We start from the raw sequence: 144,179 nt of genomic DNA, 5'->3' as shown, positions 1-144,179 counted from the left end.
TCACCGAGGGCCAAATGTGTTGACCGACAGAACTCAAAACTTTTGCCATTTTTCCCCCACCAAATCCAAGTTCCCCACAGGTCCAAAGTACTTTGCCATACTGTATATTTACAACTGTCACAGGTTAATGAAGTAATTAACACACACTCTTATCACACCTTTAAAAATATGACTATTCTGAGCTATTTTATGGAATACAAAAACTCTATCCAAGGAGAATGGTAAGTTTCCTTCATTATACCTTAAAGACAATGTAACCTGTGCAGATTTCTAAGGTGGTCTTTAAGTGCGAAGGTGAAAGAATGGGTCAAGTGAAGATTTTTACTCACTCTGCCGTGTTCATTTGCTAGGCTACTATAACAAAATGCTAGCGAGTAGAGGTCACGAACCACAGAGCTTTATTTTCTCAGTTTTGGAGGCTGGAAGTCTGGGATCACAGTACCGGCAGAGTCGGGTCTCCTGAGCCCCTCTCCGTGGCTTGTAGATGGTGCCCTGTCCCTGTGTCTGCACATGCTCTGTTCTCTGTGTCTGTGTCCTCATCTCTTCTCACAAGGACACCAGTCAAATTAGATTAGGGTCCACTCTCGTGACTTCATTTTAACTTAGCTACTTCTGTAAGGGCCCTGTCTCCCAATACAGCCACATTTCCGAGGTCCTGAGGGTCCGACTTCAGCATTTGAATCTGGAAGACATTCACAATCGGCCCATCACACTGCCTAAACATAAGCATAATGCAACCACCAGGACAATGGGGTCCAACAGCATCACAGGTCAAGCTTCCAGAGACACAGACTCAGAGGCGGCAACTGGCGCGCAGGAGGGTTTGAGGACGCACTCCCAGAACACCATGCATGGGAAGGAAGCAGGACTCTGCAGAGGAGGAAGTCAGTGTTAGAGTAAAGGCCCCAGCCAATCACAAAGGCCCTCTCAAGCTGGGAGTGTCCATTAGGGAAATGCCCAGACTGGTCGTGGGATGCGTGCTGCCCCAATGAGAAGGCCTGTGTATGGGGGCAGCTCTTTGCAGTTGAGGACAGTCTCAAGAGGGGGCTGGGCTGTGAGCTGCTAGTCCTCGGCCCCTCCACAGCTGATGGAACGGCTGCTCGGCCTGACGTGGGGCCCCTGGGTGGGCTACCTCAGTATCCCACACGATTACAGAGTTTGCTTTCTTTCCCTAAATGGACAGAAGGCCTCACCATTCTCTTCCTAAGAAATTTTTAACAACCTACAGAATGGGGTGAGATGTTTACAAATAGGATGCCCGAAACATGTTACTATATAAAATATGTAAGAGACTCCTACAACTCACCAGCAGGAAAACAACTAACCTGGGTCAAACATGAGAAACTGACCTGAGTATTTCCCATGTGAAGACATGCAGATGGCCAACAGGTGTATGAAAGGGTGCTCAAGATCACCTACCATCAGGGAAATGCAAACCAAAACTACCATGAGACAGCACCTCACACCTGTTAGGGTAGCTTTTATCAAAAAGTCCAAAGATAACAAAAATGTGGAGAAAAGGAACCCTTATATACTGTTGGTTGGAATATACACACCTACAGTCATTATGGAAAGCAGTATGGCGGCTCATCAAAATTTTAAACCAGAACTACCATGTGATCCAGCAAGGGATATCTGCACTCCCACATTCATCACAGCATTATTCATAAAGACCAAATTATGGAAAAAACTGAAGTGTCCAACAACAGATGAACAGATAAAGATGTGGGATACATATACACAACAGAATCCTATTCAGTATGAAAAAAGAGGGAATCCTGTAATTTGTGACAATACAGATGAATCTAGAGGACATTTTGTTAAAAGATATAAGCCAAGCACAGGAAGACAAATACTGCATGGTCTCACTTTGTATGTGGAACGTGAACAAGCCAAACTCACAGAAGCTGATGGTCAATGAGGGTTACCAGGCGTTGGGGGACTGTGGGAATTGAGAAGATATTGGTAGGCACACTTTCAGTATAAGATAAACAAGCTCTATGAATCTAATGTACAACACAATGACATGGTTAACATTGCTGTACTGTCCATTGGAAATTTGCTAAGAAAGTAGATCTTACACACACAGACACAGACACACACACACACTATCACTGTAGGAAGGGATGAGTATGTTAATTAGCTTGGCTACGGCAATTGTTTCACAACATATACATCTATCAAAGCATCATGTTGTATATCTGGGTTCAAATCTCTGCCCTGCTATTTATTAATATTGCTTGTCCTCTTTGAATATCCAATATCACCTGTGCAAAATGAGGATAATAACACCAATTTTGTCGGACTGTTGCAAGAGTTAAGCACAAATATATGGAGCCTCTAATGTGATTGCCTGACCAGGAAGGCATCCAAAACGCATTAGCTTCCTTTCCCTCCTGCAGCAAAGAGTTCATTTGTGGGGACTGGTTACAAACACCATCCCCTCCTTGAGACACAGCATTTCTCAAACCCTGGTGTGACTGGAGTCACCTGTAGAGGCTGTTCAACTACATATCCTGGACCCCAGCTCATTCCCAGTAACTCTAATTCAGGGAGTCTACACGGAAGCCCAGTCAGGTGTGAGTTTACCAGGCTTCACACAGGTTTCTGACATGCAGGAAATCTATGGCCCCCTGCTTTAGGCTGTGGCTACTGACTCCTGGAAGAATATGGGTGGAAACAGAATTAAAAGATAATCCACGTTTTTCCATGGACTTTTTGAAGTTTTTTTTATGTTAGAGCCCAGAGACTCCTGTGCTTGGAAGACCATGGACACTTCCATTGTCCCCACTGTCCTGAGTTCTGTGAATGTAGGTGTGCTCCTCACACCACTGCACATCATAGAGACAAAGGTCTTGCACAAATATTGCGTATTCTAGGACCAAAACATGCACAAATCATGTCAGCTATAGAATCAAACCAATTCTCCCTTCAACAGGCAGTTTTATTGAGATATAAATCACCACTAAAAGGCAATGCAGTGCAGACAGGAATTTTATTGGGGGATGAATGCTGAGCCCCTGGGCTTGTCTGGGAAATGAGAAGCACATTCAAAGACGAAGTGTCGTGCAGGTGTAAGTGTCACCGGTCCTGCAAAGAGACACATCTGGATGGAGATTAACTGTCTTGTTCCAATCAAAGGAAACGGAGCTCCCCTGAATGGGATTTCTGGAAGTTTTCTGTGTTTGATTATAGATCACCATATCCTGCCAGGCTGCAGAAATGACAGTGCCAAGAAGACACTGCCCAAGATCCGGAAAGTAAACAGGAGCTGAGACGCAGCTGCTGACCGCACGGTGTAGCTCGGCTTTCCCATGCCTACCAGACACTCCCTCCGACTTAACACCAGGTCCTGTGGTTGCACAGTGTCTTCTGTGGCCTTCTTTTCCCACAGACAAGCCTCATTTATCCTAAAATATGAAGCTTTGGGGATTTCATGAAAATGGTACCTTCTCTCAGTAAAAATATGTCAAGATGGAAACCCTATCTGTGGGAATTCATTCTGAAAAAGGACTACAGTCAGAACATGACAGAAATAGTCTATTTTCCCCAAAGGATCAGTAGCCACCCAGACCTGATCAATTTCATATGACAAAAGAAGATCCTGGAAGCAGTACAATAAAAACATTACAATCACTGAGAACTTTAAGGCGACTCCGTCCTCACCATCTCCAAATATCACAAACCCAGGAATGGGCGAGCCTCCTTCGATTTATGTTGCTATTAGCCAGACCTATTCTGAGTTCTTTTCTTGAAGACAGAGGTTTCCATCGTTATTTCCCCACAATTTGCCTTTATTCTCCTTCAAAAATTCTTTCCCCTAGTTTGAACTGTGTGTTGCCACACACACACACACAATCATCACTGCATGAAAAAGAACTGTGTATCCTTTACCCATTAAAGATTATCCAGAGTTTCCTTGCTTTTCCACAGACTCATTTAGAGAAATATATTTGAGGATAACTTCCAGTTAAACAGTAGGTTTACATCTAGTGCCTCCTGCCTGTGTCTGAATCTCTTTCTACCTCTCCCCTGTGTTCTGCCGGTCCTTAGACGGTATTTTGTAACTGGGAGCCATGTTAGTCGTGGTAGGCGGCAATAGAGCGGCAGTAACATGTAGTCCCTACAGTCCTGGAACCGTCCTGTTGTCCTCACTCATGGGATGGCCATGACTCCTGGCAGCTTGTCCTCAGGGATGTGGGCTTCTTCCATTAGGTAGCTTCACCTTCTCAGGGCTCTTCACGCCCAGCAATGCAGGCGACGAGAAGACAGCGTGTGGATCATGGCTGGGAGCAGGCTGCGAAGCACAGTCAGTCACTTCTACCAGCACTCTGTTGGCCAGAATTCAGTCATACAAACAACCTTGACCCAAAGAAGGCAGTGAAATACAAAGAAGTGCACAGGTGGTAAGAGTGTTTGCCTTAGATGGAGCAGATGCCCCTTTCAACCCTCAGATTTCTTTTTTAGTTGGGGCACAGAAGCAAAGTCACAGCTAATCAGTGATGGCCCAGCTCAGGGTTCAGCAAGGGGCACCTTGCCCAATCCTATACTTCCAATAGGTGTATTAAAATGCTCTTGAAAAGTCAAGATACAGCCTGAGCCCCATTTCCAGGTCTTTCCCTGCAGGAACCCTGAGTAAGAAGGACCGAGACCACCCTGCTCAGAAACCCACAGCTACAGGCAGTGTCTCTCGGTCAGGGAGGAGCCCTCAAGAAGCAAGTGCTGGCAGCAAACTCTAATTATGGGAAAGGCTTCTTGGCTCCTAAGGGATATAAAATTTCTTTGGAGAGAATCAAGGAAAAAAAAAAAAAACAACAACAACAGAATACCCTGTCATGCTTTATTCAGAGGCCAAAAGTCACCTACCAGGGCTTGTCGTTTTGTGTTTGATTCTGTCAAGATAGCTTAGAGAACAGACATAGCATTTGTAGGGAGAGAGGTTCTGGATGGTGTCAGCAGGGTTTGCAGCCATCACACTGGCTCATGGAAAATATGTCTGGAAGGATTGTCCTCCTTGTAGTACAGATCACACTGAGAAGACACAGAGGCTCCCAAAATACACCCAACAGAGTGAGAAAATGGGCACAGCGAGTGCGATCCCCTTGGCTTTGCTGAAAGCTGTCTAGAAAGCGCGGAGAACTGCTCTGTGTAGGCCTGCACAGGCTTGCCCTTTGTCTGTCTGTACCACTGCTAGTTCATCAGCTACTTAGGCGCTCATTTTTAAAATTCCAACTTTACCATCAAAAAAGTTTTACATCTACATAGGATTTTTTGTCTGAACCTTTTAAGTTTTCATCTGGATATCTGTGTTGACTAATTAAAGGCTAAATATTAGCTCTCTTATTTTTAAGGTTCTTGGATAAATTTTAACATTCTGGGATCTGCCCTCTCCCTTTCCCTCATAACAGCTAGGGAGAGAAAAAATAAAATAAAAACAGTACCTGTCACTTGACTGGAAAGTATGGTGCTGATTTAATCTAAGCACTTCTTTACCACATAAAATCATATAAATATAATAACGGAAAACAGGTTTGTAGCCATATCAGAATTATTTAGCTCCATTTTTAATCTAAACATTTCTTTACATAATATCTATGACAATGGCAGAAAACAGGTTTTACAATATCAGAATTATTTAGCTGCCATTCCCCAAAATATAATCACATTTCCTACTTTTTAGAGATCAGATACAAGAAACAGTAAGACTATAGAATTCAATGACATGTGACTTCATTTTTCAGTATTTCTGTCTCTATTCTTTCCATGCTAACTGCTCCCCTTGTTTTAAAAAAAAATCCTTATAAGTTGGGGAACTTTTATATCCATTTTATTAGCACCCATTTTGAAGCCAACCATATGAATGGGTTTGCTGAATCACAGGTTAGCTTATGGCAAAGCTGGAATTAAATCGATGATTGATATTGGGAACAGGGATGGATGGTTAGACATCTTCAAAGAACTTGGAAATGGTAACACAGTTAAGCTAGTCAAATGCATACATAAAATACATTCAGTAAAATAAAACATGAACACAAATAGCTAATGATGGAAGTTAAAGAAAAAAGAAAAGAAACTAGCCTTCTTTATGTAAAAGAGAAGAGTATGGAACCACCCTAGCCTTCAGCCCTACTGATCTGGGGGTGTCCTAATGAGCAGACTGCAGATGGGTTGCAAGTTAGCAAGCACCAAGTCAAGTGGGCTGCAATGTGCCTGACTGGGTGAGGACTATGAGAACAGAGGAGTTGGCTATCCATGAAAGCAGTAAAATACGAGAAAACAGAGGGCCACAGATGTCCTCAGATGGCAGAGCCTGATGACATGGGAGGGTCAGTCTTGGCAGCACTGGCCAAAGTATTATGGGTCCCTTGATATAATACAGTGTCTCCACAGTGTGCAAGGGCACCCCAAGTCATTCACAGGAACCTCTGAAGATCCATTTAGAGATTTTGTTCTGAGTTTCTGGATATACCAAGCCAATGGTGCCAATGTGTTCCCCATGCAGTGAACCTGTGGACAGCACTGCCTCTAAGCATCCTGGTCTACTCATCTGTTGTATATATTATTTTAAATGACGATAACAGTATTTGATGTTGTGAGCTGGTTCCACCTTAAGCATGCCAGCAAAATCACTTGAATGTACTTAACAGACCTGAAACCATGCTATATTATGGGGTACACCTGGGCAGGCAGTAATATTGCTCAGAAACACTTCAGTTCCTACTCCATGTGCCCCATGAACACCAGCTGAACCAGCTCTGTGTAACTATAATCACATAGAAAGTCAAGATAGAGTTGTTCCAAGTGTGGCTGGCTTTATTGATCTGACAGATCACAATGGAAGCCAACACAGTGTGCAAGCTAAGAGCAGGGAAAGAGCCTAAGCATATTAACGGGCCACATGCTGACTTTCAATGGGATCTGGGACCTCACAGTCACCCAATGCAACTGACAAGGTAATGTTTTCCAGGTTTTTTCACACCTTATCCAGTTGCAGTCATTGTTAGGTGATAAATAGAGTGACAGCTCATTACAAAATTCAGCATCTAGAAGTGGGAAGGTTAAGTGGCACCTCTCACCTGCTGGGTGACAGGTTAGTGTCTTATCTTTGTTTCCTCTCCACTCTTTGCCCCCAGCTTCAACTCTGCCTGGAATACTGTGCACTAGAGTCACTGGATTTCACTCAAAACCTGTTTAAGTGACAATCAAGTCAGAAGGCTCACTACAGAATCTCCAGTGGGTCTACAAACACACACACACACACACACACACAGGGCACCAGATCAATAGAGAAGGAAAATGTGGTGTCTGTATGCACAATGCAATATTATTCAGCCATAAAGGAGTCACCTGGGTAAAACTGGAAGACATTATGCTAAATAAATCAGGCAAAGAAAGCTGAATACTGCACGTTCTTATTTGCATGTGGAAGCCAAAATGTTGACCTCACAGAAGTAGAGAGTAGCATAATGGTTACCAGAAGCTAGGATGTGTTGTAGGGAGGGAGAGATGGACACAATGTGATTAAAGGATACAAGGGTGCAGATGGATTAGAGAAATAATTTCTAATGTTCTAGAGCACAGTAGGGAAGCTATGGTTGACAACAATTGATTACATATTTCAAAATCTCCAACTGGATGTTGAATATTGCCAACACAAAGAAAGGATAAATGTTTTAGGAGATATGTGAATTACCCTTATGTGATCACCACACACTACACACATGTATTAAAATGTCACACCATACCCCATAAATACGCACAATTAAAAATAAAAAAATGTAATTTAAAAATGTGGGCTAAAAACTCCAGAGCAGAGGATGGCTGAAGTACTTGGGTTCCTGCCACCTACATGGGAGATCTGGACGGAGTTCTTGGTTTCTGACTTCAGCCTGGCCTAGCCCTGGCCATTGTGGGCATTTGAGGAGTAAACTGAGAGGTACAAAATCTTTCTCACTCATTGTTGCTGAGTAGAATTCCTTATAAGGATGCACAACAGTTTGTTTATCCATTCACTTGTGATAGATACTTGGGTTATTACCAGTTTGAGACAGTTAGAAATAAACCATATGACTATTATGCAAAAGGGTTTGTGTGGCCACACGCTTTCTTTTCTCTTGGGTAAGTACCTGGTTAACAGGTGACCAGGTCACAAAGTAGGTGTATAACTAGCTTTCTAAGCAACTGCCAGGTTGTGTTCCCATCATGCTATATGAGAGTTCCAGTTCTTCTATGTCCTTGTCAACACTTGGTATGGTCAGATTTTTCTTCTAATTTTAGCCAGAGTAGCTATGTGGTGAGATCTTGCAGTTTTACTTTGTGTTTCCCAAATGATGAATGATGTTGAGGCTCTTCTCCTGTGTTTGTCATCTTATGTCCTCTTTCATAAAATGTCCAAATATTTTGCCCATTTTGTATTTGGTTGTTTTCTTAGAGTTTTCAGCATTTCTTATATTGCCTGGATACAATACTCTGAGATGTGCATGTTTTGAACATCTTTCCCAGTGGCTGACTTGTCTTTTTATTCTTCTAACAGTGCCCTTAGAAGAGCAGGCATTTTTAATTTTGATGAAATCCTATTTGTTCATTTTTTTAATGGCTTCTGCTTTGGGCATAGTATCTAAGAAATCTTTGCCTAAGCCAAGATCATATTTTCTCCTATGTTCTTAGAATTGTAGGTTTTACATTTATCTCTGCTTAATTTTGAGTTTATATGGTAAAGTCATGCATTGAAATTCATTATTTTACATATGTATAACCAATTGTATTAGCACTATTTGTTGAAAATACTGTTTCTCTATTAAATTTTCTATTTACCTTTGTCAAGTCAGAGTGTGTGTGCAAGTGTGTGTGTGTGTGCACATGCGTTTGTATGTGGCTGGGAGGGAGGGCTATTTCTGTTCCATTGATCTATTTGTGGTATATTTAAGCTGATTCTACACTGTCTTAATTAGTATAGCTTTGCAAGTCTTGAAATCAGGTAGTTTCAGTCCTCCAAGTCTGTTCTTCTTATATAAAGTTTTTGTTTTTTGATTTTGTTGTTTTTACTACTCTAGGTCCTCTGTATTTCCATATGAAGTTTAGAATCAGATGGTCAATTTCTATTAAAAAGTCTACTAAGATTGTGATTTGGATGATGCTTAAATTAATTTAGGGAAAATGGACATCTTGTTGGTACTGAGTCTTCTAATCCAGGAACAGTTATATCTCTTCACTAGATTTTGTCTTTAATTTTTCTAGCAATGTTTTGACCTATTCTGTGGATGGAGTGCTGTAAACATGACTTGGTCTAAACAGAAGGAAGAATAATCAGTGTCCCCTTCAAGAATGACAAGTTACTACCTCAGAGACTTGGGTTTATTACTGCACACAGTGCAGTAATAGGGGATGAAAATACCTATTTCCCGGAGTTGTGAGCATTAAATGACAGATCACAAGTTTAATAGCACAAGCTATGCATTCAGTCAACCGGGGTTCAAATTCCAGCAATCCCACTTTAATCAATAGGTCTTGGGAAATTCGTAGTCTTTCTAGAATTCAATTTTCTGACCATCAAAATGCACACAATAGTATCACCTCCCTCATACAGGCCTTCTTATGGATTAAATAAGTTCTTCTTATGGATTAAATAAGTTCCTTAAACACTTAGAACTATTGATATAATAAACTAGTAAATATTAGCAACTATTGACTTTATTATTATTAACCGTGTTAAAATAGCATCTAGAATATGGTTTGCATCCTATAAAGGTTAGAAACAACTAGTTGATAAAGCAAATTGGGCCATGTGGTTAACCCCTTCAAGGATGCTTTCCATCTGCTTTGAACATCCTTGGCCAAACTGAATTTGCTGGCAGCAGGTCTGTTAAAAGACCTGACCCAGATATCAAACATTAAATTCTTTGAATGCCATTGTTTAAGAAACTGCAGTAGACATGCAAATATCCTATCTCATAATGATAGGCAAACCTCACAATGAGCCTTATTATTGACTTATTTCCCCTTCTCTGGCCTACCTTGAGGTCTGGAGCAGAAAGAAGTTGTACAAATCATTTTCACTCATTGTTTCCAAAATCCTCAGAAAGCTGACTCATGAAAATGAAAATGGCTCTCAAGTAAAAAAGTGACCTGGTCATCTTTCCCACCCGCTCTACTGGTTTTATTATGTGATGTGATTTCCAAACCCAGGAAGACTGCCTGTACCTCCTCTCACCCACCAGTACTACCCTCTACTCTTGCACACACATGCTCTCATGCATGAATTCTCCTGGCTTGCTGACACAAACTGCCTAATTGGAGGCCTTATGCCCAATGACTTTGTTCCCTATAAAACAACACAAATTACCTTTGAAGGAAAAACAATCATTAACTAATGCCTGGAGGAGACAATATGAAGTAATAGCGCCCTGGACCAGGAGAGGAAGGATTTGGGTTCTAATCATCTTGGATGCCTTTTGTTCTTTTCTGTAACCTGAGATTCTACTTAAGCTCCCTGCTCTTAATGGGATGGTGTTAGAGCCATTCATTCATTCCGCAAATCCTGACTGACCAGGAAGGGTGCTTACCTTGGCCAGGTGTTGTTAAGTGCAGGGACATAAGAGCAAAGAAAACAAAGTCCCGGGTCCCACAAAGCTGATCTCCAAGTCAGAGGGACAGGTAATAAGCAAATAACTGCATCCATAAGACACAGTCAAGCAGTGGCGAATTTCAAGAATAAAAATGAAGCAGGGGAAAGAGATGGAGAATGAGAGAGCTAGTATGGAAAAGAGGTGACTGTTGAATAGAGAACAGAAGTAAAGGCATGAGTGACAGGAGGCCAGCTGGTGGAAGAGCACTCCAGGCATGAGAATGGTGAGTGCCAAAGGCATAAACTAGAGTGAGCTGGATGTCTTTGAGGAGGCCAGAGTGGCTGCAGTAAAGGAATCTTTGGAGTGGGATCCGAAGGCCGAATCCTGCGAACACTGCAGGTAATCACAACAGCACTCAGGTGTACTCTGAGTAGGATGGGAAACAACCAGAGGTTTTGCGCAGGGAAGTTATAATGGCTGACTTCTTTCAGAAAGATCACTGGGGCTGATGTGAGGGAGATCAGCTGTAGGGTGGCCAGAGGGGAGGCAAGAAGACCCACGAGGGGCTGATCCTGTCCTGCAGGAGATACTGGCGCTAGGAAGACAGTGGTGAAAGAGGTCTTCAAAAAGTTCATGGAAAACGCATATCATCCAAAAGGTATGCACAGATTTCAAACTGTTTTGCAGCAAAATAAACTTAAATTTTAATTCCATTTTCCCCTCACACTGAAGGGTTGGATACAGATTTTAAGTTCTGTATCTTAGAGGAAGAAAAAGGTAGAGAACGGCCTCACCATTTTGGCCTAAGCAAATATTCTGAATTATAGCTTCATCTTTCAGCTCTCTCATCCTCATGATAACAAAATAACTGCTGTAGCACCAGATGTTACATCCTTTCACACTAATGTCCAGCTATCCCACCAATGTTAAATAAAAGGACTATCTTGTATTGAGTCTCTCTTTAAGAAGGCGGAAACTTTACCTCCAGCATCTTTGCAGAATTCTTTGTTCAACTAAGCCAAAAATTGTACCACCTACCCATATCTAAAATAATCTTAGAAGGAAAAACAATCCAAATCAATCGTCATGTCTTGGTGCTGGGAAGAGCCCACGATCTCTCAAGGGCATGGTTATTCTGAAGAGAATGAAAAAAGCCAGGTTCTTTGAGAGAGAAAAGAGTTGAAGAGGTGGTTCATGGCCCAATAGCTAATACCACCTGCAGCACAAGTACCTGCCATTGTAAAGGAGCCTGTGTTTCCTCCACAGCAATAATACTAATATAGAAGATTATTTTTTTTTTTTGACAGGCAGAGTGGACAGTGAGAGAGAGACAGAGAGAAAGGTCTTCCTTTTGCCGTTGGTTCACCCTCCAATGGCTGTGTGCGCTGCGGCCGGCGCACCGTGCTGATCCGAAGCCAGGAGCCAGGTGCTTCTCCTGGTCTCCCATGCAGGTGCAGGGCCCAAGCACTTGGGCCATCCTCCACTGCACTCCCTGGCCACAGCAGAGAGCTGGCCTGGAAGAGGGGCAACCGGGACAGAATCCGGCACCCTGATCGGGACTAGAACCCAGTGTGCCGGCGCCGCAAGGCGGAGGATTAGCCTGTTGAGCCACGGCACCGGCTAATATAGAAGATTATTAATAAGTATCCATTATCCATCAGCTAAGGTGAAAAGTTTCTTTTCAGGCCAGTATTTCATTATTGAAACACTCACCCATGCCTATCACAGTGTCATAGAACAGATGGGCTGGAAGACACATTGAAAGTCTATGTATCCTCAAAATAAACTCTCCATAACTTCATGCATTAGACAAGGTCCTAGCAAGAAGTAATCACAAAGGAAATAATCAGATTATCCTAATTGAACCAGGAACTCAGATTTGCTGCCAAGACTGGCTACAAGTACGGACAGGGTATAGCCCAACCATGGGGCCACACGGTAGCCAAGACTAGTATGACAAAGGCCTCCCTCAGCACACCAAAGCCAGAGGAAGCAGAGGGCTATAAGGTGGCCCACTCACCACAGCTGCGACCTTTGAGTGAGGGGCACACCAGCCTGCAGCAGCCTTGCAGAGGTGGGGAGAGAAGCTAGGAGATAAACACCCTGATTTCACATCTACTTCCCTTCCACCTGAAGTCACAAGGCATGTGAGTCCATCAAGGGAGTCCATGCATGGAGAAAGGCAAGAATGGTTCCACAGTTGCCAAAAGAGAAATTCAGTCCGTGCTACGGGGGAAGAACAGCCACTGCTGGGGTCACCCATCCCACCTCGGGACATCTGGGACGGCTGCAAAGTTCCCATATGGAACAGGCCTCATTCCTCAGCCGCATGACAAGGCTTTTGCCAGACGACAACAGCCCACACATCTCGCAGGCCAGGCTAGGGGGAAAGTCACTGAGATGTTAGTTTAGTCCCTTAACCCCAGGGTCAAATGGAAATGGAAGGTGGATGTATACTTGTATCTTCCTCTCTGGTGGTTCTCAGCCAGAGGCAGTTTTATTCCCCACCCCACCCCCCCCAGGAGATATTGGCAGTATCCAGTGACATTTGTCATTGTCACTCTGGGGGGATAAGGGTGCTACTGGCATCTGGAGGTAGTGGCCAGGGATGCTGCTAACCACCCACCCAAAGAATGATCTGGTCCCAGATGTCCACAGTGCAGAGGGGAGAAGCCTCCCTTAGCAGGAGCTGAGCCTGGACAAGAGTGCCACTCTCAGATCTCCCCACACTGCCAAGGTCCCCTGCCCACCTGGACCGCAACTTTGTCTTCAGGGTGAGCTAATACTACGCAGCATTTAGCCTTTAAAGAGCAAAGAGGAAATGAGTTTGATGTGAGAGGAGGAGAGCTGTTAACTTGCACTGGGAATAGCCACTGTCAAATTTCCCTTTGGTCAGCGCCCTGGCTTCTCAGCTCTCAGTGGGGGTAGCAGAGAGCTGCCCTTGGCCTGCAGCTTATAAACCACCCTCACATCACAACAGCAGCTTTCACAGGCAAGCATAAAGATGTAAACAACAGGAGCAGCCTGGAGAATCATCAGAAAGGAATAGAAGTTGTTTGGTCTTCTGTCCGGAACAGAGAGTTGGAAGATTCCAACCCAGTTGAAAAGGAACAACAACAAGTAGGAGACAGCAGCCTACGCACAGATTCACGCAGCCTTCACTCTCTTGTGCTGGTTTCCAACAGCAGGAGCCGCTGGCACTGTCCTTGGCATTGACCATGGCCTGGCGAGCTGCTGTGTCTCTGCCTAAGCACCCACAAAGGATCATGACAATGTCAGCTGTGGCCATGAATCAAGAGCAGGTGAACTTCACTTCTTCACTTTCGCTAATGGGCAGTAGGTGTATTTGTGGACACACCTCACTCATTTGCTATCTAGAGTGCAACTGGAAACAATGTATTTTAAGGGAAACTTCCAGACACATTAAGTTTACCCTGCTTGAGACTAACCTTCTGTGGTTTAAAATTAAAAAAAAAAAAAGAAAAGCTTTCAAAAAGGTACACATTTCCTTTCCCTCAATATAAATAAAGCAATAATTCTACCTTTTTTTTGAAAATGACTTGGGATAATGACTACAATATAATAATAAAATTAAGAAGTCCACAGCCCTAGGTACAGTTTGCTTAGGCATTAAACAAACCCAGATTATAACTCTTTTTCTTTTTTGGGGGGCGGGGTGGCAGGTTCTTGCACAAAATCTCCAAGGCCCTCTAAGCTCTTGTGTAGCTGTCAACTGTTGCTCTTTAGTGATCTCATTAGATCTGTCCATCTCATACCACTGACTTCTGATAACTGCTGCTGTGGGCTAGGGCAGGGGGCTCAAGCAGAGAGGCAGAGAGTGGATCCATGGTTAAGTGTTCAGAGTCTAGTATTCAACTGCCTAGGTTTAAGCCTTGATTCTGCCACTTCCTGTGTGACCTTGGGCAAATACCCTAACCTTTCTGTGCCTCAGCCTCGTCAGTGTTGGAAGGATGAAGCCAGTGCAGAGAGGACGGAGCACATGACACTGGGCAAAGTGTTACCAGGGCAGGGTCTGCCCAGGAACAGAATGTACTTTAGATGGTCACAGTAGAGAGCCAGAGGCATGGGCAGGGATAAGAGACCCGTCCAGGGGTGTTGTGATGCCCAGAGATGGGAGGCAGTGGGAAGCTGGGACTAAGGTGGGCCAGAAGGGTGAACGCTGAAGCTGTGCAGAAACTCAGCATCTTGAAGAACACCCACCCCCCACTCCCTTTCTAACCTCTGTTCTCCAACTGGAGCTTCCCGCTGGCTGGACCCAGGGAGAAACCAGGGTTGGAGGGAAGAGACCTCAGGAGCATAGAGCCCTGAAGAGAAGATGGAGAATCACCTGCGTGGGTGGGGAGGCACGTGCAGGATTACCAGCCACTTGGCCAGGAAGCCCACTCCCTGGCTGGGGAGGCACCAAGCAAAGTCCCCTTTGCCTTCTAGTGGGGAGAGATTTACAGGATGGCGAAGAGAATCGCCTCTCCTTCATGTCACACTCACTCTGGAAGAAAGGGACCCCCCCATCCTGAGAGGGCCCCACCCTGCTGTGGGCCCAGGGCCAGCAAGTCCTTGTGTATTTCAGCACCCCTCCACTGGACTGGCTGGGGCTCCTCTCCGAACCTTTTTCTCACCTGCCCTGCTCTGTCTGTTTGCACCCCTGCTCCTGAGGATCCAAAAACACACTCCTGGCTTGCTGCTTTTGCTAATTAAGACAAATTCCTGAGCCTAACTTGCAGCCTTTGTTTGGGAATTTCTTCCTCCACCACTTCCCCACCCCCCTCTCATGAATGTTGACCTTTTGTCCAAGAAAGACTTCAGTCTTCCAACCTCCCACTATCTACTTAAGTAGCCATTTGGTGCTGTTTTTATGTTTCTGCCGCAAAACCAGGCTGGCAGTCTCATTACCTATCAAGCACCGAGTGACCTCAGTAGAAACACAAGTCCCTTTCTTCTCGCAACTTCCATTCCCAGTGGAAGGGCTACAGGGCAGGGCTGGGAGCAGCTGGTGGCCTTCCTGGTAGACAGCTGTGCAGCGTGCTACGTGCCCTGGCCCATGTTCAGTGACAATGATTAACCTGCAGATTCCCCTGTGTGCCTCAGAAGCTTATCGTTCTGTGCTGATACACTGCTTGGTCGCATCCGAGACCTGGCAGAGAGCCTACCTGCACCACCATCACTGGGCCTTTTTTTCCCCCAGTTCTTATGGTTAGATATTCCTTTACCAGATTTAATCGAATTATTCATCCTTGTTACGCTGTTTTGCGCTCCTTCCAGACTCCTTTGGATCCATGCCTTCCGTCGCACGTGGATGGGCTCTAATAACAGCTATTTTCTCTCTTTTATGTTACTACTGTGCTTTCCTGAGGAAAGAGAGAAGAGGAAACCGTGTCTGTTCCCCTCCCAGGACTTAGGTGCTCTATGCCAGAGGACCATGGTCAGAGAGCTGAGAGCTAAGGAGAGAGCAAGTCATGGTGAGAAGTGACTTATCCACTGGTTTGGGTTCAGGTTGAGCAGAAGCCTCAGGTGCAGGCCCCACTGAGCACCCAGGCTCTGCAAATCCCTGTACCAGGCCCTAGGAATGCAATTAGTCCTCGCCCTCAAGGAATTTACTTTTTATGTTGATAAGGAGAGAGGTTACAGTGTATGTGTGCACCTGCACGCATGTGTGTGTGCGTGTACTATGCTAACACACACCTCCAACAATGAAGGTTCATACAGGATGAATGCCAATTAAGTAGGACATAAATAGCTAAACTGCACTTTAAAAATCTGTAAACTTGGCCGGCGCTGCGGCTCAATAGGCTAATCTTCCACCTGCGGCTCCAGCACCCCGGGTTCTAGCCCGTTGGGGCACCGGATTCTGTCCTAGTTGCTCCTCTTCCAGTCTAGCTCTCTGCTGTGGCCCGGGAAGGCAGTGGAGGATGGCCCAAGTGCTTGGGCCCTGCACCCCATGGGAGACCAGGAGGAAGCACCTGGCTTCTGGCTTCGGATCAGTGCAGTGCCGGCCACAGCGGCCACTGCGGGGGAGGGAGGGGTGAACCAATGGAAGGAAGACCTTTCTCTCTGTCTCTCTCTCTCACTGTCTAACTCTGCCTATCAAAAAAGAAAAAAGATCTGTAACCTCAGCATTTCTCTTCATCAAGCCTCCTTTTCTACTCAGGTAGAAATTGGTATTAGTGAGGTCTTTACTAGTTTTCTTCATCTCTCTTTGTTTCCCTATGCATTATTAGGGTGACTGAACGATGTCTCCCACCTCCAAACTGAGTGTATTGCTTGACATCTTGAATGTACGACATGACCACAAATTTACTAGACATGACCACAGATTTACTGAAGACTGACCCATGAGATCCGAAGTCAGGTGTTGAGATGACTTTTAAAGATTGAGACACTTCAGAGTAGAAGTTGTCTAAAAATAACTCTCTGGGCGGATTGAAGTGTACCCTTCATAGCTTCAATTCTCATTTCCTTCAGTGTGGGTGCTACTTGAGCAAAGCCAGTCACTGGAAGAACATCCTCCCCCATTGAGGCACCTGCGTCACTAGAAAACAAAACAAAGTCTGATTCTGAGCAATCCTGATTCTGAAAAGGGTCCCACGTTTCAGCTCAGAACGGTAGACGCAAATACAAGTAAACCATGGCCTTGCCACAGTGACACCCGTTCTGTTTTCTCTGCTTCTTGCCTAGCAGCTTTTGCTGCCTATGACCACATCAGCTTCCTAGCCAGACGTGCACTCACTGAGGACATGCACTGGGTCTTTTAAAAAAAATTATTTTAAAAATTTTCTTCTGACAAATAAAAATTGTATCTCTTTGTGGCATGCAAGTAAATTAACATAGGCATTGCCTCATATACTTACCATTTATTGCGGTGAGAACATTTCTCTACTCTCTTGGAAAGTTTCAAGTGTACAATATATTAAACAATAGTTACCAAGATGTACGGTGGCTCTCTTGAACTTATTTCTTTTTTGACATCTGTAATCCTTTAATAAACATCTCCCCATTTGTTCCCTTCCCAGGCCCTGATCACCCCAATATACTGTCTGCTTCTATGCGTTCAACTCTTTTACCATCCACGTGTAGGTGAGATCATGCCGTGTCTGTGTCTGGTTTGTTTCACCTAGCAAGCAGGTTCATCCATGTCATCACAAATGGCAGGATTCCCACCTTTTTTCTGGCTGAATACTATTCCATCGAATACACAAAGCACATTTCCCTCATCTGTTCACCCATCTGTGGACACTTAAGTTGATTCCATATCTCGGCTATTGTGAGCAATGCTGCAGGGAATGCAGGAGTACAGGTGTCTCTGACAGACTGAGTTCACTTCTTTGGGATGTGAATCTAATACTAGGATGGCTGGATCCTACAGCAATTCTATTTGTAATTTCTTAAGGAACTTCTCCACTATTTCTCTTCGACAGCAGCCAGTCTCACGGATGGGAGAGATACCCTTTGTGGTGCACTGGCTGATATTCCGGATGGCAATCCCAACAGGCAGCCTGGTGCTCCTGGCCTAGCAGGCCCAGGGGCGAGTTAAGGGACTGAACAAATAATGAACTGACAGCCCAAGAGAGCAGAGATAGAGAGTAACTGTGAGGAAAAGTGGGCTGTGTCTACAGTGCCCATAACCTTCCCCAGGGAGAGGGCCAGCGTGCAGCACCAGCTGCCCTAGAGGTTGATGAGTGTGATGGGACTGGGGCATCCCTTCCGTGTCTGGGAAGCATCCAAGGGGTGAGGCCTACATCACCCTTAGAGCACATGGCATGGACAGTCCCTGACACAGGACAGCCCAGCTGAGGAGCACCTCCTTGATAATAAAACATCATTAGTCCCACAAAATTGGGGGAAGGATGCGTGCAAACTAGAGTATGTTTAAAAAGGTTGCTAATAAATAGTAACTCCAGTTCTAACCTGGTTCTCAGACTTGATGCAAGACAAAGAAAACAAGAAGAATCTGGTGCACAAAGGAATCCAGGGTTTGCTTAGAAACGATTTCAAGAAAATGGTGAAGAATGATCAGATTTCACTGGAGCCTTTGGCTGGATTCCTTCAGTAGACAAAAGGAGAACGCACGTTTGGATAGTGGAGTGTCACTCATATAGGCAGTGTCTCGTAGCCCAACTCGGGAAAATGCTGATGAGGAAGAAGTCAAGCATGCACGAGCTTTGAGCACTGGAAGCACCTCTTCAGTGGCGCTGCTCGGTGTAGCAGTTAAAATGCTGCGTGGGACTCCAGCAGCCCATAGCTGAATGCCTGGGTTCAAGTCCCGGCTCCACTCTGGATCCTAGCTTCCTGCCGGTGCACACCCTGGAAAGCAGCAATGATGGCTCAGATGGCTGCATCTCTGCCACCCACACTCCCGTGGAGTCTGGGCTCCTGGCTTCAGCCTGGCCCAGCTCCAGCTGTGGCGAGCATTGGGAAGCAACCCAATGGAGTAGCCCAATGGATGGGATATTGAGATCTATCTAGGTATATATCATCTCCATCTCCTTCCTTCTCTCCTTCTCTCTCTGCTTGACAAAAAAATTAAATAAATAAACAATGCTTTAAGCACTTCTCGGCCCCCACAGGAGCTGTCCATCTGTGATCATGGCAGCTGAGTCACTTCCATGGAGGCGAGGCTCCCGGGGTGGGCAGAGTAATTTTCCAGGGAACAGCTTCCTATGGAGAAGTACTCACGGGTGCCCTACAAGTCATGAGGTGTCCATTTCTGCCCTCAATTGTATGAACACTGCCCAAGGTGATTTGGATCTTGATAAGCCTGACTCACAAACCTCAAATAAATGATGTCATCCTGAGTCACCGGCAGGACGGAATCTGCTAGCAGGAAAGAGAGCAGTGAGCCTGACCACAGGCAGGGATCATGCAAAGCGCAGCACGAGTGAGTGGACACAGACATGCAGAGCCACACGTCAGGCTCAGTGGCATTGTGTGACGTTTGTTACAACCATGCGCTTGCTTCAAGAACAATGTTTTTGCAAACGTTTTGTTTTTGTAGATGCTGAATTAGTGAGGGATTATTCACTTGCAACTGAACTCATTCAACCACAGTCTTAAATAACTAGGGCCCTGTGCTAGTTAGTCATTATCATTCTTTTTAAATTTCAACTTAAATCTATGTTTTCAAGAACATATTAGGTTAAGTACACGCATATAAGAGAAGGTAGGTAAGAATGTAATTCTCTACGTCATAATCTACGATGTTCTTTTCCATAACCTTCACCTTGGCGTTCTCAAGGAAACAACTTTCTCAAATGAGTGAAACTGGGCAACAGCTAAGCAAGAGTGGAGGAGGGAGTGTCTCTTTTCCTTAGGCCAGCACAAAGCCAACAGTGCCTCTGACGATCTGTTAATAACGGAATCAGAATACAAGCAAGGCTGGGTGGCAACGTACTCCCCAGGCCCTACTGCTATGCGACAGGATGTTTTAGGCAGGGACAAGATGATGGTTTCAGGCTCAAGAGAGGAAGGGAAAATCAAGCAGACGGTTATGAAGAACAGATAAAAATGACAACAATCCATTATCGGTGCACATAAACAAGGTTCTCCCTTGCACACCAGACAGTGTGCAATGCAGTGCGAACAGGACAGAAGCCAAAGACGAAGCATTGCTACTTCCAACTGCAGCTCCCTGGCTTTTTGCCCTTGAACTTGGTGACTCCTCTGCAGCTTCATTCTTCAGGCTCTGCACCTTGGTCACACACTTCCAGGATCTGTGTAGGCCAAGGCCAGTGGAAGAGGAGGCAAGGGCCCACGCAATTTGAGCTCAGGGTGGGAAGAAGGAAACATACCTTCTGGTATTCATGGAAAATGGGAATTTTCCAAGCTAAGGATCATGAAACAAATGCACTGGACCACAGTGTTCTTCTCTTCCTTCTTTTGCTCACACATCTTACCTTAATTTAAAACACTGCAAAGAAAGACGAACTAAGAAAGGAAATCTGAACCAGCCTGCGTTCTGCTATGCATGTGCCAAGAAACCTTCAAAAGAGGCGATCATTTTTTGTTTGAATTTTTTAGAAAGTGCAACGTCTATCCAGTGTTGGGGGCTGACACCCCGTCTCCCCTTCCCACCACAAGGCCTTGGCAGCTGGGAGAAACCCCCGGGGACTGATGAGGATTTGCAATGCAGGGAGTGAATGACCTGATTTGTTTTCTGTACATAATGAGTAATCACTGAGATAGAGACCCGTGTCTTCACTTTAGGAAGAAGTCTCCAGGCTCAGGCCACATGGGAAGAGGCAGAGGACAGACCCCTGATGCGGCACGCCTGGCCTGCTGTGGCCTGTCCTTCCATCACACAGCTCCCTTGGTGGCTCTCCGTACAAGAACCAGATAGAAACAGGCTTCAGCGGAATGGATGAGTCTTGTTGCTCACCACGGTTCTGCAAAGCACGAGCCTAGTTTACACAGTGGTGGTGCATATGCAGCTCTGGCCGCCACTGCCACGCTCTGGCTCGTGTCTGTTTATCACTTCCTTACCAACAACAGCTGCTGAATATGGTGAGACTGGAGAGGAAAGGGCAGAGGTGGAGGGAAAGTCAAAACAGCAGAAGGGATGACTATCCGCCTCCTTGAGGGACGAGGCTCCGGGCTCAGTCACACAGGACTGATGTCACGGAGTCGTGACTCTGCACTTTTCCTTCCAAAAACAGGTCTGGGGAAATGAAGATGAGGCCCAGGACGACTTACCTTGGTTTCTTCAAGTCCCTCCCCAGAGCCATGTTTATCTGCTTAGAATACACCTGACTGCCCCTCCCCTTTGGGGACAGTTGCCCTCCAAGAAACACAAAAGTACTTCAAAAACATTAACGGAAAATGGAATTAAAATGTAATTTTATTTTGATGCAAAAACAATTTTTTAAATCCGAGGTAAACATTGTGGTGCAGCAGGTTAAGCAGCACTTTGGATGTCTGCATCTGTTAACAGAGCACCGATTCCAGTCCCAGCTGTTCTGCTCCTGATTCAGCTCCCTGCTGATTCACCCAGGAAGCAGCAGACAATGGCTCAAGTACTTGAGTCCCTGTCACCCACCGAGGAGACCTGGAAGGAATTCTTGGCTCCTAACTTCAGCCTAGCCTGGCCCCAGTTATTTCAGCCCTTTGGGAATGAACCAACAAATGGGAGATATTTCTTTCTCCACCCCCACATCACTATGCCTTTTGAATAAATAAATATTTCAAAGTAATTTTTTTTGAAATTCACATACAAGGAGACTCCAAAGACTTCATGAAAATGTGTATTATGAAAAAATTATGCATTAATCTCAATTTTTGGGAGCAAAATAAACTTTTTCAATTCTACCTAAAGTACTGGCATACAAGAGCTCAGCTTGTATCTGCTCGCTGATAAGACCAGGTGTCCCCAAATCATTCTGCAACATAGACAGGCCCACACAGTCTGAGCAGGTTCTATGTCCCGCCAAAGGCCACCGAGGCTGGGAAAGAAGACCAGGAAAGTCATCTGAACTCCCCAGGATGGGTCAGCAAAAATATTCAGGCCATTCAACAGGTCATCTTTGCTTGTGTTTGCACCTCGGCTTACAAAGCCCTCTCACCCCACTACTCAGCCACTCTCAAGTCCCTTCTCTCGTCATCTCACTCCTCTGCCTCCTCCACCTCCCAGCTAAGCCAAAGCCTCCTCCCAGAAGTCTTCAGGCAATTCTCCTTGACTTCCTCCTTGGTATACTCAGTATCTCCCTGGGTTTGTCTGTTCATCAGACTGAATATAAACGACCAATGTGGGTAATCTCATCGCGGGTGAATGAACTCTTATCAGGAGCTGTGTCAGCCAGGTGACCCCGCCTCACTGAGTCAGTTGACAGCATCCAAGCAGCTGGCCTTGAAGGTCCTGCCAGCGTAGCAGGCGTGACTCTCCTGGGGACACTGCTCTTGGTGAACAAGTGTCCAGGAGTCTCTGTTCACAGCTAAGTCATGGCAGGCTGATAAGCCAAGTTCATTCAAGGACTCCAGCAATCCTGGAAGTGCTTATTTATTTTAGGTAGATCAGTGTTGCTTTTGTTTCTGGGAGGAGAGGAAATGCCAGGGGCTGGAGATGGCTGGAGACTCTTGAAGTCAGAACAGTGTGAAGACAAGTTGGAATCCTTGGCACAGTGACAACATGCTGAGGGCAAGAAGCCCCCAGAGTCTGCGTTTATAGATGCTGTCATTCTAGCTCCCTCTAATAGCACTTAATCACAGCTTACCATTTTGTAACCCGAGGGCCATGCACACTGCAGCCTCACTTGTTAATTGAAGTCGACAGAATGCTACAGAGAACCCCAAAGCAAACCCTTCTTCCACCGGGGGAGTATTTTCTCTTTGTTTATCAATGAGGGAGTGTTTATTCATTTTTATGGCTTACTCTAGGTTTTATTCAGAGGAAGTAAACAGATTATTCTTAAGCATGTCCTTGGGGGAAAAGGCTAGCACCCTGTAGTGAGCATTATCTCTGTATTTAACCTGGCACCAACCAACTAGTAAGTGATCCATGCTGCCATCATGAGCTGAATTTACCTCTGGGAAGAAAAACAACCAAAACAGCTACAATCCTCTCAATCCTCTTCCTAAAACTGTGAGCAGCTCCCTAATTAGCCCAAGACACCACAGAGAAGGCCCTACATGGATTGTTCTAGCTGCTTGCAGCAGAGAGACTGTTTGCCTAACCAGCCAGAGTCAGGGCAAGAGGGTAGGAGCCGTGCTCCATAGATGAGTCAGAGACCAGAGGGTCCACCCTCAATACCCTTACTGACTTTCTCCTCCACCCAAAACCTTTACCAGATACTCAGTCTGTAGAAAATGTCTTAGGTTCACTGAATCACAGTTGCACTCAGATGCTTGAGTTTGCATCAAATACGTTAAAGACAAAAGTGAACACCACTTTTATGCAGTAAGGAATTTCAGGAACATGGGGCTCCTCTCTCTTCATTCACAAATTCTAATTTTAATATTCACCTTCATTGAAATTTCTTATAAACAAGTACCTACTCCTCTTCCTAATCTCAAACTGTAAGGAAAAAATATGAACTCACAGCCAACACATACTGACTGAAATCTCTCAGTAGCTTCGTTAAGGCCTAAGATAGACTATAGTGCTGTCATTTTTGGTCAGTTGAAATAGAAATTTAGCTGTTTTCTCCAAACACGGGAAAATTCTATAGCATTAAAAACCAACAATTGTAATTCAGTCTTATTTTATATATCTGCTCTATTATTCCTCTTGTGTTTTCAGTAAGTGCCTTTTTGAAAGAGAGAGGGAGAGAGAGAGGGATGGAGAAAGAGAGAGGAAGAGAAAGAGATTGAGAGCAATCTTCTATTTGCTAGTTCACTGTCCAAATGGCCACAATAGCTGGGGCTGAACCAGGCAGAAGCCAGGAGCCAGGAGCTTCTTCCGGGTCTCCCATGTGGGTGCAGGGGCCCAAGCACTTGGGCCACCTTCCACTGCTTTTCCCGGACCATAGCAGAGAGCTGGATAGGAAGTGTGGCAGCCGGGTCTCAAACCAGTGCCCATATTTGATGCAGGCACTGCAGGCAGAGGCTTAACGCCAGCCCCCCAGTAAGTGCCTTTTTTTAAGTGTATTGACTCCATTGTTTGCTCAATTCACAGATATTCAATATTAAATCCTGACCAGGTAGTTTCTAAGTCAGAGAATAATTCAATATAAGTTAACTGAAAAGCTGCTTTCTCTACCATGTTTTGCCCAACAGAATAACAACTACTTCTATTGCTGTGTATGTTTCAGAAAATATGCCCTCCTGTTTCTTCCTCTGCAGCATTTTCCAATTAGAGTCAAAGAAACAGAGCTGCTATTGAGGGGATGTGAGATGGTTAAACATAAGTGACCTCCTGTTCCTAGTGTGGTCACCACATTCCAGGCTATGCCCCTGGAAGTCCAAAAAATAAATTTCACCCTTATTCCCAAGCTGGTCAGACTCTCTGGAACTAACTCTAACCAAATTCATAACAGACTGTTGGATAGCCTGTAGAAAGCCGATGAGAAAGAATGGGTGGAAAAGTCAGGTGGAGAACAGGATGGGTACACCTGGTAATCATATCCTAGGGGCTGGTGCTTTGCTTTGAACTCCCAGAAACATGCTCTTATCTACATCCAGGAGTTACAGCAATCAAAATGTAGACCTGCTTCAGGAATCCTGCAGAATATACAGTTTATTCAAACTACGGTAGATTGGAATAGGCAATCACGTGGGCTTGACTATGTCAGCCTATGTGGGAAATGATGTCATAATCAGAAGCTACTTACTGATTCATCTTAGCTACTGTCATTAGAAACAAAATGCTGGGATTTCATGTGATCCTCATGTGGAAAGCCAAAGAATAACCACATGGGCTTGGCGCCCCTTGAATCAGAACAAGAGACGTACATCAGTAGACTATTGAGAGGGTTGAACTGAAACAAACTCATACATCCATCTGAAGATGGAAGTCATCTGCCAATGACGGCAAAAATGGTTCGAGTCCAAGAGCCGCACTGTTCTCTTCAGCGTCACACCTGATGGATTCCCTTTAGTCCCAAAGCCCCCAGTTCAGGTTTTCTTCCCCTAGATAGCTCTTTGATGTACACTGCTGTCCATGGGATCCATGTTTTAACTGTCCTTTTTCTACATATCTAAGACCAATCAACCTTCTTCGCAAGGTCTTCTGAACTGGGAGCTATAGGGTCTCATTCAAGTGATCTTACGCTAGAAAGCTCTACTGTTGGCTCAGGAATTTGTCATCAAAATCTTCTAAGACTGAAGCAAGTGTTGTGGTGCAGTAGATTAAGCTGTCACCTGAAATGCTGGTATTCTATCTGAGTGCTGGTTTAGGTTGTGGCTGCACTGTTTCCAATCCAGCTCCCCACTAATGCAGCTGGGAAAGCAATGGAGGAGGGCCCAAGTGCTTGGGCATCAGCCACCTACATGGAGGCTCCAGACTGGGTTCCAGGTTCCTGGCTATGGCCTAGCCCAGCTCCGGTCATTTCAGCCATTTGGAGAGCGAATCAGCAGATGGAAGTGCGCGCTCTCTCTCTGTCCCTCTCTTCTCTGTCCCTCTCTCTGTGTAACTCTGACTTTCAAATAAATAAAAATAAATCTTTAACCTAAAACAGTTTTCTAAGGCTTAGGACAAATACCTCTACAAGCCTGAATTCAAATCTATTTTCCCCCAATCTCTCATACATTCCTGACAACCTAATTCTGACACCCACATAGCTTGTCCTGGGAAATGAATACCCAAACAACAGACAAGACCCTGCAACAGACTAAATGCCCCACACATTGGTACACTGGTGCGCTGGGCATGTAGAAGCTCCTGAAAGGTGCTTACAGCAACTGCCAACTTGGAGAAACAAGCTTGCCACTTGTAAAATGCTCCCGAGTGTGCTTATTTCTGTGTCCCCCAGAGACACACAGCTGCTCAAGAACACTGCATACGTGCCATGTAAGATGGCCTTTACCCAACTGCCTGGGGAAGCACCTTGAAAGGGGGAAGGTGTTTCTGCCTAACCTGATGGCAGGTGTATTTGCCCAGGTACAAACTCCTAGGACAGATGGAGCGAATGAGGGGATTGTCTCACCCTCCTCTCTTGACTTCCTGTACCCCAACACAAAGTCAGGTAATATAAAGGCCTGTCTGTAAGCATACCTTGTAAACAATTTAATGCCATTCAAATATAATATAATGGGTGATACCAAAAGCCTTTACTCCTGACAAAATACCTGAGATTTCAAATATTATGGATGCTTTATATCTTTAGTACTAAACTAACACTTTTTTAGGCTAGTCAGACCATAGAGAACAACAATAATGGAGTCCAAATTAAGAATAAAACCAAGAAAGTTTGGCTCTTTAGAAAAGTTAATGAAATCAGTATAAAATGTTCATGAATAACCACCTTGTAGATGGTTTGTGAATGTACACTAAGACAAACTTAGGAGATACCTAAGTCCTGGCAAGGCAACATCACTTTTCAATTATTTTCAATTGTAGTCACCCCTCAATATCCATGGGGGATTGTTTCCAGGAGCTCTGTGGATACCAAAATCCCTCGTACAAGATGGTATAGCAGGGCCGGCGCCATGGCGCAGTAGGTTAATTCTCTGCCTGTGGCGCTGGCATCCCATATGGGCGCCGGTTCTAGTTTCAGCTGCCCCTCTTCCGGTCCAGCTCTCTGCTGTGGCCTGGGAAAGCAGTGGAGGATGGCCCAAGTCCCTGGGCCCCTGCACTCACAAGAGAGACCAGGAGGAGGCACCTGGCTCCTGGCTTCGGATCTGCGCAGCTCCAGCCGTTGCAGCCATCTGGGGAGTGAACCAATGGGGGAAGATCCCTCTCTCTCTCACTGTCTGTAACTCGACCTCTCAAATAAATAAAAATAAAATCTTTAAAAAAAATTTTTTTAAAAGATGGTGTACCTATACACATTCTCTTACATACTTTCATTCACCTCTAGGTTACTTAGTTCATAATGCAATATAAAGGCTGTGTAAATAGTTATACTGATGAGGAATAATGACAAGAAAGTCTTACATGTACTAGAGTATGACATTGCACTGCACAAAAATGTACAGTAAAAAAAAGAAGGCAGGTATATGTTCAGAAAAGGCAAGTTTTTTGAATATTTTCAATCCATAGTCAGGGGATCTGTGGCCACAGAACCCATGGATGTGGAGGGGCAACTAGACTGCAACTTTCATGGGAAAGGGTGGTCTGTAGAAGCCTGGGGACTGAAAAATGCGCATGTCCACAGGGCCAATGGAGTTACTGGCCCAGGGGAAAGACGCCCTAAGAATGCGATACAAGGCTGTTTTTCTGAAGTAGAACTGGAGGACAACATCCAGTGGTGTTCAGACCTTTCAAGTATGAGGATGCTATTCTGGACAGCATCTCTATTTTATGCTCAAGAAGGGCTTACCATCGCCCCATATGTAATATAACTCATTCCTTAACATTGTATGCAAAATTATCGATAGTACACTTCCATCTTATGAGGTTCTAAAAGAGCTAAAATTTGTTATAAAAATCTTTATTTACAGTTAGCCTTTCCACCCAATAGTTGATAATATGGTTTTAGCATTTCATATATATTCTTTAATTTCACTCTTTCACAACAAGTGAACGTAATCAACAGGCTTATGCCTCATGCGTGTCTGTATGAAATCTAAGATTTGTCACACTATCTAAAGACTCAACTGCATTAGGTTAATGGGACCAATGTTTCTAGTAACAAGTATCAACATTTTCACTTTACTTTCCACTTCTTTTTACAATGTAGAGAGGTTGAAACTGAAAAGACAGTTCAAATTATTGCAAAAATCCTGGTGTACAGAGATGACAACACTGAAACCGTGCAGCTGGCTGGCAGACACTTGATCACACAACAGCCAGAACACACGGCATTTGTGATGTCCAAACTGAGTGCCCCAAAGGCAGTTCAGGAGAGCCACAATACGGGGGAGAAAAGCTGAGACCTTCAACATACGCTTTTAAAGCTACTGGATGTTTGTTAAAAATCTGTAAAATTAAAAGAAAAAAACTCCAAGTATAATAATCTTTCAGAAATATCGGTGCATAGATCTGTGAACTAGTAAACTGCATACATTTAATTTTTTTTAAAGATGTATTTTATTTGAAAGAGTGACAGAGAGAAGGGGAGAGGGAGAGGGAGAGGGAGAGGGAGAGAGAGAGAGAGAGGCACTTTCAATTGCTGGTTTATTCCCCCAAATCGCTGCAAGAACCAGGCCTGGGCTCGACTGAAGCCAGGAGCCTGGAACTCCATCCAGGTCTCCCTGGTGGGTAGCAGGGCTCGGGCACTTGGGCCATCAAATGCTGTCTTCCCAGGCGAAATAGAGTGCATACGCTTAAGACATCTAGTCCAGAGACTTGACTACTGTAGCTCACGTGGATTCCATGACAACAGAAGTGTCTCGACTCACTTGGCAGTAGCATTTCTCAGTCTAAATTAGTTCTCATTCTGACTGTCACTGCAGTTGTCTCTTTTGAATTAGAACAATAAGGTGTGTCTTCCGAGCCTCATCAATTCTGGATGATGTGATAAATTCCGCTTTCAGGGCCTGCACAACAGAAAGAGGCCTGACTTTGCTGTGGTTTGAGACTGCTCTAGGATGAGGCTTGAGGAGTAAAATGTCCCCTCCCCTTTTCTCTCTACTTAAATTCAATCTATCCTTATGGCATATGATTAGAAACAATTCTTTACTATAACCCCTGGATGTAACAGTCAAGTGTAATTGATTTATGGAGAACTGAAGATAGGCAATTTTGTCTCTCAGACAGGATCCATATTCCAACAGACGTTGATAATAGCTTTTCTTTTCTTCCTAGTTAATTAATGCCGTGTCTATTCACATGCCCACAGTCTAGGATCTTTGTTGCTAGTCAGTAATAAATGCAGCAATCAGCATGTTTAATTAGAAATCAAAGCCTCTAACAACCCTATAAGCCTAATTTTCTCCTCCAGGACCAAAATATTCTATATATAATAATATACAGAATGATATAGATTATCTAATACTATATAATCTATATTATTCTATATTATAAAGCCCTTCCGTAAGCTAAATACATTTCTTAAACTATTAAGAAGTTTAAGTCAAGGAATGACAGCTTCTTATTTTTGCAGACTCCTGACCTTATCAAAGCTTCAGACCAAGAATTCAGTTCACGTGGTATCGAATAAGCACAAAAGCCCTGGCACTTCGCATGATAAAGTCAGACGGCATATCACAAGCCATTCCAGGTCTGGTTTCTTCGAGAAAACACATCTGCAGGAAACACTGACAGAGAAGTGGCTGTGGCTGAACTAAAGCCATTGATAGCAAGGGAGAGCAGCTGCAGGCAGGGGCCAGAAACGCTGAGATGTTCAGAGGAGGGCTGTTTGTCATCACAAGCGGCACAGGCAACTTGAGTGCGCACAGGTTTTCTTTGGTGTGGTGCTGTCAAAGCCACTGGGCTGAGAGCAAACTCTACTCAAGCCCCAAGCACTGCCACTCCCATCTATTGATGCCTTGCTCCTGATTCACAGCCACGAATGGTCCGTAAGGTGCATGGGGCTAGGCTAATTCATTCCCCACACACAGCCCAAGTCCAGTCTTCTCTCATTAACTTCCTACTCAATGCAGTTAAGGATAGAGTTCAGTCAAGGTCACTAAAGCGATCCTTGGAAACCACAGCTGCCCTTGGTTAGACCCAGACCACCAATTAAAATTACAATTTCCCATTCCTTGGTAACAAAGATGAATCGGTATGGTAATTGAACTCTAATTGGAGACCAAGTGAAAGCAGAAAAATTGCTATTTTAGTAAGTATGTTTACAATATAAAGAATCCTAGCGAATGACAACAACAACAGAAAAACAGTTTATTTTCTTAGAAAGCTTTCATTTCCTAAATAGGATCCTCTGCCTCCTCTCTGTCTGCAGGAGTTTAGGGCAGGGGTTCTCAATAGCATCACTAGCAGCATTTTCAGCCAAGTAATTCCTTGCTGTGGGGCTGTTCTGTAATGCTAAGGAGTATTCCAGGATGCCTTTAAATGCCAGTAGCACTACTTTCCCCACACCTTTCCCAAGTTGTGATGGCAAAAATGTCCCAGACACTGCTACACGCCCTCTGGAGCAGGGATGGGGATGCAAAATCCCTCCTCCCACCACCACGCTGAGAACCACGGGCTTCAGGCATCATTTAATAAATACATTTCATCTGTACCAACAATGCCTTTTCCCTAATGCCTCATTCCCAAGCCCTCTAAAAGAACCACCTCTTCCTGTTCTATTAAAAGGTGCCAGATATAATTTAAACAATTTCCCACCAATATTTCAAGCCATAAGAACAACATATTAATTGATTCAATTGTTATTTCAGGATAGAGTTCTTAGAGAGCACTGTTTCCGTACAATAGAAAATTAAAATTGGAAACTTTTAGATTAGAAAATGCTATAGAAAATTTCAAGGAATGAAGTCCAGGGGGAGAGAACATTTAGAGCCCTCGTAGGGGTGGGCATTAGGTGCAGTGGTCAAGCGGCCACTGAGGGCCTGCGTTTGAGCCCTGGCTCCAGTCTCCATTCCAGCTACCTGCTAACATGTACTCTGAGAGGCAGCAGTGATGGCTCAGGTACTCAGGACCTTGCCACCTCATGGCAGACCCAGATGGAGTCCTGGATCCTAGCTTCAACCTGGCCCAGTGCTACCTGTTTCAGGCAGTTGGGGAGTAAACCAGTGGATGGAAGATCTCTCTCTCTGTTTCCCTCTATTCATTCTCATTCTCATTCTCTCTCATTCTACCCCCTCCCCGTTTCAAATAAATAAATAAATAAAATTAATTCAAAATCTCACCACACGGGGCCAGCACTATGGCACAACAGGATAAAGCCATAGCCTGCAGAGCCTGCATCCCATGTGGATGCTGGTTCGAGTCCCGGCTGCTCCTCTTCCAATCCAGCTCTCTGCTACAGCCTGGGAAAGCAGTAGAAGATGGCCCAAGTTTTTGGGTCCCTGCACCCGCATGGAAGACCTGGAAGAAGCTCCTGGCTCCTGGCTTCGGATCAGCTCAGCTGTGGCTATTGTGGTCATTGAGGGAGTGAACCAACAGAATGGAAGGCCTCTCTCTCTGCCTCTACTTCTCTCTGTAACTCTGTCTTTCAAATAAATAAGATAAATCTTTTTTAAAAATCTCACCACATAGAAATAAGCGTTATTGATACTTACTGAGCACTTCTCCAGATACCTCTCTGTGTCAAAACACAGCCTCGTAGACATACAGGAGTTCTTCTACCACATACGTCAGGGTTAATTATTGCATGACTCCATAGTATCATTTACAATGAGCTTACACTCACACAATTCTAAACTAAAAGTATTTAATTTTCCTTGAATTAATAATTGAGAAAGAAACCAGAAACGGATGAACGTCAGATGTTTCTTCACTGCTAGAGATATTAGTTCTTAAAGTGTCTTTGCTAAAAGAAAATATTCCGGGAAAATTTAAAAAGCTCAAATTATCAACATTTTTATTTATCTATTCGAAAGGAAGAGAGAGAGAGAGAGAGAGATCTTCCATACACTGGTTCAATTCCCAAATGGCCGAAATGGCTGGGACTAGGTGGGTCAGACTGAAGCCTGGAGTCAGGTGGCAGGTGGGCCCAAGTATTTGTGCCATCATCTGCTGCCTTCCCAGGCAGGTTAGCAAAGACCTAGATTGTAAGCAAAGGAGCTGGGATTCGAACCAGCACTCCAAATAGGATGCTAGTATCACAAGTGGCAGCTTAGTCCACTGTATCATCAGGCCCTCTGCAGTTTTTTTTTCTTTTTTTTAAGGATTTATTTATTTATTTGAAAGGAAAAGAGAGAGAGAGAGAGAGAGAATCTTCCATCTGCTGGTTCACTACCCAAATGGCCACAATGGCCAGAGCTAAGCCTATCCAAAGCCAGGAGCCTGGACCTTCTTCCTGGTCTCCCGAGCGGGTGCAGGGGCCCAAGGACTTGGGTCATGTTCTGCTGCTTTCCCAGGCCATAGCAGAGAGCTGGATTGGAAGAGGAGCTGCCAGGACTTGAACAGGCACCCATATGGGATGCTGGCACTGCAAGTGGCAGCTTTACCCACTACACCACGGTACTGGCCCCAGTTATTGCTATTTTTAAACTGTGTCTTTTAAAAGATACTATTGATTCCATGATAGGGAAGATAAGGACATAACTCGTATTTTCCTTCCATTGCTAACGTGATTAGTCACATTAGCATACAGATGCTCCTTGGAGTTACACTGGAGTTACCATTGCACCTGATTTCCCCTCCACCCCAGCTCCACAACACAGCACATTACAGATCATCAGTGGTTTTCCCTTCTGGATACAGGGCAGGCTGGGAGCTGGACTTGTGGCCACTGCCCAGCATTGCCAAAGAGGACAACCCAAGCAAGATCCAAGTTCAAAATTTGAAGCATGGTTCTCACTGAATACATACTGCTTTTAAACCATCACAAAGTTGAAGAAGCATAAGTTGAGCCATCTAGTTTAATGACCCTGCACACATTTGACCCTTAAATTCTCTCTCTCTCTCTCTCTCTCTCTCTCTCTCTCAAATGAATCCAGTCTCTTGGTGTCTGAATTCTTTATTTGACTTATTTTTTTTTTTAACCTGACTGGTTTGATTTTGATTTACAAGACATTTTCTATTTTCAAAAAGGGTCCATAGATGCTACAGTTCTCAAACTTCTGAACCCTTGATGGTATCTGCCTGCTGCTTTCTCCCTCATAGGACAACCTGGCTGAAGATGGAATTCCTCGGATCCCTTCTCTCCACCATCACTGCTGGGCAGTGCCCACTGCAGTGACCCCTGGGCCCACACTGGCTGCTGGGGCATGGGGCTCCTCAGGCTTCCCTGAGCCTTCCTGGGGGTCGTCACCGAGGCTGCAGCCTTGGCACACTTGTGTCCCCTGGGGGGGACATTTCAGGGAAGGACCGAAGTCGAACCCTAGAGCAGGTCCCATCTTACTGCAGCCCAGCCCCTGGACTGCCCTCCCCCTACGCCAGGCTCAGAGCTGCCTCCCCCCCCCCTCTCAAAATGGCAGCAGTTACAAATTCTGATTCCTTGCACACTGTGTGGCCCCGTCCAGGGGACTCCGATGGCCTTCTTTCCTTTCGCGTCTTCCCTCTCTCTTCCTTCTGGGCCCAGAAGTCACGGGAAGTCTCTTTTCCACGACAGGGCCACCATTTCTCTCTCTTCCCTCTGATTTCCCCACTTATGAGCTGCAATTTAGTTCTGTCTTGGGGGTGCCCCCAGTGGGTACTAAAGAGAGATCTTTTTGTATTTCCTTCATGTCCTCATTTATTCCAAAAACGTGCATCTGAAAAAATCCCAGGGGCCGGCGCCGTGGCACACTAGGCTAATCCTCCGCCTGTGGCGCCCGCACCCCATGTGGGCACCGGGTTCTAGTCCCGGTTGCTCCTCTTCCAGTCCAGCTCTCTGCTGTGGCCTGGGAAGGCAGTGGAGGATGGCCCAAGTGCTTGGGCCCTGCACCCGCATGGGAGACCAGGAGGGAGCACCTGGCTCCTGGCTTCCGATCAGTGCAGCTCTGGCCTATGCAGCCATTTGGGGAGTGAACCAGCAGAGGGAAGACCTTTCTCCCTGTCTCTCTCTCACTGTCTGTAACTCTGCCTGCCAAATAAATAAATAAAATATTAAAAAAAAAGTTTATTATCCCAAGACTCTAAACGAACATTCTCTGGCGTGAGGTCAGAGTGTTTACACGTCCGGGCCAGGAAATGTCTAATGTTTTCAAGAAATATCAGCTTACTCTCATCCACCCTAACCCCTGCTAAACTTTGCCAGCATTTTTAGTCAGCTTCACACACCTTAACACCTGAGAAGATCATGGAAAAATTAAACTGACACTGAGTTTATTTTGGGGTGAAAATGTTTGAAATCTATGAATAGTTTTTACATAATTTGCATCTTCCATGAACTTTTTGAAGACTCCTTATATGCACAATTATGTTCGTAGATTATGTCATAAAACAAGTTAAAACAGAATATCCTACACATACAAATAATCAATAATGAACACGTTTTTATATTTTCAATTTTCACATATTTATTTTTATTTATTTGAAATGCAAAGAGACAGAAAGACAGAGATCTTCCATTCCTTGGTTCCCAAATGCCCACAACAGCCAGGACTGAGTTAGCCTGAAAATGGGATCATGACGTTTAATGCAGATCTCCCAGGCGGACAGCAGGAACCCAAGTAGCCGAGCCATCATCTTCTGCCTCCAGGAGTGTGCATTAGCAGGAAGTGTATTGGAAGCAGAGGAGCTGGAACTAAAACCAGGTACTCTGACATAGGACGCAGGCATCCCAAGTGGCATCTTAACCACTGTGCCAAACACCCGCCCTCTGAACCCCATTAATGTGTTTCAGAGCTCCAGAAAAAAAATGATCAAAGAAAATACAAAAAATGAGTGAAAAATCGGAATACAGACTTTCATAATAATAATAACGACTATGGATGTTGACTGCAAGCTCCCTCTGCAAATGGCACTGCTTGATCCGTGGTCTGGCTCAGTCTTCGCTATGACTCCAGGGTACTGGGGTATCCACGTCAGGATGAGGACTGAGACTTAGAGGGGTTGAGGGATTTTCCCACAGTGACACAGCTAATCAGAGGTAATGCCTAGACCTGAACCCCAGAAAGCCAGCAGCTATCTACATGGGTTCTTACGAGGGAAACGGACTGTTCTCCTTCCTGACTAAGGTGTGCAAGGATAGAGGCTTGTGGAAACAGAAATTAAAACGTGGGTTAGGATTGCTCATAAATCTCCCTTTAGAGAGTGACAGGGTTCCTTCTACTGAAAGACGCTCCAAGCTCCCCGTGCAAACGCCCCAGACACAACAGCCCCTATGCCTGTGTGACCTTGGTATACATCCTTCCAGTCCAAACAAAAGATGATCTCATGCTGGCCAAGACCAGGAATGTGATTTAGGGAGGTGAAAATAACAACTCGCTTTCACTTTCCAAGTGCAGAAGAGCCAGCCCAAGACAGCTCCGTCTGCCACGCACGCTCGGCAGCTCCAGAGAACCATCCATGTGCCAGAGCAATTAACCACACAGGGAACCTGATAGGACCACTCTGGGGAGGGGTTCTTTCCACTTCTCTCTAATCCAATGAAGCCCGGGCTGGCAGGGGCAGCTGGATTGAAAGAGTGACTACATGTGCAGAGTCCTTGGAGGCTAGATTCTGGTCTGCCTTCAAGGGGAAGGCATTTGGCCTTCAGTCTGTCTGGATTTCTAATATCGACTGCAGACTATTAATCATGCAGGCTAGACTCCTGCACCACTTTGAATCATTTTACATTTAATCAAAATTCTCCCCGCTACGAAAAAAAGCTACAAAGCCCAGCCTGCCTATCAGATTTAAATGATTTTAAACAATGGCTTAACAGGAATACACTCTCCACATCAAGGATGTATTTAATACCTTTGACATGGATTCAACAAAAACAAAAATAACAATTACCGACATATCATGAAATTATCAGAATTTAAAGTTATACAAACTTATTGTTCATTTCTTTGAGTAACTGTTAAAACTCCAGATACTCACCACCAGGGATACTAAATGAAAAAAACAGAGTAATTAATTTTCTGTAAGACAGATCCCATCAAATTATATTAGGTGAGAATTTGATCCAGTGCTTACATTCTAATGTATTATTTTGCATTTTAAATGTCACCTGGTCTTATTTGTGGCCTTTACTTTAGGCAGATGTCACGATTAACAAAAACTCACCCATCTGAAGCCCAGGAACTCTGTCCCCTCTGCTCACCACATACCCATGGAAAATGTGTTTCCTGGGATTTAATTTATTTTAATATTTTAACAAATCCAAACAGTTTCTAACTTGAGTATTCCAATTTAGATGTGTAGATGGGAATGCTTCCCTCTAAGAATCCTTGCCCAGGATCACAACTGAAGCCAAACTGGCAATGTGGAGCCACACTGGTATCCAGATTCCAGAACAGGCGTGGTTTCCCTCCCAACCACCAATAAATTCCCAAACTTGCTTCAAGCAGAGATCTGGGAAGGCAACACAGTCTATGTTTTCCTTCTTCTACACTGAAGGGCAGGCTTTGTGTTCTCATCATAGGGCAGGGAGAAAATCAATACTCATAGGCTCTTGACTGTACTATCCGGGAGGCTTGGGTTAGGGAGCAAATGTTTGGCCAGGCTATAGAACGTTGCCACAGATCTGTCACCAGTATATTGCCAGTATCTTCAAAGTACCAAAAAAACAATCCTTTAGAGCAAAGCCTGTGTAATGCTTTCTTTTTAGAAGTTTCCTGGTAATTTCCTATTGCACTTGCCTGGCAATCTGAAGAGCTGGAGTTTATGAACCATCACTTCACAGTAAACAGAACTAGGCCACCGACTCGCAAAGCAAAGGCCTCAGTAAATCACCAACTTCTGCAAATCTGGTCCAGGCACATGTTTGGCACTAGGTTTCCACATTGGGGAATATTCCAGAATACTTTAGGCTTTGGATTCATCTATTTCTTTAAAAAGGAATGTTCCAAGGTCAAACAAAGTTGAAGAATTTGGGAGATGTTCAAGGTGAAGGTTTCCACTAGGAATAGCTCTTCCAAGGAGATGAGTTCCAAATTTGCCATCCTTGGGGCAAGATAGGGATCCAACACATGGAAGCAATAACGACAGTGCGGTGAGCTGTGGGGCTTTTCACTGCACAGACTCTACTCATTTGGAGACTTCAGCGGAGCAAGAGCAAGAGGGAGTAGAGAAAACGAGGTAAAAATGAGGCACAAGTTATCAACAACAACCAAATACATCCTGGGTTTTCCATGACTCAATTCCATGTAATCTCTCTGGTGGCTCCCATAAAAGCAATCATCCTTGTCAGGTGTGTGACTTGGCTCTTAATTAAGAAAATCAAAATTATAAACTAGGTTATCATTTACAAAAGACAGGGTACAATTTTACAGCCCTTTGAGTACAATGGTTGTGCCATATTGATCTTTGCATTTCTAAGGTTTTTCGTGACCCATGGCAAATAAGAAGGGCTTCATGTATATTAATGAATGAATTGAAAAGTGAACAAGAAACACAGAAGCATAGTTATTCCATTAAGTTTTGTTGTTTTAGTACAAATTGAGAATGTAGATTCTAATTCTGGCTGTGCAGGGTAACATTGTGAAAGATATTAAACCTCCCAAAGACTCAGTCTTTCATCTATAAAATGAGGATAATTCTTCTTTTACTTAGTGTATGTTATGAAATTGTGCTATAAACCAACACATTAGGGTGAAAATATGAGATTAAACTGAAAAGATCTATACAACTGTAATTTTATCATTATTATTTCTAAACCTCACTGCTCTGGTACTCTGTTTCTCAGCTGTGTCAAATTTTAAGGGAAAAAAATTACTGATAGCTTCAATAAACCTCATGCCACATCCCATCCTACTTTTCAAAATGCCTTGGTTTTTGTAGTAATTAAAAATCAGGCCGGCGCCGTGGCTTAACAGGCTGATCCTCCGCCTTGCGGCACCGGCACACCGGGTTCTAGTCCCGATCGGGGCGCCGGATTCTATCCCGGTTGCCCCTCTTCCAGGCCAGCTCTCTGCTATGGCCCGGGAGTGCAGTGGAGGATGGCCCAAGTGCTTGGGCCCTGCACCCCATGGGAGACCAGGAGAAGCACCTGGCTCCTGGCTTCAGATCAGCGAGATATGCCAGCCACAGCAGCCATTGGAGGGTGAACCAACGGCAAAAAGGAAGACCTTTCTCTCTGTCTCTCTCTCTCTCACTATCCACTCTGCCTGTCAAAAAAAAAAAAAAAAAAAATTCATGAGTGAGTGCTCGATGTAGCAGTTGACACCACTAGAGACACCCACATCCCAAATGGGAGTACCTAGTTTGAGTGCTGGCTCTTCTGCCTCCAATCCAGCTTCCTACTAACGCACACCCTGGGAGGCACCAGAAGATGGTTCAAGTGCTTGGGGCCCTGCCACTCTTACGGGAAACCAGTATGAGTTCAGAGCTCCTGGCCTCATCCTGGATCAGCTTTGGTTGTTACGGGCATTTGGGGAACAAACCAGCAGTTGGAAGAGACCTCTCTGTGTGTGTATCTATCTTTCAAATAAAATGAAGATTAAAAAAAAATTTAAAAATAATAATTCATACTTTGTCCTCACAGTGAGCCCACTATGACATGATTGCCTTTTGAAAGTTACAGAACACCAATCCCAGGAAGAATTCTTTTCTCTCACACACACACACACCATACTACCACAATATCCTCTTAGCTCTGAGACTATTTTATGGTAGCTATGAAGAAGGCCCAACCCCCCCAAAACGGAAATGGTTTGTGTTCTGTGACTTAGACATTTGCTGCATCTTCATCCTCTTTAATCCTCTCCCTTACCCTTACCCACATGTGCCCAGGACCCCCAAGTTACCCATCATACAGGTTCCTAAACTTCTACCGCTTCTGTTAAGTCAGCTAATTCAAGCTCATTCACCCAGTGCCCAGAGCGAGGGGAGGGAGAACCTTCATCTTCTTCACTGTTCTCTTCCTGATCTTCCTCACTTAGGAGCATCTGCTGGATGGCTTCGCATGTGTTACCCCTTTCAATCTCAACAACACCTTATGAAATGATTATCAAGCCCGGTTTACAGATTAGCCAAGTAAGACTCAGAATGATGTAGTCATTTTCTCAAAGGTGCAAGTGATTATGTGGCCAGGTCTGGCTATGGAACCAATTCTAGCTGAGTCTAAAGAACATGTCTTTAAGTATCATGCTTTACTGCCTTCCCAGGTGCGTGTATCACAAGACATTTTTGGTGCGCTAGAGAAGAGATGTGTGAGGAGGAAGAAGGTCTTTGGGAGCTGTTTTATGTACATTCTGTGTTGTTTACTGCTATGGATCCACCAACACATACTTTTGAAACCTTTTCTCTATTCCATTCTAGGACTATCAACAACTAATCATTTCTATAATGGAACTAACAGTGATGTAATCCCCTCTCTTGGATTGTCAGTATTTTAAAATAAAAACTATATGCTCTGGGCCGGCACCGCGGCTCACTAGGCTAATCTTCCGCTTGTGGTACCGGCACCCCAGGTTCTAGTCCCGGTTGCGGCGCCGGGTAATAGTCCCAGTTGCTATTCTTCTGGTCCAGCTCTTTGCTGTGGCCCAGAAGGGCAGTGGAGGATGGCCCAAGTGCTTGGGTCCCTGCACCTACATGGGAAACTGGGAGGAAGCACCCAGCTGCTGGCATTGGATCAGCACAGCGCCGGCCGTAGCGGCCATTAGGGGAGTGAACCAATGGAAGGAAGACCTTACTCTCTGTCTCACTCTCTCTCACTGTCTAACTCTGCCTGTCAAAAAATAAAATAAAATAAAATATAAAAACTATATGCTCTAAGGGCAGGCAGATGAGGCAGAAGCTCTGTTCCATGGTTGGTGGAGATGTGCGGTGGAGGGAGAGGGGTGATAGTGCTTTAAGGGGACAATCAGTACACTGTTAATATCATACTGCTTAGGGTCTCTTCTAATCTGATGCCCTCAAAGGCCTTATTGGCTCTGTTCTCACTCACTCTACATGTAAAATGGCCAGTGACTATCAACACTTGTATTTTGTCAGTCTGTGTTTAACAACATTTACTGCTATTAGGAGAATGAGAAATTACATTGATTACTTCTAAAAATAGGATTTAGTGTCTAGTTCCAGAGAGGGTAAAGAGATATGTTTTCAGATCAAAAGCATCTGTGTATTATTTTTTTGTAGGATGTCTTTTGTTTTGTTTTGAATTGAGAGTATAAAAGCAAACTCCATTATATAAGTAACCAATTTTTCTAATAAAGCATGCCTTGGGTTTTAAGATAAAATTATTATACATACAACTAAAATCATTAAGAGTGGTATTCCTTTGTAGTCCTGGAATTAGAGAACAGGACTAAAATTCATCTTTAGTCCAGCCTATTACATCAAGCTTTTGTAGGTTTCCAATGCTTCATTTATAGTGATCTAAAATAATGGGATTAAAAAAAAAAAAAAAAACGTAGGCTTAGCCATTTCCACCCTCATTCCAAGTTGGCCTTTGGAAGTGAAATCTTAAAGCTTGGATGAACTGGAGAATGTCTGAGTAGGCAGGTTCCAGGTACCTGCACTTGCAAAACAGCGCTCCCTGCCCGGACATCTGAGAACAGGCCATGAAAGGAGCCCTTGGGCTGCCACTGGATCTTTTGCAAAACTCCTCCACCTGCCCAGGGTCAGTGGGTGAGGAGAGGAAAGGACACCTCTACCTGGTAGAGCACAAATGCCAGGCTCACTTCCCTCCCAACCTTGAAGCTGTGACCTGCTGTGTCACCGGAGCTGCCCAGAGCTTGGTCATGTGTCCAGGTCACCCACTGCTACCCTACTGCTTCTCCCCCATCCCTAAGAGGAACACTAGCAGCACCAAGTCCCAGCAGAGAGAAATGAGGTGTGTGCACTTTCTGGCTTCATATTGCAGCTCCTCTAGCTCCTCTTATGACACAAACAACATTCGCAATCCCAGAGATCTATGGAGTAATAAATAACCTTTGTCCCAGCAGGTGACAAGCCTCCTTGCATTGAGGCAGGATCAGCTCTGAAAAGTTTATGGCTTTGTGTTCTCTGTTCTGGTGGCCCTCACCCTGCGGAGGCGGTTCATGATCTTACTCAGCCTCACACCCCCTGGGAGGAAAGTCACCAGTGGTGTGTCCCGGCCTGCACGGCCTCAGGTGGCTCAGAATCTACAGCCTTTAGTCCGGGTTACAGGAGATCAGCTCAGACGGTGCACTGACTTCCAAACCAGGTCAAAGAAGAAATTTTTAAATAAGGTTCTTCCGATCAAAAACAGAGTGACCCAAAATTTCAATGTAAAAAAATGCATTAAACCCCACAAAACCACTTCCTTTCAAATTCTTGATACCAAACATGTGAAAGCATCAAGTGAGCGTTGCTCTAAGCAAAATTCAGAGAAGAACATTCACACCTTCTACAGAAGCACAAGCCAGCATGCTGGGGCCCAGCTCTCACATTGTTCTCCACAAAACTGCTGATGCTCAAGACCTGCTGGCCTGCTTAAGCCCTGCAGCCTCGGGGGCAGGCACGGGACACCCTCAGAGCATTGTGTGTCCTGTGAAAACACAAGTGCACCAGGCAGTCAGCGCCTCTGCATGCTATGGGACGCGGTGCCTAAATCTGGTGTGATGACCTCTAGCTTGGACTTTGGCTTTAGATGGTTCATTTACAAAACGGTCCATGATTGTGTGTTTCAAGAGGGCAATGCACAGGTGCAACAGGGCTCTCTGCCTCTGGCCTCTGCTTCTGTGGGGCTCTGTAAAAGGACAGCTTTTGTGATTATGATCAGTTATTTTTAGCTCGCTGCGAATGAAGGTGTCAGAGTTCATTTTAAAAGCAACAGATGGACCTAAAGACACGTGTCCGTGGGCAGGGAACCAATAACTAGGATAAGCGATAAGAAATAAAAGAAGATAACCTTTAGCGTCACACGCACGCACGCACGCACGCACACAGCACCTGCTCTGTGCCTGGCACGCCGCCAGGCTGTTCAGAAGCAGGTAAGAGAAGCCTCAGGTCTCACCCTGTTTAGAATTTTCTCGGAGATGTCCTCTTTGGTTGGGTTGGAAACTGACCTTGGAAACCCTTTAGTGTATCCAGGTAGACTTTAGGACTGTGAGGACCCGAGGGACAAACAGGACAAGAAGAAGGGAGAGGGAAAGCCCCAGTGGGTTCTCAGGGGTAGCTCTCCTCTCCAGACCCTCATCTTCCCATGAGATCAGTAAGCAGGGGAGGCAACACCAGGGCAAGTTTGTCCCCACCCAGGGGATATCTGCCAATTCAAGATCTTTTTTGTTTCATAGACATAAAAATGGGCCATATTAATGGGTACCATGTAGTATTTTGATACCTGTATACTTTATACAATATCCTGTCAGGATAAATAGTTCTATCTCCTTGAATATTTAATATCTTTTTATAGTGAAAACATGCAAAATCCTATCTAGTAGTGTTTCATTTAGAAAAATGTATAATACAATAATATTAAATGCTCACTGTACCTGTGCAATAGAATCTCAGAACTTTTTCAATATTTTTGAAATTTATCTATTTGATTAATAGACAGATAATGAAAGACAGCTCCTATCCCAGGTCCATCTACTGGTTCACTCTCCAAATGCCCCCAATGGCCAGGGAGGGGGAGGGGTGGGGACCAAAGCCAGGAGCCAGAAACTCAATCCAGGTTTCCCACAAGGATGGCAAGAGCCCACCCACCTGAGCCATCACCACTGCCTCCCAGGGTCTTTACTAGCGGGAAGATAGAATCAGGAACTGGAGGCTGGCATCACACTCAGGAACTCTGATGTGGAACACAGGTGACCCTACCAGCAGCTAAACTGCTAAACAAAATGCCTCTCCCAGAACCCCCAAACTTTTGGTTATCAAAACCAGTGGAGAGGAAACATTTAGCCTTAAGGTTAAGACATCCGTGTCCCACATCAGAGTGCCTACTTTCAGTTCTCCACCCATAGCCCCAGTCCCAGTCCATCCCCTGCCATTGTGGACATTTGGGGAGTGAACCAGCAGATGGGAGCTTACTCCCTTGCTCTCTCTTCCTCTCCCTCAAAACAACTAGGAGACAAGGAGCTACTGGAATCTACTGAGTAGAGGCCATAGGTGTTTCTAAACACCCTAAAATGCACAGGACAGACTCCTACACACATACACAGAGACAGACAGACAGAAACAGAGATGTCCAGTCCAGGTTGTCAAGAGTCGTGGAGTTAAGAAGCCCAGGCTACCCCATTCCAAGGGCCCATAAATCTCTAATACGATCCAGATGGCTGATGTCCTCCCCCATCCCAAAGAATATGAGTCTGGAACCAAGAATCTGGTGATCCATACTTTGCATTTTTCCAGGACCCAAGAGTAAAATGATGTGTTATACTTAGAAATTTCTCCTTGTTTCCTGGCATCCGCAAGCCTGTGTCCAACATACCCAGAGGTTAAACCACGTTACCCAGAGGGAGATTTGGCGAGTGGTAAAGTTGGAAGGTACGTGAAAGTGAATCAAACAACAAATATGCCATCCATACCACAGCTGCTTGGAGTTTGCACAAAGGATAGAACGTTGCCTAAATTGATTTATTGATATTAAAAGGCTACTGCAAGGGCTCTATTGCATTCAGGGTTTGCTGTAAGTACATAAGAGTCAGATATCAAAGAACACAAAGACACTAACCATGCGTCTTGGTAACTGATGGTGCAGCCAAGCAGAGGTGCCTCTGTGGGCTAGAGTAGGCTGGAGAGTTGCCAAGAGTTAGCCAGAGAGCTCTCCTGCCATCTCTACAGGTACACCTGGTCTCAAAAGGAAGACCCCCAGCTGGCACAGCTGGAGCCCTCACTGAGGCTCTAGCTCAGGTGCTTGGCATAGGGAAGGTGGTTCTATAGAAACAAGACCAGTGGCTTGCCCACCTGCCTGAATCCCCCAGCCCACAGAAGCCTGACCCCTGCCTTAGGGACTCTGCTGAGTCATTGCTTGTTGGTTTGATAGCTCTTGCCATACCACCCTCTAGCAAAAACCTCCACAATTTCTGATTGTGAAATCTGTTTTACTCTGCTGGGCCTAGACCCAGGTGTTTGGTGAGTATGCTAACTGGAAGCCGAGAGGGCTGCTCCCTTATTCCTCTGAAAATATAGAATACACACACACACACACACACACGTCAGGATCTGCTGGGCAGAGTCCCACCATATTCTGCTTAAACCATTGCAGCAGCCTCCGCGTTGGTCTCCTCATGGCTCCCTGATTCCCTTCCAATCTCTCCTCACCACTGCAGACAGAGTGGTTCCTTCCCAGTGAAATCTGGTTATGGCACACGGCTGCTTAAACGCACAGAGTGATCCCATAGCGCCCCGCAGATTAAGATCAAATTCCTTAACAGACACAAAGGCTCTCAAGCTAACACCCCACCACGTCCTGGTGCTCCAAACACATTGTCTTCCCTACAGTTCTCTGGGTGTCCCCTGCTTCCTTCCTGCCACAGGGCCTTTGCATGTGCCGATTCAGCTGCCTAGACAGTCTCTTCCTCCCAGGTCCCTACTACCTTTTGTCAACGGCTCAGTTCTGTTTTCCCTTTAGACCCCTACTCCATCGCTCTCTCTCTCTCAAAAAGGCCCTGCCCTTTTGCCATTCCTCTTCTACCACCCTTCATGGCACATGCATCTCTTCTTCACAGCTCTTCACACACGGCAGTTCTATCTGCTGGAGGCCAATGAATGTCTACTGCGTGAACAATGAGTGAATGAAGGAATCACCCCCTATGTGGGGTGGAACAGAGCCTCTCTCTGCCCACAGATTCCTGTTTCTCTTTGGTGATTGCACCCTCTCAGCGTGGGGAGCTGCGGACTTGGATCTCAGCCTCCAAGACTCTTCCCTCCCAGCCAGGCCCAGTTCACCAGTGCCTCCCTCACAAACTCTCCTCTCCTCTCTCACACCTCACAGAACGTACTCGTCCCTCTCTGTGATCCCGTACCATTGTATTCACACCAGTAGTAGACAAGTCAGCTTTTCTTCTGGGATTCTACACTCCTTGAGAAAAGAGACTTGACCAGCATACTGTTCTGCAAAGTAGCATGAGCTTAGTAAATATAAAAAATAATTAAATATAAAGTATAAACTGAATTGCCACTCATTATAGTTCATAGCAATAATCTTGGGTTGCAACCTGGGCCTCTAAGAGAGGAAGTAGAATGTGGACAGGAAAAGATGCCCTCTCCTTAGGGAGAGAGAAGCTAGGTACAAGGGAACTCCAAAAAGCCTGTGGAAAACGGAATTAAAAGATGAGTTTAGGGGTGGGCATTTGGCACAGTGGTTAGGATGACACTTGGGGTGCCTGCATCTCAAACCATTGTGCCAGGGTTCAAGTTCTAGCTTGGCTTCTGATTCCAGCTTCCTGCTAATACACACCCTGGATGGCTCAAATAATTGGGTCCCTGCCACCCACATGGGAGAATCAGACTGAATTCCAGGCTCTCAGCTTCAGCCTGGTCCCCGCCCCGGCTACTGCAGGCATTTGGGGAATCAACCAGTAGATGAGAGATCTCTGTTTCTCTTTCTCTCTCTCTCTCTCTCTTTCTCTCTCTCTCTCTCTCTCTCTCACACACACACACACACACATACTTTCAAACAAAAATAATTTTTTAAAAGGTAAATTTATTTTGGTGCAACAAATTTTGAAAACATATATACAGGGGCCAGCGCTGTGGCTCACTTGGTTAATCCTCCACCTGCGGCGCCGGCATCCCATATGGGTGTCGGGTTCCAGTCCCGGTTGCTCCTCTTCCAGTCCAGCTCTCTACTGTGGCCCGGGAAGGCAGTGGAGGATGGCCCAAGTGCTTGGGCCCTGCACCCGCATGGGAGACCAGGAGGAAGCATCTGGCTCCTGGCTTCGGATCGGCGCAGCACGCCAGCCGTAGCAGCCATTTCGGGGGTGAACCAACAGAAGGAAGACCTTTCTCTCTGTCTCTCACTCTCACTGTCTAACTCTATCTGTCAAATAAATTAAAAAAAAAGAAAACATATATACAAAGCATCTTCATAAAGTCAGTGTGCATTATAAAAAACTATACATGGGTTTCAGAAAATTTTTGCACAATAAAACATATCTTAATCCCCTTTCCCACAACCCTTTTGAACTACCATCACAAGTGAGTTTTCTAATTAGCAGGAAATATTACCACCGTCTCTGAGCCTGATGGGATTTCGCCCCTGGGCTGTCACAGCTGTGACTATTTCTCAGCATGTAAGGTGGTCAGAGTTAGAAGTAAAACCACAAGACTTCAAGTTAAACTTGAGCTTCAGCTAAATAATGAATAATTTTCCGTAAAAATACGTCACAAATATTTCATGGGATATACTTATACAAAATAACTGTTCACGGTTTATCTGACATTCAAATACCACTACCTTCCTGTATTTTCTCTGGCTACCTTAACCACATGTTTTAGCATATGCTTCATATTAACAAGTGGCTCCAAGTGACAATCCACAACAAACAAGCGCCAGGACAAAACAATCAGGTGTACAGGGCAGGTGTCGGTGTGGCGGTGAAGATGGACACCCGTATCCTGTAACAAAACGCTTGGGGCCGGCGCCATGGCTCAACAGGCTAATCCTCTGCCTTGTGGTGCCGGCACACCAGGTTCTAGTCCCAGTCAGGGTGCCGGATTCTGTCCCGGTTGCCCCTCTTCCAGGCCAGCTCTCTGCTGTGGCCCAGGAGTGCAGTGGAGGATGGCCCAAGTGCTTGGGTCCTGCACCCGCATGGGAGACCAGGAGAAGCACCTGGCTCCCGGCTTCGGATCAGCGCGGTGCGCCGGCCATGGCCGCCATTGGAGGGTGAACCAATGGCAAAGGAAGACCTTTCTCTCTGTCTCTCTCTCTCACTGTCCACTCTGCCTCTCAAACAAGCAAACAAACAAACAAAAAAAAACTCTTGGGCTCACCTCCCCGCTCTGCTCCTGAGTCTGACTTCCTGCCGCACACCCTGGGAGGGGCGGGGAGTGGCCCAAGTGGCTGAGTCCCTGTCCTCCACATAGGGACCCAGATGGAATACTAGAGTACCAGGCTCCCGGCTCTGGCCTGGCTCAGATCCATCTCTTACAGGCATTTGGGAAGAAACCAGCTGATGGGCGCATTCTCATCCTCTCATTCATCCTCCCTCTCTCTCTCCCTCTTTCTCTCTTCCACACAACTGCTCTGCTCCTCTGCCATTTAAATAATTTTTAAAAAATTTGCACTTAAAAAAAGAGCAGGTGTACCAATATGTAATTCTTTCTCAGTGTTTACACTCATTTGTCTATGCCTGTGACACCACAGCAAATCATTTTTGTTGTGTACAGCAGGCACTAGATTTATTTTATCATTTTTATACAACCCTTAGGATGAGGTTACACTCATATATGCCCTTAAAGTATACGTGTCGCTGCCTAGCAGGAATGGACTTTAGTAGTGGTTTTTATAATGTTCCCACAGAAGATTTAAATTCCAAAATAATGCCATACTTCCCACACTTAAAATTTTAGAATTTAAAAAATAACACCAAAATGGAAAAGTGGAAACCAATACTGAACACATCAAAGCAGTTCACATGAAAGGTCAGGCCAGGATTCACATCAAATATGAGTTTGTCCCAGGGCATGGTGTTGTGCAGGGAGAGAAAAAAGCATGCGTGGAGTTCTCCAGCAATTTCCCCGGAGACACACGAGGAATGAGACTTCACACTCTGATCAGATTCTACCTTCAAAAAGGGCAGCTTTCCCAATATCCTCCTCCATGCAACCCTGGTGCAGGCACCAGATTCCTATAGGCAGGGAGACCTTGCTTGGCTTCATTAGAATTCTTCTCCTTTACAGCCCTGCAAGGTGATAGTCTCTCTTTTTTGTTAGCAAGAATTAAAACGCAGTTTGATTCGACAAGGCTTTGTAGTTAAATGACTGCACACATTCATGAACGTGGCAACCAGGTGGGAAACTAAACTCCACACCTCTTTCTTAGATAATAACCTGATCCTTGTCTAGAGAGCGTGGAAAGAATACCACCTGCTTCCTCAGGACTCAGTTGTTTGCAAGACTCAGATCATTAAGGCAAACTCAAACACTCTCTTGTCCCAAATGTCTCTCCAGGAGATAGTGTTTTGCTCCTAAGCGCCCATTAGTAAAACATTAAAAACACGAGCTCAAACCAACTTCTCTCAAAAAGAATAATTTCTTGTTTAGAAGGCAAAAATATGTATATTCCTATCGCTTCAAACTCGCTCTCATTTCTATATCTGTATGTTTTAGAATATATAAACTATGTTTTTTTATAGAATATTTAAACCTTGGGGTGAAGAACCAATGTACTCACAGACAAAACCCCATATTAAAAGACAGAGCATTTGGGAGGGGCCGGGGTAAGGCCTGGAACCAGACTAGGCACTGGCTTCTCCTCTCTATTTGTCATTTCTAACTTTGCATTTCAAGATAATGCTTTGCTTGTGCAGAAACCTCTCTATAACCAAACCATGTAAGTGACATGGAACAAAGATGTCAATTTCCTACCAGCCCCTTTCTGACTTCTATAGTGTGCCTTTGACTGTGAAAAGGGGTCTTCCAGGAGGCGTGGGAAAAGGTCAAACATAACTTCCAGGGTTCTTAACGCCGATTTGCAGTCAATCATGTTGCAGTGCCTGTCTGTGAATGGAGTGTGAGGGTGGGGGCATGGCCTGTGCACAGTGTTCATTTATTTCATTTTTTTTAAGCAAGGGCAGGGCCTGCTCGGGATCAGAGAACAATATTAGCACAGATTATTTTTGCAGAGGCATTCTCAATAAGCAGAGATAATAAATGAGTTATCATGAAGTCGGGACACGAGAGCTGGTTCAGATACCTCGACGGCAACTTACTGCGCTTTTCGAGGTCACCTCCCTCTTCCAGCCTCCCAGAGCCCCTTTGATTGTCATGGTTATCTGTGTGTTCAGCTCCCGGTGGCCCAGAAAGTTCCTAACACACTCAGGCTGGCAGGACCTGAGAAGATCCCGTTGTCCTGCCTCTCCATGGGCAGGCCTGGGAGTCCTGGGACAGAGGGGAAATGAAGATGAGCAGAAGGCAGGCCACAGCACTAGGCTGCAAGATTCCAGCTCTGTTGCTTGTGGGGAGAGCAGAAGGGCTCAAAGAACACAGCCCCACATCCTGGGGTCGGAACACACAGATGCTCCCAGGTTCCTGAAGGCAGGCAGGCGGTGAGGACAGAATGCTACCCCCCATCACTCCCCCCTAAACACACAGACTCATGCCAAGGCATGAAACAGACCAGAGTCCCTGGTCTTCAGCCAGCCCTGGAGCTGAGACTCAGAGACATGAGCCAACACTTTGGAAGGTGAGCAGAGCACAAAGGGTCATTCCTTTGTAGAAACACTAGAAGAAGGTCCATCTCCTTCAGAGAAGCCTTGCCTATGCCTGCTTGGCTTCGTTTTCCCCTGAGAGGGTTGCACCCCTCAGACTCCACGCTTTTCCCTGGCCACTGGAAAAGGAGTAGAAGAGAACCACAATCGAGAGGGGAAACCTGTGGTTGGCTCTGAGCTGGTCCTGCTGCCTTAGCAGGTCACTTCCACAGAAAGCGAGACGCCAGTTTTCTCACCTTCCAAACTGGGCTCCTATCGCGGGACTCAGCAACCTCAGAGGTGAGACAGAGCCAAGGGAGGGAAGGATGCTTTATTAGATAACTTCTTGCAAAAAGGCTGCTCTTCTCCCCTGCAGTGTGGATCTGACCTCCTCCCTTACTCGCCGTAGATCTCAGGATCCTTCTCCCTTGACTATGCAGGCCCCTGAAGTGCACCCATCAGAGGCGTCCCACTAGCAGAAGGCAAGAGATAGAGGGAGGAAGGCGATTTAAACAAAACTGCTACTACCACGCCACCACCAAACAGCCTATTCCTTAAAACCGTATCTTTTCTAATATGTTGGTATGAAGCTGATTATATTAGGTACATTCGAATTAACATTTTCATGCTGAGAGAACTAAGATCGAGAGAATAAAATACTAACCAGCCAATTTTCATAAAACTGTATTTTTCATAGGATTGGATTTTTTTCTTCCCAGTATAGGCTATATTCCCTTAAATTTAAATTAAGCAGTCACTTAATCCCATATCTCACCATTCCCTGAAGTCTGGAGACATTTTCACAGGTGGAAAACCCAGGTACAGTACCCAGAGACATTAAATTATAACACGCTGATTCAAAGTTCGCCATTAGAGTTCAAGGCAATTACGAATTTGCAGGTGTATGGTTTTATTACCCACTGTAGAAAGAAGGACCAGTTTAATGTCATTAACCAGGGGGATCAACTCGGGGTCTTGTTAAATAAATCGGCAAATGGGAACTCTGAAACACCTTGGGATGATCAAGTTTAACGGAATGAGATTGAGGGACTGGCGGCTGTGTCCACTTTCAGAGCCTCACAGCTGAAGTCACAATGTATTCCCAGCACTGTTAGCCCAAGGGAGCAGTCACTGCCAAGCTCCGAAGCAGGGGCCGCACTGGGCCAACAGGGGTATTTGGAGGACCTGGATGTCAGCAGAGAACAAACAGCAAGCCAGGGAGGGGGCTCAGAGAACTCGCTGGCCCCAAGCCTGGCAGCAAAGCACCCTGGGCAGATTCCACACGTGATTCTGGACAAGCTGCAGCTTCTCTCCCCTCTCTGCACGCGTTAAGGACGTGTGCATGCCAAGGGTGTCCTCCCTCACCGTCTACGATGCCGTGGAAAAGGAGAGATGCTGGAAGCCACTCAAACAAAGAGACTCACGGAGGGCGGGGTGGGGGCTCCAGCAAGGCCAGCAGACAATTGTCTTTTTCACGGTTTGTCGAATTAAATTTAGCCTTTGGCTACTGTGCCTGTCATGGAGCCCTGACTCTCAATCAGTGCCAGCAACTCACATTTTATGACTTTGCACTGACTTTGACCTCCGAGGGAAAGGGCTAGTGGGGAGTGAAATCCGCAACCTCTCAACCTTCCCTCGCCCCCAACTTGAGCTATAACTTGACTCTCCCTTTGGCCACACTAACCTATTTGCATATCTGTTCATGTAAAGAAGGGTAGGCAGAGGGAGGGCTCAGGATCCACTTCAGGATGTACACAGTCAATGTACACAGCATGCTGGGAAAGGATGTGGCCATGGCTGGGATCTATGGACCGCTTCACCATGACGCCATGCTCACTATCTAGATAGTGGACCAGAAGGGCAGATTCAGCCACAGGAGCCAGGAGGGAACTCAAGAGTATCACCTTGGCCAGAAGGAGGAAATACGCCTATGGACCCAGCATGAGTACCTGCCATGAACAAAGGGCTCTCCAGTCAGGCAAACTCTGGCCTGTGTACCCCAGCAAACAGTTATTGAGCACCTACAGGACAGATTGACACTGGTGGCTGATGCTAAAAGCCATCCTCTATATCCATTCTCCTCCTCCTTGGTAAGGAATGACCACCCAGAATATATGAGGAGACTTCAAAAAGATCACAGAAAAATGGAATAAAAAGACACGTTTATTTTGGCATAAAATATTTTGAATACATGCACTTTTTTCATAATAGGCATTTTACGAACTTTTTGAAGAACCCTCTTATGCACAGATTTTTAAATTTTTGGCACCAAAATAAACATCTTTTAATTCCATTTTCCACAACATTTCTGAAGTACCCTATAGACCATTTTCCTGCCTCCCTTGCAGCTAGCATGCCACAGGCCAGCGGGATGGGAGCAGAGGATCCAGGTGTACCTTCCAGGGAGAAGGCACATTTTTTAAACTCGTTCTTTCTTGGTGCTGGCTGGAACTGAGCAGCTTTGGCTCTTGTTTCAAGGATGGCAAAGCACATGAGAGAGGGATAAACATCTGCATAGAAACAGCCAGAATGATGTCTGCCCAAATTTCTAGGCACTATGGCCCAAGCACATTGACACATAAAATTAACTACCACAGGGCTGAATACAGGGAGTCACTGGTGTGCAGACAGGTGACTATGGAAGCCTCACGGGTGGGTGGTACGTGTTGGGGAGAGACCGGAGGGAAGAGGCAGAGCCCTGAGGTGCATCGGTAGTTAATGACTGGGTGGAGGACAGAGCAGGGAGCTTACATAAGAGACCTGGAAGGTTTCATCAAATCCCCAGGATCTAGCACATGAGGGAGAGCCATATGCAAGTGGCAAGGCCACCTCAGGACCCAGATGACCAGGGGCTGGGGGAGGGGCAGTCTGCCATTAGGCAATTAGCAGAATCAGGGAAGATCAGAGTACTGTTGGCATTCAGGGGTGCGTAGTGCCCTGCCCCGAGCCTGACACTCCTCCTGCTCCTGGGTAAACCCAGCCTCAGAGCAGTGACAAGCTGATGGCTACGATGGCTTCCTCAAAGAACAGAGGCCACAGAGGCTGGAACCCGAGCGAGCTAACGTAACAGCCGAGCCTCCTCCTTCCCTGTCCAGCTGGCTGTCCAAAAGGAGAAAACATAATTCCTGCACTGGTGTCAGGCTGATCTCTATAGGGGACCTATTTCCTCACTAGGCTATGTTTTGGGGCCAGTTGGAGGATGGATAGACCCAGGCTATTCAAAGGCAATAATAGGGTTGTTAAGCACTGGATTTGAAGTCAGAGGAGCCTTGCTGTGTGATGCTGAACAAGGCAGCCGCCTCTCTAAGCACCTCCTTTGTTTGTATTGTAGAAGTATTAAGCCCTACTGGATCCATTACTGTGGACATTAGGTAATGCATTTAGCTGTATCTAACCATAACCTCTACATGGAAATGTAGAGGAATTCTCTCTCTCTGCTGGAGCTTATTTCTTCTCCCTTTGTAAATAGCTTCTTTTTTAAAGATTTATTTATTTACTTTGAAAGTCAGATTTACACACACACACACACAGAGAGAGAGAGAGAGAGAGAGAGAGAAGAGAGAGAGAGGTCTTCCATCTGTTGGTTCACTCCCCAATTGGCCATAGTGGCTGGAGCTGCGCTGATCCCAAGCCAGGAGCCAGGAGTTTCCTCTGGGTCTCCACGCGGGTGCAGGGATCCTAGTTCTTGGGCCATCTTCCACTGCTTTCCCAGGCCACAGCAGAGAGCTGGATCAGAAGTGGAGCAGCCAGGACTTGAACTGGTGCCCATATGGGATGCCGGCACTGCAGGCAGCTGCCTTACCCACTATGCCACAGTGCCGGTCCCATACCAATTACTATTGCCAGACGGATATGATGTGTGGTTGCTTGGGGGATGGGGGACAATGGGCAATGACTCTTGATGGGCATGAAGTTTTTTCCTGGAGTGATGAAAGTGTTGTGGATTTAGGTGAGATATTGTTGGTACAGCCCTCTGAATATACTAAAATTCACCGAGTAGTACTTTAAAATGGTGAACTTTATATGCATGAATTATCTCTCAATAAAAACGAATTGCTATGACTGGGTCAAAAGTCAACTGTTTTACAAAACGAGGCTCTCCTCATGCAACGTGGTGCTGGTGGGGACTCGCAGTGACATTCCATTGCCACGACCCCAGTCTTGAACACGGTAGTGCTGTGAGCCTAGCACAAACTCGGGAGCACTCACCAAGGACTAAATTTCAAGGAGAAAGTGAGAACTGAGCTGCAGATTGAGAGAGGAATGGACCGGCTTGAAGGAGCAGAGTAAGAGACATTCCAAGGAAGAATGTAGAAGGAGGGCAGATCGTGGGCTATCTCTTCGTTACTGTTTCAGCTGTCATTTCTCCTTCAGTATTTTTCAAGGGAAGAAGGAAGCCTGGTTGGCTGTAACATAACACCCAATTACTAGGTATTTCATAAATGTATGTACTGGGTATATTTTTTATAAAATAATGGGGGATAAGTAAAGTTACTGGGTACTTTACACAAAGGTATAACTTGGCTCAAAGTTCAAGATCAAGTGGCTGCACCTTCTTAGCTTCTGGTGAGGGCTTCGTAGCACATCCCAGCATGGCAGAGGAATGAAAAAGTAAGACAGGCAACAACTGAGTTCCCACGCCAGCTAGCAAGTTCCCAAAATGAAAACACTCATCTGTTCATGCGAGTGGGTCCCTCATGGCCCCACATGCCTCCTCAAGGCCCCGCCACCTCTCACCGCTGTTACATGGGGGACCAAGCCGCACCATGAGGCTCTTGGTGGGAACAAACCCTAGCACTGGTCTGCAGGGCCGGAGAGCTGGGAGAACCATCGCTGGCTGGGTAGGGCAGAGGCACACTAGACAGTCCCTTGACATTCAGGCCCGCCACGGACTAGGAGGAGGCAGGACAGGTTCATCGGAGGCTCTGGAGTCATGCTGAGAAGCCTCACTTCGCTGGTCCTAATGCACCCAGCACCTGGATCCTGTCACCAGATTTCAGGTAAAGAGAGCGAGCCCATTGGAAAGAAGCCAATGACCAGTGAGGCCTTTGCAGCTTCTCATGTATAGAGTTGTCTACACTCTGCTGGGCGGAAAGGAGGTGTCTTTGTTTTAAGGAGACAGTATGCCACAAGGTGGAGGGGAATTTTCCCAGGCAGTCATCTTGCTTTCTGCTTGAAACAAAAAAAACCTCTCATCTTGCACTTGCCCAGCGAAGCAGGGGTGCAGCAGGAGCAAAAAAGAGTCTATACTCAGAGTCTGAAAATTCAAGGCAGGTTCCCTGGCTAAACCACACATGTCTGGGAGACCTGGGTGCAAATGTGGCACCGGGTCTTGATTGTTCTGTAAAATGCCAAATACCATGCAAAGTAACTGGTGGAGCCCAGAGCTCAGATGATCACATAAGATGCTTGTGCCTGGGCCCAACTCTCAGTGGCACTGGGAACACCAGTGAGGTGGGCACGTCAGGGAGGGTGGGAAAGAGCAAAGCAGCCCCCAGCTTCCTCGACCTGAGGCGGGTTGTGGCTACCTGCCTGCTGGCCTCTGCAGCCAGGTCCTGAGCCATTGATACAAATGGTATTTACATCCATGCTCGTTTGGTTTTCTGGTGTTTTTTTTTTTTTTAAGATACTCATTTTTATTTACTTAAAAGGCAGAGATAGAGACAGATAGAGATCTCCTGTCCACTGGTTCACTCCCCCAAATGCCCACAACAGCCTGGGCTAGGCCAAGCAGAACTCAGAAGACTGGAACTCAATCTGGGTCTCCCGTATGGGTGGCAGGAACGAAACTGCTTGAGCCATTATCTACTGCTCCCCAGGGAGTGCATTAGCAGGAAGTTGGAATTGGAAGCAGAGCCAGGTACTCCAATCCGGGATGTGGGCATCTTTAGCGGCATCTTAACTGCTGCGCCAATTGCTCACCTCTATGCTGCCATCCTCACGTCCATTCCATTTCACTGGAACATTTTGTGAGCTCCTCTTTGGGGCGATGGAAATCTGGGCCTGTGCATTCTTTGCTACTCACATTATTTGGTTAACAACATAGCATACTATGACTGCTATTTAAATATCCATTCCCATCCTGCCCCCCCAATACTGTCTGCCCTGAGAAGTGGTTTGGCACAGTGAGTTTTCATACATCCATTTTCCAGATGGATCTCTTTGTTGAATTAAAAAAAAAAAAAAAACACTAAACCATGTGGAATGCTCCTAAGTGAGTATTATTGTTTACTGGACTCCTTATTCCATCTTACAGCATTTTATAATAAAATATCAGCAAGCTCGTAAAGAAAGCTTTTTTTAAGGTCCGTAATCTTTCTAACCATAACAAAAGAGCAGTAAATATATTGTACAAGAGTGCGATGGAAAAATGTGCTAAAGTATTTCCATAAATCAAATGTAGCACTTTGGCATTGGCTCTGAAGCATTAAATTTAGCAAATTAGAACCAGATGATTTTAAAATAGAAACTTACATAACTTCACGGTGTGATTTTTTTTTTCCCCAACACAAGTTTATCTTCATGAAGTCGCTTTGGCAGCTACTGTAATAGGTATTTAAGGAGAGAGGGCAGCGTCTGGGTATTGTTCATCTTTGTAACTCCCACAGTGCCCGGTAATATGTTGGGCAATTAGTAAGTACTGGTGGACAGCTGTATGAAATCCCAGCAGTGATTAGCAAGTAAAAGTTAATTGGAAAGGAAATACAATATAAATATTTATACGGATCTATAGGTAGACAAAACAGTGCTACCCTACACATAATGGTAAAAGTATGTCTCACCTTTGCTTTCATTGTTCAAGCTGTGTATCTACCTCAATGAGTTTGAAATAAAAGGCTAGCTCTGCTTCTCATGCTCCAAGGTACCATCACCCTGGAATTGTCCTAATACTTAAGTCACCATTCTATTTCTGCCATCTTAGCAGCTGCACAAAAAAGTTTCTTACAGTCATTTCTCCCTTTCCTCTCACATACAATTTCACAATGTAGCTGGTAACTTAAGGCTAACTTGGGAGTTCATTGCAACACATGGAGTACTTATAATCTTCAAGGTCTTGTATGTAGTGACACCAGAAGCACAAATGAACAAGGTAAAGTCTTCGCCCTCTAGAAGAACACTTTCTGGTAGAAGAACCAAGACACCCTAGTTATAAGTGAAAGAAACCCAACTCAAGCTAGATTTGGCATGAAAGTGCATTTGCTGCCTTCTGAACTGGGTTGTCTAAGAGCAGTCTTCAGGTATGGCTCTGTCCTGGAGCAGATATAATATGATCACAGTTCTCACCATCACGCCACTCTAAATGTCTCTGCTTTTATTTGCATCTGGATTCATTCTGTCTTACTTTGGACACTCTCTATACAGAGGCAAAAATGTTCACTGTCAAGCAAATGTATACAGTGTATGACCCAAAGAAAGGCCCCGCCTTTCTCCTAGGTTTCACATACAAAAGTCTCAAAGAAGATCTCAGATTAACTCTCTGCCAAGTTCTTGGGTCCAATGCTGTAGGCAAGGGGATGAATTCTGTGACCACCAGGCCTCAGTCAACAGCTGGGGCTCCCCAGTGGTGGACATATGCCATGAATATTAAGGGTGTACAATTGACATGGCTTGGCAGATCATTTAGACGTGAGAAGTAGCTGGGAGAAAGAAACAAAAGATCAGTATGAAGTTTTGATTCTACTGACTGGAACAACAGTATTGTCATAAATAGATAGAAAATGGGTCAAAGTAGACACTGTTTCATGGAAATTCCTATGTGTATTAGTCAGAGTTCTCCAGAGAAACAGACAAATTAGGTGTGGGTGTAAGGGGTGGTAAGGAGACAGAAAGAAGATGTACTTATTTTAAGGCATAACTTTAAGGAATCACAAGTCCAACACCTACGGAGTAAGCCCACAATCTGTAGACACAGGGAAGAGTTTATGTTACAACTAGAGCCAGTCTGGAACAGAATTCCCTCTTCCTCTGGAGACCTAAGTCTCTTAAGTCCTTCACCTGATTGGATGAAGCCCACCAGCATGATCAAGGGTCATCTGCTTTATTCAAAGTCTGAAAATTTAATCTCATCCATAAAACATGTTCTCTGCAAATACTAACACTTGACCTACTGTGTGGGTTCCATGGCCTAGCTGAGTTGACACATAAAATTAACCTGTACAATGTTTGAACGTGAGGAGTGTATGAGATGCAGCAGGAAATGAGAGTCTGGAACTCACAACTCAGGTCAGAAGATGTGATAGTCATCAGTACAGAGACAAAAGAAGTCATTAGAGAAGATGAGGTGGACAGCGGAAAACACAGTAGGAAAAGGGGCTGAGGATAGAACCTTGGGGAGTGCCTGCCTGAGAAGAAAATGTAGAAGTATTGGCAAGAGCAGCTGAAGAATCAGAAGAACCTCCTGCCACAGGACTAGAGGAAGGCACATGGTGAACAATGTCACGAGCTAGGGAGGATAAAGGAGTTGGCAGGGAAGTCTCCACCTTGGCAATGGGGATGGGGGTCTCACTGGGAGGGGCTCCCCAGCTGTGCTCTGTAGATCTCAATAGGCCAAGTATCAGAAGGCCCACAACGAAGCAGGTACAGAAATTGAGTGAGTGCTTTAAGACTTGGACAGCAATCAGGCAGGGGTCGTTGAATCTCAGGGGTCCATTTCATCGTCATGGTCGTCATCCTCATCAGGGCTTTTCTTTTCCATTTTATTTTTCTAGTAACATAAACTTCAATACAACAGTCCGGATTGCTGGTCTGGGTGGTTGCAGACGAAGTCAGGGGCAGAGGCGGGGTGTGGGGACGGAGTGGGAGGCCAGGACGTGGGATCATTCACTCTCTGGCTTCTGCAAGTGAGAGGGAGAGAACCGGGTTGGAGCTGGGGAAGAGCCAGCAAAGGGAAGATTCTGGAGACCTACAGAAAGTATCTGTGGTCTGTGTCCACCCACCCACAAATGTCAAAGTCTGGATATTTCCACGATCTGTGTGGCAGCTAAACCACCAGCAATGACCCAAAGTAACGCCTCTTTTCCACATACGCCACTTTGTAAGACCACTCACACAAAATGTGAATTTGCAACGGGATGCAGTCCCCCAGCCCTGGAAGGATCTTGTAATACATGCATGTGTCCTTCGTCTCTTTCTACAATGAAATACCGTGGCTTACACCATCTGCCTGGCCTCCAGGATTCTGAACAAGAAAAATGCATCTGTATTTAGGGTAAGGAAGACCTGAATTCACCTGCTGAGAGCAGAGGGTTTAAGAGTAGGGAGCAGAGAAGAAAGGAGATGGATGGGAAGCTGAGTCCCAGATTTGGCTTGAGAGGGGCAAATTGAAAAGGGCAGAATTCTTTGCACAAGGAGGGTGTCCTTTTATTTCTTCTGATGACCAGAACCGCACAGTCGAGAGCCTGTGAACACACAGTTGGTCTTCCATAGCCACAGGGTCCACAGCCACAGGATTAAACAACCACAGACAGAAAATACTCGGGGCAAAAAAAAAAAAAAAAAAAAAACTGTATTTGTACTGAATATGTACAGACTCTTTTCCCTGTCTTTATTCTTCAAAAAAAAAAAAAAAAAAGGTAGTATAACATATACATAGCATTTACATTATATTGGGTTTAACAACTAAACTAGAGCTGATTTGCAATGTATCAGAGGATTGCATAGGTTATGGCAAATACTAAGTCATCTATAGAAGGGACTTGAGCACCCATGGGTTTTGGTATCCACAGGGATGCTGGAAGCAATCTCTCATGGATGCTGAGAACCGCTGTATGGAGTGATTTTGAGGTGGCAAGTGTGAAAGCTGGGGGAACACGTGGCTTCTGTCTTCCAGGGTCAGAAGGGGCTTCACCCCTGCTTCTTGTCATTCTGCCCCTACCCCTAAGACCAGAAGCTCCCAAAGACTGCTTAGAGCATGAGTCATGAGAACCACAGGCCTTGAAGTTCAAGAAAACCCTTGCGACATCCCCTTGTCTACATCTTCAAGTCTGAAATCACAGGGTGCCAAGACTTCAGCAAATTCAAGGAACTTATACTTAACATCTGCAGATCTCAGTGGTGTGAGTGAGTGAGACAACGTCTTGTGCTCATTAGCAGGGCCCTTTCAGCTTTCCCTGTAAAGAGGAGAGCCACGCCATAGGTCTCTGCTGCCGTGGGCAGAAATGTGTCGTCCACGCTCAATCTGGCAAGGCAAGAGTGGATGCCGGTGCCTGTACCACCACCCAGTCCTGGGCCCGTGCTCTCAAGACATTTCTCTAGCAGACAAAAAAAAGATCGCTGAGAGCTAGCACACTTTGTTTGCTTTCTAAAATGAATCAGTCTTCAAAAGTTTGGCTTGAACCTCGCAAGAAGTGATGTGTCCCCACACCACATTCCTCCCTCCCATCTCCCCCTTCCACCGGGCTCTACATTGCTCAGATTCCTTCTTCTGGCTCCTCAGCGCCAGCTGGCAGCTGCCTGGGTTGGCCAGACAGGTTCCAGGCCCTGGACTGGGGCCTACTGGGCATTCACAGCTGATGAGGGACAAGGGGCAAGCTTTCTCTGAAGACTAGGTCACATGGGTTGTTTGGGGACACAAGTGGGAAAAAATGCATCCCCAGCTCCCCAGGAATAGGTGTCCCCATGCCTGCAGGAGGGTGGTCATTTGGTGTTTAAACTGCTCCTCCTCCTTTCCCATTTTATCCCAGCCCACCTGGGCCCTTGCCGTGATGCTGGGAACCACACGTGAAGGGTGAGTTTCAGAGGCCACTGTGTGTGCCCTGGAAGATGGCAAAGCTCAGGAGTAGATTGGAAACAGCACATGGAGCCCCAGCCAGGAACTCAGTGCACACTGGCTGGCCTGTCTTCTTGTTCCACTGAGCCAAGAGCAGAAAGTGAGACAGAGGGAGGACAGGAGGGACTGCCAAGTTCCATCCCATGACACTTCTTCATGCCATGTCATATCACACGAAAGCACATCTTCTTCTTCTTCTTTTTTTTTTTTTTTTGTTTTTTAAAGAGTCATTTTATTTATTTGAAAGGCAGAGTGATGGAAACAGAGAGAAAAAAGAGATCTTCCATCCGTTGGTTCACTCCCCAAATGATTGCAATGGCTGGGGTTAGGCCCAGTCAAGGCCAGTAACCTGGAACCACATCTCGGTCTCCCATGGGGGTGACAGGGGACCAAGGACTTGGGCCATCTTCCACTGCTTTTCCAGGCACATTAGCAGGGAGCTGGATCAGAAGAAGCGAAGCAGCCAGGACTCCAACTGGCACTCTGATATGAGAGGCCAGTGTGGCAAGCATTGGTTTAACTCACTATACCACAACTCCAGCCCCCATGTCTTATAATCCACAAAGTGGAAATATGCACATAGACAGACGTCAAGAACACTTGTCTAGGGTTAAGGGTTTATAAAGGAGGAACTTTTCAAATTTAAGGGTATACAAGAGGCCTTCAAAAAGTTCAAGGCTCCAGGCCAAAGCCAGGAGACAAGAAGGCAATACAGATCTCCCATGTGGGTGTCAGGAACCTGATTACTTGAGTCATCACCTGCTGCCTCTCAAAATCTGCGTTAGCAGGAAGCTGGAACTTGGAGTAGAGTCAGGACTCAAATCCAGATAATCTAATATGAGATGCAGGAGTCAACCACCAGGCCAAAGGTCTGTCCCTAAGCTCACCCTTTAGTTCCATTTTTCAAGTACACTTTGAAGTTCTCTTGTGGAAAGGGTTAGCAAGGAGGCAGGCTGTGTTGGCACTCACTCACTTAATAAGCATTATGCACCAATACTGTTGTGCTGGGCAGTGCCTCCCGAAAGAAAAGAAGACCATGCTCCGTCCAGTCATGGAATTCCTGTTTATGTGGTCTTGGCAGAGCATCCTGACCTTTGTAAAAGTCCACAATTTCTACCAGCAGAAAAGATCTCCATGACAGGTTCAAGTAACAAGCTGTTTATTTGGACAGACCAAAGCAGGCCACAACAGAACTCCTTGTAGGAAGAGGAAACAGCAAACAGGAGGGAAAGGAGGGTGCATTGGCCAGACAGCCCACACAATTTCACTGTGAACCCCCTTTAGTTCCACTGAACTTCCGGGATACATACCAGGGTGCTTCAAAAAGTTCATGGAAAAATGGATTCAAAGATGAGTTTATTTTAGTACAAAAAAATTTAAATCCAGGGCCAGCATCGTGGCATCGTGGGTAAAGCCACTGTTTTCAACACCAGCATCCCATATGGGCTCTGGTTCATGTCCTGGCTGTTCCACTTTTTTTTTTTTTTTTTTTAATTTTTTTTGACAGGCAGAGTGGACAGTGAGAGAGAGAGACAGAGAGAAAGGTCTTCCTTTTCCATTGGTTCACCCTCCAACGGCCGCTGCGGCTGGCGTACCGCACTGATCTGAAACCAGGAGCCAGGTGTTTCTCCTGGTTTCCCATGTGGGTGCAGGGTCCAAGCACTTGGGCCACCCTCTACTGCACTCCCTGGCCACAGCAGAGAGCTGGCCTGGAAGAGGGGCAACCGGGACAGAATCCGGTGCCCCAACCGGGACTAGAACCCCAGGTGCCTGCGCCACAGGCGGAGGATTAGCCTATTGAGCCATGGCGCTGGCCTGTTCCACTTTCAATCCAGCTCCCTGCTAATGGCCTGAGAAAAGCAGTGGAAAATGGCCCAAGTACTTGGGGCCCTGCAACTCACATGGTAGGCCCAGATGAAGCCCCTGGTTCCTAGCATTAGCCTGGCACAGCCTTGACTATTGCAGCCATCTGGGTAATGAACCAGTGGATGGACGATCTCTCTCTTCGTAACTCTTTCAAATAAAGAAATAAATCTTCAAAAAATTTAAATACATCCATAGTGTTCTCGCAATACACATTTTCCTTTAACTTTTTGAAGACATCTGATGAACAGTAAAAATGTGAACCTTTGCATGTTTACGGAGGTAAGTAAACTGAAATCTTTGTTATGTGCTTCTGTTTTTTCTTAGAACTTCAACACTAAGTTGTTTTCCCCAGACTCTTTAAAGAAAGAAAATACCAAGTGCTAACATGGGGCCTCACAATTGCTTGTCATATTCGCAAGAGTTGAATGAGTGTATTTAACATGTAATTTCCTCTGTCAGCGGTCCTCAGCTCTACCGTGGGGGGTGGGGGAAGGAAGGTGGTAATTAAGTATTCCAAAGTTGTAATAACACTGAACATCAAAACTTCACAACTGCACAGGTTTTCCGAAACCAAGTCCAGGTATTGCTCACAATCACTCCATTTACAGCACCCTCTCGGATTTTAGCAGCAGGGAGTGATTCGGCATTCCAAGTGCTCTTTCACGGTTTTCCAAGGACTGAGAGGGGCCTCAGACACTTGAGTGTAGCACTTTTGCCCTGGGGGAAATTAAAAGCCACCTCCAAGTGTCTGGGGTGGGGGGCAGAAAGCAGCCAGATGCTGGGCACGGTGTTTTGAAGGGCTGTACAATGGCGAGTGTTAAGGGGCAGGGAGACCGGGAAAGCCTTCATAGGCAGGGGACCGACCATGGCACACAGTAATCCAGAGGCTACAAAGGAACCGTTTCCAGCCACCCCGGGTGGCCTGTCACTGAGAGGGAAATGAGACATGAGAAAAGAAGTCAGGGAGGAACCAAATCCGAAGTCATCAGGCACCATGAGTTGACAAGCCTTTCAGGGAACACTACCCTCCATCTGTAGAAACACATACTTTTTAATATTGCCTTAACAACACTTTCAGGAAACAGAATGAAATGGGGCTGGGGGCTGAGGTTGGGTCACCTTTTTAAGGTTTCTTGAGCCAAATTATTAGTGGAGGGAAAGCGAATGGATGCTTTGGTCCACCCTACAGAAAGACCCAAGCATTAGGGACTCTGCTGGGAGATTTCCCTAATAATATTCTTGCCTGCCTTCTAAGAGTTTGACCAGTGCAACAGCTAAAACAGAGTTGTTGCCTTGAAGTGAGAGGTGCTCTTTCCTTGCCTGCTAAGAAGTGGTTTGCTTTTGTTTGTTCCCCTGTCGACTTCAGCAAAGGCTGTGTGAGTGGACAAGACTAGAACTTTGAAAGGACAGAAACTGAGATCCAATTACCTACAGAGATACAGAAAGGGGTACCCCAGAAGGTAGAATCCTCTTCTACAAGCTTCTTAAAATCTTGTTGTGGAGAATAAACTCTCACAAATGAAACCGTGAGAGGTCCTAACTAAGCAGTAAAGACTGGCTACAGCACATAAGAGGACTTGCTAAATGAATAGGGTCCAAGGCTGCCCTCCAAGCTCACTGAGGCCAACTTGAAGAGGGGAAGCATAGCACTTCTCATTGTTCGTTAAGGAAGTCAAATTTGGAAGCACTGACCAGGGCCATGGGGGATGGGAGAATCAGAGGGGAGGAGACTCTCTAGAAATGGCCCATGAAGAGCTAGGGGCATGACGGGGGTTAGGTTAGCAGAACGATGAAAGAGGGGTAGCGAGATGAAAGAGAAACTGCACGTGCACTGGCTCGGAAGGAGCAGGCAGTAATCTGCATGTGTTTGCAGGTACACAAGCAGCCCTCATTGCAACTTGAAAATGATGCCTGTGTCTCAGGCTTACTCCTTCTAGTGGGGTGTTACGGTTTGAACAGGATTTGGGCCCCCAAACCATGCAGATGCTTAAACTCCTAAGTCTTATATTAGCAATTAATGGGTTAATGTTGGTGGGTTAAGGGTGGGGACTTGATCTCACTAACTGGGAGGTGGGCCTTGTGGAAGGTTAGGTCCTTGGGGCCTCAGCCTTGGAAAGTAGTTTTTGTGAGAAGGTTGGCCATACAAGCTGAGTGTTTCTTTCCTCTATCCCCCCTCCCCCCTCCTCCCCCTACTCCTCTCTCCTCCTCTCCCCTCCCCTCCTCTTCTCTCTCTCTCTCTGGCCTTATTGGGTGGTGTAACCAATGAGGACCCCCCCAAAATGTACTGTGATCCTCCAAAGTGTAAACAAAAAGAAACTTTCCCTCCTAACTCGTTCCTCTCCTGTGTTTTAGTTAAAGTAATGAAAAGCTAACATTGGTGGAGACTCAGTGTTACTGAACCAACAAACAGGAGCTCAGATAACAAACTGCATCAAGAGGAAGCCTACTGGGCAGTACAGTACAGTACAATACAGTGGTTAGAGCCACATAGACTCAGGATCCACAAAGCCTGGGTTTATATACAAAGCTTCCCACTCACCTACTGTGAAGTAGTAGAACCTGAGTCCCCATTTTTTTTTTTTTTGAATAGAAAAACAATACCACCTATCTATTGGTACATGAGATGACTATTACATGATACATGAGATGACTATTTTAGACTTAATCGTATTTGTAAATGTCTAGCACAGGGCCTGGCACTTGAGAGATCTTCAATCATGGCTGAATGAACCAAGGGACAGTTGGATTGAAAGAAAAAATTCTCGGCCGGCGCGACGGCTCAATAGGCTAATCCTCCGCCTTGTGGCGCCGGCACCCCAGGTTCTAGTCCCGGTCGGGGCACTGGATTCTGTCCCTGTTGCCCCTCTTCCAGGCCAGCTCTCTGCTATGGCCCGGGAGTGCAGTGGAGGATGGCCCAAGTACTTGGGCCCTGCACCCCATGGGAGACCAGGAGAAGCACCTGGCTCCTGCCTTCAGATCAGCTCGGCAGCCATTGGAGGGTGAACCAACGGCAAAAAAAAAAAAAGGAAGACCTTTCTCTCTGTCTCTCTCACTGTCTACTCTGCCTGTCAAAAAGAAAAAAAAAAAAAAAAGAAAAGAAAAGAAAATTCTCAAAAGCTGGTCCTTGGGGGAAGTTTCTAGAGATCAGCAATAGAATGGAAAAGCTACTCCCTCATATTACTTTTTGAAACAATTTCAGTTTCTGCTCTAAAAAACAAACAAAAACTGGTATTAAACTCGAAGTGCTAGAGGATGGCCCTAGAATGATGATTTTTGAGGCTTGATTCCTTTGGTGCTCATTCAGCTTCTATTCTGTTCCTCTGCGGATGTGGAAGGATCTCCACTTTAGCTGGCATCTTCGAGGCCAGATTTGCCTTGCACTATTCTAAAGCATGGGTTAGTGAATTTTCCCAGAGGGCCAGGTAATGCGATTTCTTCAGCTTGATGGAAATGCTCAACTCTGCTGCTGCAGCTAGAAGGACAAAGCTGTGTTCCAAGACAACTTGAGACACAGAAGTCAGAATTTTTCATAATTTTTACATCTCACGAAATATTACTCTTCTTTCATTTTTTCCCAGCCATTTAAAAATGCCAAAGCTACTCTTAGCTCATAGATACAGCGCTGGCAACAGGCCTTGCATTGGTCCTACAAACGTGCACCCTGTCTCCATTTTTCATAAATGTCTGTTGCTCAGCTGCTCCAAACATGTTTTCTTCATTCCCTTCCTGGGCGCCAAGCAGAACCTCAAGGTAAACACACATTCTTTGAAGTTGCATTTACCGTCTTATTCATCCCCTAAGTATTTGACTACCTGTAAGAAAGCAGGAGACAAGGAGACCAGCAAGATACCACCTTGTCCCTCCGGAGTACACTACGAAGCCAGAGAAACAGACATCAGCAAATCATCGCGATACAAAGTGGAAAAGCCCTCATAACAGAGCCCTGTTCTAAGTACAATGGGGGCATAGTGCAGGGAAGGAGGAGTGCGTTCTGAACTGAAGAGGTGGGCAGGGTGGGGGCTGTGGACAAGGACACACAAAAGAGTTAGTGTTGGGGCTGGGCTAGACAGCAAGGGAGCAAAGGGGGGCAGCTGTGCAGCCAGGAAGGTACAGGGCTGTCTTGCAATGCACGAGTTCCCTCCCCACTCCTTCCCTGTGTGGCTAGAGTGTGGGAGGGAGAAGGGCGGAGGAGGGAAGTTGAGGTCAGGCAGGGAGGTGGGCTCAGGTGATAGTCCACGCCTCAGTGCCCAGATTCTGTTTCTTGAGGCCTTGAAGTGTCACTGGAGGATTTTAAACATGTTAGTCATATGATCGGCTCTGCACTCTGGAAATTAAACTGGCGGGGATGTGGAAGGCAGACCGGGGCAGGGAAAGCGTTCAGGCTAGGAGACTAAAAAGAAATCACTGGAGTAGCTTAGACAAGAGACACAGAGGACTGATCTAACGCATGACTGTGCTATGGCTCAGGCTGGTGGGAGCCTTGCTGGCCTGTGCAAGGTGCAGCTTCGTCCCCTGCGAGGGGCTGGACCAGATGATTTCCAACGTCACTTCCCACGCTGCAAGCTCTGGCTCTATGACTTTGCCCTGCACTCTCAGACAGCAGCCACAGGGATCCTTCCCAGACGTGCCTCCTCCCTCTAGCATGCTCTGGAGTTTTGTGTTTTGCTGGATTCATGCCTGTGTCCAGTGGCAGCTGGAAAATCACTTGGATGGTATCCAGTGCCATTTCCCGCACTCCTGTCTGCACGAGGGTCTGGGGAGACAGAGCTCTTGGCAAAGAAGGAGGTAGGTGGCGAGGCTGACAGGTGGGGATGCCCACCGAAGTCAGGGTTGGCAGGCACAGGGGCAGGGGCCTCAAATACTTCAGGAGGGTCCCTCTGGGAGTACTAGGGCTGCTATAAGCATTGATTACACAGCTCAGCTTTAAACATCACTTTTGCAACCAGGTTCCCAAGTAATGGATTGTGGTAGGAGGCTATTTCTGTATTCATTGAGAGGACGTATGTTTCCCCAAAGAGTTTTAAAGAAAATATACTAAATGACACTAATAAAGTAACAACTGACTGCAGTTTTAAGCCGTGTTGAGACCAGAGCTCAGCCATTTAACTAGTAGCCTGCTCTCTTCAAGTGCTGAAACAGAATATGAAAACAGTGAGAAGTATCCCCTGTTCCAAACTCCACATTGGGCATGCCTGACTGTTTGCTGTTCTTAGACAAACTAAACCCATACCTACCCTAGGCCCTGTGCACACGTCACCTCTGTCCAGATGATCTTTCCCCAGATCTCTGGGTGGCTGGTCCCTTCACGAAATTCTCACAGTTTTTCTTTATGTGATTATGTCTGCTTATGTGTCATTTCCTTAGAGCGGCTTCTCCAACCACCTATCCTAAAAAATAGGTCCCACCTCCCCCTAGCCATGGTCTGTTTCCCACTAGCCGTTTTCACTGCTGAATTGCTCTTCATAGCATTTGTCATGGCACGTCGTATTATCCATCCCTTCCATTATCTTTCTCTGTTCTCACTGGACTGTAAGCTCCACAAGGGGAAAGTCTTCTGTCCAGGCTACTGCTGTCTACTCCTTGCCTGGAAGGTGCCTGCGTGTGGGAGGTGGTAAATCAGCAAGAATGGCCCACGCATGGGGGACTCCTCCACCTGTTTATGAACACCCACCTCACTTACAACATCAACAATAGTCTACTAATAGTTATAATGAATAGAGTGCTAACTTACATAACAGTAATGCTATATAATATAGTAACAAACTAATACAGAGTAAATCTAATATTAAAGCTAATGTAACAATAACATCAGTTAATAATCAATAACTATTAAGGCCTTACAACGTGCCAAGCGCTATCCACGTCTATTCATATTATTTCATTCAATCCTCACTATATCCTAGCAGGTAGATGTTATTGTTTCTATTGTACACTTAAAGACACTAAAATCAAGAAACCTGCTGAGATTGCAACACCTGATCCCAACACCTCGGCGCCTTCCTTTACGCATCTGACTATCTGCTGACCCAAGCCATCTTTCGATGAACTTACAGTGGAGTTGAAGCGTCTCACGGTATAGGACAGAAACAGAGAAGCAGGGGGCCGTTCAGTGGGAAGCCAGCCTTTCTGGCCAGAGAATGACAGTCCAGAACGCTCCAGCACACACAGGGTTTGGGATGTTTGGGGATGTTCAGCATTTTAAAGCACTAGTATGGGGCGGGTGGGATGGCGTTCACATACTCAAACAACACAGCAGGAGGATTTAGCTTAGGAAGCCAATGGCACAGTGCGTTATCTAGATCTGGAGGCCACCAGACTCTTCTTACACCTGGAAAAGCCTTTGACTCTTTGTCCTCTCTTATCTAGGCAGACGCCAAAAACAATTTCCTGCAAACCGAGGATGCTCTGCTAAGTCTGCAGTCGGGAAGGTCCTTGCGATGAGCTAGACTGCACGCTTAGTCTGTGTTCAGAGAGACCTTGCAAAATCACTCGGGCTCATTTCTGCTGGAAGCCCGAATGAAGAAAAAAAAAAAAAAAGCAAGACCCAGCAGAGGCCAGAATGGGTGTGGCAACCTCAAGTCCAGGGAATCGGTGCCCCATTAAACTGTAAACTAAACAGAGAATGCTGTAACCGCTTTTGTAGACAGCTGCTCTCCTGTTCTTTTTGCTTAAGTTGTAAAAGTAGAGTCTTAATCCCTTGGGAATTTAGCCCCCTCCCCTCAAAAAAAAAAAAATCAAACTGATTCTGATCCAACTCTGTCAGGAAGAAAAGAAAAAAGTCAGGTCTGATTTTTCCATCCTAGTCCTGGAGTCTGGGCTGGGGTGCAGCCCACTCGGGACTGCTGTGCTGTGGATTCCTGAGGTCCAGGAGCAGGGCAGTTTTCACGCCATGACACTCCCCTTCCGAGGAGGTACCGACGATGACCCTCTCTGTCTTCCCAGGGTGATTCTTTCTCTATAGAACTCCAGTCATGAGCTGCAGTGGAGAGAGGCTGGGTGCTTTAGCCAGGCCCATCAGACAGGGGGCTTTTTTTTTTTTTTATTCCCCTGGGATAATAAGTGTCGGTGGGTTAATGGGTCAACTTGAGGAGAGAGGTCAGAAGGAAGTAACCGCAAGGCTCAGAGCTGGAGCTGAAAATGCCCGCTATCAAAGAGCACAGGACCCAGCAGCCACTGATGATGTATAGGGCGTGCCCTGGCCGGCCCCATCCCCCGGGTCACATTTAACTATTCCTCTGAGCAAAGCCAGTGGAGGTCACTTCAGGGGCCTGACACTCTCTGGGTGAGGCCTGTGTGGGGGCAGAGCCTTTCTCTGAGGGAGAATTGTATTCTGGCTGCTTGCAGACCTACGCTGCTTCAGAGCGCTCTGAACATTGACAAGGACACAAAAAGCAGCCACCAAAAAAAAAAAAAAAAAGAAGAAGAAAAGAAAAAGTGGGGGAGGGGGGAGAGAGAGACACACAGAGAGATGTCAGCAGGGGAGTTTAGTAAAAAGGAACCCAGAGACAGAAAACCTTTTGTTCCCCGGGTTCGTTTCTTGTAGAGGCTGCGAGGTGAATGGCTTTGAAACGAAATGGGTTTATGAAGGAGTTGCTAGGTCACGAGAGGCTCCACTGTCAGGCTGCTTGGTGAACTACCATTCGCTAAAATTTCGGTTAAATGAAATGGGTTTATCTCCTTTTCCTGTTTTTCGTCTTATTTACTTCTTTCTTTCTTTCTTGGGGGGGGGGGGCAGAGAAAGGCTCACGACGGTTCCCCACTTTGTTTTATTTTCCACCCTTCGGGATACCATAAAAACAAATGATCACATTGCAAGTTCTTTGTCAGTTTTTCAGAAGTTAAGGGGTGGGCGGGGCTTACGCATTACCTTGCTCCACCAGCCAATGGTGGAGTGGTATGCAAATGAAGTCGTGAAGGGCCTGCCTCAATCACCGCGGTGAGCTCAGAGGCTGGGGCAGGCGGCTGCGACTCGGGCCGGGCTCTCTCCGCCGGCCGCTCTGCGCTCCATGGAGCAGCGCGCACGCCGGCGCTCCGTGCTGTCTCACTAGCCTAGCGAAACGGCTCCGTTCTCCGCCGCCGAAATGAAGTACAAGGTAAGAGAGAGCAGGTGTCCTTGGACGCCCGCATGACAGCTCCCCTGCAGGGCCCCCGCCAGCGCGCGGCTGAGCTCTGCGAAGCTGGCATGCCGGCCGTCCGAGCCCCAGACTTTGAGCGCCCCAGGCGATCGCAGGGCGCCGAGCCCTTCTGCCGTCCGCTCTGCTCCGGGAGTGGCCGGGTGGTGAGCGGCGAGCCCCGGCGTGGGCGGGCGGGCGGGCGGCAGCCACTGCGGATCAGAGGATGTCTGCACCGCCGCACGCAGGAGCTCCAGCCTGCACGGCCCTGGGATTCTCCCGGACTGGCTCTCCAAGCCAAGCTTTTCAGCCTTTACCTTACGCGTCTGTCGGGGAAGCACGGTGCCCTGTGTACGTTAGGTGGGAGACGCGAAAAGCCCCGTCTGTTGTTACGGTGGTGACGTCTGATATCCTTAGATGTTGGATGTAGGGTGTTAGAGTAAATGGGTGTTGGTCATTTCTTGAAGCTTTCGTTGATGTGTGAATGGAGGCTCAAGCCAGCTTATGCCTGCGCCTCGCGGAGCGTCACGGTCACAGTGCTTGGGCAGCACTGTTTGTGCGCTTATTCTTGGCCAAGGGTTATCACTGGCTCAGCGTACCCCATCCAAAGAGGCAAGCGGCTTGCAGGGCACACGGCACAGAGGCAGACTGCCATCCACCGGGCATGGTTGTTTCCTTGGATGATGAACAGACGTGAGTCCTAGTGCTTTTAAACCGAAGTGCTATCATCAAATACTATATTACCAAATCTGGCAAGCTGTGGCCTCGCTTTGGGGTTGACAATTTGTACTAATTGCACTACCTGGGATTACTTTGCTTTCTCTCTGAATTATCTAGTTTCTGGTCTATCCCTTTAGCATATAAGGTTGCAAATGCGTGGTCCAACTTAATAACCACTGGCTAACCTCAGTGATAAATCTTTGGTTCAGAAACTATACATCTTGTTCAAAAGCTCGAAATCCAAATGTTGGAAGTCTTTATTGTCATGCATGAGTTATAGTTCCTGAAAAGGTTACAATAATCTGAAACCACAGGAATCAGTTATCCCTGGACTATCTATTTCCCATTTATCTGCAAGAGTTGGGGGAGAGCAGAGGAAAAAACAATCCTGAAGATCAAAATTGGGCTTTAGGAAATAACCCAACACAAATCCTTGGACCTGGAAGAAAGTTCTTTTTTTGATGGGATTCACCCTCATGTTTCTCCAGTTCCTTATTTAGCACAGAGATAGGAGTAGCACCAGATATTACTCATGCTGGAGTGATTTTTTTTTTCTTCTCGCATTGCTGAATAAAAACTTACTTGAAGAAAAGAGCATATTCATACATTTATTATTGGAAAGTTAAATGGATGAAATTGAGTGCTATAATGTAGAAAGTGACAAAGTTTAAAGTCACTTTTATCCAGTGACCTCATCATGTTTTAGCATTACTATTTATGGAAAGAAAATATCAGGGCAACTGACAATGTCAACTGCGATTGGCATTCAGGGGGAAAACCTGCCTTTTTTCTGGGTCTTAGCCATGTTGAGGGCCCTGCCAAGTGATGTAAATAATGAGTCTTATTAGCTTGTGAACACATTTTCCCACAAAAAAAGGGCTGACTTCTCTGGACAAATGACAGACTGATGCCCTATGGGAACTATCAAAGGAACCCACAGCTGAAGCAATCCCCTCTCCCTTTCTTATGAAGTCCAGCTTCTCTTCGCTAGTAACAGACAACTTTATTTTGGCACAGGATTTGGTCATTTTCAGGAGAGGAGGTGACACAAAGGTAGTGGGATTAGAAAGCCGAGATTCACCATGACAAGACTGTCATGTGTAACTCTCCCAGTGACTCCCAAAGGTAGGAATTACTCAGATACTCATTTTCAAATGTGGAAATTGTGGCACAGAGAGGCTAGGTAATTTATCTAGTGCTAATACAAATGGTGAACTGGGATCCAAAATTCATGACTTTAACCACTTATTAAGAGACAGAACAAGAACCATCTTTGACCTCCCAAAAATATCTTGATGAATGTTTTCTTCTCCCCGAAAGTTCAAGGCTATTATATCCCGAGTATTCCTGAAGGTTGGATTCTAATTCCTATTTACTTATTGTTTGTCAGTGACTCTATAAAGCAAAATGAAATGCACATTTGACAGTTACTTGTTTAATATGAGCTGCTTAAGTAGTAAAACCAGACAATTATTAGACTGTAAAATCCTAGAGTAGGAATTATCTTTAAAACACTACACTGCTCTAATAAATGATAAATGTAGCACAGACTGTAAAGTGTTCATTGAGAGATTTATAAATCAGGCCCTATAATGTGTTTTGCTGCAGTTAACCAGATTATCTGGTTTGGCCACTTTGGGGATCATAACTAGAGAACAGTCAACCTCCACTCGCTTGCTTATAATATACTCCCTTGCAGTTCCAGGCATGCAAGTGATGTTATTTACAACAATCAGGAGAGCTGTGGAGCCTAAGCTATTACTTTAGGTAAACTTTTTTGGTTAGGAGATATCTGGCCTGTTTTTAATTCATTGCGTGTTTTTATTTGTTCACGGGAAGGCTACAGTCACTCTCGTATGTACCTAATATTCCACTCCTCTTAGAAGGGAATCAGTCTGGAGTGGTGTGACAGTAAATTGTGGGATCTTAATAAGTTTTCCACAAAATCTTAATATAAGACTAGGTTCTCCAGAGGGGCGGGGAGGAAGGTGGCACCTGCATGGTCTTGGTTTGCTTTTTCTTAGGAGGTTCCCTGGGCTGCGGAGGGGGAGGGTAAAGGACCCCAAGGGTCTCTGCACAGCTGTGTTTGCACAGAAGCACCCCCAGGCCCCGCCCACTTCGTGCTGGCTAGGCCCCAGGCTCTGCCCATTCCAGGCCCTAGCCTGGGAGGCGCTCCAAGGCCCTGCCCGCCTGACCTGTACTGGCTTCGCGGCTTCTGTAACTTGGCCAAATTTCTGAGTGCTTGCGTGCCTCTGTTACAATTCTACCCTGTGTATCGAGTCTGCCATACAACGAACTCATTCTTAAACGTTTTCACTGAAGAAAAATTACAGATGGGACTTAGAGTAAAATGAAGAAGCTTACACTTTGAAATTCCTGATTCTTGTGTTCTGGTTACAGGGGGGAAGAGCTGGTCAGGGAAAGAGGAAAAAGTGTGTGCCATAGAAAGCTTTTGAGGGCAACTCTGAAGTAACAGTTTTTCCCAAACCAGCTTGAGAAGAAACATAGAGGGGCTTCAGTGTAGTCAGTATGGTCATTTTGTATATAACCTGTGAAACTCCCAGTTCTTTACTTGCTTTGATATTCTGTTTTTTAGTTCTCAATTTTTCTCTAAGTGGTTTGTGGTATCCAATCTAGAGTTTGAGACTTCTCTTTCTCCTTGTTAGTGTGAGATTTGTGAACTTAAAAGCACCCAAAGGTGCTTTGAAAACTATTGGTGTGGGCTGACGCCATGGCTCACTAGGCTAATCCTCCGCCTGCGGCGCCGGCACACCGGGTTCTAGTCCCGGTTGCCCCTCTTCCAGTCCAGCTCTCTGCTGTGGCCCGGGAAGGCAGTGGAGGATGGCCCAAGTGCTTGGGCCCTGCACCCGCATAGAAGACCAGGAGAAGCTCCTGGCTCCTGGCTTCGGATCGGCACAGCGCGCCAGCCATGGCAGCCATGTTGGGGGGGGGGGTGAACCAACGGAAGGAAGACCTTTCTGTCTCTCTCACTGTCTTAACTCTGCCTGTCAAAAAAAAAAAAAAAAAAAAAACAAAACTATTGGTGTGATTGCACATGGATTCATACAGTTAGCAAACTGCTCTTCAGAGCTAGATGACTTGTGCACACTGAGATACAAGTCATTCTAGAACCGAAGGTGTGCTGACAACACCAAGTTTAGCAAAGCGTGCGGCATGTTACCGGGTCTTCTGCCGTCCCTGCTGGAATACACTTCAGTCCTCTTCTCACAACTTCTTGGTGGCTTCTTGTCTCTCCCCTCATCCCTGGTCAAAGTAAAAAGGCTTTCTCCCTATTTTTCCATCTCCTTTGCAAACACACCTTCCCCTTTTGTGCCTTTATAACCTGACTGGCTCTCCCTGCCTCATTCAAGCATTCCTTATGCCTCTCCAACACCAAAATTCAGTGGGTTTACCTCCCACACCTGCAGGAACTACCTCCCCCTACTGCACATCCTGTACCCCTTCCTTTGCCTCTCCTTCGACTCTGCTGTGGGAAATCTTGTTCCCCCACTGTTCCCATTCGTTGCCTACGTGACCTGAGTAATCTGTTGCTTCCCACTAGTAATGTCTCCTCATCCACTCCATAAAGCAATCAAATGCCTAAACCTTTGCCTCCTGGGCAGTCCTGTAATCCCTAAAATAGGCTTTATGTTTTTCACCTCTGCCCTCCCCTGTTTGCACTGCCTTACTTATTAACCTCACTCATTCAAAGCACCCACTATCTAAAGGGCACCTATAATTCTCCTACATCGCTGCCTTCGGAGGCAGTCCAGTTTTACAAGAGACTCGCCCTTTGTCTGTGGAGGTGGGCTGATAGACATGTCCCAGAATTCAGAGTCTGATCTAGATCTGTTAAGCCCTCAAGGTGCAGGAAATTGGTCTTATCAGCTCTTATATTAGAGACACCATAGCTTGGACAAAGGCTTTTTTTTTTTTTTTTTTTTTTTTTACAGGCAGAGTTAGATAGAGAAAGAGACAGAGAGAAAGGTCTTCCTTTCTGTTGGTTCACTCCCCAAGTGGCCGCTACGGCTGGCATGCTGCGCTGATCTGAAGCCAGGATCCAGGTGCTTCCTCCTGGTCTCCCATGCGGGTGCAGGGCCCAAGCACTTGGGCCATCCTCAACTGCACTCCCAGGCCACAGCAGAGAGCTGGACTGGAAGAGGAGCAACCAGGACAGAATCCGGCGCCCTGACTGGGACTAGAACCCGGTATGCTGGAGCCACAGGCGGAGGATTAGCCTAGTGAGCCGCGACGCTGGCGGACAAAGGCATTTTTGCGTCTTGGGGCTTTAAAAGCTGTAATCTTGGGCAAGTTAAGCTCTCTGAGCTTCAGTTTTATCTGCAAGACACAGGGAATATGCCCAAGAGGATATATGAAAATAGAGTGTGTCCCATGGTTCCTGGCCTACGGGTAGACAGAGCTAGCTGGCTCCAGCTCTCCCTGTATAGGAGATGTGCAGAAGATGTTGAAGGACTGTCTCACTCAAGAGTTGGTGATTACATCGAGTCCCAGTTAGTAAATTAAGCTGGTTGAGTACTGTTAGGTATTCCTGGGGCCTGGGTGCGTGTGGTAGAAACACAGATCCCAGACAAGGGAACCACACAGCATTCCTCTGGCACAAGCCCCTGCGTGTAATGTATCATTGACTTGGTTTCTCTGTTGTTATTAATAAGTCCTGATATTCCTGAAATTGCAGGACCTTGTTCAAAAGGGGTACTCAACAAATGCCTATGAGAGTTGATGTTGATAGCCACTTAAAAGGATCTTAACACTGGCACAGTGGAAAAGACATGGATTTTGTTCCAAATCCCATTTTTATTACTTCCTAATGGTAATTTTAAGCTAGCTACTTTAGATGGCCAGTTCCTCCCTTAAAAATGAGAATGATAGCATCTGGCTTATCAGAGTTGCAAAGATATAATACATGAGGCACCTTCAAAAACTTCCTGGTAAAATGGAATCTAAAGAAAGTTTATTTTGGTGCGGAAATTGTTTTGAAATCATGTGAAGATTTTTCATAACACATTTTCCATGGATTTGTTGGAGACCCCTCGTAGATGCATTCATACATATGGAGACATAGAGGGGCATTATACAGATAAACGTCTAAGAGGAAACATTCGCTAAATTGTTTACCTGTAACAAAAATAATAATGAGAAAGTTGTCAATTAACAAAAGCAAAAGAAAATCAAGGAAAGAAGCGTTGGGGAGTAGATGAGAAGCACAGGGTAGATGTTGCCCCTCTTCCATTGCTGTCAGAGTGACGTCAATGCAAAGACAGGAGTCTTGGTGCTCTATTTCTAAATCATTTTAGGGTTAGAAAGAAACCTAGACAAATCGGCTTGAAAAATGCCAACCATCAGGACCACGGCCCTACACTACAGAAACATATAGGCTTAATTACCAGGACTGTTTGCCAAGACAAACTAAACACGACCATTGGGAAGAAATACTACATTTCCAATTTCAAATGCCGGAGAATAGCTGCCGGTTGCCTAGGCAATGGATGATTGCAAAGAGGATGGGCATGGAAAGGGGACAAGGGGAAAAAAAAACCTGTTTATACATGGTCAACAACACCCCCTCGATCTTATTGACTTTGGACATTCCAGTCGTGTCCCTCGGTCATTCTGGCTAGTGAGGACTCCTCACGGCTGGGGACCATCACAGCTACAAACGGCTCTTCCCGAAGAGTCTTCATTTTCAGACAGCAGCCTTGTTGGTGACCCTTTTCCACGTAAGGACTGGCTCTTCGGAAAATAGTTTTCATAAACAATGCACTCTAGGTGGACTTAGGGATGGCAGAAAGGCTTCCCAGGAAACATGAACAATGATGATGACCGCTATTTCTCACGGCAAGGTAGTAGTTGTAAGATTACCCAAAATATTGCTAATGTGAGATGATGAGAATTTGTGTTGATCAGAAATGAAGACTGAGCAACCATGAACATCTGAAAGTGCAGACACTGCAAACAAAAAAACCTGGCTGATAGCTCCCTCTGGAAATGAATTCTTTGTGTGTTTGTGTGTATACACACCAGGAGGCTTCAAAAGTCTGTGGAAAATTGAATTAAAAAATAAATGCAGGGCCAGGTGATTAGCCTAGTGGCTAAGATATCACCCATGTTCCACATTAGAATTCCTGGGTTCAACTGGCGCCACGGCTCACTAGGCTAATCCTCTGCCTGCGGCGCCGGCACACCGGGTTCTAGTCCCGGTCGGGGTGCCAGATTCTGTCCCGGTTGCTCCTCTTCCAGGCCAGCTCTCTGCTGTGGCCCGGGAGTGCAGTGGAGGATGGCCCAAGTGCTTGGGCCCTGCACCCACGTGGAGGACCAGGAAGAAGCACCTGGCTCCTGGCTTCAGATCAGCGCGGTGCGCCACCCGCAGTGCCCGGGCCGCAGCAGCCATTGAGGGGGTGAACCAACGGAAAAGGAAGACCTTTCTCCGTCTCTCTCTCTCACTGTCCACTCTGCCTGTCAAAAAGTAAATAAATAAATACAATTCCTGGGTTATCTGGCTTCAGCTCCTGAGTCCAGCTTCCTGCTAATGCGGGTGATGACTCAAGTAATGGATTCCTGACGCCAACATGAGAGATGTGAATTAAGTTCCTGGCTCCCAGCTTCAGCCCTGGCCCAGCCCCAGCCACTGTGGGCATCTGAGAAGTGAATCAATTGTTGGGCTCGCTCTCTCTCTCTCTCTCTCTCAAATAAGTAAAATTTTTGAAAATACAAGTTCATTTTGTTGCAAAAAAAAAATCTGAATTCTTTGCATAGTTTTTCTGTAATACACATTTTCCATGAACTTTCTGAAGATCACTTTTATGTATGTGATTAACCGTGACGCTCAGTAGAAGACTGTGATGATCAGATCAAAATACATGCAAGGCTAAGAATGGAACCAGATCTCTGTCCTACTTAAGGTGTTACATATTTAGGCAGCATGATGTGTTATTAACATTTTTCCTAATTTTTCTCATTAGGCAGAAACTCTGTGCCATCTCTTGGTAATTTCTGAGTTAGCCTTAATCTCATGGATTTGTGGTTGTCAACTTGTTCCCCTCAATTTAGCACCCTTCTATCCCAGAAGATGTGGCTGATTTAATACTCATCAAGGCTTCTTTGTCTCCAAGGCTCTGCACTTTACTGATAAAGTATGAGTTGGGCTTCTCTGCCACCCACAACTCCCACTCCCTCCCCAGATAACCAAAGCAACAAAGCCAGCACACAAGCAATGGCACCAAAGTGGACTCTCAGACTCTACTCCAGCCTTCTTGGAGTTCAGAGTCTTTAGTGCCAGGACCTGTCAGTCATCTGTCAGTGAGGTTTTCTTGGTTGTTCCTGTTGCAAGTCATCTTAGAGCTTGGCAGGAAATAGGCTTGTGTGCTGCATTATCACCACAGCATGGCTAAAGCGCTGTTTTGAAACCCTCTTTGCCTGGAGTGCAACCTGGGGATAGAATTCCAGTCCTGCGTCTTCACTTAGAACTCGTGTGATGAGCATGGCCTTGGATGGGGCTGAGTAAAGGAACAGTAGAAATCCAAGTGGCCCAGGAGCCTTCTTCCTCCTGACAACCACATTCACTGGGAGGCTGGGCTTGCAGCCACTCAGAAGCACAGACTCTTATGTCTTGCTCTGATAAGAATCATCTCGTCATGGAAAACACGTACACTGGCTGAATCAGGGGCCCTGAGCAGTACCTACCCTAAATTCAATCAAGGAAGTTTCATTAGCAAATTCGAGGGTGCTTCAAAGGGTTCATGGGAAAATGTACTTACATGTTTATTTTGATGCAAAAAACTTGAAATTCACATATACTGTTTCAAAATATTCATTTTCCATCAGCATTTTGAAGACCCCTCATAAGCATGGATTTCAAAATTTTTTTGGCAACACAATACACTTAGCTTTAGATTCTGTTTTCAAAGTTCCCTTGGATGTCATTTCTGGGGGAATGTATCCCTGTCTTGTAAGCCCCAAACTGGGACATACGGTATGACCATGCGAAGGATATTTGAAGCTGGGGACTTCCTTGCAAAGTTCATGAGCACACAGTTGCTCTGTGGACACCATGAGCTGCTCCAGAGACCCATGGATGGTTGAAGGCATCGCCCCATTTCCTTTATGGTAGCCTTTTGCAGGAAAATATCCAGGGGCTTTTTTAAAAAGTGGGCTTAGGCAAATTCTCCAGATAAAGTCATAAATAACACTTACACATAAATAATAAGGGGCTCCTTTTCTATTCCCTTGAAGAAGTAAGCATCTTTAGAAATGAAGGCAAGCCCATTTTGAAATACAGGCTTGTTTGGAACACCTGAGCGCATTAAGCAGTGCGGGGGATTGCATTTCAGTTGTTCTTGTCTTAAACCTGGCAGGTAGCTCTGGCCTCATAGCCCACAGCGCCGGCATCAGGCCTCTCGCCTCCTTATTAAGATCTTAATTACAGACGCGGCCTGGTTCATTGCTGAAGGGAAAGAATTTTGTTTCTCTGAACTGTGTCTGCTTTTTGGTGTGGCAGGTGTAATCATGATGAGATCATTTCTGTTTTGTTTTCTTCTCCCGGAGGAACTTTTTTGAGGAGGAGGAATACAGTTCTTAAGACACGATTTCATGAGCTCATCAGAGCACAGTCATCATAACTGTGCTCTGACTTTATAGAGACCATTCCTTCTGAAGAAATCAGAGTGTTTCACATACATAACTTCACGAATCTTTGTAGTATCGTCATGAAGAACACGTTTATCGTCCTCACGGTGCAGATGGGAGACAGAGGCACCAAGGCTGTGACTGCATGGTCCTGAGTCTTACAGGATGAGGACTGAGACCAGCTCCTCTAATTCAGTCCACTGCCCATTCCTCTCCCCAGGGCTTCTCAACCTCAGCGCTACTGGCAGTTAGGGCTCAATAATTCTTTGATGTGGGAAGATTGTCCTCAGCAATGCAGGATGGTTAGCAGCACTCCTGACCTCGCCCAGCAGATGCCAGCAACACACACCGTCCGCGTGGGGATGACCAAAAAGTGCCTCCAAACACTGCCAGCTGTCCCTGGGGGGAACAAAATCCCCCCGAGTTGGGAACATCTGGCTTACTCTCTTTTACTTTCTTTATTTAAAAATTATCGCCTTATGAGTTTTATCTGATAGAAACAGAGATTCCGCTCCCACAGAAGTGTGTGCCATCACTTTATCACAACTGAAGCCAATCTCAATGGAGTAAGTCTTAACCAAGTCACTTCCTCTGACATCTCAGCCTCGGTTTGTTCACACAAATCCTAAGAACTACAGAGTCTGTCTCAGCTCAAATGTAAAACCATCAAACCATCTCTAAGACAACCGGAAGTTTTCAAAGTCTTCCTCTCTCTACATGTATATCTAACCATCTAACATGCATTTAGAAATGGGCCATTAAGGTCACGGTTTCATTCTTATGCATAGCAAGCATGTGTGAGAGCTTCTCTATACACCTGGGCATTGGACAATTCCATTCAGTGGTTTTTTTTCTGTTCCATCTGCCCTGCCATCTCTCCTCTTGCTTCTAGCTCGGAAGTTGCAGCTTACAAAGCTTTTCCTTGAGATGGCTCAGCAGCTGTTGCACTGATAGCACGTGGCCATATCTATCTCTCAGCAGAGAGCTTGGATCTGATTTTTTAAAACTCTTTAAGGACCTCATAGGTTAAGTAGAAAACAAGAATCAGACACCAAACCGAGGCCAGGTGGCATCTACAAGAGTTCCAGTGAGGGATGGCATCAACCGGCCTCTGGCTGGGAGACAGTTGTTGCCAGTAGGTGGATGTATTGGTATGGGTTTCAATGTAAACTTGGACTGCATACCGTGGTGCAGGAAGATAGACAGGAAATGTAAAAATAGGCAGACCCTTCCCTTCTTTTAAGTACTTTAGTAGATGACATGACCGCTGTATTTTAGCTGTTGAGAAATGATATCATTTTTGGAAATACACAGTAATACAGTGGACTGAAATCTCCTCTTCCTTCTTAATTCTCATTTCTCTCCCCCCAAGTACCTGGATGTTAGAGGCATTTGTCTAGACAGGCAGATAGATATGATCTGGTGCCAACACTGTAATGTTGGCTGAAATCCAGGTGGTTGTTTTATTGTTAATAAAACCTATCTTTTGGGTGAGTGGGTGTCCGGCCTTCGTCATTATATGGCGCCTGTCAGATTTATCTAGGGACAGAACCATGAAAAGTGCTTGTGCCTGCTCCATGTTTTTGATCCTTTGCCAATATATTGTACCAAAATCTATCAAAACCAGGCAATCTGGAACAAATGCTTGTAAATTCCAAGGCTTCATAGCAATAACGTGAAACTCCAAGACGGAGAAGATTCTCTGGAAGGGCCTCCTGGTCCAGTGGGAACCTCCGGATGAAGAGAGAAAGCAGACGCTGGCTCTGGATCTGCTGCTAATCTAATCTGAGCTGCCCCGGGCTACAGAGCGATGCCATTGGCTTCCAATAGTCCCTTCTTACTCTAAAATTCTATTCTAGTCAGTTCTGGTCAAGATACTGGTGACTTCTGCTTCTTAGATGCATGGAGACCTAGCTGTTCTACCTTCCTTAATACTCTTGAGATTGTATGTGTATATGTAGAGTGTATGTATACATAAATAACGTTATTTATGATCATCAGACTTGTGATTTTTCTTAAATACTGTCAGTAATCAAATTCATCTTCGACCAAGAAATAATAGAAGTTGACATGGCATTGCACACACACACACATACATCCATGCAGGCTACCTACCAACCCATTTCATACAAAGCAAAGTATTTGTTCTGGTATGTTGTTAGCTTCATAGTAAACAAATTAAAGCATAGGAATATTTCTAACCTTCAGAACCTTAAATAAAGGAATAAAAGATGTCATTCACTCAAGTGCAGGGGAGACACCAGCCTAGCATTTGAGGAAATGCTTTTTAATCTCATAGCTACGCTGTCCATATCATGTTACCCTATCTGGCCAGATAGGACTTTCTCACTGAGATCCAAAAATCCAGATTTGCAATGAGCATCTGATCTTTTCATTAGCTCTCAAGAAGTAACGTCACTTTGGTATATGAGCCAACAAAATCATGCTGGCTTCCAAATGATCCTTCATCAAACAGGAACAGCCCACTATGGAAAGGATGTTAGGATTCCCAAATTCAGGAGCCTTATGGGCAAACACACACAGGGCACTGGCCCACAGTGCATGCAGGAGTGTTAACAGTGTCTCATTCTATGTCAGACTACCTTGGCCAGGGTGGGGGACATGTCTAATTTCACATTTCTTAAAGTATCTCCCACTCACAAATGCTCAAAAGGGGGACCGGTGTTGCAGGGCAGTGGATTAAGCCCTTGCTTGAAATAGTAAGAGCTGATAAGGGAGCACAGGTGCAAGCCCTAGGTGCCCTGCTTCTAATCCAGCTTCTTGCTAATGCACCTGGGAAAGCAGAGGAATTGGCCCAAGTTCTTGTGCCCCTGCCACCCACGTGAAAGACCTAGATGGTATTCCAGGCTAACTTTAGCTTAGATCAGCTCTGGCCATTGCAGCCATTTGGGGAGTGAAACAGTAGATGGAAGATATTCTTTCTCTCTCTCTCCCTCTCCCCCCACCCTTCTGTGTGTGTGTGTTTGTGTGTGTGTGTGTGTGTGTGTGTCTCCCTCTCTTTCTGTAACTCTGCCTTTCAAATAAACCAATCTTCAAAAACTCTTGGAGGGGAATGATTTAGCTAAAAGTCTTGAAGGTGGGAAATCTAAGACAACTTGGGAATTTGGGGCAAAGTGAATGACACAGATTCAAAGAGGACCCAAGATGCTCATGTAAGCTCATGACCATCCTAGGACTTTAGAAGAAGCACCTTCCAGAAAACAGGAATCATTTGCTGAGATAGTCTATTTGCCAGAGGAGTCTTGTGGGAAATGCTAAACATTCTTTGCCCGAGATCAGAAGTATGATGGATTAGCGGGGCTGATGGGATCCTGCTGTTGGCTGTTGTCTTCTGGGAGCTAGTTCAGGTGCCCCAGTGAAAAGTGTCCATGCCTCTGAAAAGCACTGCTGAAGGAACCCCCATAGCTTGTCATACCTTACAGCACTTCGTAGCTTATCCTATCTTCTCACTCTTGTTTTTGAAGGCTTTGTGTCTGCCACTTAACAATCTTGGGAGGCTCCAACTAAAAAAAGCCAGCATTCTACATCTTCAGATGCCATTTCAAGAATTGATATCCAGGTTTTCTGACCGTGTCTGTTTCCTTCTGTAGAGAAAGCCCACCCCCACCCCCATCCCCAGGGTGATGGTGGGAGGGAGCAGAGCACCGGAGCCAAGTGGATTCTGTCTGTGTGCACAGCGGCACAGGGGCTTTTCTTTGTCTTCCCCAAGGTGCCCTGAGGCTGACCTTGATGTTCATCCCCAGCCGCTTCCTTTAGCACTGATTTCCTTGACATTGACCATTTCCTTTAGAGCGTCTGTTTCTCAGCATCTGTCTTCTGTGTGCGTGTGTCCACACGCACAAGAGCTCACCAGAATCCATGGCTCGGGTTGGACTGGGAGGGATGGTTTGGGTGCAAGAAAGTCGTGTCACTGCAAATGAGGCAGCCCTGAGGACTTGGCAGGGTCTCCTGCACAATAAATATAGCATGAAGTAAAAATAATAAGCGGAAGCTGGGCCATTGATGATGCTATCAGTCACAGTGGAATAGCATGCCAGCCATTGTGTCTCATTTCTCTTTACAGAACAGCATGAATGGTCATGGAAATTCTACGTCACACCTCTCTGTATTGGGAGCAGCAGATAGTTTCCCTGGCAGTAGAGTAATAAGCTTTCTTGACATTTTGATAACGGTGGAAAAAAAAGAGGGGGGAGGAACTGGGGTGGGGGTGGGGGTGTGGAAGGGTAGGCGTTCTCACGTGACCAAGAGCTCTCTGTCTCTGCAGCTCTGGCCAAATGCACAGTATTTTCTTCCCACTCTCCAGGATAGCTTGGGAACTAGAAACAGCAGAACCCAAAGGTCCTGGCAAGGAATCTGAATGGGGCTCTGTCACCTACACTGAAGAGAGAGACAGCTCTTAAAGAGGCCATTGTGTTTCATCATACTAGGATGGTCAGTTCCTCTTGGCCTTCCTGTTTGCTCACTACTTGCAAGCACTGGGTTCAGGGGGGTCAGCCCCCCCATCTGCGTCATTGTCCTGTTATAATAGGGAGGGGCAGGCACCTTCCTGTGCTCTGTCTCCCATATTCTCTGGCTGTCAGGCTTGAGCGACTTGGACACACCATGTAGCTTTCTGCTTAGTTCATCTTCCCCACTTCCATTTGAAAATGTTAACCAAATGCCTTACTGAATTCAGAAAAAACAATTTCACTCTCCCTGCAGGAAATTGGAGTTCAGAATCCATTTCAACTTAGCAAACATCTAATGAATGTGTATTTTGTTGCACTACGCTAAAGTTCTGGAAATGCAAAAGGCATTAGACAGCATCCCTGGACTTACAGAGTTCGCATCTAGAATGGGACAGTACAAGCTGGACTGTAAAGAAAGACAGTGGCAGAGAACTTGGAGAGGAAACGATCAGGGAGACTTTGGAATGATAACTACTCTGGATAAGTGCAAGGTTGGTTTGAGCTGGGAAGAGGTTAAGTGCTGGAAAGGCAGTGAGGAAGCAATTGCTATGCTCCAGGAAAATAGTTGGTGAGTTTTTGAGTTCAGAATGGGGGGGGGGGGGGCTGGTGCTGTGGTATAGTGGGTTAAACCTCTGCCTGCAGCACCACCATCCCATGTGGGCACTGGTTCGGGTCCCGGTAGCTCCACTTCCGATCCAGCTCCCTGCTGATGGCCTGGGTAAACAGTGAAAAATGGCCCAAGTCCTTGGGCCCCTGCACCCATGTGGGAGACCCAGAGGAAGCTCCTGCCTCCTGGCTTTGGATCTGCTCAGCTCTGCCCTTGCAGCCATTTGGGGAGTGAGCAGCGGATGGAGGACCTCTCTCTTTCTCTCTCCGTCTCTGTCTGTAACTCTGCCTCTCAAATAGATAGACAAATCTTAAAAAAAAAAAAAATGGTAGTGAGGGGAACTCACAGTCCAACTGATGGAGATTCAGGTTGTGAAGAAACTCATCCAGCCTCTGATGCTCTTACTATGTCCATGCTGTTAACCAAAACAGGCAAAGCAGGAGAAAGACTTTTTGCACTTGTTGAGTTAGAGATGAAAATCCCACTGGGCAACTGGAAAAAGGGACTGGAATGCAGAAGAAATATCCCAGCTAGAGCTGTGGATCTACATGTTCTCTGTGTGTTCCTTCAGCTGCCATCACATAGAGGAGATTTCATTTAGAGAGCAAGCGTACATGAGAGAGGACAGTGCAGGAGAGACCCTTTTGGAACATAATCACTTAAGGCAGCTGGGAGCTGGGAGGTGGGGAGGAGACTAATCTGTGATGGAGAAGGAGGAAGAGTGCTCCAGAGAAGAGAGAGAACCAGAAGTGGTGTCATGGAAGTCCAAAAAAGATTCGAGAGAACTTGGGGTGAGGGCCAATTCTACAGGCTGCTACCAGTAGGGTTCCCTCTGCTCAGGGTCATGACCCTAAATGCTGACTAGAGCCTTCTTAGCAGATGTCTTTGACCTCACTAAATACTATCCGAGTGCTGGACCTGGACAGAGGAGGCTTGAATTCTTGTCACAGCTATGAAAACTTCTTGCCAGTTAACTTGGCCAATCATTAACTTCTGGGGCCTCATTTTTTCTCATTTGTAAAGTGAGAGAGTTGGACTATCATTGTTTAACGTTCTTTCTGGTTTTCAAGGTCTGTGCCCCAACTGCCTTGGTGCTTTGCCAAGCTCTAGCTTGTGGGTTTACATATTGCTAATTGCCAATCTCTGGAGGCTAACCATCCAACGTGTATAGGATTACACAGCTCTCTTATCTCGCCCTGATTTGTTTCTGTGTTGACCTTCCCACCCCAGAGATAAATACCAAGTGGGCAGGAGGTGGGAGAAAGAGTAGATCTTGAATGGCAAACTGTCTCCTTTGGGTTTTTCTAAGATTTTCAGATAATCAGTGCCTAACTTTGTGGCCTCAAGGAATCACACCTTTGCACTAGAGAAGGTCCCTCCACTTCTACTGCCAGAAAAATTAACTCTTGTTTTGCCTACTTATGAGTTAGTGCAGGGCTGAATGAGACTTGTCATTCCAGCTGAAGCTAATTGGCCTGTTATCTTCCCACCCAATTCTTGCCCTAATACCAAGTATTTTCAAAGCCACAGTCCTTACCCCATGTCTTTCCCTACCTTCTGATGTATTGCACTCTACCAGAAACTGATGAGAATTGTCCTTCATTTATCCAGTAATGATAATATTATTACTGTCTCACAAATTCTCTTGAATGTAACCCTGTTTCCTGATTTCTGTCTAAAGGCGGATATTTTACAAGATGTTGCAGTGGCCAGAACATATTTCTTATTCAGATAACTATTGCTTTGTGATACAGTTCTGCTGAATTCTAGTTGTGAGCAAGAAACATATATGTAAAAAATATTCAGAGAGGGGCCAGCATTGTGGTACAGTGAGTTAAGCCATAGCCCACGACACCAGCCTCCCTTATTAGAGAACCAATAAGTACTAGCTGCTCTGCTTCTGATTCGGTTCCCTGCCAATGTGCCTGGGAAAGCAGTTGAAGATAACTCAAGCACTTGGGCCCCTGCCACCAGGTGGGAGAATCAAGTGGGGTTCCAGGCTCCTGGCTTTGGGTTGGCTCAGTCCTGGCCATTGTGCCCATTTGGGGAGTAAACCAATAGGTTCTCTCTCAGATCTGTCTGTCTCTCCTGTCACTCTTCCTTTCAAATAAATAAAATATTTAAAAAATACTTTAAAAGTTCATAGAAAAGGAATTTTATGAAAAAAATGCATGGATTTTTTCCTAATAACTCCAAAATAAATTTATCTTTTAATTCCACTGTCCCCAAGTTTTGAAGTACCTTCATATATAATAGCATCTTAAGAATAGGACTAAGCCTAGATTGAGAACTGAGAGGAGGCAAGATGGGTAGGGAATCAAACCAAAATACACACCAGTAAATAAAATAAAAGATCACGACAGCTGTCAGTCTCGGACAGTGTTCAGATGGCCACTCGAATTCTCTTGTGGCATCCTCCCTGCAAACACACAGGAGAGCTGCTGCAGTCTTGCTTTAGGGACGAGGAAGCCAGCACACAAAGGGGAGAGGTGGTATGCCAAGTGACATAACCGGGACCCCAGCCCCATTTATTCCATAGGCTTGAAAAAAACAACTGGTCATCTTCAGAACTTACAGTGGAACTGGACCACTTAGAAGGACGGAGTGTGGCAGAGCTAAGGTCTAGCTTAGAGTGATGGAAAGACAATTGAACCAAAAGATCCCAATTTTTATTTCCATGTCTGACTCCAGTAGTGTGGCTGTGGGCAAATGATAAGCTGGCCTCCTCAGATCTGTTTCCTCATCCATAGGGCAGGGACGTTGTGCCCACGTGATCTCCAGAGGTCTTTAGCATCATAACCTTCTCTTTAGGTGAGTGGCTGGATAGTAACGCACGACTTCTCAGCTGAGGTTAAGAACATCTATCAGTGCGGGAACAGGCATCAGACAGGTGCTGGGCCTCCTGCCACCAACAACCAGACCATGCCCTGGTCCTAAATCCCCATCCATGGCCATTAGGGAGGACTGCTGGGAAGTCACGGGCAAGCAATCAGGAGAAATCACCTGTGATACCCAGGTTGGCACCAACAAGGGGCTCTGACGTTGTGCCCCAGAAGCAGCACTTGAGGCGACGGGTGGAACCATCAGCCTGCTGCTTACCAGGTGGTGGGAAGGTTACTGGGATGGGAGACAAAGAACAGCCACAGGCCTCTCCCACAGGGATTCGCTGTCTCTAATCAAGCATGGTGCGGTGTTCCACTTCAGTGCCTCGTGGTGTTCTGCAGTTGGACGTGGCCCAGCTGCGAATGCCTCGACCTGATTTGTGCTGATTAGGGCTGTAGCCCATTGCCTTTCCACTGCTTTCTGTTTCTTCTTTTCCATCTTTATAGCCAATATAATCGCACAGCTATCAGCCCTCAGCGCCCATAAACTGGCCTGGACTCTGTTACTTGTGATTTCACCTGGGCCTTCCTTATGGACCATTTCCTTACCAACCATTTCCAATCGTTGAATGGGCCTACAAGGAAGGGGCATAGACTAGAGAGGGCAGTGCCTTGCTTGCTCTGTAATCACAAGGCAGCTTTGCAAGAGCCAACTCCTTGAGGCCATTCTGGTACAGAGGACCAGAGTCTTATCCTTTTTTTAACTCTATGACCTTTCTAGTCCCACACCCAAAAGCTGGAAGAAAAGAAATGAGAGGCTTTAGGATTAAGATGTATTCTTTAAGATTTTATTTATTTGAAAGGCAGAGTAACAGAGAGAGAGGGAAGGAGATATCTTCCATTCACTGGCTCACTTTCCAAATGACCACAACAGCTGGGGCTAGGTCAGGCTATAGGTAGGAGCCAGGAACTCCATATGGATTTCCCACATGGGTGGGAAATCTTCTTTTCCAGGGGCATTAGTAGGGAGCAGCTGGGACTCGAACTGGAGCTCTGGTGTGGGATGCCAGTGCTGCAGCCTAGCCCACTGCTTCATAACACCAACCCCTAAATGGTTTCACAAACCAGGAGAGAATGTTACCTGGTTTTGTCTATATAGATTCTCATTATTAGGAGGAGCTCAAAGTTTCCCACACTATAGCTGCTAAATAAAACCTTCACCTAACACACCAAGTCCTCAGTTTCTCTTTGGCTTCTCTTATCATTCCCACATCTGGCACAGAATTCATAAAGATTTCAAACTTCTTGAAGAACATCACAAAGCTTCCTGGGTGCTGAGCGCTGGGGCTGTATCTCCTTCCCTTAAGTGGCTGCTATGAGTCACAGGGGCTGAGCTAACAGTAGTGGAACTGGATCACTTCCCAACGACTAACCAGAGTGCAGAGAGCAGACTGTGAGACCCGTGGTTATGGGCATAGAATGGGGGTGGGCAGTTAATGCACAGCAGCTCTAAGGAAACGAAAAGCACGAGGCTGCAAGATCGAATCCACATTTCTAATCCAAACAGCAAGAGCTCCAAATGCCACACATGTCAGCACGTGAAATACAGTCACGCACACGCTCCCCTCAATCGGCAGTGCTTTCTCCCATCCCTGAGCCCCACCACAGTGACGCTAAGTGCATCCAAACGCCTGAACAGGGCACTCGAGAGATCACTTTTCATTTTCCAAGTGCCTGCAATGAATTTACACCGTTCCCCGACTTCTCTGTACGCTGGGAAGGGGGCAGGCATGTGGTGATGGCTGCCAGCATGCTGGGAGACTTAACTGACGCCAAGAACTGAAATCTTCAGAGCCTTTGAAAGGCATCCAGGAATGTCAGCCCAGTCTGCCCGCCCGCTCTCTGCTGAATGCCTACTTTGGCTGTCTGCTCCGTACTCAATGTGCCAGACAGGCAGGCCTTCGTACGGAGGGAGAGTGTGATGTGGGCCCATGAAAGGGGAAAGCACAGCCTTTCAGATATGAATGGCAAGATTCCAGAAGTAGGTGATAAAGTGGCAGGGAGGAGAGGACGAGGGGCCCTCAGGAAAGGGGTCAGTGAAATATCAAAAGAGTTGGCATCTACCTCTGGGCGAAGACCTTCTGTGTAGCTCCCGGCCATCCACTTCGGAGACGTGGTCTACTATCACCTATGCCCTCTGCTTGATGACCATAGCAGATGTCTGTGCCTTGCTTAGAGATTCTCCTCCTACCCAAGGACCTCTTCATCATCTGAGAATAAGATTCTTTAAGGCCTGCCAAGGCACACATAAGTATGCTTTTGTATATATTTCAACACCAAATCCAAATGCCATTTGCAGTGTGTTATTTGGGCTTTTCTTCAACTCTTTCCCCCCAGTATATGAAAATCTGAGACATGCCCATTGTGGTACATCTGAACAGCTTGGAGTATGTTTCCCCCCTTAAACTCATTTTGAGAAAGGAAGACAAATGGTCCGTGCAGTGGAGCATTCTCCGACTCTTGAACAGGGCCACTCACAGCTCCTTGGCATGGTCTCCTCTGCCGGAGGAAAGAGCTCTTCTGGTGTGGTGAGCTTTTCCGAGGAGGCAGTCTGATGTCATTGGTGGCAGACACAGTGTGCATGTATCTGTCTTTTGTCTGCACCATCTGTTTTTCTCCTTACAGGCTATTGTTCCGAGTTATTTTTTTTTCCAGCAAGTGTGCCTCCCATAAAAGCACGGTTTTCAGTATTAAAGGGACTGAGCTGATATCCTAACCCGGTTTCTCTTTTTTCCTTCCTTCCTAGAATCTTATGGCAAGGGCCTTATATGACAATGTCCCAGAGTGTGCTGAAGAACTGGCCTTTCGCAAGGGGGACATCCTGACTGTCATAGAGCAGAACACTGGGGGACTGGAAGGATGGTGGCTATGCTCCTTACACGGGCGGCAAGGCATTGTGCCTGGCAACCGGGTGAAGCTTCTCATCGGTCCCGTGCAGGAGACCTCCTCCAGCCACGACCAGTCCACTCCTGCCCTGATGCACCAGAGCTTTGGCCAGCAGAAGCGCTATCAAATGCCAAACCCCCAGGCGGCTCCTCGTGACACCACCTACCAGGTGCCACCATCCTACCAGAACCAGGGGATTTACCAGGTACCCACTGGCCATGGGACCCAAGAACAAGATGTCTATCAAGTGCCACCATCAGTACAGAGAAGCATTGCGGGGACCAATGGGCCGCACTTAAGTAAAAAGGTGAGTAACTGATTAACTGGAATTTTGTTCCTACTTATTTATTTTTGCCGTTGCACTTGAAGCAATAGAAATATTATCAAAAGGATAACTAGAAGCCACCAAGAAATAAATAGACCAAATATTCTATTGTAGGCATCATTATAGTTTTAATATCATTACTATAGTTATATCATTATAATTATAATTATATAGTTATATCATTATAATTTTGCTAATCAGTCAGCAAAACTTTCTAGAATTACCCTATGCTAATTACTGTTAATTCCCCAGCCATTAAAAGTTCCTATGTCACTGTGATTCATACAAGACCATAAAATTGTTTCTCCCCATCTTTGATAGGTCTTCTGGACCTAGAATCTATGCTCAAACAGTTTCTAGTCTTTTCTATTTCTTCCTGGAGTGATATAAGGCACGAAATCTTATCTAAGCACACTGTGCAGCAATGATCCTACCCTGGTCAAAAGCTGAATCCTGACCCCAGTGGCCTGGCAGCACAAAGAACCCACCAGAAATAGAGGGAGTAAGGAAGCTGGGAGTAGGACATGCCTACCAATTCATTCTTCAGCACTGTCAGCTTAGAGTTTGACTCACTGAAAACACACACACACCTGTGACTGTGGAAGGACACCATCCTTTGGCCCTTCACAGCTGTAATCATGCCTTGGGCAGTGGGTGAAAACACTGGGGCTTGAATATTTAGGGGGGAATCGAGTTTTTTAAAAAGTGTATAACAGTATGAGCTCAACAGAAGTGTGTTCATTGAATAATGAATGTTGAGCATCTAGTATGCTTGTGATGCTTGTGATGCGGTGTTGAGTTAAAGAAGGGATAAAGCCCTTGTGATGCTTATGTTGTAGAAGGGAAGGTGTAAGTGAACATGATAACGTCAGGTGGGGATGGATGCTGTGAAGAAAGGAGGGTCAGTGCACACAGGAGGGTACTCACCAAAATCAGGAGGATGCTTTTGTGAACATCGCAAAGGAGGGATCTTCCTGCAAATTCTAAACGGTCCTTTGAGTTGGTATTAAGAATGGATTAATTTCACATGACAAGAAAATGTCCCTGAAAGACAAAAGTAAAGATGCCTTTGGATGCCAGCAACAGCATGCATAATTGTGGCCTACAAAAACAGATGAGCCCTCCTTGAAGTCAACCTAACCCTGCCTCAAGTCAGCCTAATGCAAAGTCTGAATTTACAAACCCATATAAGATAGGGAATATCTATTTGCATGGCGTTGAAATTTTCTGTTGGAAAATACAAGAAGGAAAAAGATTTACTGTTGGATTCCTTCAAGTGGCAAAACCACCGATGCGTTTGCAAATCGCATTTTATACAAACAGTCTGGTTTTCCAAACACGCTCAAGAGTGCAGGTGTCGCTTGAGTCCAGTGCGTGTTCCTCCAGAGGAGTGAACTGCGGTGGCAGTGCGCAGCGTTCCCACCTACGTGACCCAGGACAGGGATCCCTGGCTAGCGGCCCTACACTCAGCCATGACCTCTCAAAGCCCTTCTCACCCCAGCAATTTCACATTCAAAAGGAAAGCCAAACCTGACCTCCGTCTCCAGAGGGGAAGAGACCAGTTGAAAGGTGTAACTATAAATAAATAACTTCTCTCATTCTTAGTTCTGGCTGTTTGCACCTTAAAAATAGCTCCCCCTCGCTGGAGCTGGTGCGAGGCAGCCGAGGGAGGCCAGAGCAGCAAATGCTTGGCTGAGAGTGGTGGGTCCAGACTTTCATCACAGTTTATTTTGGCAGGGAGGTGACATGTTTTCCTTTTGAGACTCAACCTTTTTGGTTCCAAGTCTGCAAAGTCTGAAACTTCAGACTTCCCATTGTGTGTGCCGGGGCTGCTCCGCACGTTTGCTCCTTGGCTCTCTCTTCTCCTTTTAGGGGGCAGACACTGAAACGTGCCTTCTCTTGCATGCATGACAGGGGGCACTGGTGCTGGGGTGGCCAGGTTGTATAAGTTCTGCAGTCAGTGGAACATTTTGTGTTTAGCGTAAGGTAGGCACCTACTATAGGAAGAGGTCAACTTTGGGAAAGGACCTCTACCAACACCTCCAGGAGATGCAGCAAGGGCACTGGGCATAAGGAATGCCTGGAGCATGGGGGAAACAGCCATGCTGGGAAGGGCTGGCCGGGATATCCTGACCGCCCCTGGAAAGCACCTTCAATGAGGCCTCCCATTGCCAGGTTGCCTGCTCCTCTCCCTACCCCTCTCTTCTCTCATGCTCTCTCCAGCTCTCCCTCTCTTTCCTTTCCTCCATCTTCTTCCTCCCTCCCTCCCTTCTTTTCCCCTCCTTCGCTTCTTCCTCCCCTCCATTCCTGCCTTTATAATAGTGGAGGTGACTGAGCTGCTAACGGTGATGTTATTAGCTTCCACATAAGAGCTATTGCTTTAAACTTCCGGCAACCTCCTCCTCAGTATAGGGCTTTCCCAGTGGGTGGAAATCCCAACAGTGAGTGAAGCCAAGGCCCCAAGACATAATCCCAGCGCAGCAGATTAGGCATGGTGGATTCACCCCACCCTTTTTTTTTTTTTTTTTTTTCTCATTTTAGCAATTTTACCGACTTACTAAATAAAGCAGTTTTCTCATTTCCCAGCTGTACAATGGGAGTGGGCCCAGAACTAGATGTTCCTGGTACTTTAAGCTGTGGTCCCTACAAATTATTCAACAAGGACATGAGGAGGCCATGGAATCTTGTTCTAAACCACCAAAAACGTGGTTTAAACATTCTGGTGAACGTAGCGTAACTGACAGAGGTAGGAAAGGTAAAGTTAAAAATGCAGATTTCCAGGAGCGTTCCTCCAGCAATTCTCCTTCCAGTAGGTCTGGGTCGGGGCCCAGGCGTCTGCATTTTACTGAGCTCCTTGAAACGTGCCATGGGAGGTGACCCAGGGCTACACTGTGAGAAACACTGGATGGGGGCCGTGGAGGGCTTGGACATGTTCCAATCTGATTGGGATCTGGGACTTTCCATGGTTCAAAATTCCCTTGATGTTGCTACACTGTGGGTGTCAGAAGTTTCATCCATCCCAGTTTTTTTTCTACCAGTGAATCACTTAAGGGCGGGGCAGGGGGAAGACAGTGAATTCTGTCTTCTCTCACTTTGGTTGTGCTCTCTCTGGGAGACCCCAGGCTCTACCCACCCTCTTCACCCCACCCCATTCACTGGCAGTCATCACTTATGAAATCAGCATCTAGTGAGATAAAGCCTCTTATGCCACCAGGACAGCATGACTGTTGTGGGAGCAGCATGGACTTTAGTGCTAGGCCTGAGGCTCAGGTTCAACCTCTTCCTAGCTGCACAGCCCTCGGGAAGTCACTGACTTTCTCTAAGCGTTGGTTTCTTCATCTGTAAAATGGGAATAATCATAGCCACCCTCAGGGCTATTATGGAAATTAAATGAAAACTATTAGAGAAAGCATTTAGCATGACAGGGGCTTAAAAATGAGTTCCCTTCCCCTTATTTCTCTTTCCTTTCTTGGTATATTTTCAACAGCATGGGACCTATTTTAGTTTTTTAGAAGATGCTGGAGGTACCAACACTTCACTGCTTCAAAGAGGACTTCAAAAAGTTATGGAAAGTGAAATTAAACAAATTTAGGGGGAGGCATTTAGTGCAGTGGCTTAGGACATTGGCATTCCGTGTGTCAAAGAGCCTGGTTTCAGTCTGAGGTACTCTGCTTTCTATTCAGCTCCCTGCTAATGAGCACCCTGGGAGGCAGCAGGTGATGGCTCAAGTACTTGGAAACCTGCCACCCACATGGGAGACCTGGGTGGAGTTCCAGGATCCTGGCTTTGGCCTGGCCCTGTCCTCACTATTATAGGCATTGGAAATAGGCCAGCAAATAAAAGATTTCTCTTTGTCTGTCTCTGTTTGTCTGTCCCTCTCTCTCTCTCTCTCTCTCTCTGCCTTTTAAATAAAAATTTAACATTTTTTTTTAATATTTAAAAAGATAGTTATTTAGGTGAAAAAGTATTTAAATCCATGAATAGTTCCTCCATAATACTTACTTTCCATGAACTTCTGTTTGCTGTGCCCTTTGAGTGTGTCACTATCACTTTGGTTCTACAAAATTCTGCAGAGCTTGGAAAGAACTTTCAGAGTTCTCTGGAAGCCATATACACTGACACCTTCACTTAATCTCATCAGCCTTTCTCACTATGGGTTTTGCGTGCAGGGCCATTTTATCCTCCAGCCATGGCAGGCAGACTGCCCAGGGTGTACGCGAATGTTTGAGATCTGAATTAAAAAACTCTGGGCCCCAAAACTGCAACATAGAAAATTAATAAAGATTTAAACAGATGTCTAGGATACAGCATCGTGTCAGCCTCATGAGTTGTTAGTTAGGGCTCATCACTATTTCTTTACATTTGAAAATAATTTGTAGGTTAGATTTTTCTCACTTTGCAAAGATTTCTAAATATGCATCGTGATTGCCAAGAACTCACAGGCAATTCTGAATTAAATGAATTGCTCACAGTCAAATAATTTGAAAAGCTGTGTTATAGAAAAAAAAAAAAAGCAAAACGTTTTCAGTTTCTTAAAAGCAAAAATTCAACTTAATATGAGAGTTTGGCCTGGGGTGGAGCCTGCAGATGTCCAAAAGGTCTGACACAGCCTCAGCCCACTGCCTCAGAGACCGGGAAACTGCGCACGGTCAAAGGCTCCAAGCTTGATCTGCCTAGGGAGCTGATGTGCGTCTTTGATTAGCTTTATTTTTTTATTGTTTTTATTCTAATTGCTGGACTTCATTTTGTGTTGCCTGCTTCTGTAACTCGGTCCTGGGCTACCTGATAAGCTCCATTAAGGCAGGGCCACAGCAGTGCTTTGACTGCTTCAGGCCAGGCGCATAGCAGACTATCAACACACAGCGACTGAATGGATGAGACAGAAACAAACTACTGGTGTCTCTCAGTGTCCATGGAGGGCCGCTTCCAGGATTCCCTGCAGATAACAAAATCCTTAGATTCTCAAGTCCCATATATAAATAGGCATAATTATTGCATGTAACCTATACATATCCTCCCGTATACTTCAGATCATCTCTAGATGGCTTATTACACCCTACCATGTAAATACTAAACAAACAGTTGTTATAGCAAACTATTTAGGGAATAATGACAAGAAAAAAAAAAGCTCAGCACAAATGGAATTTTTAAAAATATTAGTGATGCATGGCTTTTTGAATATTATGGATACATGGTTGGTTGAGTCCACAGAGGTTGACCCTATGGATGTGGGGCATAATTACATTAAATCTGAATTCATGTGTTATCTGAAAGGTAGTTCTGATCTTACCAGTCAACCATCATCACCCATCCAGCTCATTACCATCTGGTATGGCAGATGTGACATTACATGTCGTAATTTTCTCCTAGAAGGGCCTCTGCAAATGTCGCCACCTGTTTTGTGTAATCACAATTATCAATACACAATAAGTGATCGCCCAAAGCAAAGCATGAGTAATGTCAAGTTGGGCTTGTCTGAGGGCCTTTCATGTGATTTGCCCAAGTTAGACAAGATTAATTACTACTTCTGCAGTCACCTATAGAGGAACCAGACTTTTTCTAGTGAGCAGCAGAAGATCCTCTGCATAGACTATGAGGTAGCTAGAATGTTTTGCCCCTCTATTCTACCTGTGTTCTCCCATTAACTCGTTAAAACTCACTGTAGCATTCCTCTCTGTGAAGCCATCTCTCTACAAACCACCAGTTCCTCCCTCTTATTTGGGCCCAAAACATGTTGTACATCTCATTGATCACAAGGGATTTCACGGGCTCATTAAAAGATGTAACAGCCGGGGCAGGCACTGGGCACAGCAGATAAGACACTGCTGGGGATCCCATCTTGGAGTGCCTGAACTCATGTCCAGGCTCTGATTCCAATTCCAGCTTCCTGCCAATGTATACATGGGAGGAAGCAGTGGTGGGCTCAAGTGGTTGAGTCCCTGCCACTCACCCCCATGAGAGACCATGACCGAATTCTCAGGTCCAGGATTTGACCCCATCCCAGCTCCTGCTACTGTTGGCATTTGGGAAGTAACCAGTGCATGGGAGCTTGCTTGCACTTTCTCTTTCTCTATCATCTCTTTCTCTAGTGAACAAACTATTGTGGCCTGCCATTAATAATGTGTACATTGGACCAGGCTGGGGCACGTACTACATGTGATAGCACTTGGAAAACTCAAATAATATTAATATTTAACAAGAACCCATAACATCATCTTTAAGAGCATTTCCAACCTTCCAAAATAGGGCACAAATCTTAGCAGGAAATGATTCAAAAGTTTTAGCCAGGTCTCCAGGCCCATTCCTGAAAGGTAATATAAGACTCAGAAATAGATTAGCCACTACGTTGATACCTTCTTAGACACTGAGTCATCACAAATTACACACACGCACATAAATACACACACACACACGGCTGTTGGCTAAGGAATCAAGTGCTTCCTTTATTGGAACCTGAGGGATTGTGAAATCTGGTTGCCCAGAGCAGCACTCTGCTACCAGCCAACTCACTGCTATACGTGAGCAAGCGGGATGATTTACCTACTCACAAGACTGAGAGGAAACAAAAGCTCCCAGAGAAGATCAGCTCTGACTACGCCTCACTTCCTTTTCTGTGCCCCCAACACACCCCTTGAAAAGTACTTCAAGTACAGTCAGTATCTTCAGCTTCTCCACTTATAAACTCAATCAAGTATGACAGCTTTAGAATTGTGCATTTTGGAGAGCTGGCATTGTGGTATAGTGGGTAAAGCTGCTGTCTGCAGTGCCAGCTTCCCATGTGGGTGCTGGTTCAGGTCCTGGCTGCTCCATTTCTGATCCAGCTCCCTGCTAATGCACCTGGGAAAGCAGTGGAAGATGGCCCAAATCCTTGGGCCCCTGCACCCTTGTGGGAAATCTGGAAGAAGCTCTTGGCTCCTGGATTCAACCTGACCCATCTTTGGCCATTGCAGCCATTTGGGGAGTAAACCAACAGATGAAGATCAATATTCTCTCTCTCTCTAACTCTACCTTCCCAGTAAATAAATTAAAAAACAAGAGAATTGTACATTTCTATTGAAGCATAATCTTAATGTAAGTGAATTTTTCCCTTCAACATATGACTTTTGGGGCTATGCAAAAAACTGAAGTTTCAACCTCAATCTCTCCCCTGGAAAGTCATGATAAGTTTGAAGGCTTACAAAACTGGAGGTCTCTGAGCACTTGAAAGACAGGACTTGAGCTCAGTCTGAAACTGAGAAGTGTCTTTCCCCAGCTGAGTCACCCACGCCACTGGAATGAGCAGTGACGAACAAAGGTCTTATCTGTGTGGTCAGAGCCAAGCCTTTGAATTCAACTGTACTTTGTTATAATACTCAAGGATAGTGCATATTTGTAAAGAGTACATTAGTAACTTTGTGTGAATCCACACCAAAGCAAACAGAGGCTAATCTTCCTTTCTCAATGATCTCATGCTAAGTGACTCTGCTTGTCAGAGTGAGTAGGTGAGATACTGCGTGTAGTATTATGTCTGACTACATGGGTGACACTCTATTTGTAGAGGAGAGAAAAGAATAAATGTATTTAATGATAAAACTGAGACTTAATACTGGTTGAACATATCTCTTTTTAAAAGATCTATTTATTTATTTGAAAGGCAGAGTGACAGAGAGAGGCAGAGACACACAGAGACACCTTCCATGTGCTGGGGGACTTCCCCAAATGCCACAACAGCCAGGACTGGGCCAGGCCAAAAGTGGGAGCCTGAGTCCTTGGACCATCATCCACTGCCATCTCAGGCCCATTCGCAGGAAGCCAGATGGGAGACAGAGCAGCCAGGACTCAAATCAGCAATCTGATATGGGATTCAGGCCTGCTAAGCTGTGGCTTAACCTGCTACACCACTGTGCAAACCTCAGGCTAAACACGTCTAAAACAGAGACTTGTTTGAATACAAAATGCAAATCTAGAGGCTATCAAAAATCAGAAGCTTGTGGTTCTAAATAGCTGTGCCTTAACCTTGGTTGTCAAGACACTTCCTGAGAGGTGTGACCCCTGTTTAAGGTACAGGTGTCATGGACCTCACTGTGTCTTTCTTAAAGTCAGAAGTTAACTCCAGGTTTTGAAGTAAAGGAGCCTTTTGCAAAACCTAATGACATCTAATTTATTTGAATAATTTTGATAACTCTCGATTTCCTCAAAGTATGGTATGGTTAAGCCAGCTATTTATTGGAATAATTTTTTTAAAAAATATTTATTTATTTATTTATTTTATTTGAAAGTCAGAGTTACACAGAGAGAGAAGGAGAGGCAGAGAAAGAGAGAGAGAGAGGTCTTCCATCCATGTTTCACTCCTCAATTGGCCGCAACAGCTAGAGCTGGGCCAATCCAAAGCCAGGAGCTTCTTCCAGGTCTCCCACGTGGGTGCAGGGGCCCAAGGACTTGGGCCATCTTCCACTGCTTTCCCAGGTCATAGCAGAGAGCTGGATCAGAAGTGGAGCAGCCGGGACTAGAACCGGCACCCATATGCGATGCCAGCACTGGCACCCATGTGGGATGCCGCTACGCCACAGCACCGGCCCCTGGAATAGTTTTTTGTTTTAAATTTACTACCAGTTGACTATGAAGCCTTTAGCCGTGTTAAGTTACTCACTGCTTCCTTCTCATTCTGCAGGATACAGTGGTCCTCTCTTATCAGCAGGGATTATGTTCCAAGACTCCCAGTGAAGGCTGAAACTGCAGATAGTACTGAATCATAAGTGTGTGTATATACATATACATAATATATATATGCATGCCTATGATAAGGTTTAATTTATATTAGACATAGTAAGAGATTAATAATAACTAATAGTAAAATACATCAATTGGAACAAAATATCTTAACTCTTCATGGCACTCTAGTGATATTTCTGGATCATAGTTGACAACAGGTAATTGAAACAGCAGAAGGAGAAATCATAGATAAGAGGGACTACTGTAATTACTGTAATTTTAGAGCCAGAGTTGGGGCAGCTGATCCTTTTTTTTTTTTTTTTTAGATTTAAGACAGAGTTACAGACAGAGAGAGGAGAGGCAGAGATCTTCCATCTGCTGGTACACTCCTCAATGGCTGCAATGACCGGGCTGGGCCAGGCCAAAACCAGGAGCCAGGAGTGTCTTCTGGGTGTCCCACATGAGTACAGGAGCCCAAGAACTTGGGTCATCCTCCGCTGCTTTCCCAGGCACATTAGCAGGCAGTTGGACTGGAAGTGGAGCAGCTGGGACTTGAACCAGTGTCCATACGGGATGTGGCACTGCAGGCCATGGCTGTAACCTGCTGCATTACAGAGCAGGCCCCATGGGGCAGCTGTTCTTAAAGTGCCTCTGAGTCTTGGTTCCATGTTAGGGACATCAGACATATAATGCCATCTAATGCTCCCAGCAGCCTTTGGTTTTAGGGGATGCAGCCATCCCAGAAGAAGGTAGAAGGCACAAGAAGTAAACCCACTTGCTCTAGGAACAGTCAGGATTGATATGAACCCACATCTGTTTGACTCCAACATGGATGATTTTTACATCCCAGCCAAGGGTTGATGTTGCAAAGCCCTAAAATAAGAGGACATATTTAGACATTTCATTAGTAATTCCTGCTCCTCAGAACCCTAGACACACAAAAACATCCTGTGAGCCAGGAAGAATGACAGTTGCTGCAGAAGGCTCCACTTCAGATCCAGGGAGTGGCGTCAGCAATGAGGGAGGCTGGATTTAGGAACATGGATGTTTCTGTCACCCAGTCACAGTGGGCAGCTTCAGAGCAGGCTGATCCAGAGGTCCTGAGCAGGCCCTTGGGTGATGGCAGGACTAGGGCACCACTTCAACACTGCTATGTTGGCTTTCTCTGCTGTAGGGAAACACTGTCCTTTACAATAACTTCAGATTGCTCCAAGTGGATAACTTCACTTCATAAGGTGTAGTTAAATTCCCCAGAAGGGGCTAGTCATCCAAAAGAGGGGCTAGGCAAGGCATCCAAAAAAAAAAAAAAAAACATAAATACCCAGCTTTCAAGCTGTGCTTCTTGTATATGGAAATGGCTTTCTTTGGAAGTACAGTCACCCATCAGTTTCCACAGGGGACTGGTTCCACAACCACCCCTGCTTGGGTACAAAATCTGCAGATACGCACGTCTCTTACGTCAAATGGCATAGTACCTTCATATAACCTGCGCATGTTTTCCATAGACCTTTTCTTTTTTTTTTTTTTGACAGATAGAGTTAGACAGTAAGAGAGACAGAGAGAAAGGTCTTCCTTCTGTTGGTTCACTCCCCAAATGGCAGCTACAGCCGGCGTTGCGCCGATCCGAAGCCAGGAGCCAGGTGCTTCCTCCTGGTCTCCCATGTGGGTGCAGGGGTCCAAGCACTTGGGCCATCCTCCACTGCCTTCCCGGGCCACAGCAGAGAGCTGGAGTGGAAGAGGAGCAACTGGGACTAGAACCAGCTGCCCCTATGGGATGCCGGCACTGCAGGCAGAGGATTAACCAAGTGAGCCACGGCGCCGGCCCTCCATATACTTTTAAATCACCTCTCAATCACTTGTATTACTTAATACAATGTAAATGCTGTGTAAATAGTTGTTACTTATATTGTTTGGGGAATAATGGTAAAGAAAAAAGGTCTATATATTCAAAACAAATGCAATTTGGTTGAATTTGTGGATGGACATGGAGAACAGTCTAGATTAATAAGAGAAGCAGTAGATTCTAGAAAATGCCTAATGTGTGTTGCTAGTGTCAGCAACAGGACATTAAAGAAAGGACACTGGCTGCTGGGCCAGCTGACCAATGCTCCCACTCACTTTCCTGTCACTAGCAGGCTGGGTAACCCCCTGCACTTAAGTCCCCTCAACCATGACGTGGTGAGTGATGCCAGGTTCTCTCTAATGGTTTTCAGTAGAATTTTATGATCCAGATATCCTTATCTGATTCATTCCAAAAAAGTTTAATGAAACAACCTGATCTTAAGAGACTTAAAAAACAGAAAGGGCATTCAGGCATTGATATAAAGTTCCTCTGAGATTTGGCAAATCCTTGGCTTTCCCTTGAGATCTAGTCCATCTTCCCTTCCAGAAACACAGTGTCCTGCAGAAGACAACAGGAGCAGGTAGGGACACAAGGAGCCAGGGAGAGCCCGCCTTTGGCAGACCAGGGTCCTGAATACAAGACAACTTCCAGAGAGTTCCTCATTAAGAGAAACTCCAGTTTCCGCTTTGTTAGCAAGAGCAAAGAAAGCACTTCATCCTGGAACCCACTGTTTTCTACCCACTTCCCCCTCTAATCCTCTTGGATCTTGCGGAGGCCTTTGGTGGTCGGGGGTTTCTCAACTGGACAACTGACTTCAGCACTGGCATGGAGGGCTGCCCCACCAGCCACTGCATATTTCACCCCAGCTAAGCTGTGAGAGGTCTCCCAGTTCTTTTTAAAACTTATTTACTCGTAGTTACGTGAAATGCAGAGAGACAGATACAGAGAGATCTTCCATCTGCTGGGTCACTCCCCAAACACCAGCAGCAACCGGGGCTGCTTCAGGCTGAAGCCAGGAGCCCAGAGCTCAATTCAGGGGCCTCCCACATAGATGACAGAGACCTAGGCACTTACAGCCATCATGTGCTGCCTCCAGGGGTACATGAAAACAGGAAGCTAGAATCGAGAATGAGCTAGACCTCAGCCCAGGTATTCCATATCCTACTAATATGGGAAGTGGGCATCCCAAGCAATGTCTTAACCACTGTGCCAAATACCTGCCCAAGAAGCCTCCTATCTAAAAGGAACCCATGCCAATAGCATCTGGGCCCCAAATTCTCATCTCTTACTTGCCTTCCCTAGCTTCAGACCCCTTTAGAGTACTCTATGGCCTTTCTGAAGTCTATTTCAAAAATCTAGATTTAGTGCTAAGTGTCCTGTTGAATTTATTTCGGCATCAAAAGAACCCAAATGCTTGTGCCTTTTATAGTTTTCATTCAAAGAGCATTTCAGTTCATGGGATAGAAAAACTGGCCTTGCTGTAGCCGCCCGTCATGGGCTGTATTCAACTTTGTCCTGAGAAAGACCTCAAGCACTGGGGGAACCAGACGTCATCCCCATCATGTTCTTTCATGTCAAGCGCTTCTAACTGCTCTTGGGCGCTTGGCCACTCCATAACTAAATATTGCTTTAGCGCTCGCTACACAAAGAGCTTCCTGAGCACGGCAGGGGAGGCACGCTAGGGATTTAACAATCGGGGCACTGTTTCCATTGAGTGGTTCACCGCCCAAAGCTGCCTCAAATGAAAGTGACCCAAGGCCTCGTTCCACTTCTGGGCATTCACTCGTGACTGTTTCCTCATTTGGGGAAAGGCAGGCTGCAACTTAGGTGTGGCTAGCAAAAAGGCTGAGTTGTATCCCAAAACCAGGCATCAAAATGTCTTTGGAGGACCTCGCAGAAACAGAAGGGCAAAAACTTCCCAAGTACAAGAGAAGCAGTAGGAAGGGTTAACCTTGGATGTGGCTTGGGAGGGTCTATTTTTAAGGCCAGAAACAGTTTATTGTATTGTTGCTATGCAAGTAAATAAATGAGCTCACTGCTACACCCAAGCCGGACTGAGAGAATTTATAGAGAATTAATAAATCCAGAGTAAGCTGCACGTGGCTTTTCCTCTGGTCACAGACTAGCAACTGGTAATCTTGGATTTTAAACAGATGCAAATCTCTGTAACTTTGCAGTGTCTAAAAAATGGATTCCAGTTCCGGTGTGCAGGTGGTGATATGATGATTTTCCTTTCCTTTCCTGGGGTTTTCTTTAAAGGGAAGGGGTCAGGATGGTTCACCTCAGACAAAGAGATTATTCTAAAACCTAATGAATAGTGCAGTGGCTCTAGTAATGCTTTCAAAGGGCATTTAAAGGAAATAAGCCCTTTCTAACGGGAAATCTAAATATTCTTATTAATGCATGAAACCCAAAGACAGATAGTATCAATAAATCAGGAGGGGGGGGGGTGAGCTAGAGATAGGGAGCAAGCAGTCTATTTGTAATTTTCACATTTGCAAAAAAAAAAATGCAAATAGATGTCTGCTAATCAGTGAAACATGTTTATGAATTCAAACAGCCTTTGGTACTCACAACAGGAGGGTTTAAATATGTACTGCAATTATTAGGGCACAATGGCACTTTTAAACTTCTCATCAATTACTGTTCTATTTCCTTACCACTACACCTGGTTGCCTGGTTCCTGACAAAGCCTTAGGGTAGAGCCCCACAAGCTGGAGGCACACAGTCGTGCCCTGCTAGATCCATGAGTAGCTCTGCTGGTCAGTGACTGGGGCACCATCTAGATGGAGAAGGCAGGGCGGCCAGCGCCGCGGCTCACTAGGCTAATCCTCCACCTTGTGGCACTGGCACCCCGGGTTCTAGTCCCGGTTGGGGCGCCGGATTCTGTCCTGGTTGCCCTCTTCCAGGCCAGCTCTCTGTTCTGGCCCAGGAGTGCAGTGGAGGATGGCCCAAGTGCTTGGGCCCTGCACCCGCATGGGAGACCAGGAGAAGCACCTAGCTCCTGGCTTCGGATCAGCGCAGTGCGCCGGCCGCAGTGGCCATTGGAGGGTGAACCAATGGCAAAGGAAGACCTTTCTCCCTGTCTCTGTCTCTCATTGTCCACTCTGCCTGTCAAAAAAAAAAAAAAAAGAAGGCAGAGCACTGCACACTGCAGCTCATTCCTAGTATTGCTTTGGACTTTAGAAACGTAGACACAAAGCATGATGGGACATGGAAGTTAGAACAATTCCAAAATAACTTTTACTTTCTGTGTCCCAGGACTCTGGAAAGAAAGCCCTCCTCAGTGCATTTCCTATTATATTTTACAATTTGGTTGAAATTTTTATGTTGTAATTTTTGATCCATATGAAGATAAATAGATGACTGATTGATAGAGAGCTTTGAATAATAATGAAACACTAGACTGTGACCAATGTTGTTCAGGTTTCCTGTTTCCCCTCCATCTCCGCTCTCTGTCTCTCATCCACCTCACCCAACTCTATTTCAAAGATTAAGATTTCTGCTCCTTCTAAATGTTTTTGAAAATTTCAAATGGCATATAATGCATATATTCATGAGCTATAATGTGATATGTCAATACTTATGTACAACGTTTAGTGATCAAATCAGGGTAAATGGCATATCTATCACTTAAATATTTATCATTTCTTTGTGTTAGGAACACTGAAAATCCTCTCTACTAGCTATTTTGAAATATCCAATTGATTTTTTAAAAAGATTTATTTATTTATTTGAAATTCAGAGTTACAGAGAGGAGGAAAGACACACAGAAAGATCTTCTATCTGCTGGTTCATACCCCAAATGGCCACCATGGCCAATACTGGGCCAGGCCAAGGCCAGGAACTTCATCTGGATCTCCGTCATGGGTGGCAGGGGCACAAACACTTGGGCTATCTTCTGCTGCTTATCTCATTAATGGGCCATTAGCAGGGAGCTAGATCATAAGTGGAGTAGCTGGGATTCAAATCAGTGCTCGTGTGGAATGCTGGTCTTACAGGCTATTATAGCTTTATCAACTATGCCACAATGTCAGCCCTCTAATTAACTGTTGTCAATCACAGTGACCCTACTGTGCCTTAGGCCATTAGAAGTTATTCTTGCTATTCAAGGGCTCCCCTATGCCTGTTAAGCTTCTCTCTCCATTCATCCTTCCCAGGGCCTGGTAACCAGTCTTCTGCTATCTACTTTATGAGATCACGTTTTTGAAATTTTTAGTATTTATTTTACTTATCTGAAGAGCAGAGAGACACAGAAAAAGGAGGAGAGAAAAATAGAGACCCCCATTCCCTGGTTCACTCCCCAAACGCTCACAACTCCCCAAACGCCTGGCTGGGCCAGGCCAAAGCTGGGAGTCCGGAACTCAATCTGGGTCTGCCACACTGAGGCAGGGACCAAACCTTGAGCTACGCTCTGCTGCCTCCTAGAGTGACCTCAGTGAAAAGCCAGAATTGGAAGCAGACTCAGTACTTGAACTCAGGCGCTCTGATATGGCATTCAGGCATTCCAAGGGACACCCGGATTTAACCTCTAGGCCAAACGCCTCTCCAAGGTCCATGGTTCCTTAGCTTCCATTGCTTTGTTCTTCTTCATGGTTGCTGGTAGCGTATGGAAGGACTGGGTTGGAAGTGACAGCTGCGAAGTTGTGGTAAGTGGGTGAGCCAAAGCATCAGAAGCAAGTACACACACCACGGCAGGACTTGATGCCTGGGACCAAGAGAAATCTGCCTTCGTGAACAGCGTGCCCCCTTCCCGCTTCTCTTGGTGTTCACCGAGCTAGCAGCACGCAGCTGACATGCTGACATTCTCCTAACTGTATGATCTCGTCTGCTGCTGCTGTGCTGCGCCCAGTCCCGGGCACCTGTCCAGCTCTGCATTTTGGAGGTGAAATAAGTCTATGGGAAGGAAGTGCCCCTACGTGGACTTGCTGAGACCTTAGTACAAGTAATACCAGCTGAGCAGAAGTTGCCTTGAAGACAGTGCTGTGCTTGCAGGCTCACCTACGGGACGGCTGTGTGCCTCACCTCTTGATGAGATCTTCGTGACAAGCCCAGCCTGTGGTCTTTCACTGAAAAGGCCTCATCTGATGAGAGCTTCAATAAAACGTCCTGAGTTTGGGGCCTCACCATCCTGCTCTTGAAAAAAATGTTTTTATCTCTAAACCTCATAAAAGCACATTTTCCCCTGGGGTTTTCCAGAGTGTCTTGCACTGTCTGATGATAACTGTGATCGTGGCAATGCTGGTATGATCAGTATAAAACAATAACCCAACTCATGTACCTTGTCATTTATGACTTTGGTCTGAAATTCCCCTGTGAGAGCTCACTTTGAACACTGACTTTAAACCTAAGAATAATGAAATGTTTTCTCCCATAGTTTAATCATGAAACATTTTGAAAGCAAACAGCCTTGAGATGTGTGATTACTAAGGCACAGAAAACATCCTTATCATATGGATAGAACATATCAACTGACTATTGTTTGTCTTGTGCCTGTTGTCTGTTGTGCTGCGTTTCTGGTTGTCTCTGTGTGATGAACACTGTATTTTTCTAACTTATTAAGTTTTATTTTATTTGAAAGAAAGAGAAATGGAGATAGATGCAACTGCTGGCCACTCCCCTATGTGCCCACAACAACCAAAGCTAGGCCAGGCCAAAACAAGGAGATCAGAACTCAATGTGAGACTCCTACAAGGGTGGCAGGGACCCAGGCACTTGCGCCATCATCTGTTGCCTCCCAGGATGCACATCAGCAGGAAGGACTGGAAGCAGAGTAGCCAGGAGTCCAACCAGGAACTAAAATATGGGATGTAGCATCCCAAGCTGTGACTTAACTACTATGCCAAATGCCCAACCCCAGACGCTGTATTTTTTAAATATTTGTAGAAAAACTTTAACGTCTATAAAGATGTTCTCTACCACCAGACAGAGGCATTTAATTTTGTTTCCTTCTGCCAGACTCATAGACCCGTATAAATCTAGTTTCATGCTCTTGATGTTCCAGACAACTCTGATGACTTGAAGTCTGGCTTCAGCCAGTGTAAGCCAATCCTTACCTTTGGATACAGTCCTATGGTCCCAACCCAAAGTGAGGAATGGCCTAGCAGAGTTCCATTAGCTTGATGTCTAATGTTCCCCTTCACTCAAAGAAGCTGTAAGACATGCAACATAGACTCTCAGATACTGTTTCTGATCAGCAAAGACTCCCAGAGAAAAAGCAGGGTGCCCCCAGGAATTTACTTCCTCCCCGGTTTTGACTCAGTAATACTTTACTATCCTTTAATCTGATGCTATTAAGAAGATTTTTTATGCACAGAGTCTTCAAAAAGTTTGTGGGAAATGTGTGTAACCAAAACCGCATGAATTTCAACAAGTTTTGAAAAAAAAATAAACTTATCTTTTAATTCCCTTTTTCCATAAACTTTTTGAAGTGTCTCCATATCTGTTCTTTATATTTTTTAAGTTATTTCCAGCACAAGGTTAATCTGAATTAACTAGTCCATGAGATCTGATAGTCAAAGTCCAAAGGTGAACTATCTAACCCAAGTGACAAGGACCATAAGAGCAGCTAAAGCTTAGGGTTCACTCTATCTTGGGCACTTTAAGTACTTGACCTCATTTGATATTCAGAATAACTCACTGAGGTAAAAATTATTACAAGTATTTCTATTTTACTAATGGGAAAATGGGCTTAGAATAGATATAGACATTGGTCATGTGTTCAAAGCTACTAAGAAGTGGGATTTCGGTCCAGTTCCGCCTAAGTCCAGTTTATGTTGTCAGTCATTCCCTGCTTCCGACCTAATTCTTCCAATGAGCCAAAAGCCTCTCATACACAGTTTCTCATGGCACGAGCCTGTCTCATGTCCTGAAAACCAAATCAAGCAAGGCTCCTCTTCCTTTATGTTATATTTTTCTTCTAACGTCAAGGTAGAAAACAGGGTTTGTTTTTTCCAACACACTCCCCAATGTGTTTCTGACTTGTGGCCAAGAAGAATCCAAGAGTTCCTGTAACAAACGGGCTCCATTGGGAAAGGGAAATCATCCAGCAGCCCTCTTTGGCCTCCAGTAGTGGTTTCACCCGACTGGAGGTGCTCTGTGCCATGACTTCTGACTTCTCATCTTCACCTAACGCTCACTCTGATTTCTCGGTGCTCACACTACCATACACGGCTACTGAAACACAGCCCTGCCCCTTATACTCTGGTCTGTGCTCAGCCTAGAGCTGCAATTTCTGGAAACTAACTAATTCTACTCCTCTGTTAACAGATGTTCTTTAGTGTCCTCTCTAGCTCCACCCCATCTTGTTTAAGAACAGCCTTGAGTTTTACTTCACTAATTATTCAGTTGATAGATTATCCACAACCTGCTATATTCAAACATAGTACTAAACCCTATTCTTTGTATTTAAATGAATAATGGTCCCTGACTCCAGAATGGTAAGAGATGAGCATGAGGTGAGTGATGTACAAGTGACAAGTGCCAGCAGACATGTACAGATGAGATGCATAAGGAGTCCTCAGTGGGGAAATATTTTATGTCTAAGAAAGTCTTGACGGGAGAGAGACATTAAAAGTCAAATAGGGGAAGGCACTGTAGCACAAGAGGTTAAGCTGCCACGTAGGATGCCCACATCCTGCATCAGGTTCAAGTCCTGGCTACACCACTTCTAACCAGTTTCCTGCTGATGCACCTGGGAAGCATAAGATGATGACTGAAATACCAGGATTCCTGCCACCCACGGGGGAGACTCAGATGGTGTTCCCGGTTCCTGGATCTGGCCTGGCCTAGCCCTGGCTGTTTCAGACATTTGGGGAGTGAACGAGTGAATGGAAGAATTCTCTCTAATAAATATTTTTTAAATATCTAAGAAAATTCCAATATAAGGAAAGAAAGAAGAGCATCACAGGCAAATATACAGCATGAGTCAGGGCACAGAGGTGTGGGCGTGGGAGCCTACAAGAACAAGGAAGTTGTTCAGTCTTGCACAGGCATGGGATTGGTGAAGAATTTGGGGGCCCTGCCTTCCAAGGCTTTCAGAGTCCTGAAAGGGGGGGGGGGGGCAAAAATACATAGATGAAGGTGAAAAGTGGCAGCCCCGGGGGTCAGACATGTTTAGTTTGGCTAAGGTGCTGCTTTGAAGCTTTGAGCCAGTTTTGAAAATCGGAAGATCTGACGCTGAACATCCAAGTTTCAAGCTTCTCCTGACAATGTGAGAGACCTGGCAGCAGAGGACAAGTTTCTTCAGGACAGAGTAGCTAGAGCAGAGAAACAACTCACTCCTATCAGCAAGATGCAAGCTGACACCCACTCCTACCTCCACCGCCTCTGAGTGCAGGCCCCTCGCTCTGCTGCAGGCCTGAGCCCAGGCAAACAAACATCAAAAAGCCCCAAGGGTCTCTTCCAACTCACTGACTCTCTCATGTGTTGGCTCCACATTCCCCAGGCCTCCCTGCCACCCAAACACAGACTCCCTTCTTTACAATTTCAGCATGCCTGGCTCTGAAAATTAGGAGACATGCAAAGACAGCCATCCTCAGTACCCCCAGGGCACAGGGTCGAGGATCTCCCGTGGATACTAAATCACATGTTCGAGGTCCCTGTGTAAAATGGCATAGCATTTGCGCAGAAGCGACACACATCCTCCCATGTACTTTAGATCACCTTTAGATTACTTGCAACACCTAATATGAAGTAAGTGCTGTGTAAATAGTTGCCATACCCTATTGTCTAAGAAATAACAAAGCAAAAAGTCTACAGGTGTTCAGTACAGATGCAAGTTTTTTCAAATATTTTCGACCAACATTTGATTGAATCTGTGGATGCAGAACCGACGGATGCAAGGCTCACCTGTATCTGAGACAGCTCATTTGCCAGGACCTGAGGTCCACGACGTATGAATCAAACACCATTAAAGAGTACAGTGGGGCTGCTTTCTGTTTATTTGAAAGGCAGAGTGACAGAGACTGGCAGACAAATGGAGAGAGATCTGCTGGATCACTCCTCAAATCCCTGCAGGGCTCAGCCAGACCAAAGCTAGGAGCCAGGAACTCCACCTGGGTTTCCCATGTGGGTGGCAGTACTTGAGCCATCACCTGCTGCTTCTCGGGCACATTAGTAGGAAGCTGGATCCAAAGTGGATCAGCCGGACCGGCATTCTGATACGGGATGCTGGTGTCCCAAGTGTTTGGCTTAACCTGCTATACCACAGCACCCGCCCCAGTTCTCCTGCTTTTACATAAGCAGATCAATTAGAGAACTAACAGCCCCAGTCTTTGGAATTTTGATCCTACCTTGCCAGGTCCTGGTCTTGGGGATTTATGGTCTTCCCTTCGCTGATTCATTGCCCTTCCCAAAGACACTGGCTTGGGACTTTCCTATTATTTGATGACAATGGTGTAGTGATTATGGTTGGATTCCTCACCAGACCACAAACCCACCCTTGCAAAGTGCAGCTCTTCCACCAGGGTAATCAGGGGAGCAGTTTCAGTAGCTCTGGTCACAGATCCCCAGGAGACTCCACAATCCAGCCCCCTTCACAGCAACAGTGATCAGTTAAGAGGTCAGCTTGGTAATTGCCAAGGCTAAACCCTTGTAACTATAAATAAATACCTTGGAAAAAAAAAGGAATGCAGAAAAGAAAAACAAACAGAGGGGGGAAGGAAATGAAAAATCCTGACTCGTTTCATTGAGAAAACAAGTTCCAAAATGCCCTTTGTGTAGCAATTCCCATAAAGCCTCATCATCAGATGCCCTGGAGAACCCTTCCAACTCGACATCCCCCAGACAGCCCCTGGTGTGCCTCTCCGGCTGGGGATCAGCAGTTGTGTGGGGTGGAAAGGTTTTGTGTCCTTGTGTCAGGCAGGCAGAAAAAGCCTTCATGAACCACAGAACTGGAGACTTGTAAGGTACAGCGCAGTCAGCACTTTCCTCCTAGGAAAGAACACACAATTGGCATGAAAATGACCCAAGCATTGGGTTGAGGCAGAGAATTCCAAAAGCAGAAGTCTTCCAGCTCCCCGATGGCTCGGGGGTCACAATGCAGATCACTGAGTGCCCAGGACGCGTCTGACCAGATGCAAAATGCTGGGCTCTTTCAAATGCCATTTGTGGAACAGTGTGAGTTGGATTGTAACATGGGGAATGCTGGAATCGGGGAAGGTTGTATTTTGTTGGCATTTTCCCCTCTTGTGGTTTTCACCATCTGTTTCTTTGAATGCATAAACAAGGCAAATGACTGGTTTGGAATGCAAAGTTTTTAAAAACCAGATGACCACAGGCATCCTCTAAATGAGAAAGAGAGAGCAAGTTGGGGTTCTGTGACATTTGTCAGGAAGTGCGATGTTAAATACCGGGAAGCAGAAATGCCCTCTGCCAGGGAAGATCTACAAAGGCAAGGAGTGGCTTCGTTGTGAACCCGCCTGTCTGGGGTCGTGCCTGTGCTTACATTTCACCTGGTACTATTTCCAGACCCCAACACCACCCCCTCTTCCTCCCTGCCCCCTCCCATCTTTTAAATGAAGGATTAACAGTTCAACAGGACTGTTAAGGCGTAACCAGCCTTGATTTTCCATTAGCGCTGTTCCTACACTGGTAACCTTGGAGAGAATCCACTCTTAGAAACTCTGAGACCGAACAAAGGCTGCACTGTGAGCAGGTTCTATTCTAAAGCCAAACTAGAACTATAAATAGAGGAGCTGATGAGATAGACTATGAGGAGATCTTCATTTCTCTGCCGAACAATAATGAGTGCAAAAAAAATTATAGAAGGGCATTGGGAACACAGTGTGTTTTTCTTCTGCAAAGGGTGTCCTGCTTTACAAAGAGCTGCTCTGCACAATACAGTGGCCGCCCTATGAAGTGCTGCTAACCTCCGTGCCAACGCTGCTGCAAGCCAAAGCTTTCCTTTTCAGACCTGAGACAGTGGAGAGACTTGATGGCAATGCTGACTGCATACTAATCTAATCCCTTTTACTTTCATTGCAAGAAGTAACCAGTTATGTGCACACAGGGGATTTCAAGCCACATTGAACTGGGGCGATAGAACCCCTGGGGAAGACAGCATTGGTGCACTTGGCCGAGTTCCACCTCTTTCAGCTTAGGACAACTTGGAACATTTTTCACATAGTTTTGTAGGCAGCCTGACGCCACAGTGTTCATAGGAGAGAGATGAGAAATGATGACAGTTCCTTAGGGAACAATCAATTCTTCCTGATTTGCAATGTCTGTCCTCAAAAATGTTGTGGGCATTACTTGAGGTGGGCACTGTTCGTGATTTGGAGGGAAGAGGAATTAGGTAGAAATAAGGCCCTGGCAAGTTAGAAGATCTTTCAGAATGAGTTAAATTCATACATCTTCACCATGCTTAGATATAATGTATAGAGGGGCCGGTTCAAGTGCTGGGGACCCTGCCACCCATGTGAGAGAGCCAGATGGAGTCCTGGGTTCCTGGCTTCAGCCTGGCCCAGCCCCAGCCATTGTGACCATCTGGAAAGTGAACCAGCAGAAGGAAGAACTCTCTTCACCCCCTACCTTTCTGCTTTTCAAATAAATAATCTTTTAATCTTTAAAAAAAAAAAAAAAAACAGCCAGAAATCAGGAGCCAGTCAGCAGGCATTCATTTCATTAACATTGGTTCCAGATGCCAGAGGCAAGTTGTGCTGAGTGCACCTGACTTCTGACGTCCTTGGATGTGGATACTGCTGCTTCTTGGTGGAAATGGGAAAAGGACTGGAGACCTGAGGTCAGGAGACTTGAACTCTGTTACTTGTGGCTCCCTGACTCAATACCATCTGCTCGGTTACATCTGTAGGTTCCACGTCCACTGACCAAAAGCATTCAGGAGGGGCTGGTGCTGTGGCATAGGTTAATCCTCCACCTGCAGTGCCAGCATCCCATATGAGCACCAATTCTAGTCCGGCTGCTCCTCTTTGATCCAGTTCTCTGCTATGGCCTAGGAAAGCAGTGGAAGAGGGTCCAAGCGCTTGGGCCCCTGCACCTGCATGGGAGACTGGTAGAAGCTCCTGGCTTCGGATTGACCCAGCTCTGACTGTTGTAGCCATTCGGGGAGTGAACCAGCAGATGGAAGACCTTTATCTCTGTCTCTTCTTCTCATTGTAACTCTACCTCTCAATAAATTGTTTAAAAATTGTGTCTGTGCTAAACATGTACAGACTGTTTCCTTGTCACTATTCCTAAACAATACAATCTCACAAGCATTTAGATAGTCTTAGCTATTACTAGTAATCTAGACATGATTTAACATACTGGGAGGCTGTGTGTGGGTTACCTGTAAATGCTGCACCATTTTATGTAAGGATCTTGAGCAACCCTGGATTTTGGTGTGTGCTGAAGTTCCTGGAACCAATTCTGCACAGGTATCAGTGGGCAGACTATATTTTGTTTCATAAGCTAGATGGAAAGCATCTGGAGGTTTGTATAGACAGCACTGTTCTTGAGCATTGGCTTTGTGAACTCTCTTGACCCATGGAATTTTAGTTATGATCATAATGATAGTGCCAGATGAAGAGGCATACTCGGGAAAGTATGAGAGGAATTTTAAGTGGCAGAATTCTATTTGCATTATTTACTTTACAAATAGTTTCAGAGCCTTTATTTTAAAAAATAACAACAACAATAAAATCCAGGGGCAGGCATTTGGCGTACCAGTTAAGACATCACTTCCCACACCAGAGTGCCTGGGTTCCAGTCCTAGCTCCACTTCTGACTCCAGTCTCCTGCTACTGCAGCACTGGTGGCTTATGTACCTGGGGTCCTGCCATCCACGTGGGGGACCTGGATGGAGTTCCCTGCTCCTGGTTTCAGCCCGGCCTATCCCTGGTTGTTGCATTTGGAGAATGAACCAAAGGATAGGAGATTTCACCTATTTGTCTGCCAGGGGATCAGTCTTTGTCTCTCTCTCTCTCTCTCTCTCTCTCTCTCTTCCTCTCAAAACAAATTAAATAAATAAAAATAACTATTTGAAGTAGGAAGTCAAGTGTGTACATAATTTTCATGTGCTGCATTGTACAGATTCCAAAGGGATCAACTAGGACTTTCAGGATTTAAAGATGAGTCTCCTTTAAAATGTTAAAATCCATTGTGGGAATTAAAACTAAGTAACTCTGAGATGATGTTTCTACCATGAGAAATGGTGATAGAGGTAGCCTAGGACTTGTTCCCATTTGAGATTTATGAGGGATAGGAAAGTTTACTCTCCTGGTGTGTCCTTGTCTCTCTCTTCCCTCCCTCTCTTCCTTCCTCCCTTTTATTCTTTTTATAAAAAGGAGAGAGATGAGGGACGAGTGCCTGATCAGGGAGCAAGGAGACTGAGGACTGAGGCCTGGAATTTGACACTTGTGTTCTTTTCGCCCACAGGTGATAACCCCGGTGAGGACTGGCCACGGCTACGTATACGAGTACCCACCCAGATACCAAAAGGATGTCTATGACATCCCTCCTTCCCATAACACCCAAGGGGTACGTACCAGAAACAAGGGATTCTTACAGGCAGCCTGTCTGTGGGCTGTGAATGAGAGGATGCTCACCTATGATGAACATTTCCTAGGAAGCTTTGTCTATCCAGGAGCTATTGTTACCAGGGTCATTGCAGTTATGTTTCCTAGACTTGTATACTATTTTGCCATTTTATTTCAGGGAGTATAAAATTTAAATGGGACTTCAAAGGTATCAACAGTGTAGATATTCTTTTCTTTCTTAGAAAGCTTTCATTTAATAAATGTAAATTTTATAAGTACAGCTTTTGGAATATAGTGGTTCTTCCTCCTATACCCACCATCCCACCTCTTACTCCCTCTCCCATCCCATTCTTCATTAAGATTCATTTTTAATTATCTTTATATACAAAAGCCTAACTCTATACTAAGTAAAGATTTCAACAGTTTGCACACACAGACACACACAAAGTATAAAGTACTGTTTGAAGACTAGTTTTACTGTTAATTCTCATAGTACAACTCATTAAGGACAGAGGTCCTACATCGGGAGTAAGTGCACAGTGACTGCTGTTGTTGATTTAACAATTGACACTCTTATGTATGACATCAGTGATCACCTAAAGCTCTTGTCATGAGCTGCCAAGGCTATGGAAGCCTTTTGAGTCCACAGACTCCATCAGTATTTAGACAGGGCCATAAGCAATGTGGAAGTTCTCTCCTCCCTTCAGAGAAAAGTACCTCCTTCTTTGATGGCCCCTTCTTTCCACCGGGATCTCACTCACAGAGATCTTTCATGTAGGTCATTTTTTAGCCAGAGTGTCTTGGCTTTCCATGCCTGAAATGCTTTCAGGGGCTTTTCAGCCAGATCCAAATGCCTTAAGGGCTGATTCTGAGGTCAGAGTGCTGTTTAGGGCATTTGTCATTCGATGGGTCTGCTGTGTGGCCTGCTTCCCATGTTGGATCATTCTCTCCTTTTTAATTCTATCGATATTAGCAGACACTTGGTCTTATGTAGTCCCTTTGACACTTATTCCTATCTTTATGATCAGTTATGCAGTTAAAATGATCACTTTAACTAGTAAGATGGCATTAGCATCTGCCAACTTAATGGGATTTGGAGTCCCATGGCAAGTTTTTAGCTTTACCCTTAGGGTACAGTTCATGGGTACATGGGTACACCCATGGGAACGTGTACTGAACTGTACATCTCCTCCTTCACTTATTCGTTCTCTTATTATTTGCAGGAATCAATTTTCAGTTGGATTTAAACACCTAAGAATAATTCTGTGTTAAGTAAAGAGTTCAACCAATGGTATTAAGTAGAAAAAGAAAATAGTAAAAAGAGTAAAATAATAAGCTGTTCCTTAACAGTCAGGACAAGGGCTGATCAAGTCATTGCTTCTCATAGTGTCAGTTTCACTTCTACAAGTTTCCTTTTAGGTGCTCAGTTGTCACAGATCAAGGAGGACATACGATATTTGTCCCTTTGGGACTGGCTGATTTCACTCAGCATGATGTTTTCCAGATTCCTCCATTTTGTTGCAAATGACTGGATTTCATTTTTTAAACCGCTATGTAGTATTCTATAGAATACATATGACAGTGGAGATATTTCACCTAAGATCCCTTTCATTCAAGCTAAGTCAAATAACCCAAACTTTATAAAGAAAAATCGTACCTACCCATTCTGACATGAGCCATTGCCAAAGATGAAAGCTGTATATACCCTCATTGGTTAAAAATATCCATGATCCACCACTTACTACACAACACCCGACGAGGGTGAGGCATTTCCAGTCCAAGTAATGCAGGTGCTTCTCCTCAGGTGTATGACATCCCGCCCTCATCCGTGAAAGGCCCTGTGTTTTCAGTTCCCGTGGGAGAGCTCAAACCCCAAGGGGTGTATGACATCCCTCCTGCTGCAGGGGTAAGTGCGCCGCTACAGAGTGGCCCAAAAATAGTGTGTGTGAATGTGTGCATGCGTGGAAGTGTGAGTGGAGTGTGTATGTATGTGTAAGTGTGAGTACTGTATGTATGTGTGAAAAGCCGGCGTGGATGTGTGTGAGTGTGTTTATGTGGGGGAGTGTGTGTGTGCATGAGCGTGTGTAGGGGTGGATGTGTTAGAGTGTGAGTATTGTGTGTATGTGTGAGAAGGTGGAGTGGATGTGAGTGTATGAGTGTGTGTATATGGGGGAGTGTGTGTATTTTAAGCATGTGAGAGTGTATGTAGGCATGTGAGTGTTATGTGTGTATGTGTAGGTGTGTGACAGTATGTGTGTGAGCGTATGCCAGTGGCTGAGCGTATGTTTATTGGAGACTTTTGAGAGACTTCATCGGCTCCAGCAGGCCCTGGAGATGGGTGTCTCTGGTCTGATGGCACTGGTGACCACAGGCTGCAGGTGTTACGGCTCCATGCAGAGGCATGTCAAACAAAAAGGGCAAGTCTAAAAGAGGGGCAACTCGTCTGGTGAGGGAGCAGACAGGAGGCGGCGGGTAGGAGAGGCAGTCATTGAAGAGAGCTCTACAGAGTCCATATGTGGAGGCCACTTAAAAACAACAGGGAAGTCAGCACGCAGTGGAAGGGAAGGTGATGAGCTCGCTTAGCAAGTGCTAATGTTTTCACATTTAGAGTGCTTTACAGCCTTGTGGTCTATATGCAAGAGCTGACTCATCTGACTCACTGCTACCCTGGGAAGTCGTGCTCAGGAAATGCAGTTTTTACAGACAAGGGGACTGTGTCTCAGGACACCAGGGTGGTGAGGGTGGTGTGATGACTGGGGAAAGCCGTAGGCCTCCTGACCCTCAGGCCAAGGTGTTCAGGTGTCAAGTATCTCCCAGCATGAGCCGGCCAGCAAAGGACACCCAGGAAGGGGTCAGAAACACGGGCCTGGACCCCAGGCACATCCACCTCAGCCAGGAGGGCTCCACGTGTGAGTCAGCCCTGAGACCAGCGGAGTGAGAGCATCTGTCAAAAAACAGGGCTGGCCAGCGCCGTGGCTCAACAGGCTAATCCTCCGCCTTGCGGCGCCGGTACACCGGATTCTATCCCGGTTGCCCCTCTTCCAGGCCAGCTCTCTGCTATGGCCCGGGAAGGCAGTGGAGGATGGCCCAAGTCTTTGGGCCCTGCACCTGCATGGGAGACCAGGAGAAGCACCTGGCTCCTGGCTTCGGATCAGCATGAGCGGCCATTGGAGGGTGAACCAACGGCAAAAAGGAAGACCTTTCTCTCTGTCTCTCTCTCTCACTATCCACTCTGCCTGTCAAAAAAAAAAAAAAAAAAAAAAGACAGGGCTTAGGGAATGGAGCAGAGCCTGGGGAGATTCCTCTCCTTGGTGGCCGAGGGGCTGGTGACCAGGCCTGAGAATCCTGGGCTGCCTCTCCATGTCCCCAGGAGCCGACTGACTAAATCAGAGTTTTGCCTTTTACTTCCTTTTCAGGTCTATGCCATTCCACCCTCTGCCTGCCGAGATGAAGCCGGGCTCAAGGACAAGGAGTACGACTTCCCCCCTCCCATGAGAAGGCCAGATGTCAGGCCTGAGGGTGTTTATGATATCCCCCCAACCAGTGCCAAGCCAGCAGGCAAGGACCTCCACGTAAAGTATAACTGTGACACTCCTGCGGCCGCAGAGCCCGTGGTGCGCAGGCACCAAGGCCTCTCCCCGCACCACCCGCACCTGGGACTGCCAGGCCCTCAGAATGATGCCTACGACATCCCCCGCGGGGTTCAGTTCCTCGAGCCCCCAGCTGAATCCAGTGAGAAAGCAAACCCTGAAGACAGAGACGGTGTCTACGACATTCCTCTGCACAACCCACCAGATGCCAAAGGCTCTCGGGACCTGGTGGATGGCATCAACCGACTGTCCTTCTCCAGTACAGGCAGTACCAGGAGTAACATGTCCACGTCTTCCACCTCCTCCAAGGAGTCCTCACTGTCCGCCTCCCCGTCTCAAGACAAAAGGCTCTTCCTGGATCCAGACACCGCCATTGAGAGACTTCATCGGCTCCAGCAGGCTCTGGAGATGGGTGTCTCCAGTCTGATGGCACTGGTGACCACGGACTGGAGGTGTTACGGCTACATGGAGAGGCACGTCAATGAGATACGCACGGCGGTGGACAAGGTGGAGCTGTTCCTGAAGGAGTACCTCCACTTTGCCAAGGGAGCCGTAGCCAACGCCTCCTGCCTCCCAGAACCCGTCCTCCACAACAAAATGAAGAGGGAGCTCCAAAGAGTGGAAGACTCCCACCAGATTCTAAGCCAAACCAGCCACGACTTAAATGAGTGCAGCTGGTCCCTGAACATTCTGGCCATCAACAAGCCCCAAAACAAGTGTGATGACCTGGACCGGTTTGTGATGGTGGCCAAGACGGTGCCCGATGATGCCAAGCAGCTCACCACAACCATCAACACCAACGCAGAAGTGCTCTTCAGACCAGGCCCCGGCAACTCCCATCTGAAGAGTGGGCCCGAGGGCATCATGAACTCAGCTGAGTACCCCTGCGGCAGCTCCCAACTGCAGCTGCTCCATCCTGGTGACCCCAAGGCCCAGACGCACAATAAACCACTGCCCCCCAGTCTGGGCAAGGATCAGGCCCCTGACTGTGGCAGCAGTGATGGCTCTGAGAGGAGCTGGATGGACGACTACGATTACGTCCACCTGCAGGTAAGATGCACTCCTCAGACAACAGCCACATCCTGGGGGGCCCAGGGCTGACACCTGCGAGGCTGGCAGGCTGCACCAGTGAAGGGTGGAATGCGACTCAGTGTTAATCTGAGTGGTTCACAAAACGGGGGGAAGAACGCCGAGTTCTGAGCCCTCAGCTCCAGGCCTCTCTCTATCTGTGTGACCAACCGTGTTCACCTCCTTGGGCCTTCGTTTCATTGGCAGAGTGGATTCCACCCCATTGATGTGCAAGCAGAAGACTCACCAAGTGGGATGGTGGGCCCTCTGATAATACACCAATTCCACTTCTATCAGTATTTTGTAGTAGTGTCCCATATAATTTATTTGGGAAAAAAGGCATTTCACTGTTAAGAAAAAATGAAGCTTCTGTACTAGAGAATTTCTAAGGTCTCCTTTAGTTCTACAGTGTGAGTGAGTGGGTTGTGAGTGTGTGTGTGTGTGTGTGCGTGCGCGTGATTACTTATAGGGACACAACCCCATCTCAAATTTACCTGGAGGAGCACTGCGTTTGCCAATTGGCTTAAAGCTTAACTTGTGTGTGAGAATCTGAGCAGTCACAGTCTACCATCGACAAATGGAAATTCCACCAAGTTCCAAGTGGACCTGAGATCCTAACAATCTGTTCTTCCACCTAGGAGGCATTAAAAACCCCCACTGAGATCCATTACTTAGAATTTGACCTACCACCTCGTTCTGCCATCCTTGTAATTTGGTCGAGAGCCACAGATTGTACTCCTGTTAGACGACCAAATTCCCTTGAGTGTAAGAGGGTGAGGGAGCACCGAGCCACACATGATGTGAGGAAGGCGTGGAGAGAAGGGAGATGAGGCCACTCAACATTCACCTCACATATGGAAACAGTCATTGGGCATAGAGATCTATAGATGATTCAAAGACACTAGGAATGAAGCAAGGACCACATTTAGACCTGCATTTTTGAAGGTTTATGGGTTCACACTAAATCTATAAAAAGCCGGAGAAATAGTATTTCTTAAGGAAGTTTGAAGGGAGTCACAGAGAATCAGTACTGGAAAGGTGGAGCAGAGAATGTGGTGGAAATAAGGTTTAGCACTGAGATGTAACCTACACGGGAACTCTGGAATTGTGCCCAAGACGCCAGTCATCCCTATTGGGGGTTCATGAGGTCTAGCTGGACATGCAAGAAATGGTCAAGGCATGGACAATCAAAGAATATGTATGTGTTTACCAGTGAAATTATTTGTTTAATAATTGATAACATTGTATGTTCTTTATGTTGAAAATTAATAGGGAAAGGAGGAGTTTGAGAGGCAACAGAAAGAGCTACTGGAAAAAGAGAACATCATCAAACAGAACAAGATGCAGCTGGAACATCATCAGGTACGTTCCATCCACAGACAACTCCTTGGTGATGACGATTTCCTGCTGAGCAGGGAAGGTGCAACTCCAAAAGATGGCTTTGACCCTTCCACCAAAGGCATAAATAGGCTCCCAGGCGTTTAACAGGGTATAAGAACACAGAGAAGGTTTAGAGCTTTGCTCATCCAGCTGGGCATACCTGGATTACATCCAAACGACAATTTTTTGCAGGCTAAACCTGGCTATCTGATACATGGAGGACTACTCGGGTTGAGGCTTTTGGTACCAAGAAATGAAACTTGTTCAAGCTAGCCCAAGCAAATAGGTTTTATGGTGAAGCCTTGTAGGGAATTCAAGAACAGAAAATGAAGATTCAGTCCAATCTGGTGATAACTGGGGATATATACTCTCTCTCCTTCTTGTGATCCCTTTGCCTCTTTCTAGAAATCTGCTTTATTCTCCCCTGTTTTATAACACTTCCTGTGTGCTACTTTACTTTTCCCCTCTATAACTTTGTAGAATCTACAACAGGTCACTGAAAACTTTTTCTACAGGTGATTTGTCATCTCAGCTTCCACTGCTGATGGTCAACGACCTTCTGTGATTCAACAGATTCCAAAAGGAAGAGTCTATCTGGGCTTTCTCCCTCTCCCTCACCTCCAATATCTCCATCTGTCTCCTGTCAACAATACAAGCCTGTGACTCGGCTGCCCTTGGTCTGATCTAAAGGCAGGAGGACAGGATACAATGCTTTCAAAATCTTTCAAAGCCCATCAGTCAAGGATTCTGGGCAGGGCATGTTCATTCAAAAGTTAGGCATACGCAGGGCAGATTATGATTGTATATTGCTAGGTGAACGGCATAAAAATGAAGAGAACTTGATTGAGGATTTACAAGTCTTTTAAGGTAGAATGGCATGCTGCCTTCACATCTGAGTTCTGAGCCTTGCTTTCTGGTCAGTCAACTGTGTGACCTGAGGCAAGTCCCTTAACCTCTCTGAACCACGGTTACTTCTCTTATAAAATGGCAAAGTATCCACCCATGATCTAATCAGATGATAGATATAGATGAAATCATAAACCATATGAGACATAGTTCATGATTGTTAAATACCCTGGAACATCACCCTGTATCTGTTTGTGTTTGCCTTGGCATTTGGCCAAGTAAGACTGCAGGGCTTTGGGGAACTTGTCCAAACTGTAGTAATTCCTAAGACAGAAACAGACGCCACAGAAGAGTCAGGCTGGCAAGGCATCCCTCAGAGGAGAAGCTGGGTGCCTTTAACTCTGCATTGCCTCAGGGTGGCAGATTAAACTCAAGACACTGATTGTCCCCATTTGCAAAAGAGCGGTTTCTCCTGAGTCTTGGTCTTAGGAATAGCTAGAAATTATTACAATTGCAATGTAAATAATACAACAGTTGGGGACAATGAGGAGAGAAAGAAGAAATGCAACATTCATTGAGTCAAATCATGCAAGGGGGCTAAGTATACTGTGCCCAATTAGCGCTTGGATTTTTTTAGAGATTTCTTGACCACAGGTGCTGGTACATTTATGTGCATCAGTGTTCCCTGTAGAGTTGGGTTATGTCTATAAATCTAGACAGAGAGAATAGGAGAAATAGAAAGGCTCATGTCAGCCATCTCATCTAAGCATCTTGAAGTCAAAGCTTCCCCCCAAGAAGGAGCAATTGCTGGTGATTTGACAAGGAGATCACTACCTTTGGTTTTCCCTGGCCACAACTCAACAGTTAATAAACATTTACACAGATCCTACAATATCCCATACACTATTCTATGAACACTCTGTAAAGTTTAACTCATTTACCCTTCATAAAGGTGTAGGCAACAGGACTTGGGTTTCAACTCTGTGCTCCCCTCCAGCCAGGCAGAAAAGACTGAGGTCCAGTCACAGGTCAAAGCCAGAGGATTCCTTAGGGGTCATCTTCCCCAACATTCACAGAGTTTATAGTTTAGGAACCCATGGCATGGAAACTTGGCCACAACCTCACAGCTAATAAGCATCTGACACTTACAAGGAGTGAAAATCCCGGTCTCTTACCTCCAAGCGCAGGTTCATCTCCATTACAACACATTGCCTTTCCCTTAGCAAAATGTCCTTGTGTCTTCCTTCCAGCTGAGTCAGTTCCAGCTGCTGGAACAAGAGATCACAAAACCAGTGGAGAACGACATCTCCAAGTGGAAGCCCTCTCAGAGCCTCCCAGCCACAAACAGCAGCGTGGGCGCGCAGGATAGGCAGCTGCTCTGCTTCTACTATGACCAGTGTGAGACCCATTTCATTTCCCTGCTCAACGCCATAGATGCGCTTTTCAGTTGTGTCAGCTCTGCCCAGCCTCCGCGGATCTTCGTGGCGCACAGTAAGTTCGTCATCCTCAGTGCTCACAAACTGGTGTTCATTGGAGACACGCTGACAAGGCAGGTGGCTGCCCAGGACATCCGTAACAAAGTGATGAACTCCAGCAACCAGCTCTGTGAACAGCTGAAGACTATCGTCATGGCGACCAAGATGGCCGCCCTCCATTACCCCAGCACCACGGCCTTGCAGGAGATGGTTCACCAGGTCACAGACCTGTCTCGAAACGCCCAGCTGTTCAAGCGCTCTCTGTTGGAGATGGCGACCTTCTGAGCAGAGAACGAGGACCAGGGGATGGAAGGAACTAAGGAAAACTGGAAATATGATCTGGTTTTTGTAAATGTTATCTATTTTTGTAGATATTTTATATGAAAATGAAATATTTTAACGTTGTATGGGCTAGACAACTTTCAGAAATTCAGGGAGCCAGAGAGGAAAATCTTGTCTTTTTGTTTTCCCCTGTGTGGTTCTTGGGTGTCTGTATAATTACCTAAGGCAGGAACTGCACATAACCCTGTCCACGTGCCTGTGTACGCCTGTGTATTCATGTTTGTAGATGTTTGATACATTCCATTAAAAAAAAAAAAACATGAATTAAGAAGCACCTTTGTAAGTACCTCCTAATGCTGCATTTTGGGTTTTTTGTTAGAAAACATATACTGGCTGGTTATAATATTGCTGTGTACCTGTCATTGTTCTGAGCACGGTCCTCCCACCCTTGGAAAACACAGTATATTTGCAGGTGTACCTCTCCCAAATAATGAAGCTTGGCATGGCTTATTCTCACTTAAGAACCCCTTCCAAAATTGATCGTCATGAAAATGTTATGGCAAAAAGCTTTCATGGAGAGCAAATCACAGAAAGTAAGGATTTATCCAAGTTCCGACTTATCAGGCGCTGGAGAGAGATTTGTGTGCTGTCTTTAGAGGCCGTGTCCACAGTAGGAGTTGGGTTGCTGCAACACTGAAAGGAAGCCGTGCAAATGGAAAACACTTGTGTCCCTGAGGCTATCTGATCTTCTTTGTGAGTTATTCAGCCATGTGGTATTCCAAAGGATGTTTTTAGAGTTGTAAAAACTGCATTATTTGCAGCATCAATTCAAAATGACACATCAGACTACAAATGTCCACAAAAGGAAGGGAAGGTTCCATCTGTCAGTTCTAAATAAAGGCCCTTCTGATGCTGAATCATTCGCTTAGGTGCTGTGACTCTCACTGCCTGAGAGGAATAGACCAGTCTGTGGGCACTGAACGTTGGAGCTACCGAGCCATACCCTGCTCTCATCACCTGGTCTTGCAGCCTCTTAAAAAGTCATATATTCAGGGTGGGTCTCTGGTGGAGTGGTTAAGACTGCTGCGAATGCTCATAGCCCATCCAGGGATGCCCGAGTTTGAGTTCCAGCTCTTCCTCCAATTCCAGCTTCGTGCTATACACAACCTAAGATGGCTCAAGTAATTGGGTCTCTGCTATCCATGTGGGGGGACCCAGATTGAGTTCCAGTACCTGGCTTTGGCCTGGCCCAGTACCAGCTGTTGGGAGTATTTGGGGAATGAACCAGTGAGTGGAAGATTTCTGTGTTTCTCTCCCTGTCCATCTGTTTCTCTCTCTTTCTCTCTGTCCTTCAAATAAGTAAAAAATAAAATTTTTGAAAAGTAACACATGCAGAAGCCATACAGGGTCCATCTAACCTTTATGACCCTATGTAGCCAGTGACCTTATGCATAAGCCCCACCACCATCTCATAGCTCATCACATCACCCACCCTATAATCTGTTCACTCCTGCTGGCTTTGACACAACGCAGTTGCCACAAACCATCAGATTCATATGGAACAAATGAAATACTTCCCAGCCCATGGGTAAATGGACTCACATGTGACCAAGAGGCATATTACCTATGGTCTTTCAGCCCAGTGCTTATCTAATGGTTTCATTCCAGCCTATTTGGAAAATTTTTTTATTTCCAATATATGCCTTGACTGAATTAAGCTTGCTTGTTCTAAACAACCAAATCATTGGAACAGGAAAGCATTTAAGAAAGAAAAGTACATGATCTCAATGTGATTTTTAAAAAGAAACAGTGGAAATTATCATAGAAGGTGCTTTCCAAAACAACTGCTACTGTAATTCTCAAAGTTCTCTGCTTCCAAGAGTATAAAAAGTTCTATTGTGATATGGCAAGTGAGTGTGTGCAGAAGAAGGGAGTTGTTGAAAATCACACTTGAAGAAGCTAAGAAGTGTGTCCTTGGAGATTTCATTGTATCATGTGTTTCTTAGGCGATGACAGACTTATTCAAAGCAAAGTGGTGACATTTCATATTTTCAAAACCAAAACATTCAACTGTATTACTCTCTTTCCAATCGTGTATATAGAACCTCTTTTGAAATCATTAAATTTTAGATCTCTGTTTTCATAGCCACTGGGTTTTCTTTTCCATATTTTCCTTGTCACAACTAAATGCTGGTTTATTTGGACACTCATCAAAAGTTAAATTAGGATTATTTTATCAGTGCTGTTTATTTTTAGTTTGCCAATTTAAGGAAAATTGGTGTGTGTGTGCGCACATGCACGCATTACTTCAAAATGTACTGTATTTGAAGAAAATTCTGTAATCTATGGATATTACCAAATTCAGATATCTGGAACAAAGCTTCTTTTTCACCATAAAACCAGTACATTGACTGATGAATGGGATGATTTCTCCTTTCCTAACCCATTAAGTTCTAAGTGTTCCATTCTGCAAGTATTTCAATGATATAATATTTATTTCAAAGTTACCATGCTCAATTTAAATTTTCTTAGGGAGCCTATGTATAGGATGAAAGAATGTGATGGGTATGAATGTTACTGTATATATTGTTTTAGATCAAAAGAAATGTCTTTATTCTGGGATAGGCAGACAAATGATTCAAAACAAACCATATTCCCTGAAAATAAGAGATTCATGGCTAGGCAAATTGTCACTTTAAAGCCTGAACCACTCTTTCATTCAGGTATCCCAATGTTCATAGATAAAGTATTTGCATATACCTTGTATCACTTTCCCCTTATATATAAACATTCATTGATTTTTTTATAACAATGTCAACACATTTCAAAAGGGAGAGTGTTAAGTATTTGGAAAAAATGGTGCTAACATAACTGGATCTCTCAATGGGAAAAGAGGATGAATGCTTACTTTACATCCTAACACAAAAATTTATTCAAATGGATAGTAAATCTAAATGCAAGCAACTTCTAGACTAAACACTACAACTTCTATAAGAAAAATCTCATAAATAAATAAAAAGTCCATAAATAGAACCCAAAAACTCATAAAACAAATATGGATAAATTAAACTTCATTAAAATTGAAAACTTCAATGAGACCATTCAGAAAACAAAAATCAAGCCATAGACCAAGAGAAAATATTTGTACAACATACATCAGCCAAAGACTGATATTGGAATTAGGAGACAACTATCTTTCTCTAACTAGGGCAAAAATTATTAGCAGAGCTTCACAAAAAGACATGACTAGATAAAAGTGAATGAAATAAAAACCAAACCAATGGAATCACTAAAATTAAAGACAAGCTATCCTAAATATTGGTAAGAAAGAAGAGGAAATTAAACTCTTCTACACAGCTAGTGAGAATCCCAAATGCTACAAAACTTTGGAAAATAGATGTGCAAAAATCCTAAATCTATACCTACCATATGACTTAGCAATTCCTTTCTTAGGTCGTCACTCAAGAGAAATAAAAGCATCTTTTCATACATAGGCTTATGTAAGTATATTTATTATAGCTCTGTGTGTAATAGTAAAAGCTAGAAACAACTCAAATATTTATATATGTGAATGAATAAACCCCTTTTTTAATAGTTACACAATGAACTAATTCACGGAAATTAAGAAACAAAAAGATTGAAGAGTAAAATCATTGTGATGTGAAAGAGAAACTAGACAAAAAGAGTACATGTGGTATTTTCCATTTATACAAAATTTCAGAAAATGCAAATTAATCTATAGTGACAATAAACACAGCAGTGGTTGCCTGGAGAAAGGGACAGTAGGGGGCATGGATTCCAAAGGAGCCCAGGGAATTATTTTAATGACCACTTTCTTGATCACAGTGATGGTTTCTGAGGTGTATGCATGTCAAAACTCAAATTTTATACTTTAAATATGTACACTTTGTTCCCTATCAATTGCAAATGTTTAAATTTTCTAGACATGCCCACTACAAGTCAGAGATTCTCATACTGGATTTCAAAATGCAAGACTAAACTACATGCTACTTAAAAGACACATTTTAAATGAAAACAGGTAAGTTGAAAGCAAAGGGATAGAAAGAAAGGTATCATGGTCCTAATTTTTTTTAAGCCAGAGCAGCTATATTATTAACAAACTAGAATTCAGACCAAGGCAAAAAGGGGTGTTTCAGGATGAAGAGATCAATTCCTCTCTCACACTGTCCACTCTGCCTGTCAAAAAATTAAAAAAAAAAAAAAAGAAAGAAAGAAAGAAAAAGAGATCAATTCATAAGGAAGACAAAACATCCCTAAATGTGTATGCGCCCAATCACAAAGTCTCAAAATACTGAGGCAGAAATCGATGGAACTGAAAGGAAAAATAGAAAGTCTGTAATAATAAGTGGAAATGTCTTCACCTCTCAATAATTACTAGACAAGTAAAAAAAAAAATCAGTAATCACTGGTCAAGATGAAAGTCTCCTACACTATTGATAGGAATGTAAAACGTACAACCATTTCAGAAACAGTTTAGCAATCCTTGTAACGTTAAACTCATTCTTTCCAAACAACCCAGCAATTCCAATCACATTTACCAGAGAAAAATGAAAAGTCATCCACATATAGTGCTAACTGCTTCATTTCTCATCCTACCAATTTGAAGCAACACAGTGTCATCAGATGAGTGGATAGACTGTAGCATATTCATCCAATAGAATATTATTTATCAATAAAAAGCAGTAAACTAATCATACGTGGACCAACATGAGTGAGTCAATCTCAGAAACCATGCTGAGCAAGAGGCAGGTGAAAAAGAGGACGTGGGTATGCAGCTCTGAAAGCCCCCAATGTCACTTGTAGCAACAGCTCTTGATCAATGAATTCCCTGAGCCTGGACATAGGGGTTGGAGTTATCTGGGAAACGGAAGAAAGGAACTTCCTGGTGTGGTGAGAATGTTTTATAACAGTGCTATCCAACACCCGAACTCAGGGATGCTGGAAATGTCTCACAGTGTGCACTGCCCACCATGGAGCCAGCAGGCACGGGGAGCTGTTGGGCATCTGAAATGCTGACTAGCTCGGCTGAGGAACTGCTTTTTCATTCTAGTTTATCTCAATAGCCACATGTGGTCAGCAGCTACTTTATTGGACAGCAAAGTGTCCATGCCTTGACTGTTATGGTAAATATATGAATGCACACATTTGTCAAAAGTTAAATAGAGATGGGGCCGGTGCCGTGGCTCACTTGGTTAATCCTCCGCCTGCAGCGCTGGCATCCCATATGGGCACCAGGTTCTAGTCCCAGTTGCTCCTCTTCCACTCCAGCTCTCTGCTGTGGCCCGGGAAGGCAGTGGAGGATGGCCCAAGTGCTTGGGCCCTGCACCTGCATGGGAGACCAGGAGGAAGCACCTGGCTCCTGGCTTCAGATTGGCACAGCGCCAGCTGTGGCAGCCATTTGGGGAGTGAACCAATGGAAAAAGGAAGGCCTTTCTCTCTCTCTCTCTCTCTCTCTCTCTCACACACTGTCTATAACTCTACCTGTCAAATAAGAAAAAAATTAGAAAAATATTTCCCAAGTCAATCTTAGTATCGATTCACAGCCACAGTGAAGGGCCCATAAAAAAAAAACTTCAACTGACAAGTTTAGCTTCCTAGGTCTGTTATACACTATTACTGCTTCAGAGTTAGTACTGGGCTAGTTCATGACCCATCATGAAAATAGATGGGGTTGCCTCACCGCCTAGTCAGTAAAAGCCTCTCTGGGCATTAGATGTTTCCCAGAAACCACATCCACAGTCATCTAATTTTTTTTTTTTTTTTTGAGGAATGATGATGAAAGACATATTGTCATTCACACAAAACACAACGCGGATTCATTTGTTCATTGAACAGTTCCTGCCCACCTGGCCAGAGCAGGTGAATCTGCCCCATGCCCCAATAAGGCCGCAGCCGTCCCAGCCAGAGGAGCCCCTCCAGCTCTCCGGCCAGCATCTCTGTGTGCTCAGGGGGACTGTTAAGTGAGACCTGCTCTCTGCCTTTCTTTGTGGCGAAAGTAGACACATCCTTGGAACGATTTGAAGCAGACTGTAGGGCCGACGCTGTGGCTCAATAGGCTAATCCTCCGCCTGCGGGGCCAGCACACCGGGTTCTAGTCCCGGTCGGGGTGCCAGATTCTGTCCCGGTTGCCCCTCTTCCAGGCCAGCTCTCTGCTGTGGCCCGGGAAGGCAGTGGAGGATGGCCCAAGTGCTTGGGCCCTGCGCCCCATGGGAGACCAGGAGAAGCACCTGGCTCCTGGCTTCGGATCAGCGCCGTGCGCCGGCCGCAGCGGCCATTGGAGGGTGAACCAACGGCAAAGGAAGACCTTTGTCTCTGTATCTCTTTCTCACTGTCCACTTTGCCTGTCAAAAAAATAAAATAAAAAATAAAATAAAAAATAAAGCAGATTGTAGACAAATGCCCAACCGAAATCCACAGGCAAAGACTTACAGGTGCAGAGAACAACGTGAAAATTATCTGGGCTGGTGAGAAACCTCCAGGTGCACAAAGGCAGGCTGCAGACTGATGACGGACAGAGGGCTAACAGATGTAAGACGGACAGACGGACAGGCCGGAACCCTGAGAGGCAGTCGGGGGCAGCGGGCAGGGGCTTGCTGGACTGCCCTTTGCAGTGACCGGTGGACCTTCAGAGAGCTGCTTGAACCAGAGTAGGTGTACCAAACACACCTGAGCATCAGCCATCACACCGCGTCCCTTCAACGAAGGGAAGGGAGACAGGGCAGCAGGAGGGGGCACGCTGAGACGAGGGAGGACATCAAGGCGGTGAGGACGGAAGCAAGGAGAAGAGAAGAAGTGGGGGTGCGCAGAGAAAGGAGAGAAGAGAGCCTGGGAGGCAAGGCGTGAGGAGACACTGAGCACAGAGGAGTCGGGAAAGTTTCTGGCCTCCAGCTCTCCGGAGGACAGCTGATGGAATAAAGAAGGAGAGATCAATTCCGTGATTGGCATCCCTAAAACGAACCCTAACCAAGCACTCCCTGCACTGCGCCCTCAGGTGTGTCCCCGGAGTGTTCACACCGCCACCGCCCCACGACGCCGGGTCAGCCACGCAGGCCGCTGCCGAGACCCACAGCTGACTTGGCAGTGGGGAAAGACACCTGCATTCACACGCGAGTGAGAGGCCCTGCACACGGAGAAATACCCAGCAGAAGCCGCCCATAAGCCAGAGAGAAAAGGAAAACCGGAAACGGTACCTGAGATTGGCGAGGTCCGCCCACGCGCCTGGGCAGAGGAGCACCCAGGAGCGCGGGGCGTCTACACGCGAGTGCGGGCCACAAAGCGGAGGCAGCGCCTCCACGCGAGGTCTGTGGCAGAAACGGCGCTCCCCCAATATGCACTCAAACCAATGTCCATATGGGAGGCCAGCACTGCAGGTGGAGGCTTAACCCATTGTGCCACAACGCCAGCCCTGAGTTAAAAATTTCTAACGCTTTTTTTGCTTTTATTGGACTTATAATCTGGCAAGTGAAAAAAAATATTGATTGAAAAAAATTTAAAAAAAGGAAATTTGCAATTCTCTGGAATGCTATGAAATAAGAGGCATGACACGGTAAGAAAGGTCTTCCCGGGGCCAGCACTGTGGTGTAGCGGGTAAACACCCATATAGGTGCTGGTTCAAGACCCAACTGCTCCACTTCCTATCCTGCTCCATGCTATGGCCTGGGAAAGCAGTAGAAGATGGCCCAAGTCCTTGGGTCCCTGCACCCGCGTGGGAGACCCGGAAGAGACTCCTGGATCCTGGCTTTGGATTGGTGCAGCTCCAGCCGTTGCGGCCAATTGGAGAGTGAACCATCAGATGGAAGGTCTCTCTCTCTCTCTCCTCTCCTCTCTCTCTCTCTTCTCTCTCCTCCCTCTCCTCTCTCTCTCCTCTCTCTGTGTAACTCTGACTTTCGAATAAATAAATAAATCTCTCAAAAAAAAAAAAAAGAAGAAGAAGAAGAAGAAGAAAGAAAGAAAGACAGAAAGGTCTTCCCCTCTGCTGATTCATCCCTCAGTGGCTGCAATGGCCGGAGCTGCGCTGATCCGAAGCCAGGAGCCAGGAGCTTCTTCCAGGTCTCCCACGTGGGTGCAGGGGCCCAAAGACTTGGGCCATCCTCCACTGCTTTCCCAAGTGCAGTAGCAGGGGGCTAGATCAGAATTGGAGCAGCCAGGACTCTAAGCCACACCCATAGGGGATGTTGGTACTGCAGGCCAGGGCTTTAACCCAGTGCACCACAGCACCAGTCCCACAACCTAGGAAATTTAAGCAGAGGTTTGGAGTGATTGTGTTTTTATTCTGAACCTAGCACTCTGGTTGCAGCTGAAGGATGAGGAGAAGGGGTTTGTGGAGCCTGGAAGCTCAGTTGGGAGGCCACCAAATCAGCTCTGGAGGAGGTGAAGGTGGCCTGGAATAGCATGGAGGGTGGAGGTGGAGGGAAGTCAGATACCTGGCAGTGGTGTTGAGTGGCACACGGTGTGGTGGGAGGGGGTGACCGCAACAGCTGGCCCACAGCTTCTGGCCTGGGTGCCACGACAGATGCACATCCGTGTGTGAGCTGCACACCAAAGGAAACTGGGTCCTCATGGAGGCAGTCTGTGGGACAGTGTACACCTCTGGCTCCTGCTCCCTGGTACCAGGCCAAGGTTGAAGCAAAGACCCAGGGAAGGGCAACACTGGGCGAGAAGCCCGACAGGTACCAGGAGAAGGCCGAGTTAAGCACACAGGGCTTAGGTCCTCCTAGGTGGTGGCTGTGCAACCCACTCGCTTGCCTTGGGGTGGGTGAGGAGAGATGGGGGGAGGGGAGGGGAGGGTGTTCTCACAAGGTGGGCCCCGAAGGCAGGAGACAAGCATATAAAAAGGGCAACTGAAAAACCTGCTGTGCAGCCTGGGGCGGGGAGAGAAAACCGCCCTTGTCTCTCACAATGGGATTTGAGTCATCTCCAGACAACCACCGTTAGGAAAACAGAGTGAACAGAAGGGGCATCCTATGTTGTCTCTTAGCAGACGGTTCTCCAGGGAGCCAGGAGTCAGCAAGGAGCGATGGGAAATGAGAACCCACCCCTCGTTCTCCCTGCCCCGCCGCCGGCCAGGCAGGACTCTCCCAGCCCTCCCCAGCCCCAGAATTTTATGAGCCCCCTTTCTGACCTGTGCAGCTTAACAGGGGGTTGTTAGCACCGTCTGGGGCCTAAATCCCCATTAAAGAAGTTCAAGTCTCGGAGAAGAGTGGCTGTGAAGAGGACATCCGTGGCCCTGACAAACGGCCTGCTTCAGAGCCTTGGCCAACATGGAAAGCCCAGGACAAAGCGCTGATGCGGGCGTATGATTAGGAGGATGTAAAAATGTAATTGGACCACTTAGGTCAGGTCGCCCTTGCTCTCTGGCAGGCATGTCTACCCTCGTCCAGACATCCAATCAACACTGGAAAGGGCCCCAGACTTAACAAAAGACGGCTTTGGTGCAGTGTCGAGTCTCTCGATCCTGTTTGCCAGAGGAAAATCATCGAGCGAGGAAACAAAAGACCTGCAAGGAGCTTCAAGAGGGGGACTTGTAGGAACCTGTCCTGGAGAGGGAGGCTTTCCCAAGAAAAGTCTGTGTCCCCTGTAGCTTGCAAAGCACTTGTGTATGTTTGCACACCCCAGGTGGCTGCCCTGTGTGAAAGCCCCCCCCCCCAGAGTCTTTTATTCACTGCCAGTGCAACTGACTAGCACCTGCCCAGCTGACAAGGTATTTGGGCTCCGCCAAGGAGGTTTTGAAACTTTTGTCTTCATACCCAGGACATTGCTGATGAAAAGCCAGGGTCACCAGGAGCCCTCAGGCGGCCGCCTCACACAGCGCCCCCTGATGGTCTGAGGAGGAAAAGAAAGGTTAAGGAAGACTTGAACTTTTTTTTTTTTTTCAAGATTGATTCATTTATTTGAGAGACAGTTACAGAAAGAGGGAGAGACAGAGAGAGGTCTTCCATCCACTGGTTCACTCCCCAATTGGCTGCAACAGCTGGAGCTGGACCGATTGGAAGCCAGGAGCCGAGAGCTGCTTCCTGGTCTCCCACACAGGTGCAGGGGCCCAAGCATTTGGGCCATCTTCCACTGCTTTCCCAGGCATATTAGCAGGGACCTGGATCAGAAGTGGAGCAGCCAGGACTCAAACCGGCACCCATATGGGATGCTGGTACTGCAGATGGAGGTTTAACCTACTACGCCACAGTGCCAGCCCTGACCGTTATATTTTTATAACTGATCCCACCACCTACCTGCCTGAGAGACGTGAAAGCAGACTTGGCTCAACGTTGTGAAAAAAAGCTTTTAAAATAACTCTTAAGTACTCAGAAAACATTGGGCAATACTGTTGCCTCCTGCTGCACATCTGTCTATTCTGTTGCATGAGTATTTCAGATCTAGGGCATCTTGGACCATGCGTCCATCTTTTATGTCTCTTGGCCTAGCTCACACAAGGAGTTCACTTCGTGTTTGTTGACTGACTAATTGATCGAATGAATGCATCCACCCTGTGACCACTCTACACCATTCCCACATTGGAGGAGCCCTTTAAACCAAAATGACTTTGTATGATCTTTAAATATAACAAATAAGGGGTAGGGATTTAACACAGTGGTTAAGACACCCATGTCCCACATTGGAGTTCAGTTTCTGGCTCAGGCTCCTAGCTCCAGCTTCCTGCTTGTGCAGATCTGGGAAGTAGCAGTGTTGGCTCAAATAATTGAGTGTCTGCCACCCATTTGAGAGACCTGGATTGCATTTCTAACTCCTGCCTTTAACCCCAGCCTAGCCCTGGTGGTTGCAAGCATTCTGGGAGTGAACCAGCTGATGAAAGTTCTCTCTCTCTCTCTCTCTCTCTCTCCTCTTCAAATAAATAGATAATATTTTAAAAGATAACAAAAATGAAAAGCTCTCCAAAGGGCAATATTTTCAATGTCCTCAGGTTGCCTTTGCACTGACTCCCTTGATAGAGATGGTTTTACATGACTTACGTTAGTGCCTTCTGTTGCTGGTGGATACCTGTGGGATTTCTCCACTGCAGGTTTCCAAGGATGGACTTCACATTTCATGGCTCCCAGGAGGCCCAGTCCCAATGGCCTTTATTGTCTCTGTCTCTGGAATTAGACTCCATGGCTTTGGAGAGCCGTGATGTTGATCACCCCCCTGTAGTCTCACAATCGGACCCGACTGTTGTGTCTTCTCCATCCTGATACACAGAGCTTCGGCTTGCTCTGCAGGTTTTACAGACCTGTCAGCCACGGGGCCACGAAATAAAACAACAATTGCAGGAACTGGCGTGGTGGCTCGGGGGTCGAGCTGCCACTTACAATGCTGGCATCCCATGTCAGATCCATTTTCTAACCAGCTTCCTGCTAACGCGCCTGGGAAAGCAGGAGAGAATGGCCCAAGTACTTGGGCCCCTGCCACCAATGTGGGTGACCAGGATGGAGTTCCTGGCGAAGCCCTGGCTGTTACCATTTGGGGAGTGAACCAGCAGATGAAGAAGTTTCTTCCTCTCTCTCTCTCTCTCTCTCTCTCTCTCTCTGTATGTTTGTGTGTGTGTGTGTGTGTGTGTGATTGTCACTCTGCCCTCCACCAGCACACAGACATGGCTCCCTAGCACTGCTGCTACCACATGGCAGGGAAACACATGCCAGTTTTGGGCTTAGGAGATGTGTATTGGTTGCAGGCAGAAATAGTAATTGCATGGTGGGGAAATCAACCAAGTCCTTGGCAAAGTGGGGTGATCGAAATCAATGCCACCGATGATAGCAGTGAAACCCCGAGAGGATCACACTTCCATAGTGGTTCATTTCCCCAGCTAATCACGAGGAGACATCAAACACAAAATAAAGACTGTCTACTTGTCAACAGCAGGCAGCGCCTCACTGTGTGCAGGTGTTGTTCTGATGAGAGATCAAGGCGGGCTGTGGGAGTGTTTGTGTGTGAGGTCGGTCAGAAAGGATAGATCCCTGCCGCTGGGCTGGGTCCCCTCCAGAGGAAATAGGGGGAGACATGACCGGGTCATCTGTCAATGTGGAATACAGATGATAACTCAAATAAATTAGATCAGTGTTGGATGTGCTCAGGTTAATGCACAGTCCATGGGTCTGCCAGAGATTCCTGCTCTTAGCAAACTCACGCTGAAGGATTCTATGGTAAAAGGACACAAGATAGGCATGTGTGTTTCAGGAAAGCAATTTTCATAGACATGTCAGCAGTAAAAGAATCTCAATAAAGGGCATTTCTCTTACAACTTCCCTGAAAAGTTGGAAATATTTCTAAATGAAAAGTCAAAACAATAGCACTTCAATCTTACCTAGAATAGAATACCCAGTAATAGAATTGGGTATAAAGTTCATCTCTTCTTCCTAGCTCTGTGATCTTGAGCTACTTAAATCTCTGTGAGCCTTGATTTCCTCATCTTGATAATGGGTATAATAGGCTTGACGGAAGACTTAAAATTGCAGATTAATACTTACAAAGCAGTTAGAACAGGGTCTTAAAAAAGTCACACAAAGTTGTTTTTGTTTTCTTTTGCATTGTAAGTGGACAATTTATAATTGTTTAGGTTTATAAGACACATGGTGATGTATGATTTATAAATATAACATGGGATAACTAAATAATTAAATACCCATCATCTGAAATAATTAACATCTCATAAGACAAGAACATTTGAAATTCACTATTAAAAATTTTGAAATAAACACTATTCTGTTATTAACTATATTCCCCATAAAGGACTAAAACAAAATAAAGAACTGATGCTTGTAGCTGGGATGTTGTCTTCTTTAACCATCATCTCCCATTTCCTCTCATCCCCTATGCAAATGTCTTGATAAATATGTTGGTACAATTCTGAAACTTAAAATGAACACACATTTTCCAAATATAAAAATTCTGTCTTGAGATCCACTGATCTAATGTAAGCCAGTGTTTTCAGAGATTTAGCATGAACTGTCATGCTAGCATGTCACCTGCCAGGTGACCAATCAGAATCAAATAATTGTCAGGTGACCAATCCGAATCAAATAATTGTCAGGTGACCAATCAGAATCAAGTATGATTCATCCAGCATGGCTGGAAACAGGGGAGACCATAAGCTATTCTGTAAGCTTGACTCTCATGAAAGTGATGAGATACATCAAACAGTAGATACTGAGCTAAAAGAAGCACAGATAAAAACAACTATTCAGTACTCTTCTGATCACAGCTTTGGTAATATCTTGAGCTTGAGGAAATAAAGCAGGTAGACATGACTATCCTTATGGTTCATCCTAGTTACAGGGTGCACAGTGATCAGAAAAAGCAGACACAGTCTTCTTCCTGCCATGGCTGGCTCAAGTTTCATGGAACAATGTCTTCTTATCTCCAACACCCAATAAAGGAAAGGTAAGAACTTCCTATCCTTGGAATAGGTAGTGTTCTAAATCATTTTTCATGGAACAGAACAGAGTTATGGCAACAAAGAGTCTTTCCGGTGATTCTCCCCAAGTCTGTTGCCAGGAAACCCTCCCGGGCCTGAGCAGCACCGTCTCCATCCATCCCAGGATGGGATGCCTGGCGGGTGCCTCAGGTTCCAGGAAGATGATTACCTGCAGCATCCAGCGAATGCAGGTCAGGCTGACTGCACTGGGGGGCAGTGGAGGGGGATGAAGAGTGTTCACAGGGGTTTCCCCAAAGATCTACAGAGTTGTCCCACCGGCCCTACCCATCTTTGTGCCAGTCGCACCAGTCCCCAGCCAGCTGTGCCCCTGGAACACACTGCCATGGTCCCCAGAGCTCATGGAGTCGCTCTGCTCTCAGACCTGATACTGTAGCCCGACCCTGCAGCAGCTTCACAGCGCCATCAATGGCAGGGACGGACTTTTTATTATTAATTTTAAGTTTACAAAATAAAAAGTATAAGATAGTACTACAATGAGTTCCCATATCCCCTCACCCCATTTGTCCTATTAACATCTCTTATTAGTATAGCTGTCCCAATTCATGAACTACAACCAGTTTCCTTTTTTTTAATTAAAATTCCTTTTAGCCCTCCCAACACTCCCAGCCTGTAGTAATTGACATTCTGTGTTCAGACTGAGGTGTTTTGTTTTGTTTTGTTTTTTAATTTTAGGAGAACATGCAGTGTTTGTTTTTTTTTGTGTTTTTTTTTTTTTTTTGGTCTTGTTTATTACACTCAACATAATGTCCTCCGGTTTCAACCATTTTGCTGCAAATGATAGGAAGGATTTCACTCTTTTTTATAGTTGAATAATATTCCATTGTGTATGTGTACACACACACACACACACATACATCTCACATTTTCTTTATCCATTCACCGGATGATGAACACCTTGGTTGATTCCGTATCTTGACCACTGTGACCAGTACTGCTGTAAAGCTATAAGCATGGTGGAGCAGGTATCTCTTTGATACAATGAGATCATGTCTTTGGACTATATACCCAGTAGTAGGATTGCTGGATCCTATGGCTGTCCTATTTCTAGTTTTTATAAAATCTGCATACTGTTTTTCACAGTGACTACACTAATTTACATTCCCACCAACAGTATATAAGAGTTCCCCTTTCTCTACATTCTCACTGTCTTGAGGATAATAGCCACTATATTATTACTTTAAACAAGAAGTGTGCTTAAATAACAAGACATTGGACTTGAAAGGGAAGTTAGCCAGGATACATTTGTTTTAGAGAAATTTATCACACCTTAAAAATATTCTCCTACCTGTAACAACTAATATACAAAAAAAAATCATAAAATTGTCTTTGGTTTTAGAATGATAAAGAAACATACTGAAATTTTCTAGTCAAAGCATGTAGATATTGTATGATGCTTCTTACCATTGTTTGCGAAACAATGGAAGTCAAGTAATTTGATGCCCTATGAAAATAAAACACCACTAACGGGTGCTTTTACAGAAAGCTTTTTCTCCACCCATTTCCTTTTGTGGTCATTCAGCTGTATCACTGGATCTTTAGTTAACGATCATAGTACAATAGATCTGGTCACATGTTCTTCATGTACAACGGGGCGGGGGGTGGTGGAATGAGAGAATAAAGAACACCATGTGTACAAGTCAGGATGTGGTAGAGCCCAGTGCTAGTTTTCTGAGTAGGTTTTCTTGGGTTTCTGGCAGCAAAGTTGTGCATCTATTCTCATTCTGTCCAGCCAGCAGATGCATCTGTTCATGGACCATCTGCCCATCGAGTGGGAATTTGATCTGTCTCCGTAAGTTTGGATTCACTTACAAATGTTCTAGGTCTCCAAATCATCGACAGAGCAATTCTGCTCCAATTCCTTCAAATTATGTGATCGCTCCTCTTCATTTGACCCACCCTTGCTTGTTTTCTGCCCCGAGCTTTATTGAGGTATAACTGACAAATCTAAATTATAAGTGTTGGAAGTGGGCAATGTGATGTTTTGATACATATATGCCTTGTGAAATGATTGTCATAATCCAAATAATTGATACATATATCGCCTCCCATAGTTAAATGATTTGTGTATGTGTGGTAAGAATGCTTAAGATATACTGTTTTTTTTTTTAAGATCTATTTTATTTATTTGAAAGATGGAGTTACAGAGAGAGGTAGAGACAGAGAGAGAGGTCTTCCATCTGCTGGTTCATTCCCCAGATGGCCACAATGGCCGGAGCTGCACTGATCTGAAGCCAGGAGCCAGGAGTCTCTTCTGGGTCTCCCACGTGGGTGCAGGAGCCCAAGCACTTGGGCCATCTTCTTTTGCTTTCCCAGGCCACAGCAGAGAGCTGGACAGGAAGTAGAGCAGCCAGCTCTCGAACTGGCACCCATGGGGATGCCGGCACCTCATGCCAGGGCTTTAACACGGTGTGCCACAGTGCCGGCCACAAGATATACTGTCTTAAGGACTGGTGCTGTGGTGCATTAGATTAATCCTCCACCTGCACCACTGCCATCCCATATGGGCGCTGGTTCAAGTCCCAGCTGCTCCTTTTCCAATTCATCACTCTGCTATGGCCTGGGAAATCAGTAGAAGATGGCCCAAGTCCTTGCCCCTGCACTAACACGGGAGACCCGGAAGAAGCTCCTGGCTCCTGGCTTCAGATCATCACAGCTCTAGCTGTTGCAGCCATCTGGGGAGTGAACCAGTGGATAGAAGACCTTTCTCTCTCTCCTTTTCACCGTCTGTAACTCTACCTCTCAAATAAGTAAGTAAAATCTTAAAAAAGATACACTGTCTTAGTTCACTTCAAATATGTGACAATATTGTTAACTATTGTCCTCCAGCTGTACAGTAGGTCTCCAGAACTTACTCTCCCTGCAGAATTGGCCCTTTGTATCTTTCAGGCAACATCTCCCCATTTCCTCCACCCCCCAAGCCCCTGGGAGCCAGCTTTCTTCTCTCTTCCTGCCTTGAGTTCGGCATCAGTCAGTGAGGGCTGGAGACTCCGTGGCTGCCGCATCACCAAAGAGATGCCCTGTCTGTGCTCAGCAAGTCCGGGAGGGGCTGGAGAGGGTGGCGGTGGTGGAGACAGAAGAGGGCTGTGACACATCCGAGGAAATATTCTGCCCTACACAGATGTCGCCTGTGAGGAGCCTCTGTGAAATTTCTCTCTGGTCTCAACCCAGAAAAGCTAAGCTCTCCTCAACAGGCATTTTGGTTGTTGGTGCAGGAACCAAGCCCATTTCCTGTTTCTCCATGAGAGATCTTCCCAGTTCCATCAACCTAACCCAAGCTACAGTCCTCTCTCTCCTGGGCAGGAGTCAGTGCCCCCTGCTGGCTTCATTGTTTCCACACTTGCCCGCATGCAATGAGATAACCTCATAGCAACAGAACCATCTTGTAGAAACAACAATCAGTCTGCTGCTTGCCTGCTCAGTGCCCACCACTCCTTCTCTTTTCCTTTGGAATTGAACTTGGACTTGACAAGCCTTTCATGGTCATGCTGACCCCTGACCTCGGCTCAGACCTCGCACACTCTGGCCTCCCACTTTCCAACCATACAGCATCTCCTGGATGTTTCTCAGACAAGCCAGTCGTTCCTCTCAACTTGTGCACCTGCTGTCCCCCTACCCAGATGCTCCATTTTGCCTCCCAAGCTCTGCCGCTTTAACTTCCTGATCCGGTCCCCTACCAGCCACGTTCTAGCACATTCACCTCTCCTCAGAGACTGCTTGTTTTTTGCCACCCTCCCCCCATTTCTACTTCTCCACCTAAGATGGATCCCATGTGAGAAGAAACGCTGCCGGTCTTATCTACTGCTCTGTTCTCACAGTCAAAAACAGTGCCTGGGATAGGATAAGTCAAACTAAGCATCTGTATTGCTTATAGTATGTCTTTGTTAATTAAAAAAATTTTAGTTGTAGTAAAAGACATAACATTAATTTGTTATGTTAACCATTTTTTTAAGTGTTAAGTTCTGTACTGTTAAGTATATTCACATTACACAACACATCTCTCAAATTTTTTCATCTTGCAAAACTGAAATTCAGTTCCCATTTAACAAGTCCCCCATTCTCACAGGCCCCGAACTCTAGCAACCCCCACCTTACTCGAGTTCTGCCCGGGACATGGAGGTGCTGGTGCACAGCTCTCCTGCCACAGTGAGTTCCCGCAGGAGCCCGGTGCAGACTACTTTAGAAAATTCCAGGTAGGAAATTTGCAGGTGGTGAAATAGTAACAGGTTAACAGCCTGGGAGTTCACTTTATTACAAAGTAGCAATTCTCACCCATGATAGTGAATCTTAACTTCCCACCATAAGGTACAAAGATGGAACTGAACTTGAATTGATAAGGATAATGACAAAATGATATGAAAGAAAATGATATGAAGACTTCCAGTTCTCCCCTCCAGTCGTTGAGGGGAGCAAAGGGAGGCGAGGGAGCCAGTCCAGGCCATGCTCCGGATCCCCTGGTTGGCCACCTCAAAGTTCCCGAAGATCCACCTCTGCTTCCCACAGCCTGACAGGAAGGAAACAAGGAGGGAAATACAGGAAGCTAAGTCAACTCCACTGCTTTTGAAGCCATTTGGAAAGAGCATCAGCTGATACAGTGGGGAGCCAGAGCACGTGGAGAGGGATGACCTGCCCTGGAACAATGGCGGCAGAATTCCACTGACCACCTACAGAGTGCAGCCTTTGTCCAAAAAGAGAAGAGATCAAATTTAAAAAAAAAAAAAAAATGGGTTGATAAGGAAGAAAAACTTGTTACAAAGACCTGCGTAGTTGAGAACCTTTGAAGTAGCCACCCAGGCAGAGGGCGGGCAGTCCCGAGGAGTCCCTGGTGTGGACCTCACTGATGCTGCTTCTGCCCATCCTCTCCTCCTCCTGTGCTGTCCATGTGTCCACAACATGACCCCAGCTTCTGAATCTCCCTCCCTTCCCGGCTTTGGAGGATTGATGGGAAACCTGGGTGTTTGGGATCCACCTCCTCTGGTTTTTTGTTCAAGCTCTCTTTTACCAACTGCCGATCGGGAAGGTGGAAGAAACACCTGTTAGTAATGGAAGACGAAGCATCGAGCAAATGGATTTTATGCTTTTACCCTGACATCTGCAGCTGTTGGAGCGTCTCTCTTCTGGGGAAGAGCGTTTCATTACATTTCAATCATTTTCTTCAATTTGCACTCTCAGCCACTGTTTTTTCCCTGTGCTCCTGAGTGTTCATTTGCACACAGGCTGTTTGACGGCACCCGGGGAAGAACCGTCACCTGCTAGCACAGGAAACGCTGTCTATGATTTCTTCTTTGGTCGTGAATTAAATCCTCGAATTGCTACTTATCACAAATACTTTCGTGAATTGTGGCCTGGGTTGATTATATGGGTGCTTATTAACTTGGTGCTGCTTTTAACTGACATGAAATTAAATAACCATGCTGCTCCGGCCTTGGCAATGGTTTTGGTGAACAGTTTCCAGCTCTTACATGTGGTGGACACTCTGGAACGAGGAAGCAGCACTGACAACCATGGATATCATATGTGATGGATTCGGATTCATGCTGGCTTTTGGAGATTTGGCGTGGGATAAAATTATCTACAGTTTCCAACCTTTTACCTAGTCGGTCATCCCAGCGAAGTGTCTTGGCCAGTGGCTTCTTGAATGATTGTTCTGAAACTTTCTGGGTATATAATCTTCCTATGCGCACATCGTCAGAAATATGCATTCTGGAAAAACCCTGCTGATCCCAGGCTGCTACTTTTAAAAACCATTCATACTTGAATGGGAAAAAGCTTTCTAGTCTCTGGATGGTGGGGCGTTCTTTGCCACCCCAATTCTGTGGATGATCTCATCATGTCCCCGATGTGGTCCTTCCCTTTGGGCTTCCGCCTTATGTCACCGTAATCTCCTTCGCCATACTGCTTGTCCACAGAGAAGCCTCCAAGGAACACTACTGTAAGAGGGACAGCTTGGCTTGGGAGGAGTACTGTCAGCAGGTGCCCTACCATATATTTCCATACATTTACTAATTCTGTTTTGACATATTTTTTAAATACTCATTGGGGCCAGCACTGTGGCATAATGGGTAAGGCCACTGCCTGCAGTGCCGGCATCCCATAGGGATGCCGGTTCAAGTCCTGGCTGCTCCACTTCCAATCCAGCTCTCTGCTATAGCCTGGAAAAGCAGTGGAGGATGGTCCAAGTGCTTGGGCCCCTGCATCCACGTGGGAGACCCGGAAAAGGCTCCTGGCTCCTGGCTTCAGATCAGCACAGCTCTGGCCATTGCAGCCAACTGAGGAGTGAACCAGAAGATGGAAGATTCTCTGTCTTTCTCTGTCTCTGTCTCTGTCTCTCTCTCTCTCTCTCTCTGCCTCTCCTCTCTCTGTGTAACTCTAACTTTCAAGCAAATAAATGAAGCCTTTAAAAAAAGAAATACTCATGTAATTCTGGCCTCCATTTACAAAAACAAGAAAAAAATTCCAAAATGAATTTTCTTTTGTTGCACTGATGGGACTTGTAAAGTTTTTTGTTTTTGAAACAAGACTCTAGAGCCAAGTAGTAGGTCTTTTAATATAGGTGTTTATTTTATAATAACAATTTTATTTTATAAATAATAAAGTACAATAATAATAATTGTTATTTTATAATAACAATTAACATAAGGAAAATAAAAATAAAGATAGTAGGATTAGCATTTTAGTGGAAACTTTTCAATCATCAAAAAATCTGAAAATAGAAAAGAGTCTTATTATAAATGCACTTGAAAAGAATATTATCAACGTTTATGGTTTTTTTGTATACTTTAAAATTTTAAATTTTTCTTTTGCCAGTTCTTTTTAATGAAAAACACTGTTAAATTTAAACTATATTGACATTTTATTGCAGAAAGAGAATAGAATTTTCATTCGTTTATTAATTATGTGATTTAAAATTAACAGCTAGTCCTATGTTAAATCTTGTATGTGAAGTGATGAAAGATATTAGCAAACACTGTTTAAAGGAAACCATTAATACCAGTTGGTTCAACTTCAACTTCTAAAACTATGTTTGAAAAAGTAAATATAGCTTACTTTTATGTAATACATATGCTGAATTTTTTCTGTACAGTATTTTGAATGTGAGATAATTGTCAGGATTAAATATCTTTTTAACAAATATATTTTCTGTATTTAAATGAAGTTTTATAGAGTAACATGTGAATTAAAAAATTTGAAGAAATTAAAACTCACTTAACGTTGTATAGAAGATGCTTTTTTTTTTTCTTTTTTAAGGGAAAGGGTTTATTGGGGAAAATCCAGCAGGCAGAAGGGAAGGGGCGAGGAAGGAAAAAGAGAGAAGGAGAGTGTAAGAGAGAGAGAGAGAGACGGAGGAGGGGAGGACAGGGGAGCCAAGAGAGACAACGAGAGAGAGAGAGAGAGAAAGAGAGAGAGAGAGAGAGCCATGTGTTCAGGAACAGGGAAGCAGGAGCAGCGAATTCCATTGGGATGAGGGTGGAGCCTGACACTGATGGCTAGGCCATGTGGCCACCTGGCCTCCAGCAATGGCGGTGGGGGCCAAGACCTCGGATGTAGATCAGGGTGTAGATCGCACCATAGAAGTTGCTTTTAAAACATAGGATGGGTATTTTTCTCAATCCAAAGTTTGAGAATTTGGCTTTGCTACCTCAATTGCAACTGTTTATTTGCCTTTATAAACTGTTACAAATAGAAAAAATAAAATACATACTTTTGAAATAACATTTTTACATACACTGATGTTTGG

At 45.6% G+C, this 144,179-nt stretch overlaps 1 protein-coding gene and 1 pseudogene across 1 annotated transcript; both read left to right on the top strand.

The window, feature by feature from the left end:
- Nucleotides 1-69,663: 69,663 nt before the first annotated feature.
- NEDD9 (neural precursor cell expressed, developmentally down-regulated 9) lies at nt 69,664-125,211 on the top strand. Its single transcript, XM_062184596.1, has 7 exons — nt 69,664-69,797; nt 89,883-90,329; nt 114,259-114,360; nt 116,164-116,265; nt 117,776-118,999; nt 120,290-120,379; nt 122,494-125,211. Exons 1-7 carry the CDS (start codon nt 69,786-69,788, stop codon nt 123,001-123,003), a joined length of 2,487 nt encoding a protein of 828 aa, XP_062040580.1. The 5' UTR covers nt 69,664-69,785; the 3' UTR covers nt 123,004-125,211.
- Nucleotides 123,503-142,447, top strand: LOC133756407 (delta(14)-sterol reductase LBR-like; annotated as a pseudogene).
- Nucleotides 142,448-144,179: the final 1,732 nt, after the last annotated feature.

The sequence above is a fragment of the Lepus europaeus genome, chromosome 3 (genome assembly GCF_033115175.1).
Source record: "Lepus europaeus isolate LE1 chromosome 3, mLepTim1.pri, whole genome shotgun sequence".
NCBI lineage: Eukaryota > Metazoa > Chordata > Mammalia > Lagomorpha > Leporidae > Lepus > Lepus europaeus.
This window is presented reverse-complemented; position numbering and strand designations above follow the sequence as displayed.

Excerpts from the sequence above, each read along its gene's own strand:
- NEDD9 (XM_062184596.1), top strand. Across the intron at positions 119,000-120,289 it reads ACGATTACGTCCACCTGCAG|GGAAAGGAGGAGTTTGAGAG; the intron begins GTAAGATGCACT and ends GAAAATTAATAG. Across the intron at positions 120,380-122,493 it reads TGCAGCTGGAACATCATCAG|CTGAGTCAGTTCCAGCTGCT; the intron begins GTACGTTCCATC and ends TCTTCCTTCCAG.